Source organism: Balaenoptera musculus, chromosome 12 (genome assembly GCF_009873245.2).
Source record: "Balaenoptera musculus isolate JJ_BM4_2016_0621 chromosome 12, mBalMus1.pri.v3, whole genome shotgun sequence".
In the NCBI taxonomy this organism is placed as follows: Eukaryota; Metazoa; Chordata; class Mammalia; order Artiodactyla; family Balaenopteridae; genus Balaenoptera; species Balaenoptera musculus.
In genome coordinates this window covers 72,574,966-72,695,055 of record NC_045796.1, presented here as the reverse complement: position 1 = coordinate 72,695,055, position 120,090 = coordinate 72,574,966, and the positions used below count along the sequence as shown (strand labels likewise).

General features: G+C 37.8%; 1 protein-coding gene across 1 annotated transcript; it reads right to left on the bottom strand.

Moving 5' to 3' along the window:
- Positions 1 to 11,708: 11,708 nt before the first annotated feature.
- CEP162 (centrosomal protein 162) lies at positions 11,709 to 104,131 on the bottom strand. Its single transcript, XM_036872160.1, is given in 28 exon segments — positions 11,709 to 13,220; positions 28,313 to 28,410; positions 28,413 to 28,446; positions 33,356 to 33,454; positions 35,350 to 35,491; positions 38,592 to 39,241; positions 40,376 to 40,588; positions 41,742 to 41,846; positions 42,921 to 43,084; positions 44,298 to 44,424; positions 49,257 to 49,362; positions 51,274 to 51,386; positions 53,591 to 53,731; positions 54,320 to 54,547; positions 54,812 to 54,945; positions 62,164 to 62,425; positions 63,796 to 64,078; positions 68,397 to 68,478; positions 69,078 to 69,269; positions 77,262 to 77,378; positions 79,963 to 79,993; positions 81,622 to 81,737; positions 86,926 to 86,993; positions 88,976 to 89,159; positions 89,495 to 89,641; positions 92,039 to 92,150; positions 102,689 to 102,804; positions 103,861 to 104,131. Coding segments are annotated over 27 exon segments (4,215 nt in total). The 5' UTR covers positions 102,746 to 102,804; positions 103,861 to 104,131; the 3' UTR covers positions 11,709 to 13,010.
- Between the last annotated feature and the right edge of the window lie 15,959 nt (positions 104,132 to 120,090).

Here is a 120,090-nt window from a genome sequence, read left to right as displayed (position 1 = left end):
CAAATTCCATTAGGTTGCAAGGCCAGTAAATAATCTGTGGCCCATGGCTGCCCTCTGGGCCTGCAGCTCTACCCTTGAAACCTTCCTTTTTCTTGAAGGGTAGAATGTATTTGTAACTGAGTAGTTTATCAACCTGTTCCCTGAATGTAAAATTTGGGGGAGTCTGCCAGCCTTCTCTCCTCTTGTTCTCTCTCTGTCCCCAAGTTGGCAGTGTTTCTGCTGGTATAACATTCTCAAGAATATTGTGAGTCTCCTCAATATGTCACATGTGCTCATTCCATCAGACAAGAGGCATAAATTGCATCACAGAGTCATTCTTTCTTGAGGCAGGAGCATGACTTTTGGTAAACCAAGCCAGTCAGGGTAAAGCAGCTTCTACTTTGACCAAAGGGCAATTGTCTAGAGAAGGAGGCACTAGTGGGCCAGCATCCCCAGCAGCTGGGAATAACACACTGGATAGTAAAATCTGGGTAGGACACCACCAGCACCCTTATAAACAATAACAGGTGGCATTTGTTGGGCACTAAGCCACCTCTGTGTTAAGTTAATTTTTTGTAAACTTACAGTGAGAACTCTCAACACAGAAGCTTAAAGGGTCCTTTTAAATAGGAGTTAAGTCAGGATACTTCTCTGCTCAAAATCCTGCAATGGCTTCTCATTTCACTCAGTGAAGAAGCTGGAGTCCTTGCAATGACCTCAAAGCTTTCCTCCCCCCCCACCCCCTCGGCTGATCTCATCTCCTGTCCCCCCCGCCACCCGGCTCACTCTGCTCCAGACACACTGGCCTCCCTGCTGTCCCGTGAAGACAGCAGACATGTACCCATAGGGCTGTTGCCCTGGCCAGTCTCTCTGTCTGGAACACTCTTGCCCTAGATATTCACATGGCTCCTCCCTCACTTATTTCAAGTCTTTCCTCAAATGCCTTTTGTTGTGGGTCATATTGTGTCTCCTCCACCCCCCCCCCCCAATTCATATGCTGAAGTCCCAACCCCCAATACTTCAGAATGTGATCTTATTGGGAAATAGGATTGTTGCAGATGTAACTGGTTAAGATGAGGTCATTAGGGTGGGCCCTAATCCAACATGACTTGTAACCTTATGAAAAGGGGAAATGTGGGCACAGAGACATGCATAGAAGGGAGATGATGGGAAGATGTAGAGAGAAGATGGCCATCTACAAGCCAAGGAGAGAGACCTGGAACAGATTCTCCCTCCCAGCGTCGATTCCAGTCCTCAGAAGGAACCAACACTGCTGACACCTTGATTGCAGACTTGCAGCCTCCAGAACTGTGAGACAATAAATTTCTGTTGTTTAAGGCACTCAGTTTGTGGTTCTTTGTTACAGAAGCCCTAGCAGCAAATACCCCCTTCTCGATGTTCTTAATGAGGCCAACTCTGGCCATCTCATTGTAAATTGGGGACTGCATTTCCCTTATCACTGCCCCAGCACCCCCATCTCCCGGACCATATTCTATTGCTCTTTCTCTACAGCGCTTATCACCTATCATACTATACAGTTCACATGACTATTATGTCTGTTGTTTATTTTCTGCTCCTCCTACTAGAATATAAATTCTGCAGGGACAGGGATCTTTATTTTGTTCACTGATAGGTCCCAAGCGGCTTGACCAGTGCCTGGGACACAGTCAGTAGTCAATAAAGATTGGCTTGATGGAGGGAGAGACTGTTTCCTATATTTACAGGTCAGAGAACTAAGGCTCTGGGAAATTCAGTATTTTGCTCGGGCACAGAACAAGTAAATGGCCGATCAAGCTGGGTGTCAAGTAAATAGTGAATGTGGGGAAGGCTTGAATGATTCCCTTTCTGTTGGTTAATATTTCTCTGGTATATCTTTTTTTTCTATCTCTAACTTTTGACCTCTCTCTGTTATTCTTTTAAACTTTCGATCTGTTTTAAGTTTTAATTTTGCTTTGTTTCAGATTAACAAATGAAATTTATGAATCTAAATTTTAATTTGTGAGTTTATTTCATCTAAATATACTGTGATTACCAATGATGTTTTATTTCTAGCATTTTATTTTGTGATTTCTATTTACTTTGCTTTTCTCCTTTCCTGCTTTATACCTTGCAGTTGTGGTTAAGAGCATGGGGTCTGGAGATAGCCTGTCTGGGCTTGGTTCCATCACTTGCTAACTGTGCAGTCTTCACCAGGATACCTAATCTCTTTGAGACTCACTTCCTTCATATATAAAAAGGGATACTATCCACCTCAAAGCTTGTGAGCCTTAAGTGATAAAATATATAAAGAACTTCTAGAATAGTGACTGGCCTATTCTGAAGGCTTCATTTTGGCTCCTTTATTTTTATTCTCTTTTTAAACAATTATTTTAGAGATTGCCCTTGATTTGTAATGAACTTACTAGATATTGCAAGTTAAAATGTTGTTTAACCCACCCTTTGAATTGTTTTATTATTAGTGTATTTTATTTATTTTTTAATTTAATTTTTATTTTATGTTGGAGTAGAGTTGATTTACAGTGTTGTGTTAGTTTCAGGAATACAGCAAAGTGATTCAGTTATGCATATACATATATCCATTCTTTTTCAGATTCTTTCCCCATATAGGTTATTACAGAATATACAAACAGCTCATGCAGCTCAATATCAAAAAAACAAATGACCCAATCAAAAAATTGACAGAAGACCTAAATAGACATTTCTCCAAAGAAGATATACAGATGGCCAAAAAGCACATGAAAAGATTCTCAACAACACTAATTATTAGGGAAATGCAAATCAAAGCTACAATGAGGTATCAGCTCACACCAGTCAGAATGGCCATCATCAAAGAGTCTACAAACAATAAATGCTGGAGAGGGTGTGGAGAAAAAGGAACTCTCCTACACTGTTGGTGGGAATGTAAATTGGTGCAGCCACTATGGAGAACAGTATGGAGGTTCCTTAAAAAACTAAAAATAGAATTACCATATGATCCAGCAATCCAACTCCTGGACATATATCCAGAAAAAAATATAATTCAAAAATATACATGCACCCCAATGTTCACTGCAGCACTATTTACAGTAGCCAAGACATGGAATCAACCTAAATGTCCATCAACAGAGGAATGGGTAAAGAAGATGTGGTACATATATACAATGGAATGCTACTCTGCCATAAAAAAGAATGAAATAATGCCTTTTGCAGCAACATAGATGGACCTAGAGATTATCGTACTAAATGAAGTAAGTCAGACAGAGAATGACAAATATCATATGATATTGCTTATATGTTGAATCTAAAAAAAATGATAAAAATGAACTTATTTACAAAACAGACTCACAGACTTAGAAAACAAACTTATGGTTACCAAAGGGGAAAGGTGGGGAGAGGGATAAATTAGGAGTTTGGGATTATCATATGCACACTACTAGATATATAATAGATAAGCCACAAGGACCTACTGTGTAGTACGGGGAACTCTACTCAATATTCTGCAATAACCATTGAATTTTATATATATTTTATTTACATAAGTTGTTTCTTTTAAAAAATTGATTTTTTTTTTCATGATGTCCTGATTTTTCATGTTTTCTGTGATTTATTTTATTTTTTTAATGACTCATTTATTTTATGCTCTCTTTTAGATTGTTTCAGAATTTTAGGCTCCGGAATACTAATCATCCTGGTTTTTGGGGTAAGCTACTTCTTCCTCATGGCCAATTATTTACTTCTATTTTTTATCTTGTGTGTGTGTGTATGTGCCTGTATGCACGTGTGCTGTAGTGTGAGCTCTCCAGCAAGCATTATTTTTTCCTATGATTGTCCCATACATTCTGCTTTATAAAAGTTTCCCTAGAGAACAATTTTGTATTGCTTATCCCTTAGGATAAGTAAGTAATTTGATCAATCTGGAATTCTTATGTTTTTTGCTTGGGAATTCCTGAATCATAAATAGAGTATACATTTGGATTCCATATCCACATGAAACATGGGCTTGGAGTTTAGATTTTTTATGGGAGACTTTTTTTCCTAGAGACCCTGGAAGCACCAGTTTCTTCATCCCTTTCCTGTGTGTGTGTGTGTGTGTTTGTGTGTGTGTGTGTGTGTGTGTGTGTGTGTGTAGTTCATTCTGTCTCCCTTTCAATGAAGGGGCAGCTCATCCAATAACTTTTATGAGGGAGGTTTCTATAAAGGAAGTCTCTACATCTGGTATGAACCTTTTTTTTCTAAATAGACATTATAGCCCTGTTCACTGCAGATTAAAACCCCTCCCCTCCAGAGTGTTGTGGCATCAGCTTACAATCTTACCATTCTGGCTTTAAGTGTCCTCTTTATATGTCACCTGGGAACTACTCTCTCCTTCATAGTTAGCTCTGTATTATTTTTGTTGTTGTTGTATTTTATCCAGCATTACTAAAAGTTTTACTTAAAAGAGATCCAAATCAGCTCAATTCACCATGTTTTCCAGAACTGAAATCTTCAGTTCTAGAGTATCAGTTTGATTTTTCTTAAAAATAGATGCCAGTGTATTTCTCTGGTGAACATCTTTATACTGTCATCTATTTTCCCATAATTTCCTCTATTTTCTTTAATATATTAAAGGTAATTATTTTATAGTCTTTATTTTTAACTCTTTACATCATCTGTGGGTTTGCATCTATTGTCTAATGTTTCTTATTCTCATATTATCAATCATGTAGTCTTGACACTTTTCATGTCTAGAAATTTTTTATTACTTGGCAGACATTGTGAGTGAAAAATCCATTGATGCTACGTATGTTATCTTCCATGAGAGAAATTCCCCTGCCCCTTCCTGTTAGGCAGACACAATGAGGGGCTATCATCTCACTCCAGTCAGGCATTGAGGTGGGTCAGGACTGAATTGCTTTTTCTTAAAATAGCTTTGGGGTATACTTGGCAAAATAATTTTTAACACTTTTAAAGTATACAATTTAATACATTTGACCTAAGTGTTTCTCCAAGAAACCATCACCACAATCAAGACAATGAACACACCCATCACCCACAAAAGTTTTCTCCTGCCCTTTTGTAATCCCTCCCTCCCCATCTCTTCCCCTGGAAACCATTGATCTGCTTTCTATCACTGTATATTGGTTTGCATTTTTCAAGATACTTGTATGAATGGATTCATGCAGTATCTATTCTATTTTGTCTGACTTCTTTCATTCAGCATAATTATTTTGAGATTCATCCATGTTGTTGTGTGTATTAATAGTTTATTATCATTATTTTTCTGCTGAGTAGTGTTTAGTGCTGAGTTATTGCTGAGTAGTTCATTGTGAGTAGTGTTTAGATAAACCCTAATTTGTTCATCCATTTACTTGGTGATGGATATTTGGGTTATTTACAATCTTGGCTACTATAAATAAAACTGCAATGACTATTTGGTTACAATTCTTTGTATGGACGTATGCTTTTATTTTCTAAAGCGCCTAGAAGAGGAATGTCTGGGTCGTATGGTAGATAGGTGTTTACCTTTTTAAAGAAACTGCTTAACAGTTTTCTAAAATGAGTGTATTACTGTAAATTCCCCACAGTGTATATGAATTCTTATTGCTCTACTTCCTTGCCAACGCTATGTAAGGTCAGTCTTTTTAATTTTATTCATTCTAGTATGTGTGTAGTAGTATCTCATTGTGGTTTTCGATTGCATTTCACTAATGACTAATGGCATTCAGCATCTTTTCATATGCTTATTATCCATCTGGATATCTTTGTGAGGTGTGTTTTCAAGTCTGGCTCATTGTCATATTGGGGAGTTTGCTTTATTATTGAGTTTTGAGAGTCCTTTATTCTGGATATAAATTCTTTATCACATATACGATCTGCAAATAGTTTCTATCTATGGCTCGTCTTTTCATTTGCTTAACAATGTTTTTGAAGAGTTTTGAAGACCGTCTTCATTTTGATAAAGTTCAGTATATCAATTTCTCTTTTAAATGGATCATACTTTTGGTATTATAGCAAAGAAATATTTGCCAAACCCAAGTCATAAAGGTTTAATCCGATGCTTTTTTTCCCTAGAAGTTTTACAGTTTTAGATTTTCTATTTAGATCTATAATCCATTTTGAGTTAATTTTTGTGTATGCTGTGAGGTATGGAGCAAAGTTCATTTTTTTTTTTTTTTGCATATGGATATCTAATTCTTCAAGCACTATTTGTTGAAAAGATCCTTTCTCCACTGATTTGTCTTTGCACCGTTATTGAAAATCAGTTGTCTGTATATGTGTTGGTTTAGTTCTGGACATTCTATTCTGTTCCATTATTTTATTTGCCAATTTTACACCAATACCATACTTCTTGATTACTGTAGCTTCAAAAAGTCTTAAAATCAGATAGTGTAAGTCCTCCAACTTCATTTTTCTTATTCAAAGTGGTTCTGGGTACTTGGGATCCTTTGCATTTTTATATGAATTTCAGAATCAGTTTTTAAATTCACTTCCTTACGTCCTGTTCTACCAAAATTCCACCCATTTCTTTGGCCATCTCTTTTCCAAAAAAGGCTCTCCAGATCCCAGGTGAAAGGAATTTCTCTTTATTCTGTGCTCCATTCACACTTCATAATACTTTTATTGCATTTATTCATATTTGGCTAGATGTACTTTTCTGATCTTTCCTGCCATATAGCAAACCTTTCAAGATCAGGAATCTTGACTTTGTTCCCTTTGTCTGCTGAAAAAACTAGTTTTATACGTTGCAGGTGTGAGCCCTGCATTAACAGATGTCTGCAGAAGACATCTAGCTCATTTCCTGCATATTGTCAAGGTATCCAACAGATTTAGAATTGCTTATTCTGTTGTTATCTCCAAGATGGCTCTTTCTTTATCATTTCTATTACTACTACTGCACTTTCAAAGAAAAATGGGATAATTATTTTTCAAATATCAAAACATAGTATAATTGACTTGTGGTGCTAACTACATGCAGCTGTGTCTCAACAATCTACTTATTGTTCACATACTCCCTCACTCATTGAACTTTTGGGAAAATGTCTATCCTTAAAGATATCAATGGTATCTTTGGCTGCCAGGGCAGCAGTACCTCAACTCAGACCTACTGTATTTCTAATGGTTCCCTCCAACCCTACTCTAGCCCTCCACTGGGGGAACTGCAGTTATGCCCTCTAAAAGCTTATTATTTCTCAGGAAGAGCTTCTGTATGAAGTATAATCATGTCCTTCTTATGGGGACATTCATCCCGGAGATCCGGCAGCAGGGGAAAATGTTTAGCCTGCTTTTTGTAGAGCCTAAACTGTTCCATATTTATTAGGAACAAGTACAATGAGGAAATTGTTTTATTAGCACCTAACAAATTAGCTGCATGACTGTATGATTGCGGAAATCAGCTTTCCCATCACGCTCAGGCCTTATGTTGATGTGACACTCACCTTGGGTAATGTTTTCTCCTGTGAGCAATGTAAGGTTCAAGACACTTAAGAATGGCTTTTTGTTTTCTTCCTTAGTCTTTCCACATTCGTTACATCTGGTGAGATCATATGACTCCTGTTTATATGCAGCCCAGCACTAATCGTTTTTAAAGGATCCCATGTTTAAAAGGCTAGCAGACAGTTAGTTGGAAGATAGAAATCCTCTTCAGAGTTTTGTCCTAAAGTAAAATCTTGGTTAGTGGCTAAAGAAAATTCACATTAAAATCTTAAATACAGTGATATAAAATTTTTTTAAAATGCTGAACTATTAGTTGATTCCATTAAACACTATAGCAGTTAAACCTGTTTCTGTGGCAGCCTTAAAATAATTCCCTCTTTATCAGAGTCCTTGAGAGGCCCCTGCAATCATTGTCAATATCATCATCGTCATCATTATGGAACTGATTCCTCTAGGAGATTCTAGGAAAATAAAGAGATGGGTAGGGGATGTATGTGTGTGATTGTGTGCATATATAATGAGAACAGTGATAAGACATTAGATGCAGGATACAAGTTCCATTTAGAGAAGATTTGATCATGAAATCCTGATATGGATGTGAACAAAGGAAGTGGTGGGAGTGAGATGGCCACTGGAAAGGAGGAGGAAGTGAGCAGAGGTGGGAGTATAGATGGCTCGGTTAGAAGATCAGCACATTGATGTGAATGAGGGGAGTGTGGTGGGCAAAATAATGCCCCTCCCTCCTCCACAAGGTGGCCAGTTGTGAAAATGTTCCTGTACATGGCAAAAGGGACTACAGATATTTTAGGACAAAAATCTAAGAGGATTTATACCTTCTAATAAATTGTCTATTAGCCTTTTAAACATGTGATTCTTTAAAAAAGATCAGTGCTCGGCTGCAAATAAACAGAAGTCATATAATCTCACCAGGTGTAACGAATGTGGAAAGACTAAGGGAGAAAAACAAAACAGCCATTCTTAAGTGTCTCGACCCTTACATTGCTCACAAGAGGAAACATTACCCGAGGTGAGCGTCACATCAACATAATACCTGAGTGTGATGGGAAAAGGGGATCCTGAGAGGAGTCCATGGGAAGAGTAGCCTGGATTATCCAGGTGGGCCCAAGCTAATCACGTGGGTCCTTAAAAGAGAACACTTCCCAGCTGCTTTTAGAGTCAGAAGGGGATGTAACCGCAGAAGAACGTTCAGAGAGATGCAAGCTTGCTGGCGGTTAAGATGAAGTGGAGGGCTAAAGCCAAGGGATATGGGTGGGCTCTGGAAACTGGAAACGGCAAGGAAACGTCCTCTCCTAGAGCCTCCAGAAGGAACGCACCCTGCTTTTAGCCCGGTGAGAACTGTGTTGGACCTCTGACCTCCAGAACTGTAAGGTGATAAATCTGTGCTGGTTTAAGCCGTTAAATTTGTGGAAATTTGTTACAGTAGTACAAATAGTAGTAACATAGGGAGGATTTGTGTACGAGATTAGAAGTCTGATGGAGAGGGAGGCCGGGGTAAGGATTCGGACATTTACACCTAAAAAACAACAGAGTGAAGTGGGAATGGGAAATGCTCAAGCAGAGCTGGCAGTGCTGTTTGGCAGACTATTTGGAGTGAGGAGAACACTGGAGCAGAGGAATCAATTAAACCTCTACCAGAAAAATAAGGAGTAAAATGGTGACAGGGCTTCAGTGGTGGTGGATATGGGAATGGAAAAGGACATTGATATAAGCATTATTCTGAAGAAATTGGCTACAGGTTTGATGACTCCATGTCGGGAAAAGTTACTCAATGTATGGACTGAATGTTTGTGTCCTCTCAAAATTCATCTGTTGAAACCTATTCCCCAGTGTGATGGTATTAAGAGGCAGGGCCTCTGGGAGGTAATTAGGTTTAAATGCGGTCATGAGAGTAGAGCCCTCCTGAACGGGATTAGTGCTCTTATAAAGTCGCAAGAGATCTTGCTTCTCTCTTCTCTCTGCCATGTGAGAATACAATGAGGAAACAGCCAGGAAGCAAACCCTCACCCAGATACCTTGATCTCAGACTTCTCAGCTTCCAGAATTCGTTGTCTAAGCCACCCAATCTATGGTAATTTGTTACAGCATCCCAGATTGACGAAAATGGTCAGGAATGCCTTAGAGTTTGGAACTCACTGGAGAATGCTGCAACTCAGGGGAGTGGGCAGCTGGTTTCCAACATGAAGACTATTATGAGAACAGTGGGTAATTCTGGCAGGAATTAGGAACAGGGGCTGGCACTCAGGAGAAATGAAAAGGATCAGACCCAATGTTACCCTGCTGGTAGTGGTGGCGGTACCATGAGTATGAGAGTAGATGTGACCTCTGGGGATTGGAGGGAGCAGAGGGTTGTATGTAGACGGAGGTCGAAGGACAAGAGAAGGTGATAAATTTATTAAGCCCCTGCTCTGTATGAGGGACTAGGCTGCTATGAAGGCTCGGACCCCACGCCAGGGGAGTGAGCACCTGCCTGATCTCATTAGGGTTCCTTGCACGTGGCCTTGAAAATGAGCAGAACAGGTAAGACATGGGCATGCAAATATCTTTGATCACTGACACTGCCTGGAGCTGGTGGGAGAAAAAAACCAAGATGCTTCATTCCACTCAGGCTTCTCCAATGAGCAGGCTCAACTTAACCCTTTTGTCAACAGTCCTTCTCTAATGACTTCACTTTGGCCTGCCTCACAAATCCTTCCCCCAGGTACCTTCTAGACCCTTCTCCAAGGAGTTACACAGACCATGTACAATTCTATGATCTGTTCTCTGCATCAGGACTTTCTCATTGTAATATCAATACCCTAAGGTGGGGACCATTGGCAGGCAACCAGGATGAGTTCAAGAGCAGGGCAAGCTTACTGAGACTAGCTCCACTGGACCAGACTCCTGCCGTGTTCCTGCCTCTTCGCTTTTGTGCTCCAAGGATGCACACCTGGTACAATTATCGCACCTGCCCCCCGCCGCCCCGTTTTTTGTCCCCTTTTCCGTAAAGTCTCGTCTCTTGTTACTGAATTTACTAACAACCCATTTTATTCTCCTAGTGGAACTTGGTGCCTCTCCCCCTTTCCTCTGAGATTAATACTGCCCTTCAAACTGATTTCTTACAACAATCCTAGAGAGTAGGTGTTGGTGGGAAAAATTTTCCCCCATTTGCACTATTTAAGTAGTGGTGATGGAAGCTTTCAGCAAACCTGGAGAGAAAACTGGACTTACTTTGGTTTAGAGGGGAGGAAATAGGTTAACTTGGGCTAGGAACTAATCCCTTACCAAGCTAGACAGGTGCTGAGAAGGAATACATGTGCTTTTCATTAAAGACTCCTCGATAGAAACTGAAAAAGGCTATAATTAACAGGTTCAAATAGTAAAGTAGAATTATCCATAACTGGGATTAGAAAACTTTCAAACTTCACTCTTCCAACCATTGCTAAGGGGCTCCTCAAAGTAGGCCATTGAATAGTTATGTAACTACAAAGTGTCCAATTCCAAGTAAGTTTACCTGTTATATAACATGCCTGCAGATGTTAGACCTACACAATTAGAGCCCTTAGGAAGTATGAGTGGGAAAGAGGAATAGATGTTTCCATCTTCTTGGCATTTAGTCACAAATTTAGGATTTTTCTAATATAGAATGGGACCCTAATACTAAAGCCTGGATTTCTCAGGGTTGATGGGTAGATACTAGTTATGGAACGCTGTGGGCTCACAAGAGATCCAATCAGAAATTCTCTCTGCACAAAAGCAGCGGTGACAGCAGTAACCAGGTATCTTGACCAGGTTCCTGAAGGGAAGGCCTGTGGATGCAGGTGTCCTACGACATTGTGAGGGAGATGGAAGTGGCAGAAGAGGACTGATCATTTCTGGAGTTTGAATCTTCATAAAAGCCTTCCTTTTCAAGATGGCCTAAATGTGTCCACCTTCTGTGTTCTCATCCTAGACCCTCCGTGCAATAACTAAGGGATGGGGTATGATCCCCGAGGTTTCTAGTTGTAACTAATAGTTCTGATAGTATGTATGGACCTTTACTCTGTAAGTAAAATTGAAGCTGTGCCATGTGCACAGCTTATTCTAAAACAGAATATGGAGTCCTCATCAAAATAGGAGGTACTTTCTCTGTAAGTGATAATCTGTTTAATGTCTGTACTTCTTGTGTTTCAGAATCAGCTATGTTTGTGCTTAGAATGAATGGCCCATGGATCGTCAAAAAGACAAACGGGGGCGGGGAGTAGTTATAAATTAGCAGGTTTGCAGATAAAAAAATAGACAAAAGCACACTCAAATAATAACCAAAATAGTTTATATTATAACTTAAAATTCTTTCACATAAAAAAGAACAAACTATAATTAATGCTTTCTACCCTCTTAGGAAAAGGACATTAAAAATTCTGGACATTAATTGCATTCCTTTAATTTCCATGTTTCACATTTGCTACCTATAATTTCACTAAGATTTATTTCACCTGTCCTTTATAAAGCATTTCACTTTGTAATGATTATTTTAGAACTGCACTTGCTGGCATGTAGTTACTGAGCACTTGGAATGTGCTGGTCCAAACTGAGATGTGCTATAAATGGAAAACTTGCCAGATTTTGGGGACTTAGTATGAAAAAAAGAATGTAAGAACCCAATTTTTATATTGTTATTTTAGATATATTACATAAATTACCAAAATTAACTTCATTTGTTTCTTTTTATCTTTTTAAATGTGGCTACTAGAAAATTTAAAATTACATGTGGCTCACACAGTCCTTCTACTGGACAGCACTGGGCCAGAACATTTGAAAACAAAGTAGCTACAGCTTTAACTTACCAGTTATCTTGTATGCCCACTATCTGCTTTTGGAAATGAAATTGTAAAATAAAAGAATAATCTGGCTACCTTTATGCATGCTTTTAATTTTTTCTAGTGAACATATATTTACTTTTTAAATGAAGTGAAAATGCTATATTCTGTTTATAACCTTAAAGTTACAAAAAAGGGACTGACATTTAAGACATGTAGCATGAAAGATTAAAACAGTGAATAAATCAAATTCCCCTATTACTTGTGAAATATATTCTGCACTTTTATATCAGGTGCAAAATGAGGCACCTAGAGGTAGGAGTGGAAATCTGGGAGAACACGAGAGTTCACTCCCTGTCTACTTGTACAGAAGTTACAACTCTCATCAAAATGATCACGGAAGCGCCACTACTCTGGTGACTGTCCGAGCCTCTGTGCTCACATTCCTCCCTGTGTGTCTGTGGGAAAAAGGAGCTGTCCTTCTGGCCAGGAATTAAGAATACACACTTAGTCAATAATGGCAAAGTATTTGCAACTTAGTTTTCTTTGCATATCTAGCGTGTAAGTGAGACCTTTTGCAATAAATCTCACTAGTTCTAATCACCTGACAAAAAGGGACTTGTCCATAAATTATTTAAAATGTGACTGGTTAATGATTTTCAGTAAAATAAAGCATTAATGCTGCTCTTTTTTTTTCTAATTGGTAAAGGGTGATTTATTTTGAAATGTTGCTTTTGTGTCCTGGCAACATACTGTAACACTTTTTTCAAAAGCCTCCTGACAGAGATCCCATCCACCGTTCATCTTCAGGCCTTTCTGTGAGGTCACGTGACATGCGAGTTTCTAGTAATACTCTGGTGCGTTCACTTCTTCTGCCAAAGCAACTGGCATGACCACCCCCTGCCGGTGCAGCTCTCGGAGAACATCCAAAATCGAGTCTAACTCCGTGCGGAACTTGTCCAGCTCACGATTCTTCAGCTGTGCAAGTCTTTTCCATTTCTCAATTTCTTTGTTTTGCTCGGTTTCTACTACTTGGTGTGTCTGCTGTATTATCTGCAAATTAAAAAATGCCGCATTACTTTAGAGTTCATAGTGTGGGTGAAGAACCTCTAATAGCCTCAAAGAGCTCAAGTGGGACAATGCTGACGATGGTAAACCTGTGACCTATATATATCAGAGGGGAGGGAGGCAGAGGGAGGGGAGAGGTACCTAACGGGCCCCGCTGGGTCAATAAACAGGCTTGCAAGTGAAGAGTAAGTGGGAATTTTAATATCTAATTCTGATAGGGAGTTATGGAGTTTAAAGTCTTTTCCTTTTAAGCCATGGTGGGGGGAGGGGGGGAAGGGTACCATTTAAAGCATCTAATACCTTGGAATGAATCCAAACATCCCAAAATGCTGTTTCTGGTTTTTTTTAAGAATTTTTTTAAAAATTTAATTTAATTTTTGGCTGCATTGGGTCTTCGTTGCTGCACGCGGGCTTGGTCTAGTTGCGGCATGTGGGCTCAGTAGTTGTGGCTTGCGGGCTTGAGAGCACAAGCTCAGTAGTTGTGGCGCACGGGCTTAGTTGCTCCACGGCATGTGGGGTCTTCCTGGACCAGGGCTCGAACCCATGTCCCCTGAATTGGCAGGTAGATTCTTAACTACTGCACCACCAGGGAAGTCCCTATAATGCTGTTCTTAAGAACAGTACTTGGGATGCAATCAAGACAGTTTTAATGCAACACATGTCATTAATGAACCATACATTGTAGCAGCAGGAATTATATAAGATAAAAGCACATACATCTATCATGTGCCAGGCTTGGCTTTAAGCATTTTACATATGTTAACATTTAATCTTGCCAACACACTAGGAGATATTCTACATATTCACCCCCATTTAACAGCTAGGGAAAGAGAGGCACAAATAAACAAAAAATTAATCTGCCCTAGATTCACACAGAACCCGTTGCAGGCAGTCACGATTCACACCCAGGCAGGGTGGCCCCAGAGTCCCTGCTCTTAACTACCACACTAGACTGCCTTGCTTATGTAGGTCAATTTTTTTCAACTGTGAAATAAGTGTACCTTGTCCAGTAACTTATAATACTGTTCTTATAATTTCAAAATACCTCATCATAAGGGAATCAGTCACAGGCACTTCAAGCCACAGAAAGCTAGACATACAAAAACTAGTTAGGGCAACAAAGCCAATAATGTTGCCAAACGTTACACCCGCTGAACCTCTGCAGTAAAATTTTTATTTATAATTCTGCCTGGCTACAGAGTAACTTCGTAATTCTAAAATAAAAGAATTTCAGAAATACTGTATAAACACGTGCTTGAGTTAAGCGGAATACAAAATGCTGTATGAATTTTCAATTCTAAGTTTTAAACATTACATTTTGAAAATTTTGGATGTCTATTATGTACTGAAATTTGGCATTTAACCATAACTAACATAACATTGTATAAGTTTAAGGTATACAGTGTAGTGATGTGACATACGTAAAGACTGTTGAATGACTACCACGTAAGTTTAGTTAACATCTGTCACCTCACATAAGTTTCAAAATCTTGTACTGGAAGTTTTAACCTTCTGACCACCTTCCCCCAATTCCCCCAATTCCCTCACACCCTGCCTCTGGCAACTGCCAATCTGATCTTTGTTTCAGTGTGTTTGGGGTTGTTTAGAGTACACATGTAAGATTACATAAGAATTCTGTATTTCTCTGTCTGACTTAGCATAAAGGCCCTCAAGGTCCATCCATGTTGTTGCAAGTGGCAGGGTTTCTTTTTTTTTTTTTTTTTTAAGGCTGAATACCATTCCATTGTATGTATATATATCACATTTTCTTTACCCATTCACCCACTGATGGACACTTAACATTATTTCCATGTCTTGGCTGATGTAAATAATGCTTCAATGAGCACTGGCTGCACCAATTTACAGTCTCACCAACAGTGCACATGGGTTCCTTTTTCTCCACATCCTCATCAATACTTGTTACTTTTGTGTTTTTGATAATAGCCATTCTTTTTGATATAGCTCACTGTGGGTTTGACTTGAATTTCGCTAATGATTAGTGATATTGAACACCTTTTGATGTAGCTGTTGGCCATTTTTTAATATCTTCTTCTTTGTAATAATGTCTATTCAGGTCCTTTACCCATTTTTAAATTTTTTTTTTTTTTTTTTTTTTTTTGCTCTTGAGTTGTGTGAGTCCCTTGAATATTTTGGATATTAGCCCCTTATCAGATGTGTGGTTTCCAAATATTTTCTCCCACTTCATAGGTTGCCTTTTCATCATGTTGATTATTTCTTTGGTTGTGCAGGTTTTTTACTTTGATCTAGTCCCACTTGTTTATTGTTTATTTCACTGCTTATGTTTCAGGTGTCATATCCAAAAAGGATCTATGCCAAAGACATGTCAGGGAATGTTCCCCCTATATTTTATTCTAGGAATTTATGGTTTCTGGTCTTACATTTAAGTCTCTAATCCATTTAGAATTAATTTTTGTGTGTGGTGTAAGCTAAGGGTCTAGTTTCAGTCTTTTGCATGTGAATATCAAATTCTCCCACAACCATTTATAGAAGAAACTGTCTTTTGTCCAAAGAGTATTCTTGGCTCCCTTATCAAATATGTACACATGGATTTATTTCTGGGTTCTTGATTTGATTCCATTGGTCTGTGTGTCTATTTTAATGCCAGGACCATACTGTTTGATGACTTACAGCTATGTATTTGTATAATATAGTTTGAAATTAGGAAATGAGATGCTTCCAGCTTTGTTCTTCTTTCTTAGGATTGCTTTGGCTATTTGTGGTCTTTTGTGGTTCCATACAAATTTCAGATTGTTTTTTCTATTACTGTAAAAAATGCCATTGGAATCTTGACAGGGATTGTTGTGAATCTGTAGATGGCTTTGGACATTTTAACAGTATCAATTCTTCTAATCCATGAACATTGAATACTTTTCTATTTGTGTCTTCTTCAATTTCTTTTATCAATGTCTTATAGTTATCAGTGTACAGATCTTTTATCTCCTTAGATATATTTCCAAGATTTTATTGTTTTTGATATTACTGTAAATAGAATTGTTTTATTTTTTGGATAATTTGTTGTTAGTATATAGAAACATTACTGATTTTTGTATACTGATTTTGGTATCCTGCAGATTTACTGAATTTGTTGACCAGCAGTTTTTAGGCGGAGTCTTTAGGATTTTCTATATATAAAATAATGTCATTCACAGAGACAATTTTATTTCACCCTTTCCAATTCTGATGCCTTTATTTTTCTTGACTGATTCCTCTGGCTAAGGCTTCTAGTACTATGCTGAATAAAAGTGGTGAGAGTGAGCATTCTTTTCTTGTTCCTGATCTTAGCACAAAAGCTTCCAGCCTCTCACCACTGAGTATGATGTTAGCTGTGGTCTTGTTATCTATGGCCTTTATTATGTTGAGGTACATTCATTTTATACCTAATTTGTTAAGACTTTTTTTTTTATCATGAATGAGTGTTTAATATTGTCATATGTTCTTTCTACACTGATTGAGATGATCGTATGATTTTTATCTTTCATTCAGTTAATGTGGTGTATCACATTTATTGATTTGCATATGCTAAACCATCCTTACATCCCAGGAATGAATCTCACTTGATCATGGTGTATGATCCTTTTAATGTGCTGTTGAATTTGGCTTGCTAATTTTTTTTTAAACAAGGAATATATGCCTTTTTGGAAATAATTATGTCCTGATACGGTCATCTTCTATACATTGACAGTGGTAATATTGGTAGTATAAGTATGCCTTGGTGTAGGTGGGTCATGAAGGCTTCCCCTCATATTCATTATAATAGAACTCAGAGCTGAGAGCAGCTTCCAAATAGAAAGGAAAAACACAGGTTTAAAAGGTCCCTTTCACAAGTGCTACAAGCATTAAATTTGTTCTGTAATTTCAATTCTGAAAAAAACCCACAAAACCAAAAAACATTACCCTGTAGCTTCTTACAAGCATCTGTACTGTTGATCTAGGAAATAAGTCTCCACTAGAAGATGCAAAGGTTTCACTGTATGTGCTGCTACAGCAGCCTTTTGACTTCACTGTTCCTTTTTTATTTTTTTAACTTTATTGGAGTATAGTTGATTTACAATGTTGTGTTAGTTTCAGGTGTACAGCAAAGTGATTCATTTATATATTTATATATTCTTTTTTTTTTCAGATTCTTTTCCCATATAGGTTATTACAGAATATTGAGTAGAGTTCCCTGTGCTATACAGTAGGTCCTTGTTGTTATCTATTTTATATATAGTAGTGTGTATATGTTAATCCCAAACTCCTAATTTATCCCTCCCCAACACATTTCCCCTTTGGTAACCATAAGTTTGTTTTTTGAAATCTGTGAGTCTGTTTCTGTTTTGTAAGTCAGTTCATTTGTATCATTTTTTGAAAAAATTAGATTCCACATGAGTGATATATGATATTTGTCTTTGCGTGACTCATTTCACTTAGTCTGATAATCTCTAGGTCCATCCATGTTGCTACAAATGGTATTATTTTGTTCTTTTTTATGGCTAAGTAATATTCCACTACATATATATATGTACCACGACTTCTTTATCCATTCCGCTGTCAATGGAGATTAAGGTTGCTTCCATATCTTGGCTATTGTAAATAGTGCTGCTATGAACACTGGGCTGCATGTATCTTTTCGAATTACAGTTTCCTCTGGATATATGCCCAGCAGTGGGATTGCTGGGTCATATGATAACTCTATTTTTAGTTTTTTAAGGAACCTCCATACTGTTCTCCAGAGTGATTGTACCAATTTACATTCCCACCAACAGTGTAGGAGGGTCCTGTCCCCTTTTCTTCACATCCTCTCCAGCATTTATCGTTCATAGACTTTTTGATGATGGCCTTTCTGACTGGTGTGAGGTGATACCCCATTGTAGTTTTGATTGGCATTTCTCATGTTGAGCATCTTTTCATGTGCTTTTTGGCCATCTGTATGTCTTCTTTGTCTATTTAGATCTTCTGTCCATTTTTTTTTATTGGGTTGTTGGTGTTTTTTTTGATATAGAGCTGCATAACCTGTTTGTATATTTTGGAGATTAATCCCTTGCCGGTCACTTCGTTTGCAAATATTTTCTCCCATTCTGTGGGTTGTCTTTTTGTTTTGTTTATGGTTTCCTTGGCTGTGCAAAAGCTTTTAAGTTTAATTAGGTCCTATTTTTTTATGTTTGTTTTTATTTCCATTATTCTAGGAGACAGATTCAAAAAGGCATTGCTGCAATTCATGTCACAGAGAGTTCTGCCTATGTTTTCCTCTAAGAGGTTTATAGTATCTGGTCTTACATTTAGGTCTTTAATTCATTTTGAGTTTACTTTTGTATATGGTGTTAGAGAATGTTCTAATTTCATTCTTTTGCATGTAGCTGTCCGGTTTTCCCAGCACCACTTATTGAAGAAACTTTCTTTTCTCCATTGTATATTCTTGCCTCCATTGTCATAGATTAATTGACCACATGTGTGTGGGTTTATTTCTGGGCTCTCCATCCTGTTCCATTGATCTATGTCTGTTTTTGTGCCAATACCACATTGTTTTGATGACTGTAGCTTTGTTGTATAGTCTGAAGTCAGGGAGCATGATTCCTCTAGCTCTGTTCTTCTTTCTCAAGATTGTTTTGGCTATTTGAGGTCTTTTGTGTTTCCGTACTAATTTTAAAAGTTTTCTTTCTAGTTCTGTGAAAAGCGCATTTTGATAATGCGTTTATTTGACAGGGGTTGCAATGAATCTGTAGATTACCTTGGGTAGTATAGTTATTTTGACAGTATTGATTCTTCCAATCCAAGAACATGGTATATCTTTCCAGCTGGTTGTATCATCTTCAATTTCTTTCATCAGCATCTTATAGTTTTCAGAGTACAGGTCTTTTGTCTCCTTAGGTAGGTTTCTTCCTATGTATTTTATTCTTTTTGATGTGATGGTAAATTTGATTGTTTCCTTAATTTCTCTTTCTGATCTTTCATTGTTAGTGTATAGGAATGAAAGAGATTTCTGTGTATTAATTTTGTATCCTGCAACTTTACCAAATTCATTGATTAGTTCTAGTAGTTTTCTGGTAGCATCTTTAGGATTTTGTCTGTATAGTATCATGTCATCTGCAAACAGTGACAGTTTTACTTCTTCTTTTCCAATTTGTATTCCTTTTATTTCTTTTTCTTCTCTGATTGCCGTGGCTAGGACTTCCAAAACTATTTGAATAACAGTGGTGAGAGTGGACATCCTCATCTTGTTCCTGATCTTAGAGGGAATGCTTTCAGATTTTCACTATTGAGAATGATATTAGCTGTGGCCTTCATTATGCTGAGGTAAGTTCCCTCTATGCCCATTTTCTGGAGAGTTTTTATCATAAATGGGTGTTGAATTTTGTCAAAACCTTTTTCTGCATCTATTGAGATAATCATATGGTTTTTATTCTTCACTTTGTTAATGTGGTGTATCACACTGATTGATTTGAGGATATTGAAGAATACCTGCATCCCTGGGATAAATCCCACTTGATCATGGTGTATGATCCTTTTAATGCATTGTGGGATTCGGTTTGCTAGTATTTTGTTGAGGATTTTTGCATCTATGTTCATCAGTGATATTGACCTGTAATTTTCTTTTTTTGTGGTGTCAGGGTGATGGTGGCCTCAAAGAATGAGCTTGGGAGTGTTCCTTCCTCTGTACATTTTTGGAAGTTTCATAAGGATGGGTGTTAACTCTTCTCTAAATGTTTAATAGAATTCGCCTGTGAAGCCATCTGGTCCTGGACTTTTGTTTGTTGGAAGTTTTTTGTGTTTTTGTTTTTTTGCTATGGAAGAGTTCTGAAGAGAAAATTAAACCTTTAAGGTACAATAAAATGGATAATTTGGCCCATTAATATACCATTAATACTGACAGGAAGGAATCAGTATTCTAAAAATACACAGAACTCTTACAAATCAGAAAGAAAAAGACCCAAGAGAAAAATGTTGAAGGACACAAATCAGCAAGTTAGAGAAAAAAAATGAACTGTCCACAAATGTGACAATTTTCTACTTCACTATTAATCAAAGAACTGCAAATTGAAATAGGACAATATTTTCATCTATCAGATTAACAAATTTTAAGGAAAGATAATACAACTTAATATAAGCAAAAGGATATGAGAAATAATCCTATACATTATATTGGTTTTTAAAGGACAAAATGGCATACACAGCAAACATCTTAAAAATGTATTGACTCTTTATCCCAGCAATTCAACTTCTAGGAATTGATCCTAAGGGGAAGGTCACACAACTGTGTAAAGATTTAAGTGGCAGTGTGTGATCAAAGCATGGTTTACAACTATAATTTTTTTTAATGAATGAGAATAATACATTCCAAAAAGAAATTAGATAAATTATGTACATCCATACAATGTGCAATCATTTAAAACCAAAGTCTAGTTTTTCTTTTCTTTTTTAAAAAAATTTTTATTTTGTATTGGAGTATAGTTGATTAACAATGTTGTGTTAGTTTCAGGTATACAGCAAAGTGATTCAGTTATACATATACATGAATGTATTCTTTTTCAAATTCTTTTCCCATTTAGGTTATTACAGAATATTGAGCAGAGTTCCCTGTGCTATACAGTAAGTAGGTCCTTGTTGGTTATCTATCCATTTTAGACATAGCAGTGTGTACATGTCAATTCCAAACTCCCAATTTTTGAAAGTTTTTAAATCACTGTTTCAGTACTTGTGATTGGTCTGTTCATATTTTCTATTTTTTCTGGTTCAGTCTTGGAAGCTTGTGCCTTTCTAAGAATTTGTCCATTTCTTCTAGGTTGTCCATTTTATTGGCATACAGTTGTTTGCAGTAGTCTCTTATGATCCTTTGTATTTCTGTGGTGTCCACTGTAACTTCTCCTTTTCCATTTCTTTATTTATGATTTTATTGATTTGAGCCCTCTCCCTTTTTTTCTTGATGAGTCTGGCTAAAGGTTTATCAATTTTGTTTACCTTTTCAAAGAACCAGCTTTTAGTTTCATTGATCTTTTCTATTGTTTTCTTCATCTCTATTTCATTTATTTCTGTTCTGATCTTTACGATTTCTTTCCTTGGGATTTGTTCTTCTCTAGTTGCTTTAAGTGTAAGGTTAGGTTGTATATTTGACATTTTTCTTGTTTCCTGAGGTAAGACTGTATTGCTATAAACTTCCCTCTTAGTACTGCTTTTGTTGCATCCCCATAGGTTTTGGATCGTTGTGCCTTTCGTTTTCATTTGTCCTCTATTTTTTGGTTTCTCTTTGACTTCTTCAGTGATCCACTGGTTGTTTAGTAACATATTGTTTAGCCTCCACATGTCTGTTGTTTTTCACAATTTTTCCCTGTAATTGATTTCTAATCTCACAGCATTGTGGTTGGAAAAGATGCTTGGTATGATTTCAGTTTTCTTAAATTTACCAAGGCTTGATTTATGACCCCAAGATGTGATCTATCCTGGAGAATGTTCCACGTGCACTTGAGAAGAAAGTATATTCTGCTGCTTACTAATGGAATGTTAATAATGTAAATATCAACTAAGTCCTTCTGGTCTAATGTGTCATTTAAGGCCTGTGTTTCCGTATTGATAGTCTGTCTGGATGATTTGTCCATTGATGAAAAGTGAGGTGTTAAAGTCCCCCACTATTATTGTGTTATTGTCGATTTCCCTTTTTATGGTTGTTAGCCTTATATGTTGAGGTGCTCCTATGTTGGGTGCATATATATTTACAATTGTTATATCTTCTTCTTGGATTGATCCCTTGATCATTATGTAGTGTCCTTTTTGTCTCTGCTAAGTCTTTATTTTAAAGTCTATTCTGTCTCATATAAGTATTGCTACTTCAGCTTTCTTTTGATTTCCATGTGCATGGAATACTTTTTCCATCCCCTCACTTTCAGTCTGTATGAGTCCCTACATCTGAAGTGGGTCTTCTGTAGACAGCATATATATGGGTCTTGATTTTGTATCCATTCAGCCAGTCTATGTCTTTTGGTTGGAGCATTTAATCCATTTATATTTAAGGTAATTATTAATATGTATATTCTTATTACCATTTTGTTAATTGTTTTAGGATTTGTTTTTGTAGGCCTTTTTCTTCCCTTCCTCTTTTGTTCTCTTCTCTTGTGATTTGATGACTATCTTTAGTGTTGTCTTGGATTGCTTTTCCTTTTTGTGTGTGTATCTACTGTAACTTTTGGTTTGCAGTTACTATGAGGTTTTGATATAGCAGTCTATATATATACAAGATTGTTTTAAGTTGCTGGTCTCTTAATTGCAATACATTTCTATATATCCTGAATTTGTACTCTCCTCTTCTCACAACTGCTGGTTCTGATATCATATTTGTGTGTGGATGATTTCCTACCTTTACTTATGTTTGCCTTTACTGGTGAGCTTTCCCATTTGTAATGTTCTTGGTTTCTGGTTGGGGCCTTTTCTTTCTGCCTAGATAAGTTCCTTTAGTATTTGTTGTAAAGCTGGTTTGGTGGTGCTGAATTCTCTTAGCTTTTGCTTGTCTGTAAAGCTTGATTTCTCCGCTGACTCTAAATGAGAGCCCTACTGGGTAGAGTATTCTTGGTTGTAGGTTTCCCCCTTTCATCACTTTAATATATGGTGCCACTCCCTTGTGCCTGCAGAGGTTTCTGCCTGAAAAATCAGCTGATAACCTTATGGGAGTTCCCCTGTATGTCATTTGTTGCTTTTAAAATTTTTCTTTGGTCTTTAATTTTTTGTCAGTTTGATTAATATGTGTCTTGGTGTGTTCCTCCTTGGGTTTATCCTGCATGGGACTCTACTGTACTTCCTGGACTTGAGTGTTTCCTTTCTCACGTTAGGGAAGTTTTTGGCTATAATCTCTTCGAATATTTTCTCAGGCCCTTTCTCTCTCTCCTCCTTCTGAGACCCCTATAATGCAAATGTTGGTGTGTTTAATGTTGTGCCAGAGGTCTCTGACACTATCCCCATTTCTTTTCATTCTTCTTTCTTTATTCTGTTCCACAGCAGTGATTTCCACCATCCTGTCTTCCAGCTCACTTATTTGTTCTTCTCCCTCATTTATTCTATTGATTCCTACTAGTGTATTTTCATTTCCCTTATTGTACTGTTCATCTCTGTTTGTTCTTTAAATCTTCTAGCTCTTTGTTAAAACATTTCTTGTATCTTCTCGGTCTGTGCCACCATTTTTTTTCTGAGATCTTGGATCATGGTTTACTATCATTACTCTGAATTCTTTTTCAGGTAGATTGCCTATCTCCACTTCACTTAGTTGTTCTTGTGAGTTAACTTGTTCCTTTGTCTGGAACATATTTCTCTGTCATCTCATTTTGTGTAACTTTGTGTTTATGGTCTCCTTTCCGCAGGTTGCAGGATCGTAGTTCTTCTTGCTTTGGGTGTCTGCCCCTGGTGGGTGAGGCTGGTCCAGGGGCTTGTGCAGGCTTCCTGGTGGGAGGGACTGGTGACTGCCTACTTGTGGGTGGAGCTCAATCTTGTCCCTCTGGTGGGCAGGGCCACGTCAAGTTGTTCGTTTAGAGGTGGCTGTGAGCCCAGTATGGCTTTAGGCAGCCTGTCTGCTGATGGGTGGGGCTAAGCTCCTGTCTGCTGTTTTTTTGGCCTGAGGTATTTCAGCACTGGAGCCTGCAGGCTGTTGGGTGTTGGCTAGGGCCAGGAATTGGTGCCAAAATGGCAACCCCCGGGATAGCGCATGCTGATCAGTGTTCCTGGGGCCTCTGCCACCAGTGTCCTTGCCCCCCCAATGAGCCACAGCCAACCCCCGCCTCCCCAGGAGACCTTACAAGACCCGCAGGTAGGTCTAGCCCAGGATCCTATGGAGTTACTGCTTTGTGCTGGGAAAACTTGTGTGCACCCTCCAAGAGTGGAGTCTGTTTCCCCCAGTCCTGTGGAGCTCCTGCAGTCACGTCCCGCTGGCCTTCAAAGCCAAATGCTCTGGGGGTTCCTCCTCCCAATGCCAGACCCTCAGGCTTGGGAGACTGACGTGGGGCTCCGAACTCTCACTCCTGTGGGAGAACCTCTGTGATAATAATGATCTTCCAGTTTGTGGGTTATCCACTTGGTATGTATGGGATTTTATTATGTCATGAAAGTGCCCCTCCTACTGTCTCATTGTGGCTTCTTCTTTGTCTTTGAATGTAAAAACATCTTTATGATAAGTTCCAGTCTTTTTTGTTGATGGTTGTTCAGCAGTTAGTTATGATTTTGGTGTTTTCGTGAGAGGAAGTGAGCTCAAGTCCTTCTACTCTGCCATCTTCTCCAGATTGAGGGGCTGTCCTTTAGATTGGATGCTTGCTGCCTCTTTCCTCAGTGCATGCTGGCCATTATCCCTTGATATGGGGCGGCATGCACGGCCCCCTTCTGTGCTTCTTGGACAGTGGGGGCAGCACTTGGTGCCTACTCAGGGGTCTCCTAGGGGTGGCTGCAGCCTGTGCACTCCCAGGACAGGGGGCAGTGCTTGGTGCCTGCTTGCAGGTCTCTATTTTTTTTTTTTTTTTTTGAGAATTGTTGCATCTATATTCATCAGGGAAATTGGTCTATTGTTTTATTTTCTTGTAGTGTCCTTATCTGGCTTTGTTATCAGGGTAATGCTGGCCTGTAAAATAAGTTTGAGAGTATTCCTTCCTCTTCTACTTTTTGGAAGTTTGAGAAGGACTGACATTAATTCTTTAAAAATTTGATAGAATTTACCAGTGAAGCCATCTGTTCCTGGAATTTTCTTTGTTGGGAGAATTTTGATTACTGATTCAATCTCCTTACTAGCATGCTCTTTTCAGGATTTTCTATTTCTTAATGATTCAGTCTTGATATTGTATGTTTCTAGCAATTTATCAATTTCCTCTAAGTTGTTCAGTTTGTTGGCATTTAATTTTTATAGTAGTTTCCTATGATCTGTTGTACTTCTCTGGTATTATTTGTAATGTCCCCTCTTTCATTTATAATTTTGAGTTCTCTCCCTTTTTCTTTCCTCAGTCTAGCTAAAGGTTTGTCCATTTTGTTTATCTTTTAAAACAACCAACTCTTTGTTTTGTTAATCTTTTCTATTTGTTCTTTATTTCTGCTCTAATCTTTACTTCCTTCCTTCTTTTAACTTTGGGCTTAGTTTGTTCTTTTTCTAGTCCCTTGAGGTATAAAGTTGTTAGGTTTTAAAATTTGATACTTTTTTTCTTGAAACATGCATTTATCACTATAACCTTCCCTCTTAGAAATGCTTTGCTGCACTGCATTAGTTTCTGGTATGTTGTGTTTCACGTTTCATTTATCTCAAGATACTATTTTTTTTTTCCTTTCAATTTCTTCTCTGGTCCATTGTTTATTTAGGAGTGTGTTGTTTAGTTTCTATGTATATGTCACATTTCCAGTTTTCCTCCTGTTGATATTTAGTTTCACATCATTTAGGTCAGAAAAGTTACTTACTATGATTTCAGTCTTCTTAAGTTTACCAAGACTTGTTTTGTGGCCTAACATGTGATCTATCCTAGAAAATGTTCCATGTGCTTGATAAGAATGTATATTCTGCTGTTGTTGGAGGGGGGGAGGTATTGTATATATCTGTTAGATCCATTTTTTCTATAGTATCACTCAAACCCTGCTGTTTCCTTATTGATTTTCTGGATGAAATATCCATTGTTGAGAGTGGGATATTAAAGTCCCCAACTATTACTGTATTGCTGTTTGTTTCTCCTTTTAGTTCTGTTAGTGTTTGTTTTATATATTTAGATGCTCTGATGTAGGATGCATAAATATTTACATGTTATATCTTACTGATGGATTGAGCCCTCTATCATTATATAATTACCTTCACTGTCTCTTTTAGTGATTTTTAGCTTAAACTCTATTTTATCTGATATAACTACAGCTACTCCTGCTTTCTTTCGGTTACCATTTGCTTGAAATATCTTTTTCCGTCTCTTCATTCTCAGTCTACATGTGTTTTTAAAGCTAAAGTGTGTCTCTTGTAGGTAGCATATTGTTTGGATCTTGTTTTTCATCCATTCAGCAATTATACTGTTTTGAATGAAAAATTTAATCCATTTAAATTAAACAGAATTATTGATAGATAAGAATTTACTATTGTTATTTTGTTGTTTTCTGACTGTCTTGTAGATCCTTGCTTCTTACATTTCCAGTCTCCTTTGTGAATTAATGATTTGTTTGTGGTATGCTTTGACTCTCTTAGCATAATCTTTGGATAACTATTACAGGATTTTTTCCTTTGTGATTAATGTGAGGCCTACATAAAATGTGATATATTTATAACATCCTATTTTAAGTGATAAAAACTTCAATAGCATACTAAACTTGACACTTCTAACTGCTCCCACCCTCCAATTTTAGGTTACTGATGTTACATTTACATATTTTTAGTACTGTGTGTGCAATAACTAATGTAGTTATGGTTATTTTTAATACGTTTGTTTTTCCAACTTTTATACTAGAATTGTAAGAGAATTATTCACCACCATTACAATATTATAGAATCTGACTTTGACTATATATTTAGCATTACCAGTGAGTTTTTTCAACTACATTCATATATTTTTATGATGTTAATTAGCATCTTTTATTTCCACTTGATGAATTTCCTTTAGGAGTCTTGTAGGCAGGTCTAGTGGTGATTGAACTCCCTGAGCTTTTTTTCAAGTTTTTTGACGCTTTTTAATTTGTTTCTGAAGGAGAGCTTTGCCAGCTATAGTATTCTTGATTGACAGTCTTTTCTTTCAGTATTTTGAATATATCAATCCATTGTCTCCTCACCTGCAAACTCTCCACTGAGAAATCTACATATCCTCTTATGGGGGTTCCCTTGTATGTGACACATGCTTTTCTGTTGCTGTTTTAAAATTCTCTTTGTCTTTGGCTTGTTTCTTGATGTAGGCATTTATTGCAATGATCTTCCCTCTCAGGACTGATTTGCTGCATCCTGTAAATTTTGGTATGCTATGTTTCCATTTTCAATTGTCTCAAGGTATTTTTTAATTTATCCTTTGATTTCTTCTTTAACCTGTGGGTTGTTTAGCAGCATGTGATTTAACTCCACATATTTGTGAATTTTCTAGTTTTCTTCTTGTAACTGATTCTCAGTTTCATTCCACTGTGGTCAGGGAAGATGCTTGATGATATGATTTTAATCTCCTCTTAAATTTATTAAGACTTGTTTTGTGGCCTAATATATGATCTATCTCTGGAGAATTTTACACGTGTGCTTGAGAAGAATGTGTGCTCGAAAATGTATTTTGTTCCTTTTGGATAGAATTATACTATATATGTTAAGTCCATCTCGTCTAACATATTGTTTAAGTCTTAAGGGTGGAGCCCTAGTTAGATTGGATTAGTGTCCTCATAGAAGAGACATCAGAGAGCTCTCTCTCTCTACTCCCCCTTCTCCACCCCACAGAGCAGACATGGAGAAAAAAGTTCATCTGCAAGTCAGAAAGAGCTCTCACCAGAAACTGAACCAGCTGGAAACCTTGATTGTAAACTTTTAGCCTCCAGATCGTGAGAAGATTTCCTGTTTTTTAATCACTCAGTTTATGATATTTTGTTGTGGCAGTTCCAAGCAGACTAATACACTGTTCAAGCAAAGCTAAATATCAAGACCAAGGCTAGTGCCTAAAACACATCAAGCCCTTCTGCCCATTTTAATTTCTGTTAATTTATCTGTTTGTAGCTACATGTAGTAATCCCAATGTTACATGGTGCTAGGCAAATAATATTTAAGTGATCTCATTTTAATATAAGCCTGTTTCTACTAACATTTATTGAAATGACTTAAATATGGAACATGGTTCCCAAGAGCCCTGTTCCCAAGGTAAAATGCCTAACTTCAGGCATCATCAACAATAAAGAACAGAATACAAAAGTTGTTACTTCTCTATTTCTGTAGATAATATAAGGCAAACCAATCTTCGGGTATTTAAGAATTAAAGTCTATTTCCTCTTAAAAGCTATGCATTTATTTTTAATAAATCAATATACAATGGAAATACTTTAAGAAGTAATTTTTTAGGGATGACAAAACGATAGCAACAGGAGGTACTTAAATGTGAAGAACTGTACAAATATGTAAAAGTGATTTACTACTTCACCTGTTGAAGCTCCTGCTCTCTTTGCTCATGTCTCATTTCCATCTGTTTAATTTTCTTTTCTAAGACCATGAAATGTTTCATCTCTGGTGTATGGTTTCTTTGGCTTCTCTCAATTCTTCTAAGAGTTTTGTAATCTAAAATTGATATGAATAAATGGGAAATTATGATAACAAGGAAATAATTCATTTTTAACAGGCAGTCATAAGAAGTAAGAACAGTCACTGCATATTCCTTTGTATAAATTTCTCTAGATAAGAGGCTTCTTGTTAACATCAAAGGTATCTGGAGTTGTTAAAATAATAGCTTTCATTCCCTAGGTCCAGAAAGTAAAGGCTCATCATTGTTCTGAAGTGACCTCACATTCCAAAAGGTTCCAGATGATTGGACCACTTTCTCCCTCCCAGGTATGCCAGGCTGGTTGTAGTGCTGAAAATGAAGTTGGGCACTTTCTTTGATGTATTCAGCCTTGTTACAAAGTATTTGTTAATAGTGTGATTACTTTGGGATTAAATAATACATTTAAAGCACCCAGTACACAGAAAGAGTTCAATAAATATGGATCCTTTTTTGTCAACTCCTTATAATTCTATTTGTAATTCTCTTCTGGTTCTTATCACTTTGTAACTTATAATAATTCATTCCACATGTGAATGTATGCATATAAAACAGAGATAAGGCAGTACTGAACTCTTTCTGTGCCAGCTGTCTCTTAGGTACTGAGGATGCAGAGATGAAAGACACAGTCCCTGTCCTCATGGAGATGACAGTCTAGTGCAGTACCTCCTTTTTTGTATCATGACCCAGAGAAAATGGTAAAATTTTTATGGCACCAGGGAGTGAAATGGAGGTGACATGAGGGATCTTTATATTGGACTTCATAAAACAATTAACTGCATTTTATTTATACCATAAAATTATGATAACTTTGCCAACTGTTAACATCAAAAGGCAAAATAATTAACAAGCAAATGAAAATGGATAAAATTAACAATTCAATCATGCTTTACATGGAAACACCCAAGTACTTAATAACACTAATATAAAAAAAAAAAGAACCAATATACTCTTCTGAAGTTAGTTTAAAAAATGTGAAAATACCATCAAATTAAATCAGAGGCAAATCCAAATATTTTAAGTGTGGGACATCCTTGATATCATCAGTGACCAAAGAAATAAGCAGACCTTAATTAGGATGATTTGCAGAAAGGTTGGGGAGATGCCATACATACCATGCTGTGGTGATGGATGCTGGGCAACAAAATCTTGTATGTCAAAACAATGATTGATTGCTAAAAATTGTAAAACAAAACAAAAAAACCAAACAAACAAAACCAAAACCCCCCCGAAACAAAACAAAAAATGATACTGAACTAAGAAAGTTGTCAGAGGCATTGTCATATATGTAATGATCAAATATCACTTCATCTTCTATAAACTTTTTAATAATTGAAAAATGACTTTGAGTTTGTTATTAGACAACCTTTCCAGCCATCATCATCTTGTGACCACAGGTAACCCATTCCAGGTCCACCGGCTGGGAAGTTCTGGTCTAGTGGAAGGCACACTTGAGAGAATGAGAATTCTAACATGATGTGCTGCCGTGGAGAGATGCCCAAAAGCAGCAGTGAGGTGGTAAGTGAGGGAGTCCTGAACCTGAAGGAGACGTGGGCCGCAGGATTCTCAACCTGATGCAGCTGTGGCTGAACTGAGTCTTAAAGGACAAGCAGTAGTGAGTTACGGCAGTATCATGTGCTAGGCGCTAGGCTAAGTACTTAACAGATGTTGTCTCAGTTGATCTGATTTATCAAAAGTTACATTTGTTTATTGTCTGATTCCCCAAATAAAATGTAAGCTCCATGAGAGCAGGGATTTTTGTCTAACTTTGTTCTCCTCAGTATTCCTAGCACCTAGAGCCATGCACAGCAGAGAGTAGGGTTTAACAATTATCCATGAATAAATCAACAGAGTCACCTTTCAAAGGTTAAACATTCATTGTAACTACATAAATTCAGAAATTTGGTTCTAGACAAAGAATAGAGATAACTTCCCTTCATTTGTACATACTTAAAAGCACTCTTAAGAGTATAAATTCAGGTTGAATCTTTACTTTTAAAAAATTCTTATATTTTAGTGAATTTCCATTGGAGGCAACTGGATCCACAAGCAAAGATGTATGATCAGAAATGCTTCCTGCTACTTGAATACTATAGAAAAAAACTGGTAACAACCTGAATGTCCAATGATTGATAGGGGATTGGTAGAGAAAAGTAACTGATGGGACTTCCCTGGTGGTTGCAGTGGTTAAGAATCCACCTGCCAATGTAGGGGACACGGGTTTGAGCCCTGGTCTGGGAAGATCCCACATGCCGCGGAGCAGCTAAGCCCACAAACCACACCTACTGAGCCTGTATGCCTAGAACCCGTGCTCCGCAATAAGAGAAGCCACCACAATGAGAAGCCCGTACACTGCAATGAAGAGTAGCCCCCCGTCACTGGAACTAGAGAGAGCCTGCACGCAGCAACAAAGAAAGACCCAACACAGCCAAAAATAAATAAATAAATAGAAAAAAAAAAAAAAGTAACTGAGAGCCTTGGACCTGGAGCCAGAGGCCCTGAGTCCTAATGCTTGCATTTCTATATTCTGCTTGGTGACCTCAGGTAAGTTATTTCATTTTTCTTAGCATCATTTTCTTCATCTATAAAATGGGAATAGTAGTACCTACTCTTTTGGGTTATTGTGAGAACCACATAGAACACTTCAGTGCCTAGTATATAGTAAACACTTAATAAACAGTAACTATTATTAATACTATTTTGATTCCTCTATTATAAAATGTAGGTTCAAGTAAACATTTAGAGTCATACAGTGATCATAAGCCACACTTGGCACTCTGGATACAGGCTAGGCAACAGCTTCACCTGGGTGGGGAACCAAACCAGGAATCCTGTCCAACTGTACTCAGCTAGTGGCATCCCTCTTCCTCCAACTTCAGAACTCAGGCAGTGGCCCTGCCCAAAAACAAACCCTGAAAGCAAGCCCAAGGATGTGACCAGCAGACACATCCAGAAACCCAAACTGAGCTGACTGGTGAAGAACTGTCTCTGCCATAGCAAACCTGCAAAGTCTGGAAGAGGATACCAATTACTCGAATGCACAGATAACCAATGCAGGAATCAAGGATCAAAAAAAATCAGGTTAAGTATGACACCATCAAAGAAAACTAAAAATCTCTAATAACTAACTTCAGCTATGTTGAAAAACTTGAAATCACTCAGTGTTCTTGCAGCTCTATAAAATTACTTTAAAAACAAGCAGTCAGGGACTTCCCTGGCGGCGCAGTGGCTGAGAATCCGCCTGCCAGTGCAGGGGACAAGGGTTCAATCCCTGGTCCAGGAAGATCCCACATGCCATGGAGCAACTACCCCCGTGCACCACAACTACTGAGCCTGTGCTCTAGAGCCCGCGAGCCACAACTACTGAGCCTGTGCTCTAGAGCCCACGTGCCATAACTGCTGAAGCCCGTGTGCCTAGACCCTGTGCTCCGCAACAACAGAAGCCACCGCAATGAGACGCCTGAGCACCACAAGGAAGAGTAGCCCCTGCTTGCCACAACTAGAGAAAGCCCGCATGCAGCAAGGAAGACCTAATGCAGCCAAAAATAAAAATAAATAAATAAATTTTTAAAAAAAGCAGTCATAAAACAGAATTCACCAGTTTATTAGTATGCTTTCACCTGAGGCCATGGTGGAGTAAGTGGCAGGGATTTCTTAAACAACCAGAAAAAAACAGACAATATACGAAACAACTATTTTCCAAAACTGGCTAATAGCACTGCAGGGCTGTAATTCATGAGAGAAAGAAAACAAACAAGATGAGCTCTATAACTGCCTAGTCTGTTGTCCAGAGGCGGTTTCGAAGCCAGTGGAAACAGTAGCCTGAACGATTCTTGGGAGCTCATACAGGCTGGGAATGGTTTATATTCCCACTGGCCTGAGACAGAATGCCTCATAACACACAGGGCACCAGAGAGGGAATAAATTAGCCCTGGTAAAACAGCTATAATAAATATGGTTCATATCAAAAGGCAGACTGTCATTAGCTTTATTCAAGAGATGGAGTGCTTTACTTAGTTTTCCAGTAAATAGGCTTGAAAATCATGTGTTATAGCTTTTCTATTTTCAAAATATTTAGCTATTCTCAAACTAAGAACACTGTAACTTGACCAAAATTGACCTTGCTCTTTATCTTGCAAACATGAACACATACTTCCTTTTACTGTTTCCCTAAAAATTTTACTTGAGTTCTATGAGGTTCTGTATGTTTACTGCTTATACAACAAAGTTTATGTACCTCTTAAACACTGAAAAGAATGCACAGTGCTGAACTATATAGCCTTTCAACTCCTAGAACAAGATTTTTAAAACAGATAGTTGCATAATTGTGGAGTATTTTTACATTAATCTTTCCATAATGCAATTAGTTGTATGTTTTGCTTTTATCATGTGATTTAATAAGTCCTTGAATAACAAAAAAATGATGTATATGCTTCAAACAGAATACACAGCTTATCTGGTTTTTCATACTTCCTAGAATCAAAAGAATCTCAGAGTAATAAAAACGGTGAGTTTCTAGAAAGATCTATTTCCAATAATGGTTTTCTTCTTAGTGATTCAGCATCACTGTCATGATTTCTTTACCTATTTCTTAACCAAATTAAATAGTCTTAGTACTTAATGCAGAAATGGCCTTAACCATCCAATTTTACCTTCTAAAAACTCAAAACAGCCAAACCAAACTCGCCCCATTTCCCTACTGCCCAGAAAATCTCAATGACAAATACAAACATATAAATAACTTAATCAACTAACATTTGAGCTTCATCTGGGGAAAGCTGGCTTTTATTAATATTTTCTTGATATGATAGATATTTCTGGGTTATCTCTATTTGTACATTTAAATTTAAAAAATTATACAGAAATATGAATATGATTGAAATGGCTAAGAAAAGCTTATGTTAGCAGAATATTTTAGTTATTTCTTACCTCTTTCTGTAGGATTTCTTCTCGAACGTAAGAAACTACAAGAGACTCTTGTTTACCCTGCAGCTCGTTAACTTGATTTTGGAAATGTTTTATAAGTACCTAGGAAATTATGTTAGAAGTACTGAGTTAATAAAGTTTTTCCTTGAACATTATTTGAAAAATATAAGAAAGTGAGCTAATGACTTGTTTGTATTAAAAAATAAAAAGGATCCTAATATTTTATAATTGCCAAAATCTAACATAATTGCCACAGAAATAAAGTTCATTGAATGAATTAAACTCATTGAATAAATTCATCATTTTGTTTCTTTCAAAGTTTAATACGTAACACCACACACATAAATTAATAACTATGTAACTACTTGGCTTCTTTATCTCTAATACTTTTCTTTTGAAGATCTGAAAAATACCACTTAAAATCAACTTCTATAAAGTTTAAACATTTTGAAGAAAGTGGCCAATATTATCTTTACACTTTGTAATTAAGATAGCTTTTATTAAAGAGCTATTGACTAAAATAATAAAACCTAACATCTGTGAAAAGTCTCATTTTTAGACAAAGAACCTGAAGTACGTAAGTAAATACTTCCAAGAAGCTGCAAAAACAGAAAAATTCATGTTTCTTTTCTCTAATGATTTACTTTTACTGTTTCTACAATTGGACTATGCTGACTTCATTTAACTCCCAATTTAAAATATTACACTTAGAACTCTGGGAAAATAACATATTGATACTCATGGCACCATGGCCTAATGACCCTACTTTCCCCATCCCTCCCAGACCTCTCCTTATCATATAATCACTTGATATAATGTTTGCTGCTCACTGACACCCCACTCCTTTGAGGGGAAGAAAGCTAGAGAAGCTCTCTGCAAGGCTGTATAATGGTTACTTCTGAAAAGCTCTTTTAATCTTTTTCAGTGAAGTATTAAAACAAAGTTCTTTATTTCTGAGCTATCTGAAATTAAATTACAGACCTCATTACATCTCACCCTTAGATACACCAAATATTTCAACACGCATTTTCTCACAAAACCACAATAACATTTTTACACCTAAGAAAATTTGCAGTAATTTCATAATATCTCCTGTCCTGTCCATACTCAAACTTCCCCAACTGACGGACTTGTTTTTAATTAAAATCCTATTAAATAATTATGGGTGGGAGAGGTGATCATAGATAATTATTTCTTGAAGTTTTTCCCCCTCAGTTTGGTATTAAAACCTACAGAAAGATGAAGAGCACAATGAACATTCATATATTCTTCAACTTGAATTACCCACTGCTAACATTTTGCCATATTTGCTTGCTCTTCTTTTTTTCTTGGATACACCATTTGAAAGTAAGTTGCAAATTCTATTTTAATGCTGTTTTCAACTTGCAAAAACCACAGAAGATGGGCCACACAGTAGATATTCATAAATATTCCAAGTTGACAAACATACTATCCAAGAAGGAAGACACACTTGAGGAAACGCAGATGAGCTGTCACCGTGCCCTGTCATAATTCTCAGAAGACTATGCTTCATAATGGCTATAGTTGTGTACATGTCTCTGTTCATTATTTTATCCCCAGCGCCTGAATGACCACAAAACATTATTTAATGAACAACAGGTAATGGGGAAAGAAGAGTGACTTGTCAGTTGGGACTTGGGGTGGAAGGAGGTGGTTCAGCGTTCAGGTTTAAGTACTAAGGTCCCAATCACATTGGACGTATCCCTCAACCATCTATTACAACCTACTGGGAGATATATTTGAGAAATATGGGGACAAAATTGCAAAAACATTTACTTAAAGGTATAACTGTAAAGTAGAATAGTTAAACACATATACGGTAAGAGTGTTGTCTTCTATTAAAAAAAAGAAAGTGACAATAATTTCCCATTCCTATCACCAACCTCAAGAAGTGAAGTTAAAATATTTCCAGATACTTTGTCAACAGTCTTGAAAAAAAAATTGCATTACACTCAAAGTTTATTAAAGTCACCTACCTCTTGAGTTGCTATTTTACGATTTAGTTCGGCTACTTTGGAAGCAGAATTTTCGACTGCGTTTTGGCAAAGGAGTTTCTCTACTTCCCTCTCATGAGATGCTTTGAGGGATGTGATGTGTGCTGCAGTTTCTTCCTTGAACCTTTAGAGCAAATGAAAGAACACCACACATAAAAGTGGCTCTTCAACCTCTAATTCAGAGTCAGCACAAAAATAGTGTAAGAAGCCTGGAAATTAAAGAAGCAAAGGGAGAGAAGGCACCAATATCTACTGTACTGTGCTTGGTGCTTTATACATTACTGCCTATGAGTTCTTACAACCACTCCATGAGCTTGCTCTTATTTACTCAATTTTATAAAGGCAAACTTGAGTGTAGGAAAGAGTGATGTATCTAGGGTCCCAGATCAGTAAGTTGCAGAGCTGGAGTTTGAGCCCAGCAGAGCTGGACACTCCCCAGCCTGGGGCACTTTCTGAGAGAAACAAAGGTTCTAAATGTTCTGTTTGGATTTAAGGCAAAGAGCTTGTCATTTTATCTTTTAAGATAAACTCAGATTTCTTGCCCCAATTATTTAGACTCTCCAATGCTTTGTTTCTAGGCAACACTCACCAGTTTTTGGTCCTTGTATATGACTCCAGGGCTGGCTGCTGGTTGCAAGAATAAAATGATCTTTAGGGTAATTCTTAGGACATAGGGTAGTCTGAACCTGAGACTACTTGTTTGTCTCTATGACAAAATTTATGCATTCAGTGGCAGTTCAGTAAATGGTAAAGTTATACTGAAAAGCTGATACATTTCTTATAAACATTTCCCCTTACTGGAAAAATTATTAAAAAATGACAATTTTACTGAAAGCAGATATTTAGTAAATCACTGTTGATACTTATTAATATGGCAATTCCCAAACTACAAACATATCAGTTGCTTACTTGACTACATTTCTTCATGGAAACAGTGTGATTAGGACCCTCGGAAAAGCATAAAAATCTAAAGCACCCATGATATAAATGAACTATAGTAAAAAGCAGCCTAAACCTGGGCCTAGGAAACATTACTTTTCACTTCTCAGGCCCAGAGCTGTCTGAAAAAGATTAACAATACTAAAAAATTATAAATTATATATAGGAAAATTTATAGGAGAACCTGAATTTTAAATTATTTCTAGGAAAGAATATGATTCTTTCCAAATAGTTTCATTACTACTATCATATTTAGGACTAAAGAAACAAGGTTTCAATTTGGAAGCGGTATGACTGCCATGATGACTCAATTAGATGTGGCTGCCAATCACTCACTCAGCATTTGTTAGGTGCTTCCTATCCTCATTCTCCCGTAGAAGCCCTGCACTCTCCCAGGTCCTACCTCTTCCTTCACTCAGGCACTCATTACATATTCTGATGCTTCTAACTGTGGGTTCCTTAAGTCAGTCAAATGTACTGAAATCCTAATCTCTGAAGGGCATGACGTTACATATTCTCAATATATGTTATATAACTTCACAATTAATATGTTGCTTCACAAACATTAAACTACACATGTTCTGCACACCCCAAACCTTATTTTAAACCTCATAATCAAACCTCTTATTGCCTACAGGTTGCAAAAGAAGTATAATCATACATCAGTTCTCAAGGAGCTATAAGGTGGTGTATAATTAGTGCTTTCTTGGTACATAAGTTATACAGGAGTTGGAGATGGGAGCAAGAAATTTCTAAGAAGTTTTAGGTAATATTTTTCCTAGAAAATGAAACATGAGTGAGCAAAAGGCAGGAAAGAAATTTGGCAAGTAACACTACTCTGATGGCGCAGGATTAGAATGGTGATGGGACTTGAGATGCCAGGTAGAGAAATTCAGTCTTGATACTTCAGGAGGTTGGGAGTCACTGGAGAACACAGTGACTCAGATACAGGAGTACCTAAAGAATATTAACGGTTTTTAAGCAAGGTGACTGGGGGAGACAGAAACTGAAATTAGGGAGAGTGGGGTGGGAAAACTGTCTAGTAAACCAAGTAGACCACACTATAAAAAGGAAGAAAGCAAAATAAATACTTATAAGGAAGCACCCCATAGACTGTCAACCCAAGGAATAAAGGTGGTAAAGCTGGGCCTGGCAACTGAAAATATGGTCATAGACAGAGATGGGGAAGTTGGGAGGTGGAGCTAGTTTATGGGTAAAAAAAAGAGAGAAAATCTCCGATACTACTGATTCCAAGAGGAACAATCCAACACATTTTTAGATTTAACATCTGAGCTCAGGGAAGAGAACAAGCCTTGAAAAGTAAATCTAGGAGTCGTGGTTCATAGAAGCCATAGAGAACAGATGAGTTTAGCAAGGGAGAAAAAGCAGAGGACCAAAAGCCAAAACCTGAACTTTGGTAGAAAGTCAAATTTTTGAGGAGGGAGAAGGAAAAGGAGTCAGGAGTCTGTCAAAAGGAGCAGAAAAGGAGCTTTAGTCAGAGTGCCAAGTCATGGAGGTTAAGGAGGAAACCCTTTCAGAAAAGGCAGTGTAGTCAACAATGTCACAGAAAATGAGGATGGAGAAAACGCCACTGACTGAGAAAGGCTATTCTTGAGAGACCAGGTTCAAAAGAGTGTGAGGATTAGAGCCATGCTTAGAGGAAGTCAGGGGGAAATAAAAGGAGAGGCTACTTGTGGAAAACTGGTACTGAAAGGCAGAGGACCAGAACTTGGTTTGATCGGGTGAAAAAGATCTGAGCATGTAAGGAGGCTCAGAGGAAAGAGACAGGAGATGGTACTTGGAGATTCTGAGAAGGAAACGGATGAGTATAGAAGTTCTTCAAGGCACGAACAGATGTAATCACAAGATTAATTTGAAGAGTTATTTTGGAAGAGGACCTTTTCCTCTTAGAATGTCAACTAGTTTTACTAAGAGCTGTTTTCTGATAGCTGTCTGCCTACAGCAACCATAAATGATGATATTCATTTGCAGGAAGGCCCAGTGGGTCAGCTTATTAACACCATTTGGATACGTGCAGAAAGGTAAGACTGCTCGGCCCAAGAACTGGGTTGACATGAAGACTCAAGTTCATTAGAATCTGAGCTTCCAATAGGTAGAAGATCCAACTCTGAAACACATCTGTGCTTAGCAATGTAGTACAGGTTCTTAAAATTTGGTAATGAATTTAGTTCAGGGTCAAACTAATTATCCAGGGGAAACACATCTATGATTTTAAAATTTTTATCTTTTTATGTCTCCATATACTGACAAAGTCACATTTTTACCTTTTCATGGAGTTTTCAAATTGGTTCACTGCTACTTCAGATTTCATCTTCAGCTCATTCCTCTCCACAGTTAATCTCTCCAGTTCATTTTTCAATCTGCTGTTTTCTTGTACAACCTCTGAAATATCGGAATCCGTAAAAGTATGTGGTTGGTAAAGCTTGCCCTCTAGGGTTCCAGAGGAGTTAGCATTTCTTTTACCCGGGTGCAGAACATCTTTCTTCACCCTTCTGGCAGTCATTTCCTCCTTAGCCTTAGAGTGCTGATTAGAGAGCATCTTTCTCCTCTCCTTCTGAAGCCTCTCCACAGTTTTTGAAAGGTCCTGTATCTCTCTCCCCTTTGCGGCTAGCTCCTCGTTGAGTCTGACCAGCTTAGCTTTAGAATGAGCCTGTTCCACCTGGAATTCTATAGACTGGAAATCTTTATCATCCTTATCATTTTTCTTGAGCTCCAATTCAGCATTCTGATGTTTAAGAACATCTACTTCAGCTTCAAGATTTCTTACAGTGATTTGATGGGCTTCCTTAAGGTCATCCAGGTCCTTCTCTAGTGCTTTAACTCTGGAGGAGCTGTCATGTTGGCTCTGGGATGCCTCCTTCAACTTGCAGGCAAGTAGCTGCTCCTGCTCATCCAGTCTCTGCTCATACTGAATCTGTAGAAAAGAATCCACGTAACGACAAACCACTGCTAAACGTTTCGTTAGGTACCGAAGCCCTGCACTCTCCCAGGTCCTGCCTTTTCCTTCATTCAGGGACTCCCCATACATTCTGATGCCTCCAAGCCCATGTTCCTTGAGTCAGTCAAATGTGTTGAAGTCCTATGTTTGAAGGGCATACCATTATATATTCTCAATGTATGTTATGTAATTTCCTAATTATATGTTGCTTCATAACATTACAAGTTTTTGTACACCAAAACTTATTTGAACCTCACAAGCAAACCTATTATTGTGTACCCTTCTCTATGCAAACTGACACACTATACTCCCTGAGGATAAATAGGGAAGGCAGTTGGGGTTACTGATATCTGTAAGAAATAGCACATTTTCAACCTTCTAACATCAATTTAGAAATCTCATAGGAGTAATAAGTCAGCTTAGAATTTGCATACTGGAGCTTTATTATTATTAACAAAATAATCTAATAGTCTACTCTGTGGAGGGAGGCATGATAGAGCTTTGTTCATTCAATCACTGAATATATTTATTGTGCTACAACTGCATGCCAGGCACTGTGCCAGATCCTAGAGATAAACTCAGTTCCTGCCTTCAAACAGTTCACAGCCGGGTGAGGAGAGTGACATGGCAAATTTCAACGTCCTATGATAACTGCGATAATGGGCCTATGAACACGGCGCAGAGGGGCACCCGGGTGTGTCTGGAGGCCTGAGGGAAGGAGGGAAGATGGCACAGAGGGAGCACATTCAAGTTCAGCTTTGAGGGATGTGTGTACATTTGGGGATAAGTGGAAGCAGGGGTATTTTGGAAGTAGGAAGAGAATATGCGAAGGCAACTGAAATGCTTGGTGTGCACTGGGAATCAGAAATGAAAGGAGGAAGTGGCTGGAAGTGAGCAGGGGCAGGAGAGGGGGGTGGGATAGGGACTGGAAAAAGGAAAAAGTTAGGTACATTTAGAGAGATTAAAAGGGGTGGGGGGTTGGAATTCATTCCTCTATTTGGTCTCTGCCCTCCAAAGACATACTCTTCGGTCTCATTCTAAGAAGCCCCCAGCCCCCGCCCCCCCATGGTACACCTCTGAGCCCCATCTCCATGGTTACCCGGCACTTACCTTCATTTTCTGAAACTGCTGTTCCATGGTCCGAAGGCTTTTCTTTGCTTCTTCATCTTTGCCCTCCAGATCAGCTTCTAGTTTTTTTATCCTTTTTTCCATAAACTCCACTGTATTTCTATCCACTGTATCACCAGCTGCTGAGGCAGCCAATATTAAAGCAGGCAAAGAATTGGGATATCGTCTCTTTAGAATTCCTTCCATTTCCTTAACCTATTAAAATATTTTTGTATGCATGTTAAGGTCACAAATATATTAAAATTAAGCAGCTTAATGTAAAAATTTAGATTATGCTCTATCAGTCTAGACTTCAAAGAGATGTTCATATCACATCTCAAGACTGAATCAAATGCACAGCGACCTAGACTATAGTTATTTCAGAATATTTCTCGCTCTTCAAACCAATTCAGTCCTGTTCCTTTCCTGGCCACTAAACCAAACTACCAAGTCATACCTTTTAATATAACAGGTCCTGTAAAGTAACAAAGTTAATTTTTTGCTTAGTTTTCCTTCTTCTCATAAAACTGGGATAATATTCAGCCCAGTGATGACCTCACAGTTTCAGGTTTGTGATGGAATAACAGCTGTAGTCTAAGGGTCATGACTTGACTACAGAATCATGTTCTCTATGAACAGGACTGGAAATTCTAATTTTGTTTTAATATTTAGTTATGAATACAAATACTACATTATAGAAGACTTTAAAAACATAAGGTACAATTAATATTCCAGCCTACAAACTATTTCAATGAAAAAAAAATCTTTATCCTAGTAAGTGTTACTATATGGGTTTTGAAAAAAGTCTTCCAGCCACAATGACCATGAAATGAGTATTTCTAAGCCTAAACAGTGAGCCAGAGCTCAAAATTATGGCCAGCTCTCTGGGAGGGGATGTTCAGTTACCAGGGTGTTCTGCAGGACTTCCCTAGCGCTACTAACATGTTCCCAGCTGGAGGGTCTCCTTCCCTGCCCTCCTCTCTCACCTATCCTTCCTCAGGAGAAGGGATCCTAGCTCTACACCCCGAGTGGCAAAGTTCTGTTTCCTTCTTCCTGGATGTCAAATAGAGCTGGGATGCAAATAACCTTTCATCAATAGGTCTACCACCTAATGAGACACATTACTCTTAAAAATTCTTTATGCAGAAAGCCACAGAGTACATAAAATGATGTTGTTTACTGTGTTTTTATTGTTACTTTAAATACTGTAGTCAAAGTTTAAAGTAGAGGCAGTTCTATATTAAAATGAATGAATAAAACCCAAAATTTCCAGGTTGACTACATCTTGTAGGAACTCCTGAAACAAAAGAGAAAACAAAAATGCTCTGTATATAAAATATCTTAATGAAAATTTACCCTGAACACATACTTGTCGCTCTAGATCCTGAATTTTTTTGCCATCAGTTGCTTTTTCTTTTAAACGTATCTTCTGCTGGATGGATGGATTTCCAGATTCAGCTTTCAGTTTCTCAACCTATCAATAAGGAAGGACCATGTTAAGAAGCATATTTAAAACACAGCAGAGAAACACCAAGAGGGAAGCATAACAGCAGTTCATTAATTCACTTATTAGATCCCAGATGGGGCACTGTGCTGGAGATACAGAGAGCAATCAAGACAAGCCAGGTCCTTGCTTTCATGGTGCTTATGTCCTAATGGAAGGAGACAGTTGAAAAGCTAATAAACAAAATCATTAAGTAAATTAAATAACTTCAGAGAGTGACAAGTACTATGAAGAAAATAAAGTCAAGGAATGAGAAGAAAGAGTCAGAGGAAGCGAGACTGGTAGCTACATTAGATTAAGAGGTCAGGAAGATATTTCTGGGGAGTAGAAATCAGAGCTGAGACTTGAACAAGGAGTGAGACCCAGGAAGAAGCTAGGTCAGAGCACACTCTAGGCCAAAGCAACAAGTGGAACGAGCTTGGCATGTTCAAGAACCAGAGGGAGGCCCGTGTGGTTGGGAGGAGAGTGACCGGGGAGCGCAGTACGGATGGGGCTGGAGAGACAGGCAGGGTTCAGACCACATGGGGACCTCACAGGCTGTGCTAAGGAGCTTGGATTTACAGTTGCCCCTTGGTAACCGTGGGGCACCGGTTCCCAGACCCCTGCAGATACTAAGATCCGGGCATGCCGAAGCCCCAGGGATGCTCAAGTCCCTTGTATAAAATGGTGTAGTATTTGCCTGTAACTCCCATATACTTTAAATCATCTCTAGATTACTTATAATACCTAAAACAATGTAAATGCTATGAAAATAGCTGCCAGTGAACAGCAAATTCAAGTTCTGCTTTTTGAAACTTTTTCTTCCAAATATTTTCAATCCACAGTTGGTTGAATCTGCTGGATAGGGAACTTGTGGATACAGACGGCTGACTGTATTCTCAGGCTAATCTAAAATAGACTACACAAATAAACACAAACCAAAGTCAAACAGGCCATTTTAATGAACAGACTTTCGAGCATATTGATTTGATGACACAAAGCTATGAAGGAGTGTTGAAGATAATAGGGTTAATCTATAGAAATACATTCTGAAATGATCATTACCTCAAGTTTCAGCTTCTCAATTTCTTCATTTGCTTCTTTAAGTCGAACTGCATCTTTATCCAGAAGTTCCTGATTTTCGGCGTACCACTGTAATCTTTTTTGCAGGCGACTTATTTCTTGTTTATGTGTTTCTTCTAAAATTTTTATTTCATATAATTTTTCACCTATAAGATAAAGTAATACAATAACTCCATTGTAACTTTTCAAAATATGGAAATAAACTACATTGAAAGATTTTAAATGAAAACCAATGTCTCCCTAATGAAAGCATTAAGAAAAAAAATAAGAGGCCAAAAACAACTGATGTATGCAAGCCTGTGTCTAGTTTAGTGTATTATTAAAGGAGGATGAAGACTGTTCAGAGTCCAAATCCTCAAACTTGTAGCAAAGTTGGCATATAGAAATTTTTGATAAATCACTTGTTTTCCCACTGACTTTCATTATAGAAGTAAAGTCTTTTCTATGAAAATAAACGTTGGATTCAGGAGATAATAAAAATGAAGAATTCCTATAATTATATTATTATTATAGTAAAAAGTAACAATGACAAACATTAGAGAGTGCTTCCCATGTAAGATTTTATTTAATACAACAAACATATGATGGGAACTATTGTTGTTATTCTATTTTACAGATGAGGAAAGTAAATTTCTTACAAACAGTAAGTGGATTTTACTATACACATCTTACACTGAAGATCATAATATCACAGAGGAAAGATCCTTACTTTGGCAAACAAGGGGTTCTCTGACCAACCTTTCTAGCCCTGTGTTCTGCCATCCTAAGCCGCAATCCACAGGTGTATCCAAAAACACGCTCAGGAAACACTCTTGAGCGGCCCCCTCCATTCGTTTACTCCTGAATCTCTCCATCTGTCAGGACCCTCAAATGCCATTCCTCTCTGAAACCCTTATTAGCACCCTCATGTTTATTTCTAATTTTTTTAATATTAAACTTTATCTTACTCTCCTTCTGCATTCCCAGGTGGGGTATACCATATCCATCCTTGTGTTTCTACAAACATAGTTTCTACAAACATTTGTTCACTTGGTAAATACTTGAGAGCTTATGTTTCAGACCCAGGGATAAAAAGGGAGCCTGTGCCCTGTAAAGTCACAGTTTAGCTGGGATGACTGTAAACAACTAAGCTTACAATGCCATGAATTCAAAACAATCTGTGACTTTCTTTGGTCTCGCAATTATTGCTGCTAAAACCAATCAAATGCACATACCTATTCACTAATTTTTTAAAGTTTCTAAAATTACAATACACTTCAAGGAATAGCATTTTAATTATACTATCCAATTGCTATTACTTAACTCAAGATTAGAACAGTTAGGAGTATAAAGGTAAACCGTTTCAGCTCAGACTTTTACCTGTGGCATAAGCAATCTGGTCTTTGGCTTGGTCTCTCTCTTTCTTCACTTTTTCCAAGTCTACTTCAAGAGCCTGTTTGTCCTGCTTCAGTCTTTTGATGTCTTCCAATAAACTGTTTTTTTCTTTCTTGATATTCATAAAAATACAAAAGCAAATTACTTCCAACCACAATAAATTGTGGTAGAGTCTCTTTCACCCACGTCATCATAAACACTGCTAATTATTTTTCTAAATTTTAGCTTGATCTTATCTCCATTCCCCTCCAAACGATCAAGAGCTCCCCAGAGCCTACTAGAATCAGTTCTAATCACCTAACTCAGCACAGCTTCCAAGCCCTTCCACTCCGCCGTTCTCACTTCTCCTGGCTTACTGCAATACCCTCCTAGCCAGTCTGCCTCTTCCACTCTCAGCACCTACAGACTTTTCTCCTCACAGTAGCCAGAGGAACTGTCTTCAAGAGTCAGTTAATGTCAGTCTTCTGTCTGAAGCTCTCTGGTGGCTCCCACCCTTCTTGGGGGAAGCCCAGAGTCCTTACCATGACCTTCAGTGTCACAGAACCCAGTCGTGCCCGCTCCTCTGACGTATCGCCTGCAAATTTCCCCCTCACGCTCCACGCCAGCTGCAGCGCCCTCGTGGCTGTTCTTTGAACCCGCCCAGCACGTTCCAACCCCACAGTGTTTTTGCACTTACTGTCTCCTCTGCCCTCACATAGCCAAGTGGTTTATTCCTTCACTTTATCAGGATTTCTGTTCAAACGAGGCCCCAGGAAGGCCTTCCCTGATCACTCTAAAACAGCAACCCTCATCCTGGCCCCCAGGTGTGCTGCTTTTTCTTCTTCTCACACACTCATCACCGCCTGACATAGACATTTACTTGAAAGCAGAACTTTACTTTGCTCATCCCTATATCACAAATGCAAAAAACTGCTTGGCACATTTAAAAAAAGTTAAATTCTCAATGTGCTCACAGGCCGCACTCTCTCAACTGCCCTCATTCCTCGCCTTGCCAAAGTCATGCTTATCCTTCAAAGCATAGTTCAAATGAGGCTATTCCTGATAATCCCTGCCCCAGCATTACCACAAACTTGCAGTGTACCTCTAGCATAGCATTTACTACTTTGTTTCATACGACACTTATTTGCGTACAAGCCTTTTCTCTTTATTAGGCTGAAAGCTCTTTGGGGACCAAGACTGATTTTACTACTTGTTTACTTTATGGCACCAAGCACATGGCAGGTACTCAATAACTGTATACTGAACTGAACTCATAACTGCTGAATAAACTCCTGGGGCACAGTTGGTATATTTTATTTTCAAAATAAAAATTCTTAGAAACTTTCTATCACACTACCTTAGAATCTAAAATCCAGTCTTATGAAGAAAATAAATCCATTCATAAGGGCTTGAATAATCGTGGTTCTAGCTGTATCATTTCATTGTTTCATCTTCTGTGTGATCTTCTGCAGATGTCTTTTCAGGAGAGCATTGAGTGTCTACAAGAACCTACTGTGTGGACACTCAGAGGCCTCTGCCTGTCTCTCCGACTTTTTCTTCCATCACTCTTGTCCTTACCCACTTCCGCCTCAGGTGCCTCTGCTTCTGGAAGGTACCAAGCCCAATCCTGACTCAGGGCCTGTGCTTCCCCTTGGCTGGAAGGCTCGGTCTTTGCACGGTGAGCTGCTGCTTCGCCTCCACTCTTGATGCAGACACCACTTTCTCAGAGGGCACCTCCTTGCCCACACGGCTGACGGCTGCCTTACCCCTGCCCTGCCTACCGTTAGTCTCTATTCTTATTTTCCTCAAAGAACTTACCTCTATTTGTAACTATTTCATGTTTACTTATTATCTGTCTTCCCTGGTAGAATATAGGTTCCTAGTGAGCAAGGCCCATGTCTGTCTTGTTTACCTACTGTTTTTCCAACTCCAGGATGTCTGCCTGACTGACTGGCCGAACTGCAGTCAGCCTCAACCTCCTCTCCACCCTGGGAATCTAGAAGGACAGGGCTCAGGACCTTCGCTTTTAGTATGTGTCCATCCATAGTTTACAAAAAAACAATTCACATTTTGAGACTACACTAATTGGTATTAATTTTTAAGGTACAAATTAGACTATACATAAGTAGGTTTGAAATGAGTATTATATTACAGATTTATCTCAGTATGAATTTTTTGATCTAAAACTATTTAAACTCAGAAAACCAAAGTGAATGAAAATTAACGCATGACATTCCATCTTTCAATATTTGCACAAATAAATACAACTCTAAATAATTTTTAACACTTTTTTTGATTTTTTTTTTTGATTTTTTTTTTTGGCTGCATTGGGTCTTCGTTGCTGCACACAGGCTTTCTCTAGTTGCGGTGAGAAGAAGCTCCTCTTCGTTGTGGTGCGCGGGCTTCTCACTGTGGTGGCTTCTCTTGTTGCGGAGCATGGGCTCTAGGTGCGCGGGCTTCAGTAGTTTTGGTGCACGGGCTTAGTTGCTCTGCGGCATGTGGGATTTTCCCGGACCAGGGATCAAACCCGTGTCCCCTGCAGTGGCAGGTGAATTTTTAACTGCTGAGACACCAGGGAAGTACCTTTCTGATTTCTTTTAAGGTGTTCCCTGCCTTTGGTACTTTCACCATGATGGGTTTAGATGCAGATTTTAAATTATGTATCCTGAGCAAGACTCACTGTATTTCCTGAATTTGAGAATTCATCTCTTTTATAATTTCTAGACATTTCTTAGCCTTTACTTTAAAAAAAAATTTAATTACATACTAGAGTATCTCACATTTCTGATATTTTTCATTTCTCTATTTTTTTGTGTTTCACTCTAAGCTCCTTAGATCTATCTTCCAGTTTACCAATTTCTTCTTAGTTATGTATGATCTATTTAATTTTTCTACTTATTCTGTTTATTTTTCTCTGAATTTGCCTAGTCTGTTTTGTTCTTTCCTCACACTGAATTTCTCACTTATTTTGTATATTAAATCATTTAAAGTCTATTTATTTCATAGTCTACTCATTAATTTGATTGGAGTTCTAATCCTGCTGTTTATTAAATCATCCCATGCCTGCTCACGGTGGGTTGTTTCCCTGGGTTTTGTAATTCTGCATTCTGAGCATACCATCAGCATGCTTCATTTTATCTGAAGGAATACCATGTGAGCTGGGTTAAGGATGGATACCCCTAAGAGTGTTTTGCATGTGTTTCTTATAGACACACTAAAGATGATCACTGACTCAGGACCCCCTTTTATGCTATTTTTTTTTCCAGTTTGATTATGACCAACCCTTGAAAGTAGTGTCAATTCAAATACTAAAACACAAATGAAGGCAGTAGGGATGACATTTATACTGAACAACTAGTAAGACACTGAGCAGAGATTTTTTTTCCCCCTGTCTATATAGAAATCAAGTTAAGACAGATAAGCTTTCTTGATATTTCAGCCCCTTCTGAAGGTGGGTGGGTTTTTTCATAGACCACTGTTTTACTGAAGGATGTGGCCCTTTGAAGTCCTGGGGTCCTATCTCTACTTTGTTGTTAAAGCTCAAGGCTCGTGGTTACTGAACTGGCAGCCTAGGAGAAATGCTTACTGCTAGGTTTGTATCCCTGTTCATTTCTGACCCCTAGAGATTCCCCTTACTTTCTTGAGAGCTGGGTTATGCATTTACAAGATGTTTCTTACATTTTAGCCAGCATTTTCCAGTGATTTCAGTGGCAGTTTTAGCTTCCCGTTTGTCAGAAAAAAATGTGTTCAAAGTAGCACTTTTAAAAGGTCACTAATAACAGCCTTCAAATGAAGCTAATGCCGTGCTTGAAACCTTACCATGTTTTCCCAAGCCTTCATAAACTTCAGCAATGTTAATTGCTCTCCTAACTTGCTAGTTTTTGAGGCCCACTGATAAGTGCGGGTGTCCAATCACTTATTCCTTCTTTCTACTTATCTGTCTACCTATCTAATCATTCTATACATACATGCATCTTAAGAAAGTTCTCTAATGGATTCATATTTGAAGCTGTATTTTATATACAAGTCTGTTAAGCATCAATTATTGAACTAAGGCATGTTTAAAGTGCTATATAACCTAACTTTATATAATAAATTTCTAATTAAAAAGTGATATGTAATTGGAATTTTTCTAATTTATGTAATCATTCAAATAGATTGGAAGGACTTTAGTTTAGTGCTATGGTTCTTAATGGGAGGGAGTAGGGAGAGTTGACTGCCCTCCCACAGGAGATGTCTGGAAACGTGGCAGTGGTTCTGAGTGTTGCAGCGACTGGTGGGTGCTATGAGCATAGTTCCTGGTGACAGGAGTGATAAAAATCATGCAATGCATAGAACTGTTCTGCTTAAGACAGAATTAATCTGCCCTAAATCCCCAAACTTCTCCTATTGATAAATACTGCTTTAGAAAATTCTAGGCCATATTCTTTATAACAATTCAATACAAATAAAGAAAAAAGTTATACAGTAGCTATTGCATTTCACCTCTCTGTTAGGCACATCAGACACACATATTTGCAGATATAGTCTCCGCCCCCTAGAAGTGCACAGTCCGCTTGGGTAGACAGAGGAAAAGCCAACTAACTTTTTAAGGTGAATGATTATCTTCAAATTATTTTCCTATTTTAGCCGTACATTTCCAATGAGGAATTTGAAGTTAGGTATACATGCCCTAAATAAGGTTATGCCTCCAACATGGCTCCACGTGATAAATGCCTGATGAGAGGTTGGATTATAAAGAGGATGCCATCTAAAACCAGCATCACATTGTCTCCTCTATAGTAAGGTCACACGTGTCCCAGTGCTAACCTTAGATATTTCCTAACTTTTAACTGGTATGAAATTTATAAGCAGATTTTATTTATTCATAAATTACAAAAGCAGATTTTTTTTTTTTTTACACATGTTGAGATTTTTATAACAATCTTTCCTATCGCTAATGGTTAAAATCCTTATGCAACTTACCTGTGCCACCCTTAGTTCTGCTAACAGATCTGTAAAATTCTGGTTTCTGGTGGGCTCTGAATCTTCAACTACTTGAGACAGGAAACGACTTTTATGCACCTGTTCTCTGATTTATTTTGAAAATAAAAAATACATATATTTTTAAAAGGTACTCCTTTCAATACAAAATATTCAATTCTTAAAAATTAAAAACACTTTGCACGTTGAAACTATGTGAGGCATTGAAGAGAAAGTTTATTTAAACTAAAGATTACAATACTGAAATACTAAAAGAGAAGTATACTTCATGTGAAATTTTTATGTATAATCTAAAAGAACCGAAACCCTAAGAGTACTGGTTTGTTTGTAATATAAAAATATTTCCTGCCAATTCTCAGGAAAAAAAAATCAATCTCCCGGAAAGACTTGCTGCATTTCCCCTGTGGTGTTCTGTACTCCTTGTCACATCATTCTAGACTCCTTTCTGAGAAACACAAATTGCCAATCATACCCACGGAAACTAACAAACAAAAGCAAACACAGTCTACTACTGGTACCTTAGAATCAATTTTTCTGTTTTTTTCCAGAGATATTATACAAGTTTAGGAGTACACATATGATCATCTAACCCTACTTTCTAAAGAAACCATTTATTCCATTGTGAAAATTCATTTAGAGCTTCAGGTTTGGATCCTGGAATAGATCTTCTCTTTTAAAAGCCAGGCAACATTATCAGAAATGAAATTTTAAAATACTTTATTGAAGCATCTGGGAAGAAAGCAGATGTAAATGCCTTCATGCCTCAGAACTGTGCAGATTATCAGCCTTGGCTTGGGGTCACACTTACCAGGAGAAAGGGGCATTTTTCCCCTCCTAATTTACACAAAAGTGCCCTCACTTGCCAACCTGTGTACTTTCCAGCTTTGTCTGCTACAAGATATGCTTTTTTCTATTTTGCACGAAAGATGAGTGTGAGCTAACAGCAGCCCTGCCTCATATGCCCTAAGTTACCTTACCAAAAAAATGGAAGAAGTATGTAAATAAACAAAACATACATGACATTCATAGCCAAAGAAATTTCTTCTGATAGCGGTCCTATTTGAGGTTTTAGGTGTTTAGGTGAAATGATGCATAGCTGGCAGTCATTTCCCAAAAGAAGACAGTACCCTAGCTTGCCCACATTTGTTGGTTCAGCTCTTTCACTTAGTGTGTTAAAGACAGATGTATTAACAATCCCAAAGACCTTACAGTCTGAAGTATGACTGATTCTTAAGTGGGTGCTGGTGCTCCGTCAGCCTGCCACGGTGAGCGCTGGTTGTAATAACTCGCAGGTTCTCCTTCTCTGGAGAAATGCCCTTGCCAAATAGCAACCCCTGCCCCCCTGGCCCAGAGGATACCCCCACTCGCTTCCTGGGGCCCACCTCAGCCAGTGACTGGCTGCCTTCGGGGGTACAAAAGGCTGCCCCCCACTTGCCTCAAGTAGGGGCCAACTCTGCAATGCAATCTGTTCTCCTGAGCCTCCTGGCGAGAGCAGAATGAAGCCAGCCTCCAGCTGAGACCACATTCTTACTTACCTTCCCCCCTGCTACCCGCCCCCATCTCGCTTCTCTTGCTCCCCTTCTCCTGGGAGTTATCCTCCGGGAAATCACCTCCACGAGGATCCCCATCTCAGGCTCTACTTGTATGGAACCTGACCTAAGATAGTAAATAATACTGTATTTTCCTTTTACTATTATTACTAACAGCATTATTACTAAGATGTATTACCCAAGTATCTCAGGCTTAAAAGGAATATTCAATTTCCTGAAATTGATGTCAAACTCAAATACGAATATACTGAAAATACTGAAGTATGTACTAGTCATCTAACACCGAGAGAAATTCCACTGAATATTAAATATGCAAAAGTTACAAAACTGTAAATCAGTGTACAATTTTTAAAAATTTCTAAGTATACTAAATGTTTTATTAATATAACAATAAAATCCTTAGAAATAGGCCATGTATATTTGATTTTAAGAATTTTAAAAGGACTTACTTTAAGGCAGCTAACTCGCTGAATAAACTCTGGTTTTCCTTGAACATTCGCTCCTCATTTTTCTTGTTTTGTTCTTGGAGATCTTTCACTTGATTATACAATTTTTCGTTTTCCTTTTTATAAACGGAAAATTATGTTTTAGTTAAAAATCAGTAGTACTTACATAAGTATATCTGCTTCTAAAAGATACATTCTTTAAACATTTTTAAAAGCTTTTAAATTTCTTCAGTTTTTGAGTAAGTAAAATCTTTTTCAAACTCTTTGATTTGTCTAAGAAAATCTGTTATTTGAAAACAATTCTTTCTAAAATGCTCAAAATGCTTACTTGAAAAAAAAGTTGCAAAAAAATTCCCAAAACCAAAGAGCCTGTCGGTATAATGTACTGCATTTCACAGGAGTAAATGGGGGAGAGACTGCAGGAATAACCACATCCTGACTTCATGCACCAGGGATGGAAAGGCCAGTGGGACTGTTTGCACCTTCTTTTTTTCTGTTTTTGCCCCGTCTTTCTGCCGTGAGGTAATTGGATGTACCCACGGTGGGTACCCATGTTTGTTTCTGGAACTTTCTGTGAGCAGGGAGTTAGAGACTGGGTGTTTGTGGAAGATCAGGACGGAGCAGAGCAGAGACTAGACCCAGTACAGCACCTGACTTGAGGTGAAGGGGGACTCAAATAGTGAGATCAGGGGGAGAAAGTACCCATCTGTGCTTAGATGCTCTGGCTTATTAACCTCTTTAAAATCAAGAATCTGATGAAAACCACTGACCTTTGAGGATCTAATGAAAACTATGAACTGTCTCACCATGTCTGGCCTAGTGCCTGGCACACAGTCTGTGCTTGATTATCTGCAGAATTAATGAAACTCAGAAAAATACATACATACACAGACACATAAATTTTGTATTATCTTTGTGAGAGTGGGTGGTTGGCATACTCATAGGTCTGTGAAATCCCCCTTAAAACCCATGTTCTATACAGCAAGCTCAGAATGGCAGGAAAGGGTTCTGGACAGTTCTCACTAACTCTATGGTGGGGTGTCCTGCAAAATCAGTACAACTTCATTTACAGCAAAAGCTGTAATCTCTGATGTGGTGATGCTTTCTCTGGATGTCCCTGGAATGAAAATGCTTGTTATCGGTAAGTTGGATGCTTAGGCTATTGTTGTCATAAAAGAAAAAGGTAATGAGACAGAAGAAGAAGGGGAGGGAAGTTAAGAAAAAGGAGTGATGGGAAAGAAACTAAGTCAAGTCTCATTCTGGGGATCACCAAACCTGCCCTGGCTGACTGTCAGGTCAACACCACCAACACTCCATCATCCCAGAGAACAAATGTATGGCTTCTATAGGACACACTCATTTTCTCCCATTTAATTCAATTGTTTTTCACTCTCAGGGCATTGGCAATTGATTTCAGATTTATATTTCTCATATATTTATATATATTTATATTTATATAAACTTATATATATATAAATATATAAATATATTTATATATTTTGATATAATATCAAAACTAGCCAATATTATCTACTGAAAACATTATAGAAAATTAAAGAAAAAGAGGACAGTTTCTAAGGAAATACGGCTATTACAATTAGTAACAGGCAACGTGCAGTAACTGGTTACTGTGTGGAAGGCAAGAATTGGTTGATCTGCACTGTCTTATTTTAATTTCACAACCACCTTATGAGACAGGTACTATTATCCTCATTCCCACTTCACAGATGAGAAAACTGGCTGAGAGGTGAAATAATCTGCCTAAGGCTGCAGAGCAGGTAGTGAAGCAAAGTCTAAAACCAGATTTTTTGAATCCAGAACCCATGCCCTTAACCACTTTAATTCTGCCTATGAGTAATGTACAGACTAGTCAAATTATTACTTCCTCGCATTGCCAGAATTCCCATTACCTGTTAAATGGACACAGAAATATTTTTAAACGCCTTATTTTTATTTTTATTTAAATTTTTATTTATTTATTTATTTATTTATGGCTGTGTTGGGTCTTCATTTCTGTGCGAGGGCTTTCTCTAGCTGCGGCAAGCGGGGGCCACTGTTCATCGCGGTGTGCGGGCCTCTCATTATCGTGGCCTCTCTTGTTGCAGAGCACAGGCTCCAGACGTGCAGGCTCAGTAATTGTGGCTCACGGGTCTAGTTGCTCCGCGGCATGTGGGATCTTCCCAGACCAGGGCTCGAACCCGTGTCCCCTGCATTGGCAGGCAGATTCTCAACCACTGCGCCACCAGGGAAGCCCCAAAATGCCTTATTTTTATAATCAAAGAATCTCAAGACAAACTCACTATGTGCTGAAAAGCCATACCTGTTGATATCCTTGAAGAAGCGTCTCTTGTTCTTCTATTTCTTTTTGGATTTGCTTCAATTTTTCTTCAGTGACAGGATCAGCTGTTTCTCCAAAATGCAACCACCTTTGTTTTTTGTTTGATTCTTCAAAGTCACTTAACTTTGAGAACATGCAGGTATTGTTTTATTTGGAGAAGGAAACGATACAGTGAGCAAGAATAACAGAAAATTCGAGGTACATAAACCTAAGACTGCCTTATAACCACAGTGGAATTATCGTAACACTAACTACAGTTAAACCACTTCAGTGTGCTTTGTGCTGATAGTTCTGATGATGGAAGTAACTCAGAAATGCCACACAGTGTCGCTTTCTGAATCTAGACCTTCCATAGCTTTCTTTCTGAAACTCTGTCTTCCATGAAGGTCACAGTGAACCAAGGGATTTGTTTTCAAAAAGGACTGCTTACAAGAAAACTATCAAAATGAGCCAATTTCAATTTCAATTTCCCCCCCCAGGGGTTCCATGTAGGCTCTTCTGTAAGGAGGCACTCTCAGGAACCATGCTCATGTTTTTTTTGTTTTGTTTTGCTTTTTGTTTTGTTTTGTTTTGTTTTTATGCTCATGTTTTATACAGCAAATATATCAAGTGAAGCAGCCCCAGGGACAAGGAAATTACAATGCATTTAGCGGGGAGTACCAGTTCTTTTTTAATTAAATAAAAGGAGAAAAAGGACAATGTGTCTAGTACCTTGGCTTGTAGAATATAATTGTCTTGATTCAGTCTGAAGAGTTCCTTTTCCTGTTGTCTCTTTAGTTCCTCCATCTTATTTTCCAGCTCTCTCTCCTTTTCTGAGAATGTGACTTTAATTTGCTCAATTAGGGCTTGGGCACCCCTCCATTTTTCCTCTGCTTCCTGAACTCTTTTAAGCATAATCAATTCTGTCTCCTTGTTCCCACCATGGTATCCTGAAGAATCCTTTAAAGGAAAAGCATTACTTCACTATGTAGAGTTATAATATTAGATTTGAACACAGGTGGTTAGGGGAAAAAAACCCCACAAAGAATAAAAATGACACGGTTAACAACGTTCTACTGTATAAGATCAATAAATTCTTGTGTGACAAGAATATCAGTCAACATAAAAGAAATTACATATATTTCATTATTTATAATTTAGTTTCAATATATAATTATAGAACATAAAAACATTATGAATATTATTTTGAAATTCAATACCTACATTCTGAACCTGAGCACAGGAATCAGCTTCTGTGGTACCTTCAGACTTCTTAGGAGTCGCCAGGCAACTTTCAGTTTGGGGTGCCGGTTTACCCAAAGCTGCAGGCCTGATGAGTCTTGTTCCAGAGAAGATTTCTAAAGATTGTAAACAATGGATAAAAGCACCACAAATACAAACTAAGTTGAGTGTGTATTCAGCAATTATGTAACAGTAAGTACTAATACAATGAGAACACGAAGACAAACGAGGATCACAAAGCAGGCTGATGCCTGCCACGCAGCTGTTTCACTGCACTCCCAACTCCTGCCCATAATCAACATTCTGCTCAATTTGACACAGAAGGCTAAGGACACAAGATTCACGTCAAATGGCAACTGGAGCTAAATAAACGTGAGGAGAATGTAGACTGGGATAATTTCAGGTTTTATTATTTTTCAATAATTATTCTGTCAAATGTTCACAGCAGTAACAAAAATATCTAAACCATGAATCAAAGAGCAGCTGATAACTTTATGAAGCATTTTACTTCAGATTAAGTGTGCTTTCAGAGCACATTTTTTATAAGTAATGTATATCAAGATATAGTATCACTGGAATAATATAGATTACATGGAAACTTTATAACAAGTAGTTTAAATATGATTAAAAAATGAAATGATAATACTGCTATAATACCCTGTTTATTAAATTAGAAAAAATGTGATTAATGTATATATATTCTGGTCAGATTTTCAGCTTTTAAAAGGTACCTCATAAATCCTCAAACAGTGGAAACAATTCTAAGGCCAGTAAGTTATTCAGTTAATAATAAAAATAAACATTTAAGGGAAATACCTAGAAGAGATCTTGAGGCCCATGTTCAATTATTACAGATTCTGAACGTCACACTGAGTAAATATTTATTTGATTGCCTTAGATGTAAATGAAGCATTCGAAATCTGTCTTTTTAATATAATTTCTTCAAGATGCTAACTTTTCAAATGCAGAGTTTACTTTTTCATTAAAGTGAAATACATGGTCATTAAAAGATTTGGAAAATACAGCAAAGTCAAAAGAAGAAACACGTCCCCAATAGTACTTCAGCCCGAGATTTCCTTCTAATCTCTTCCGGGCACGCAGGATTTTCCTTATAGAGTAGTAATCATATTTAATTGGATTGTTTGATGTGGAAGGTTTTTCTAGAGAAGTTTCCTAATGGATTGTTTGATGTGGAAGGTTTTTCTAGAGAAGTTTCTTAAAGTGTTCATAAAGGAACTGTCTGAATCACTGTGAAAGCAGGCATTACTCCTTCCAAGTCACTGGAGGTGCATCAACATGGCCAACGAATGGCGTGTGACTCTGCTAGCACTGTGATTCTCCCTAGGACGTGGTGGCCAAGAGTGGCAGGTGGTTCTTGCTCAAGCTGCAGTCAGCCAGTGCTTTTATACCACAATTCTCCCTTCCTAGGTTCTTAATTTTGGTTTCTCTAAGTAATTATTTTCAATAATAGTACATGGACAGTATCTTTTCCCTTTATACCTGAAAGAAAATTTGCTTGGATATAAAATTCAAACGTGAAAAAACACTGCAGAATTTGGAACCCATGAACCCTTCTTGAAAAAACAATGGATTAAGAAAATTCAGTCAAATAAGAAACCAACCAAAATAATTCCAGAATGGAGTAGCGATGGATAAGGGACTGGTGAAAAGCATTCTGGCCCTTTCATAGCCAGAACCAAGACCCTCATTCAAAAGTTGAGGAGAATTACAGTCGCTGGAGAGAATAAAATAAATATATCCTGAACAAGTAAAAATAAATCCAACAAAAATGGGTAGCAGGCATGTGACTGGGGGTTTTACTACCTCATATTTCATAGAAGGGAAAACTGATAATGTATAAAATGTAGGTAAAAACAACAACATGGTTTTGGCAACCTTTCAGAGGTTTTCACAGTCTATTTTCTTAAAGGGATCTTTTGAGATGTAATATTTCTTAGGATGAAGTTTCTTTCTCGTCTGACAGATTTAAGTAAAACTAAATCTAATACTTTATTTAAAAAGAACTTATGAAGCGTGACCTGTTCTTATAAAATGCTTTGTCTGTTTGTCCTGCCTGTCTCCTTCCTTCCAGCTCCCATCCCCGCTTCCTTCGATCTGGACAAGGACATACATACAAGCATGGAAAGAGGCTCACCCAGTGTGACCTCAGTTGTTTCTGGATAATTATTGCTTTCTTTTTACTTCTCTGTGTTTTTTTAATTTAAATAATGAGCAACTATTCCTTTTGTGACAGTAAACGTATTAGTCTAAAGATAAAAATATAAGAGGCAATAGCCCAAGAAAATTAATTTAGAATAAAAAGGAAAACCACCACATGCAGACACCACTAGCTGCCAATCTCCTTTTCCTCCCTATTAACAGAAACCTAATTTTGCCCTGGGCAGCAGTGTGCCAGTTAAAAACACCCATCCCCCTGGACTCCATGCAACTGGGGAGAGGGGTGGGAAGGAAACACAGGATCAAAGTTCTGGCCAATAAGATGAAAGCAAAAGTTTCCTACATGGCACTTCCAAGAAAGTGACCGCTTTTCTGATTAAAAAGCTGCTGAGTTAACAGGCAGGGACCTTTTACCTTTCACCTCTCCTCCTGACAGGCCTGGAGTTTGTGTAGCCATCTTGTGACAAGGAAGACAAAAGTCACTGACTAAGGATTTTGCAGCAGGAAAGAAGGGTCCTTGCACAGTTGCACCAGCTATGAACTGACGAGCCCTGGTTTCTTGGTTACGTGAAAAAAAGAAGCCTTCTAACTGCATAAGCCCCAGTCATTGGGCTTCTTCTTCATCATACCCAATGTGGATCCCAAGCACAGTCTCTAGACTTTCTGGACACTCAACTCTGCCTCAGGGTCTGCTTCTTGGAGACCCAGCCTGTGACAAGTAACCACCACCCCAAAGGAATTCCAGTTCTTTGGAAATGAAACTAAAGTCACTCTGGGCAATTTTCCAATAAAAAGACAAGAGATTAAAAAATCATACTTAATGGATAGTCTAATGAGAAAAAGTAGCTCAGTATAAAAATAGACAGTCATAGTTTACCATTGTACTTTAATATGAATTTTACTGATGTGTTTTTTTTATTTTGGTAGTCATAAGCACTATGAAATTGTGAAATAGGGAAAAATATCCATAAAAATATTACTTTCATCTATCAACCTCTATACCAACCCCCTCGTTTCCTTCCCACCCCATGACATTACTTGTCTTCACTCTCAGTAATTTCCATACACGCACAGGAGATCCTTTCAACCCCTGTATATACGTGCCTCTCCGCCCCAGCTGCTCTCTCCCACTGGCGCTCTAGATCTTTTTCTATCACCAGTAACTCATTTACTCTCCATCAATCCTTCCTTCCACCTGGATTCCCACAATCCTTGGGCCCCCCTGGGACTCACTTTGTGGTCCTGCCTGTGTCATGCTGTATCACCCCCCCGATGTCTTTTCTTCCTTCATGAATCAACTTACATTCCACATACGTTGGTCTCTCCCTTCTTGCTCCTCTCTCAGTTCACTGTACTCATTTGGCAAAAGCCACGCCTCTTGATAAACCCAACTATACAACTACCCAACACCTGCAATCATGCAGTAGAATGTGGCTGTGCACACACATATACAAATACACACGCACACACACACACACTCTGTCTGGTCTCAACTTACACTCATGGTCACTAACTGCACGCCGACGCTTCCTGCTGCAGTCTAACCCTCCAGGATTGCCTTTTCACATCTTCCCTCCTCCAACACCCCTGCCCCAACTTCACTGCCACCTGATCACATTGTACTTTACTTCTCAGAGAAAATGGAAGCAACCTCTCACCACTTCTACCCACCCACCAGTCTGTACCCACATCTTCCCCCTTCCTATCTGCTTGCCCACAGGCGAACTGTCCATGGTCCTCTCTGAAGCCAACCCTTCCCATGTGCACTGGATCCCAAGCCAGCTCCTCTACTCAAGGACACTGCTCTAGCAATTCTCCCCTCCATCATGCATTTCTTCCTGTCCACTGCATCTTTCCAAAATGCATAAACAAACTATTATTCATTCATAACTATTATTTCTCCCATTAAAACAAAACAAAGCAAAATAAAAGGCTTCTCCTAACTCCACTTCCATGCCAGCTACTGCCCCATTTTTTTCTTCCTACCTTTTACACCCTTTCCTCCAGGGTGGTCTAGAACTCAAAGTATCCAACTCCACTCCTCCTAATCCCACTCAATTTGCCTTTCACAGCCACATATCCACGGAAACTGCTTGTCCAATACTGATGGCTTCCTTTTTGCTAAACCCAAAGGCCAGCTGTCAGTCCCCATCTTTCTTTATCCCTCAGCAGCAACTGATAGAGCAGATCAATTCTCCTTTATACACTGTCTTCACTTGGCTTTCAGGATCCCACATACTCAGGTTTCCTCCAGCCTTACTCTGTCTTCTTTGCAGGTTACTCCTCTTCCTCCTGACCTCTTAAGGTTAGCATGCCCAGGGTTCAGGCCCTGGTTCTTTCTTCTCTAGATATGCTCTTTTGATAATCTTCATCAGTTTCAGAGAACATTATGCTTAGTGAAGTTAAGTCAGACAGAGAAAGACAAATACTATATATAACTTCTATGTGGAACCTAGAAAATAATACAAATGAATGTATATACAAAACAGAAAGACTCATAGACATAGAAAACAAACTTGTGGTTACCAAGGGGAGAGAGGGGTGGGAGGGGCAAACTAGGAGTGTGGGATTAACAAACTACTACACATAAAATTGATAAGCAACAAGAATTATACCCAATATCCTGTAATCACCTATAATGGAATATAATCTGCAAAAAAAAAATTTCACTATGCTGTACACCTGAAACTAACACAATATTGTAAATCAACTATACTTCAATTAAAAAAACCCAAACAAACATGGCTTCAAAAATATTCATCTTTAACGTCTGAAACCTACAGTCCACACCACCCTCTTAACTCTAGACTTTTCTACCTAACTGCCTCCTTGTTTTCTCTACTTGTGTGTAGAACAAACATCTCAAAACTATCACCTCGACAACTGAACTCCTGGTCTTCTCTCCACCCCCAGATCTACTCCCCCTCAGCCTTCCCCATCCCAGCGAGAGAGTAACTTCATTCTCCCAGTTGCCATCATTCTTGACTCCTCTCTCACAACCCCAAACCGATCTTTTAGACTTTTGGTTCTGTCTTCTAAATATACCCTTACCCAACCGCTTCTCATCACCACCACTGCTGCCACACTGGTTCCAGCCCCATCACTTCTAGCCTGCATTCCTAACATCACCTTCTAACTGGGCTCTGAGCTTCTTCCTGTGTCCCCTACAGTGTGTGTATATGTTTGTACATATATGGTCTATAAGGTATCAGCCAAAGAAATCTGTCTGAAGGATAATTAGATGAATCACTCCCATGCTCAAAACTCTTCAGTGGCTCATGTTTTCACACTAAGAGTGAAAGCCTAAGTCTTTAAAATGACCTAGAAAAGCCTACATGTGCCTCTCCCGTGACTCTCCGATCTCATCTCCTCCTACCCTCTCTGCCCACGCTGCCCACGCCGTACGGGCTTCCATGCTGTTCCCTGAACATGCCAGGCATCCCTCCCTACTTCAGGACTTTTGCACTATTTAGTCATTTCATTTTTCTGGAATATGCTTCCCCCAGCTATCCACACGGCCAATTCCTTTACCTCCTCCAAGTCTTTGTTCAAATGGCTCTCTCTCAATGAGGCCTACTCTATCTTATTGAAAACTGTGACCTCCCCCACTGACGTTCTTGCTCTACCTTTAGTTTTCCTTAGCATATAACATCATTTACTGATTTATTATGCATATTGCTAAAAGTCTATCTCTCCTCATCAGATGAAAGTTCCACAAAATGAGGGAAGGGAGATACCTTTGCCTACTTTGTTTACCAATGTATCTCAAGGACCTCTAATATTGCCTGGACCAAGGTCGGTGCTCAAAAAATATTTGTTATATGAATGGATCTGGATAAAGTAAACTTCAAAAATGTTGGTGGTTAGTTTATCTAAAATACATGTAATAGAGTAGATAATATTAAAAACAAAATTTCATTTTCTTGATCCCGAAAGTACAGAATGAATACTCCTAAAACATTAATGAAAAATTTTCACACTCCTCTTGATGATTCTAAGATTTGGGAAATGTTCCAAGTGTTTTTCCTTAACATTAAGCACTAGATCCAATGGGCAGTTAATTATTAACAATGAGTAGATGACAACATCACAAGCAGATGGCCCACAGAAACGAGAAAATCAGAGAACACAAGAGACTTCTTAGGAAAAGGGGTCAGAGGTCCGTAGGTTAAGAACAGGAGGAAAGGAAGCTTGCATTAAGCCAACAATCATATTCCTGTCTCTCCAGAATAGCCACCCCCCACTGCTGTACTCCAGCACTCTCATACAGATCAGCCCTAGCCTCTCCATCTTACACACACAGATCGCTGCAGCGAATACACACCGATACAGACAGAAGAAGAGAGTCTTTAACGCTGAAAGAATTTTAAATATAGTCAAAGTGGTCCTGGAATTGACAGTAGTAGGGAAAGGCACTTCCCTACTTTAAGCTAGAAGTGAATTTTCCAGTGAGGTTAGTTCTCCTCCGACAACTATCACCAGATAACAATGATGGAATTGGTAACCTATTCGATTTAATCACAAAGAAAAGGACAAAATGCTTCTGGCTCTACTGCTCTCCCTTCCCCACTGGAGTCTTAAGGCAACAGAGATGTTGGTTTGACTTGAGCATTTCTATTTCTTTTACTAGCTGCATGGGCTTCTAAGAGGAAAATTACCCTTTCCTTCTGCCAATATAGTGATAAGCGACTACATTAGGAAATAACTAACAGAGACACTGTGATGTATAAAAGTATGCATTCTTTGATCTATAAAACATCCTTACTCTCCAAGTCTATACTGAACTAATACCCAGATGGTTGACCCTTATTTGTACGTTGCCATTTGCATTCTGAATTCATAGCTCTTCTCTGGCAAACATTTTGGATATTACAAAGCCAACCAGATGAGGAGGGGTTTGACTCTCCTATTTTATATTCACTTCCCATACTTTCTGGGTCGTGTTCAGGAAAACCTAGAACTTACGACGAAAAACCTCCTGAACTCAATGGAATTGAATCTTTCAAAGATGGAATGCAGTACCTTACGAATAATTTTTTTCTATGAATAAGGAAAGTTCATGGAAGGAGGAAGGAAACAGGGAAAGTAGAGAACAAAGAAAATAAAATAATACACTATATGTACAGAATTCTATCATGAAAAGAGTATATGATTACCTTTTTTCCTAGCCTGATTTGAGGTAGGAATGGATCTCAAGCTTTTGCTCTTCATAACGTCCTTTGAAGTTTTCTTTTCAAGATTAGAAAATGTCTTGAAGGGTGAACTGGGTTTGCCATACCCTGAGCTCCTAACTGATGCATATAATCCACTCTGGGGTTTTCTTTTAAATAAAGGAGGTGCACTTCTGGCCTTCTTGTATGGTAGCTGTTTACCAATTCCAGCTCCTTCTTCTCCAGAACTGAGTTGAGATCTAAAAGTCTGCATACAAGTACAAGCTCTTTAGTACTTAAACTTCGACTACAGTTGCAAATAAGATTTAACAGATAGCAAAACCATACTGATTACTAAAGAACATAGTTCATAGAAGGCAAATCATTATATTAAAGTTCTCTAATTCATCAGAATTTTAGTATTTGGAAGCACATCTTCGAAGTCAGGAGTAAGACAAAGCAAAATAATAAAACAAAATAAGCTTGCCAATCCCACTACTGGGCATATACCCAGAGAAAACCGTAATTCAAAAAGACACATGCACCCCAATGTTCATTGCAGCACTATTTACAATAGCCAGGTCATGGAAGCAACCTAAATGCCCATCAACAGACGAATGGATAAAGAAGATGTGGTACATATATACAATGGAATATTACTCAGCCATAAAAAGGAATGAAATTGAGTCATTTGTTGAGACATGGATGGATCTAGAGACTGTTATACAGAGTGAAGTAAGTCAGAAAGAGAAAAACAAATATCGTATATTAACGCATGTATGTGGAACCTAGAAAAATGGTACAGATGAACCGGTTTGCAGGGCAGAAGTTGAGACACAGATATAGAGAACGAATGTAGGGACACCAAGGGGGGAAAACCGTGGTGGGGTGGGGATGGTGGTGTGTTGAATTGGGCGATTGGGATTGACATGTCTACATTGATGTGTATAAAATTGATGACTGATTAAAAAAAAAAAAATAAGCTTGCCAGAAAGCAAGACATGTAATTACTAGAATCAACAAGGAGGAGAGCAGGGAAGAACATGTTTTGAAATGACAAAAGTCTTAGCTTCTTTTTTCTCCAGATTTCTCAAGGTAAAAATTTATTAGTACCCTGCCTTATTCTACTGATACAAGGAGATAGTTTATGGTAAACACATAACTCAGAACTGTAAAATAAAAATGGAATACTGTGGTCACGGAGCCTATATAATCAGAATAAATCAAGAACAGAGAAAAAAGGAACAATGAAATACAAGTTTCTTAAGAGCTGCTAATAGCATTTATAGGAAATGCCAATTTACCTACTTTTGCAGAACACAGACTACTAGAAAGACTGAAAAGCACTAGAATGATGAATACACTTTATTTTCTTATGTTACTCAAAACTCTGGACTACGTTTACTAAAAAAATGAAAAATATAAAGAATGGCTTCGAAAAGAAAGCTAATGCTACGGTGCTATTTTTAAATTTGGGGACTACAGGGTGTTGTTATAGACTGCTCACAGATATCCAGGGTCTATGTGGAGGTTAGTATGTAACCAATCCCACTAGCTTAAGAAGTACATACTTATCAGTAGTATTTATATAACTTCATTTATCAATACGGCAAATCAATTTGAATTATAAAATCTTACCTTATTTATTTTGTCATCCTGAGGTAATAATGAAGGACCAACAGATATTTTTTTCTTCAAAATATCAAGGTACATCTTATCTATTTGTTCTTCCACAGTATTTACTCTTGGATGGTTAGTTTCTGTACCTTCATTTGTTGCCTTTTCTAAAACTACATTCTCTTCATTTCTGTCCAAAAATTGGTTCACAGTTCGTGGTTCTTGAGACATAACATTTGGGTTCATATTAAGGGGTAAAGGTCTAACAAATTCAGATCCTTTATTCTCAGCCAGTTTCTTATAGCTATAAAACAAAACAGGACACAGAGAATGAACCCTATGTAACTCCTCAAATATCAGTTTTATTAATATACACATACACATGATACATATAAAATACATCTACATGATTAATATATGAGAGTATTAAATATATCTAATATTTGTAACTATTCAAATTAGGTCATTAATGTTAAATATATTATTTATAATTCTGGTTAACAGAGTATACTCAAATAGCATCACATAATTGTTTTAAATTTCAGGTGATAATTATAATGCAGTATAATATACAGGAATTCATGGTTGACTCTGAGACCTACTTCAAAGGAAAGCCAAACCAAACAAGACTGAGATTGCTTTTGTCTAAGAAAAATTAAAAAATGAATTTCTAAGTGTAATATATCTTTTTGTAATATATCTTTTATCTATAGTATCTCATAAAGTCAACATGCATTTGAAGCAGGAAAAACATTTTACACATTTCTAGAAGAAACCAAATAAGTAACCATAATTTATGTCAATGAGGCATAAAATATAAATATTAAAATGCATAATTTCATCACAGTATAGGAAAATTTTTAAGTAAAACAAGAAAAATCACTAGGATTTTGAAATAAAATCATCTCTGTGGTTTAAAACACTTAAATACAATGTCACATTTCAGACCATTAGATTTTCAAAATATGGAAACTGTCCCTTAAGGAAATGTTATAAATGTGGTTAAATATCAGCATATTACGGGAGCTCCCAAAATATGGATATTGTCATTTTCAAATTACTAAATCATGGTCAATTAGGTCATTTAATTTTGTAATTTATAAAATAAGATTAAAGGAAAGTTTAAGAGGCTACCATTTTCATATAAGATAGATTGGCTTCTTGATAATTGTTAGAAATAATAGAAGTAGCTGGAATCATCAGAAAATATAATAGTTCTTTCCTTCTTAATGGTAGCAGAACCTGGCTAGCTGCTCATCAAAACTGTTCCCTGTTCTTGCTGTGAACCAACTAAACTACATTTCCTCAACGCCTTCAATCTAGATGGGGCCATTCACTAGTTCTGGCCTTTAGAATGTGAGTGCTATGGTGACAAGAACCTAAAATATGAGTCAGTGGCTTAGTGGTTGGGTTTTGGGTGGCAAGGAAACTGACAGTAGAGGCTGCAGAGGTGACAACCCATGTTTTATAGTGACAAAACATTTGCTAAACTGTCACCTATAACAGTTTATAAGGCAGACCACATGGCTACTGAGTCTGGGGTACTAAGGAAATGGTAGGAGAGAACAGGCAGTTTTTAGGTGCTAGCTACTACTGGCTACTTTTGACAAGATATTATGAGAAAAAGATGAGCTCAAGATAGAATGGGCTGTTTTTTTAAGAAGAAATCAAAGGAAACAGAGTCTAGAAACTCAGGGCCTCTTATGTTCACTCTCTGTGTCTGAACTCAAATAATAAGATTCAGCACTGAAAAATGCTATGAAAAAAGCAAGACATCAGGGGACTTCTTGGTTGAAAAGAGTGACTCAGTCCCTTGGCAAATATCACATTATAAGTGTCATCTTCAAACATAAGGTTATTGTTCCTAATAATATCCAGACAGCTGCAATTAAATTGAGAAAGAAAAAACAAAACAAAAGAACAAGGAAGCAAAGACATAAAGCAGATTTAAAACCTTTGTGTAGCAAAGAGTGTTAAGTGTAGTTACTGGCACATGGGACTGACTGGAACCAAATAGATCAGAAGCCTAATAAACTTTCTGAAGTAACTAATTACAAAGAAACCACAACCCTACTATTAAAAAAAAAAAAAAGACTAGAGACTTGTTTGGGAGCCTTAAAACCACCTGTAGGCAGAAAGTGGATGGAGAAACCAGTGCATCCTCCAAGACTGGCATAGCCTCCTCCCATGAAACCCCCTTCAGTTGAAGCCAATGGTGATAAAATACAAGACAAATCCTTCAAGGATTGGAACCAGGAGCTGTATGGAACTATATATATATATATATATATACATATATATATATATATATATATATATGCACACACACACATACACACACACACACACCCCATATATATATATATATAGTAGTTTCTCCTTAAGAACAGAATAATGGCCTAATTAAGGAAAATTCCCATCTTCAACGTAGAGGGTCTTTACAAGATCTTTCAGTGGATTTCAAAGTTGCATTACTGATGGCTGTATTTTCTTCATACTTTTCCTTTCTGAATGAGAAGGGTGTGGGTAATGAAGTATGTAACTTGTCTTTTTAATTCATTGATTAGTAGACAGTGAAGAGCTATATTCAAACCTGATAAAGAGAACTGTGCTTCACCTGGAAATCCTGGCCTTTCAGATGGACAGAGTCCAGAATGGGACTTTGAGCTGTTCGCTTTGGGGAGGGGCTGAGTAGGTCTTTGTATGAATAAGAGTAGAATGGATATTTGGCTATTAAAAGAGGAGATTCTTGTGGAGACTGGCTAGATGCCTACCAAATGCATTTACTTTTCTTTCTGGGCACACAAGCAAACCATATTTCCCAGCCCTCTTGGACTCTGTTAGCTAGATGTGCTGGTTCTTACCGATAGAATGTGGACTGAAGTGATGTAACATTTCTGTGCTGAGGCAGTTAAAAGGAATTATGCTAAACCATCCTTTTCCTCTCCTTAGCGACTGTTTAGATGAGGCCACGAGAACCCTGAAACTGTGTGTTGATGACAGAAGCAGCCTGGGTCCCTAAGTGACTATGTGGAGCAGAGTCCCACCTCAACTCCACTGAGACACATGGAATTATGATGCAAGCAAGAAATAAATTTTTGATGATGTTAAACTACTAAAATTTCAAGGATTTTTTTGTTATAGCAGCTAGAATTACTTATCCTAATTTACGAAAAAGTTTTTTGATATGTGTACTAAAGTTTATACTACTGACATTTCTATAATTATTGTTATGCCTTTAATGTAAGTACACTTTGCTCTCAGCTTTTAAACACAATGTGAAAATCCATATTTAGAACTCACATTACTAAAATGGTGCTACCAATGCCAACAAAGACACAGGATGTGTGAAAAATCTCTTCAGTAGCACTATCACAGCCCCAAACAGCAATGGTAAGTAAGCATAACTGCGCTTTAAAAATACTAACTAGCGCTGCAGACCAGTAGAAAAATACTAGACTTAGCATTCAAGTTGACGGGGTTTAGTGTAAGCTATGCTGCATCATTTTCTCTCAGTTAGCACAAAGGGAGGAACAAGGCCAAGAAATCACTGCAAGTGGATTTACAGGATGAGGATGGGGTTCAAGGTGGGCTCAAAAACTTGTGTGTTGATAACACAAATGCACAAATGAATACATGCATGGATGACAGGCTTTTCACAGAAATATTTCACGGAGATCAAAGACCTGACAATCCAAGTGCATTCCTGGGTTATGGCCATATGATCTTGAACAATTTACTTAACCTCTTTAAGCTCAGTTTCTTATCTATGAAATGGGGATAATAATGGAAGAGACCTCATGGAGTTGCTTTAAGATTAAATAAAATCTAATACGTAAAGAACTCTGCTCAGTACCTGGCCCACAGTAAGCATGTGATTAAAATGCTAGCTGTTATCATCATCGTCGTCGTCGTCATCACTGGTTCCTGTGAGAGCTCCACCACTAAGACGGTTTACCTCAGTTTCATCGTTAAAGATGCCTGACCTACTTATTCTGAGGATCTCATGAGATAACGGGTGTGACACTCTAAGTGCTGCACGAATGCAAAGTGCAGCCGTACGATGAGGCTACTGTGATATGCTTCTCTGTGCTGGTGAATGACAGCCAGGTCCCACAAGCTGTCATTAAAATGTACCAGAGCTGGAGCATTTTCATGAAGCCCATTTTTCCTGTGATCCAAGACCTCACCCTATAAGACAACAGCTGGTCTGTGACTAAGTGTAAAACTAACTGGCTTATAAAGATGTGAATGGATGACTCAGCACGGAATAAAATTCGTGTTCCCTCTCAGCATTCAAACCAACTGTCCCTGAGCTATTTAGAGCTGAAGGGATTTTATTTTTCAGTGGAAATCTTTAAGACTACCTAGCTAATGGCAGCAACTTTTCAGTAGCATTTATTTATTTTTTAATTTTACCATGAGAAGAATTTTGATAAACTAATTGAGTAAGACTAATGTGAAAAAAAAAAAACAGGAGCGACTCACAGGTAGACACATACCAGCTACACGTTAATCATTCATTAGGAATGGTTTTGTAGAACAAATGATTCTAAAAGTTCCCAGTGACAAAACAATAAACAAACAAACAACCTGTTCAATCCATTCCAAAAAAGTCATACCTGAGAGGTTGTAAATCAAAACCACTGACCCCAAAGGAATCTATTCTGATGGGCTTCATCAGCTCCTCTACTGTGGGCAGATCTGAGAGGGGAGAAAAGTTAAAACAGCAACCAAAAATCTTATGTAAATTGCTTAATTTAGTGTCTAATACCACCAAAATCACATTTTCTCTGATTGACGTAGTTAACAGAACGGCACATACAATAATCCCAGTTTCCCCCTATATGCTTGTTTGTACCAAGAAAATCTTCTTTGATATTTATATTTGAAATATATATTTACATATTTTATCTCTCTTTCTATATATACATACACACATCAAATATATGTGTATGGGTGTATTCACAAACACACACACACATACACATGCTAATTATATATTTAGTTGATCCCAAAATACTGTTCTCTATTTAAAAAATAACTTTAGTATATGTTCATGGAAAAGTGTAAAAAAGGTGAAAGTACTCAACTGATTTCTTAATTCGGTCAAGGCATATTAGAGGAGGAACTGAAATTTCATCCTATGTTCAGCTCTAACTTTATAGCTAAACCAGTGATTCCCAGATTTAAACAAACCCTTTAAATTCAGATAGTGAGAAACAATCACTAGAGCAAATTGCATTTAAATTATACCACACTGGAAACTGTCCAGAGAGGGTCTCAAACAAAGAAGCTTTTACCAGATTCTGTAGTAGAGATGTTTTTAGAGGACCCTTCATTTTCTTGAGGATGATCTTTTGCTGAGTTCTTGGTATTTTCCACTGCATTACGCTCAGGTCTTTGTTCATCTGCATCTCCCAAAGAATGGGCAATATGACAGTAAGCCTGATGTAGAGCTTCAATATCACTATTGCTCTGTCCATAAGAAACACCTGTTGAATTAAATGTAATCTCTAGTATATTCACACAAATACCTAAGAAATATGGAACACTAACATTGTCCCTTAATCTATTAGGAATGGTGAACCAGCCTATAGGACAATACCGACATGATCAAAATAGAGTGAAGTACAAACCTGGGTCATGCATGGCCACAGCCTACCAGCACGAATCACAGCAGGCTCAGGAACTCTTGTAGCGGGCTGAGATGTGTCCTGACGTGCTAACTGTCAAATCTGACTCTACTAGTTATCGTCTCTTCCTACTACCCTTAATCGACCTCTCTGCATTGGATAAAACTATTCCTAAATTTCTCAAATTGACACAGTTTTTCAAGGATTCTGTCTCTCCTCTCTCTCTCTCTCTGCCTCATGGGGCCACCAAGCGTCTCGTACTCTGCATTTCTTCAACTGAAATTCAATCCTCTATCTTTGCAGACCAATATGTTCCAACAGCCTGCTAAAGCTGCTATAGTAGAAAGTGATTTCCTAGTAGCCAAACCCAGCCTTTAATCTTCTTCAACTTTTGAACATTTTCTTCACCCTGTGAGATGTGTGACCCTGCCACTTTCCTGGGGACTGTCCCCTCTGCACAGCACCTTCTTGTTCTTCCCACTGCTCTGATGGCTGCTTTTCCATCTTGTATGGTAGATGGCTCACCTCAGGGCCCCTCCATCTCTTTTTAAAACCTCTCTTTTTTTCTGGGGGGGGGTCGTGGTGGTGGAGTGGATAACTTCATCAAGACCCTTCACTTAATAACTGCCCATGTGCACGTGACTCCCAAATCTATGTCTTTTGTCTTTACCTCTTTTCTGAATATTAAACTTCCTAACAGACAAGGAGACTGTGCTGTAAGCAAATCATATCTAATACATCCTTGAGTGAATTAATTATATTCCCCAACAAAATCTGTTCTGCTACCGGTACCTGCTATTTTGGCTATGGTATGATCATTCACCCAGTCATCCAAAACAGGAGACGTCATGTCACTGTTCACTCTTCCTTCCCTATTAACCTCCTCCTCTTCCCACCAACTGATTAATAAACTCTAGAGGAAATAATTCAAAGGATCTAATGACAATAATGATCTAAGACTTTTATGAGTATTTTCTTACTGATTCTGTACTCTTCACTACTAACAGTGGAATTTTCAAAATTAGAGAAAAGAAAAAAGCGCTATAGAAGAGTGGAAAAAACAAAAAGAGAGAAATACGGTGACCAGTCTCCTTTTCTCTTGATACCCATGAACTAATCAGTTAATGCCTAAAAATATTTACAAGAGCATATACAGCCTCCTCTTCCTCTATATAATGTGTAAGTTGCATAGTATAAAATTCTGAGGAACTATTTTCAACTCTAAACATAAGAGGGAGCCAGGTGCCACATATGATTGTATAAGAATGCCTCACAATGGGACATCTTTCTATCTACTGCTTCAGGTCACCACTGCTATTTGGAGCATGCCCAATAAAGGAATAGATTTGATTAAATACATTAAAAACAAAAAAGTGGAGGATACCGTGAGATCAGAATCACTAACAGTTTTAGTGGCAGGGATATTCAGTAGGACTTGAGGAAAAAGACCTTGCCTGCTAAGCTAAGCCTAATGGTCCCCAACCCCCGGGCCATGCCGTGCGTGGCCTGTTAGGAACTGGGATGCACAGCAGGAGGTGAGCGGCAGGCAAGTGAGCCAAGTTTCATCTGTATTTACAGCCGCTCCCCATCGCTGGCATGACCGCCTGAGCTCCGCCTCCTGTCAGATCAGCGGCGGCATCAGCCGTCCACTACTGGACAGCACCCAAACAAGATTACGGAGTAGGCTGGACGTAAGCAACACACTTCGGGTGTCACTGTCTACCATCACCCCCAGATGGGACCATCTAGTTGCAGGAAAACAAGCTCAGGGCTCCCACTGATTCTGCATTATGGTGAGGTGTATAATTATTTCATTATACACTATAATGTAATAATAATAGAAATAAAGTGCACAACAAATGTAATGTGTTTGAATCATCCCGAAACCATATTCCCCCCCCCCACCCCGCCCCAAGTCTACGGAAAAACTGTCTTCCATGAAACCGGTCCCTGGTGCCAAAAACGTTGGGGACCGCTGCCCTAAACCACCTGTCAGATTCAGAGTAGTATGACTGAGGGAGATAATTAATTTTTATGAAGAAAGGGAAAAGGCATAAGGTGTTTCGTCTCCTCTACAGAAATACCAGGATGCTTAAGTATCTTCAGAGTATGTATAAAAGAAATGATCCCAGTGGCAAATAGCACAGCGGCACTGAATGCTCATACCTAATTTAACCCATGTGAGGTGTCAGAAAGAAGAGGCTCTGGCTTAAAGCAACAGCTGAGCAAACATGCAGAAAAGCAAATAACCTAAAAGTTAGAAATTAGAAATGGAAGATCGAGTGGTATTATGGGCTGCCCAGAAAACAGAGCAAGGGAAAGGTAATTTTCTCCTAATTTGAGTCATTAACCCAACTGATGTTAAAAATAATTCCAGGGTCATATATGTTAACTTTTTTCATGCATTTTATAGAGAAAAGGGCTGACTTCTCTGCATGTATTTTATTTATCACCACAAGTCAAAAACGCACTATTTTTTTCCACTTTAGGAGGTTGAGAAGGGTCAAATCCTACTGGGCAGAGGCAAGGGTCCCGTTGTGGAGCAACAATGCCCTCCTGTGACTGCTCTGGTCATGCAGCCACAGCACAAAATGGTACCTGCCCTTGAGACAAATGAAAACAAGCAAAAGGCTAGATCTGGCCCTCATTTTACAGTTACCAACAATTTTAAGACAATAAAGCACAAGTTTCATGAATAGCATTATCAAAAAAGAGATAATCTTTGACAACATATTACCTAAACGGAGCCTGCTTAGTACTGGAAGACACCTGGTAAACAAAAAACAAGCCACTGATCTTTTCAGTTTTTAAACCAACTTCAGATGCTGATTTGAACATTTTCAAGTGTATTTTTTGAAATACTAGGTAAATTCAATACCTCACAGCCAAAAGGTATTTATACTCTATGCCTTCAGGTTCTTTATTATAATTTGTACTCTTAATAGAGTGTTGATATAAATAATAATGATGAGAACCACACAGTTGCTACTGCTTGTTGAATCTTAACAATATATTAGGCACTATATATTAACTCAGTTCATCATCTCAAGAGCTCATTTTAAAGAAGAGGAAACAGGCTTAGAGGCATTAATTGTCCAGTGTCACCCAGCTGGTAACTGGCAAGGCTGGGAATATGAATCCAAGGCCACAAGACAATAACATTACACTTACACTCTTCTAGTAATTGACTTACCAAATTATTTCAGTCAAGAACATTTAAGAAATAAGACCAAGAAAATTTAGCCTTATATAACTGACCCGGATCATCTTAATAGAATTTTTGCTTCCAGCAATACATTTTTTATTTCTGAGTTTTTCTTATAATCTACAGCAGCGGTTTTCATACTGAGTTTTACAAAACAGTTTTCAGAGAAAATCATGGGTTCCACAGACATTTGACTGAAATTTCATTTTAAAACACAAAAACTGTAATAAAAATTAATCTGCACACTCAAATGTGCCATTTATGTAACTGTAATATTTTGAAGAGTATCAGAGTGATAACTCTTGCCTCTGGCTTTGTTTTCATGTGTATCTTAGAATAAAGTTTCTCTGGCCATCCTGTACATAAAAGAACCCTCTACTATGCATCACTGATTAGAAAAGCTGTAGCTCTACACTGGTCTTTTAAAAGAATCCATATCTGCCTACTGAAAGAAGTGCAAGTGGATTGACCATCACAGCACATATGTGACAAGTACTTAAATAAAAACAGCAGTAAGAATGAGGAACATGTGCTCAGCACATGCTTTCAGCATGGCAGAATATTCACTTGGGTAGTAACAAGTAAATGAGTAACATGTCTTGATGGAAAAATTCTGTTGTAATTTTTTTTTAGTTTTAAAATGGAAGTGGATGAAACAAGATAGTGGTGACTCTTGGAACGGCACTGACTAGAAATAAAAGATCTGAGTGGACTTTGTGGTTTTGATCATGTTTGGTTTTCTCATCTGCTTGCTGGTTAGATGGATGTGTTCAGTATTTGAAAATTCATCAAGCTATGATGATAGGTGAATTATTCTACAAGTATATTATACTTCCATAGAAAAGTAGAAAAAAACGTAAGAAATAAAATAAAAATAAAACGCAAACAGATGTTCAGAGTTGGCTAGTGATTTATCATTTCTATTGTTCTTTTTTTCCAAGTGTCTGGGTTGGTTTAGTTGACCATACTGGTCAACTGAGACTTGCAAAAAAGCAAGTTGAAAACTTCCCATTTGCACTTGTTTATCTGGTAAACCAAGAAAATGTTCATATTATACAACAAAAACAAAATATACAAACATATTGGAAGTCTGATGATATAAGAATGCAACAAATATCTAGAACTTTTAATTTTAAGAATTTCAAAAGACCATTACTACTCTCACTAACTTTATAAGTAAATGTCACATATGTAAACATTTATATTTATACTGATAAAATACATTTTTATCTATATAGAGGTACTACCTAAGATTCCATTTGGAGGTAAGAGTTCCACTGCTTTAAAAAAAGTTTGAAAAGGCACTATCTTAAAGGTCTTTACAACCTTTAGTCAAGTCTAGATGGTCCTAGACATTTCAGAATTTTAGGATGTGATCTAGCTTTTGCCTACACAGAGGAAACTATGGAAAAGCACAAGACCAAAGTCTCAATTCTCCGACGCATGGCAAATTTAATGGAATACTCTGGCGGGGGGCGGGCCAGAAAATGAGTCAATATTCATCTACAGTACTATACTTGTAACAACAGCATTCATTCATTTATTAACAAGTATATATCTTAAAACACACTTTACTCAGCCTACTAGCATTATGTGTCACAATTAGCAAGTTCAGATTACTTAAGTTGTTAAATATAGTAGAAAATATGAGACTGAAAATTTTATTGTTGATACAGTCCACCAAAACTGAATCAAGACTAAATAGATAATTTGATCAGACCAATCACTAGAACTGAAGTAAAATTTGTAATAAAAAAAAATCCCTGCAAACAAAAGTCCAGGACTGGATGCCTTCACTAGGGAATTCTACCAAACATACAAAAAAGAACTTATACTGATCCTTCTCAAGATCTTCTAAAAGACTGAAGAGGAGGAAACACTCCCATAGTCATTCTATGATGCCACCATCACTGATTCCAAAACCAGACAAAGACACTACCAAAAAAGAAAATTAGAGGCCAGTATCTTTCATGAATATAGATGCGAAAATCCTCAACAAAATATTAGCAAACCGAATCCAACAATACATAAAAAGGATCAGATACCATGATCAAGTTGGATTCACCCCAGGGTCACAAGGATGGTTCAACATATGCAAATCAAGCAATGTGATACACCACATCAACAAAAGAAAAGACAAATGATATGATCATCTCAATTGCTGCAGAAAAAGCATTTGATAAAATTCAACATCCATTCAGGATAAAAACTATCACCAAAGCGGGTACAGAGGGAACATATCTCAACATAATAAAAGCTATTTATGACAAACCCACAGCCAACATAATACTCAACAGAGAAAAGCTGAAAGCCTTCCCATTGAAATCTGAACAAGATAAGGATGCTCACTCTCACCTCTTCTATTCAACATAGTTTTGGAAGTCCTAACCACATCAATCAGACAAGAAAAAGAAACAAAAGGGATCCAAATTGGAAGGAAAGAGGTAAAACTGTCATTACAGGCAGATGACATGATACTCTATATAGAAAACCCTAAAGACCCCACACCAAAACTATTAGAATTAATAAATGAATTCAGCAAGGTAGCAGGATACAAGATTAGTATACAGAAATCTGTTGCATTTCTTTACACTAACAATGAAATATCAGAAAGAGAAAAAGAAAAAACAATTCGTTTTAAAAATGCATTAAAAAAATACCTAGGAATAAATCTTACCAAGGAGGTGAAAGACTTATATGCTGAGAACTACAAAACATTGATGAAGGAAATTAAAGATGATTCAAAGAAATGGAAAGCTATCCCATGTTCTTGGACTGGAAGAAATAATACTGTTAAAATGACCATACTACTGAAAGCAATTTACACATTTAATGTGATCCCTATCAAATTACCCACAACATTTTCACAGAACTAGAATAATCCTAAAATTTATATGGAAACACAACAGGCTCAGAGTTGCCAAAGCAAATCTGATGAAAAAAAACAAAATTGAAGGCATACCTTCCAGACTTCAGACAATACTACAAAGCTACAGTAATCAAAACAACATGGTATTGGCATAAAAACAGACATATGGCTCAGTGGAACAGAACAGAGAGCCCAGAAATAAATCCACACACCTATGTTCAATTAATCTTCAACAAAGGAGGCAAGAATATACAATGGAGAAAAAAACAGTCTCTTCAGCAAGTGGTATTGGGAAAGCTGGACAGCCTCATGTAAATCAATGAAGTTAGAACACACCCTCACACCATACACAAAAATAAACTCAAAATGGCTTAAAGACTTATAAATATAAGACATGACACCTTAAAACTCCTAGAAGAGAACATAGGCAAAACATTCTCTGATATAAATCACAGCAATGTTTTTTCTCAGGTCAGGCTCTCAAGGCAAAAGAAATAAAAGCAAAAATAAGCAAATGGGACCAAATCAAACTTATAAGCTTTTGTACACAAAGGAAACCATAAACAAAACTAAAAGCAACCCACAGAATGGGAGAAAATATTTGCAAATGATGCAACTGACAAGGGCTTAATTTCTACAATATACAAACAGCTCATACAGCTCAATATCAAAAAAACAAACAACACAATCAAAAATGGGCAGAAGACCTAAACAGACATTTCTCCGAAGAAGCCATACAGATGGCCAAAAGGCACATGAAAAGATGCACAATATTGCTAATTATTAGAGAAAGGCAAGTCAAAACTAAAATGAGGTATCACCTCACACCAGTAAGAATGGCCATCATCAAAAAGCCTACAAATAATAAGTGCTGGAGAGTGTGTGGAGAAAAGGGAACCCTCCTACACTGTTGGTGGGAATGTAAGCTGGTCCAGCCACTATGGAGAACAGCAGAGAGGTTGCTTAAAAAACTAAAAATAGAGTTACCATATGATCCAGCAATCCCATTCCTGGGCATATATCTGGAAAAGATGAAAACTCTAACTCAAAAAGACACATGCACCCCAATGTTCATAGCAGCACTACTTACAATAGTCAAAACATGGAAGCAACCTAAGTGTCCATCAACAGATGAATGGATAAAGAAGATGTATACACACACACACACAATGGAATACTACTCAGCCACAAAAAAGAATAAAATAACGTCATTTGCAGCAGTATAGATGAAATTAGAGATTATCATACTAAGTGAATTAAGTCACAAAGAGAAGACAAGTACCATATGATACCACTTATATGCAGAATCTAAAAAACTGATACAAATGAACTTATTAACAAAACAGAAACAGACTCACAGACATAGGAAACAAACTTTTGGTTACCAAATGGGAAAGGGGGGAGAGGGATAAATTAGGAGTTTGGGATTAACACATACACACTACTGTATGTAAAACAGACAAACAACGAGGACCTTCTGTATAGCACAGGGAACTATATTCAGTATCTTGTAATAACCTATAATGGAAACGAATCTGAAAAAGTTATATATACACATACACACACACACACATAATTGAATCACTGCTGTATTCAGTGAATAAAGCAGTGACACAACACAGCACTGTAAATCAACTATACTTCAATAAAAAATGTAAAATTTTATTGATATAACTATGACATATATTATTATATATCACATACATTTCCCTAGAAATGAAGTAAATTAGTCATAGAATATTACATATTTAGAGAACAGCTAGTTTGTCCCTCTTACCTGTTCCTGTCATTTCATTATCAGTCATATCTGGCAGTGCTTCTGGCTTAGTTGTCGCTCTCTCCTGGTCATCAAGGTTGACCTCTGCAACAGAGTCTAATGAATCAAGCAGCACTACTGGAATAACATAAAAAAATATTAGGAATATAGAGAAGCTTGTATGGCTCCATTAACAAAATATTTAAATCATATGCAATCTGTATAAAAACAAAGATAAATGTTTACATATAAAGAATACATAATCATAGATCTAAAACAAGCATGATTTTCTTCTTATATACAACAGAGTAGGCTTACATCAACACATATCTATGCTTATATACAAGTCTAATTTATGTTTCTATGTAAAAGGCAAAAGGCCTGCAAAAAATAACAAAAAAAAATATTTTTGCCTCCAATCTTATTGACGTATAATCGCCAATCAAAAATTGTATATATTTGAGATCTATGACTTGTTGATTTGATAAACATATACATTGTGAAATAATCATCAAAATCAAGATAATTAACATATCCATTTACCCTTTTTTGTGTATGTGGTGAGAACACCTAAGATCTCCCCTCAGCAAGTTTCAAGTAGTATACAACATTAACTATAGTCACATTGTCGTGCATTAGACCTCGCACATTGTTGTGCATTATTTACCTCGCATAACTGAAACTTTGTACCCCTTAACCAACATCTTCCTATATCCCCCAACCCCAGCCTCTGGTAACCAACATTCTACTCTGTTTCTAGGAGATTGACATTTTTAGATTCCACATATGTGAGAATATGCAGTATGTCTTTCTTCACGTGGCTTATTTCACTTAATGTAAATGTCCTCCACATTCATCCATGTTGTTGCAAATAGCAGGATTTCCTTCTTTTTTAAAAGCAAAGTATTATGCATGTAAATACATATACATATTACATATACATGTGTAATATTATATATACTACATCTTCTTTATTCATTCGTCTGTTGGTGGACATTTAGGTTGTATCCATACCTTGGCTACTGTGAATAATGCTGCAATAAACATGGGAGTACAGATATCTCTTCCAGATATATATCCAGAAGTGGGATTCTGAATAATAAGGTAGTTCCACTTTTAATTTTTTTCAGGAACTTCTATAATGTTTTCCATAAAGGCTGTGCCAATTTACATCCCTACCAACAGGGCACTAGAGTTCCCTCTTCTCCACATCCTCGCCAAAACTTATTTTTTCCTCTTTCTGATAACAGTCATTCTAACAGGTGTGAGGTGATATCTCATTGTGGTTTTGATCTGCATTTCCCCGATGATTAGTGAACTTCAGTATCTTTTCATACACCTGTTTGCCCATTTATATATCTTCTTTTGAGAAATGTCTATCTGGGTCCTCTGCTCACTTTTAATTTTTTGTTGTTGTTGTTACTGAGTTGCATGAGTTTTTTGCATATTCTGGATATTAACCCTTTACCAGATACATGGTTTACAAATATTCTGTCCCACTTTATAGGTTGCCTTTTCACTCTGTTGTTTCCCTTGCTATGCAGAAGCTTTTTTTAGTTTAACGTAATACCATTTTTCTATTTTTGCTTTTGTTGTCTGTGCTTTTGGGGTCATATCCAAAAAATTATTGCCTAGTGCAACATCAAGAAGCTTTTTTCCTATGTTTTCTTCTCATAGTTTTGCAGTTTCTGGTCTTATATTTAAGTCTTTGATCCATTTTGAGTTGATTTTTGTATGTGGTGTGAGATAAGGATCCAATTTCATTCTTCTGCACGTGGATGCCTAGTTTTCTGAACACAATGTATTGAAGAGACTATCTTTCCTCATTGTATATTCTTGGCACCCCTGTTGAAGATCAGGTGACAAAGATGCATGGATTTATTTCTGGGCTATTCTGTTTCATTGCTTTTGTTTTTGTTTCATTGGTTTTATGTCTGTTTTTATGCCAGTACCATACTGCTTTGGTTACTATAGCTTTGTAATACATTGTGAAATCAAGGAGTGTGATGCCTCCACGCTTTGCTCTTTCTCAAGTTTGCTTTGGCTATGTGAGGTCTTTTGTGGTCCCATACAAATTTTAGGATTGTTTTTTCTATTTCTGTGAAAAATATCATTGGAATTTGATAGGGATTTCACTGAATCTGTAGGTCACTTTGGGTACTATGAACGTTTTAACAGTATCAACTCTTCCAATCCATGAGCACAGAATATCTTTCCACTTATCTGTGTGTTCTTCAACTTCTTTCCTCAATGTTTTATAGTTTTAAGCATAATTTACCTTGTTGATAAAATTTATTCCTAAGTATTATATTCTTTTTGATGTCACTGTAAATAGAATTGCTTTTTTGTAGTTTTCTTGCGGAATATTTGTCTGGTTTTGGTATCAAAGTGATGCTGGCCTTACAGAATGAGTCTGGAAAAATTCCCTCTTCCTGTGTTTTTTGTAACAGTTTAACAAGGACTGATATCAATACATCTTTGAATGTTTGGTACAATTTATCCATAAAGGCATGCTGGGCTTTTAAAAAATAAGTATTCTTAAATACAACAGGAAGAATTTAAGGTAGGCATAAGGAACATATTATTGAGAAAATCTGTAAAGTTTAATTCATCAGAAAATATTTAAAAACAAAAATAGTAATTTATTCAGAATTATTTAGATATAATTCTGAACAGACCAATTTTTTGCCAATGAAAATTTATGAATATACATAATATTTACCATTAGCCAGCATGCCAGTTTTCTCTTCTTCCTAAATTAAAAAAAAGAAAATAGTTACATGATTTGAAACTGAAGTTACACGAAATGACTGCAATGCAAAAGAATAACAAAATTTGAAAGCCAGTGCTTTACTCCACTATGAAAAGATCAAGAAACGTGCTTTCTAGATTTCTTTCATCACACTCATTCACTGACAATTCTATAAGACTAGAGAATGTAGCTGTGAGAGAACTTCTGGAAGTCTCTTCAGAACCTTGGTGATTACCAGCAATTAATTCAGGTCTTTATAAGCCTCGTTTAAAGTATCTCAATGCCACCTGTTCATCCACCTTGCTCAGAAATTCTCCTATTTTTCAAACTCCAAGATAACGTGGCTAGTTCACGTAAGATTTCTGCCATTATAATATCACCATTTTCCCTATTGATCAAAATTAATGATCAAATGTAAGTTGCACTCATCATTTCATCTACGTTTTGAGACAAAATCTTCAAAAAAGGCAGGCCATCAAATGGTAAGATAGTTGAAATTTGTCAAAATTATAGGTTCCCTTAGAGTAAGTTTTCTAATTGTGTCACCTATATTCTCCACTTGGATAGGCAGTGTATAGGATCCACCCATAAGAGCAGAGCTTTCATTCCTTCCTATTTTGACCCTTACTCAGACGGCTCTCTACTAGGCTTCCACATTTAGGTGGACACATTTTTATACAGGCTATACTTTCTTAATATATCAAACTATTGTGCCCTCTACTGACCTATTTATTTTTCCAGTAGAAATTACTGTAATACAAAGTATTGTAATTGCCATATTCCAAGTATGAATCCCATTAACTTTCTAAGCATAATTATCAGATCGCATTAACATTCATGTATTTCTAAGGTCATATTCTTTTCTCCCACAAACTGAGTGACATAATGATACCAAGGACAAAGTACTAGGTAAATTAAAAAATAAGAGTATTTCTTAATACCCAGAAAGTGATCCCTGCTTTTATTTAGAGTCTATGGTTTCATATATGTTCAAAACATCTAGTCCTAACACACAGGTGCAAAAGAGACTATTCAGATGAAAACCAATATAACAAATAGTAATTGTCCTACTGGTTACTATTAGGTAGCTTCAAGGATAAGTTCAGTCTGGCAGGCAATATGGAGTAGTACCCTTAGCCAGTCTTGGTAGCCAATTCTTGGTAAGAACTGAGAAACAAGAGAAGTAGAGTACAACAACACTTAATGTGAATGGAATAATTTAGTTTACAATCTTAGCCCAGTAAGTTTCAGACAGTAATGTCACTATTAGCATAAATACTGAGGCAGCTATGTATTGCACTTCACAAGGACAAGACCTACTAAAGAAAAGTACAGTTTAATATACCTGTTTAAAAATTAGATTTGAGATTTTTATGAAGTTTTCAATTTCTAAAGCTTAAGGAAACCTGCCAAAAGAAATCTTTCAGAAAATCATCAACTGCCATGTATTTCATTAAGATTTAAATTGACACCTGAGTTAAGAAAACGTCTGAGTATTAAGAGACCTATAACTTTCCAACAATGAGCTAGACTATAAAGAACTCTGTATTTTGAGCTCTTTATACAGCAAAAGTCAGCTAAGGTGATGAAAGAAGTTTCCAAACTGTCAAACATATAATTGATACATACCTGTTTAGGTACATTTATTTTTTCTGATTTGGAATTTTCTTTGGAATTAGTCTCTTCTTTAGGAGTCAAAGGTGCATCAATATCCTCCTCATCTTCAAAATCATCACTATAATTTTCTGGAGAAAATAGTTTTAAAAATACAAGGATCATACTGTCAAAAAAGTCAAATTCCACGAAAATATTACTGATTTCCAAAAGAAGTCTGCATATGAATAATTTATTTAAATGTTAACATAAAGATACCTTGAAGAACATACTTTTTTGGGCAAAGATTTAAAGAAAATTCAATTCGTAAGACTTGGGTTTTATTTTTGTACTTTCAAACAGTTATCAGTTTTACATTTTTAATATTTTGTGTAATTAACCAACTGAAAATTTCTAGAGCTGTTCAAGAAATTTTATATCTTTAAAACAAACTTCAATTACTTGATTTTTTAAAGACAAAAATCTCAAAATTGTTTACTTATAAAAGGGAGCACTTTTGTGAAATCTTGACACTCTTAAACAAAAGGTTGGATTTTGCTTATTTTTTTTAAGTTGATTTTTTTTGTCTTTATAGGTATCTCTTCTGTAACCCTTAAGCAGTACTTATGAAAGGTCTATCTCTGACCCCTCCCTCAGGTAAATACTAGCCTTATATGACCTCCACTGTTTCTTAATCCTGGGCACTTCTCAGCTAAAGTCCCACATTATATCTCAATGGCTTTGTAGCAGAAGGGAAAGGTGTGTCCATGTTAATATGATGCTATCAGGCTACTTATGGCAAAGGTGGGCAGGGACTATCTGGCCAGGATCTCTTCATCAATTTTTAATTCGTTGTTTACAGCCCTTAAATCAAAGGACTGACTGAGATTTGTGGGCTATAGAAGAGGAATGGCCTTTTCAGAGTGGAACTGATCATTCATAATCTTATTTGTATTTCAAAAGTCAGATCACATTCAGAGACAGGATGGCCTGATGGGAGAAAGACTGCACGAGGTACAAGACAGTCTGCTTCTGGAATGGCCGTCCTTCAGTCTTCTCTTAGAAGAGAGGGGACAACTTGAATGTGATTAATAATGGAAGTCTGAAAATAATTAAGTTAAATAGAGATGCTTTCAGTGAGATCTACTTACAGAAACATCTCCATGTTAGTTCATAAGGAATACAATGGTGGAACAGCATGGGTATTGTGACTTAGGTAGATAAGCTAGGTGAGTTGGTTAACTACATCAATATCTACATTCTGAGGATGAGAAGAACACCTTTCCTTCTCTTCTATATGAGAAAGAACACTGCCTGGGATTTTCTAAATATCAGTAGACATAATTCAATTCACAAAACAGTTACTGAGAAATTACCTTGTATTGGACAAATTCTAGACACTAGGACCAATATCAGATGATTAAGATCCTAATATTCTAGTGGGGATCACTGACTTTTAAGTACCTCAGTGATTAGTCTTTCTTAAGTAAAGATGATAAACAAGGAGAGAGGACATAAGGGAGGATATGACAATGAACTCAGACAACTACTTGGGATTTGGGAACTATCTGAAATCAATGGAGGGGGATGCAGCGTTTGTGTCTCTGCAAAGAAGCAGTATAAGAAGCAGTTCGGGTAGTGTGGCATAGTGCTTAGAGCATGACCAGGAGCCAGAAGACTTGGATTCAATTCCTGGTTCTACTGTTTTCAGCTGTAGAACCAAAAGCAGGTCACAAACCCTCTTTGCCTCATTTTTCCCATCTGTAAAGTAGGGATGATAATAGTATTTATTTCAGAGGGTTGCTGAGAAGATTAAGAGTTAAAGTGTTATCTAATATGTACTATATATTAGTGTTAGCCATTATGTTTAGCAGTAGTAATTATCTTTGTTAGTATTACTATAGCTTGTCTTGCACTTAATCTGAATTGAAAGTTAATAAAGACAAATATTATTTCTGATTAAGAAAAGTGCTAATCTAATGTGCATTTTTCAAAACTACATTTTGTTAGTTGCACTTACTAACTGAATAGTCTGTAGGCAAACACTATTGTCCAACATATAAAAGACCAACCTCCTCCTCAGGAATTTGTCATGATTAAACTAGGTTTGAAGCAAGAAGGAAATGCTACTGGTAGTCACAGAGAGAAATGAGACAGACAGGACAAGAAATAACAGGAAGGAAAACAGCGTATCAGAGATTTCTGAAAGAAACACCAAGGGAAATTAAGTTTATTTAAAAATGAAAGAATAAAACCCAATTGAAAAGGTGGTTCTCATATGAAAAATATCAGAGACAATAATATCCAGCTCTTTCATACTGTTTGGAAAACAATGATAATATTAATTTTTATTGTTCTGACCTTTTGACAGGAAGATGTTACACATGTTATATGTTTCTACTATTATTCCATACCCTTGTAACTTTGAAAATATTATTTGCCTAAATAGAAAATAGGTAAACAATCCTCAATGTAAAAGATCTAAAAGATACATTTTAGAGACATTTTTCATTCTCTGTTGGGAAATTTGGCTGTGAATTTTAATTTAAGTATGATGGAATCTAGAGGACTTTCTCCTCTACCATCTTGGATATCAAGGACTTTGTAAATAATAAGTAAAATGGACAAAATATATGAAACAATCGTTTTCAGACACTGGACAATCGACAGCGCAAAAATATGATTCCCAAGAAAGATAACAAGTGAGCTAAGCCCTACATTCACTAGAAGGTATGTACATCCAGGAGTGCTGAGCAGGGAGGGGGAAATCAGGACGGTCTCACTGTGTTAAGGATACAGAGATAAGAGTACAGAAAAGACAAGGTGATTAGAAGCTGCAGGGCAGTGATAAAGAGAGAAGGTACTGATGTAGAAATAGAGCACTAGAAATCTACATGGAGTAGATTTCTGAATCTTTCCTGGAGTCTTTCCTGAATACTGAGTCATGTATGTGCGGATGGAGCAGAGAATAACTGGGAAGCTGCAGGCTAGACAGACAATTCCCAGAGTTCGCACAGGGTAAGGAGATTCTGAAGCTCTAACCAGCTTAAGTGGAAAAAATCCTCGTTGTTCAGTAGGGGCATTCAGTGGAAATCTCAGGAGGGCTGTGTGTGAGTAGCAGGGTCAAACTCTGCTAGACTAAGTAAGGCTCCTCTTGACGTCTCCTAACAAAGCAGAAGAAAAGGCTTGAAAGGATCAAGCTATCTGCCAGAACAAAGCTCAGTACTCCTTAAAAGAAGAAAACAAGATCCAGACACTCAACAATGTAAAAAATCTATAATATATTCAACACTCAGTTAAAAAATTACTAGAATTACAAGGAGGAAAAAGTGACCACAACTAGGAGAAGAAGCAGCCAACAGGAAGAGACCCAGAAATGAACAAATATGGGATCAGCAGAATATGCTCAATGTTGGGGACCTGGAAACATACTAAAGAGATGAAAAAACAAATCCAAAAGAAACTTCTAGAGTAAAAGAAAAAAAGAATCATTCAATGAATTAGCAAAACATTAAAGAAAAGAAGAAAAAAATCAGTGAACTTGAAGACACTGCAATAAAAACTGAAGCAGAGAGGACAAAAAGGTTTAAAAAATGAAATAGTCTTAGTGACCTGTGGGACAAAATATAACTTTCTAACATACTTGTAATTAGGATCAGAAAGCAAGGGGTGGCAGAAATGATATTTGAATAATTAATGGCAAAAACATTTTTTGATTTTGATGGAAACTATAAATTCACAGATCAATTGATGCTGAACCAGCTCCAAACAGGATAAATACAAGAAAAGCACACCAAGATCATCCTCATCAAATTGCCGCAAAACTGGCCTAAAGAGAAAAATTTGAAAACAGAGGGAAAAGAAGACAACATATATACAAAATCACAATAACAGGAATTACCACTGACTGCTCATGAGAAATAATGTCAGAGGACAATAGAATGAAATCATTAAAGTGCTCAAAGAAATAAAAACTACCTACAATTTTATATCAAGCAAAAGTGTTCTTCAAAAACAAAGTCAAAATATACTTTCAGATAAACAAAACCTCAGAGAAATTATTCCTAGTAGACCTGCACTGCATGAAAAGGAGGTTTTTCATGCTGAACAAAAATAATACTAGATAGAAACTCAAAGTAATACTAGATAGCAACTATTTGAAAGTTGCTAAGAGAAGAGGTCTTAAAAGTTCTCATCACAAGAAAAAATAATTTTTTTGTAATTATGTAAGGTGACAGATGTTAACTAGACTTATTATGGTGCTCATTTCACAATGTATAGATATTGAATCATTATGTTGTACACCTGAAATTAATATAATGTTATATATATCGATTATATCTTAATTTTAAAATAAACTTTTAAAATTCATTTCAAAATAAAAAGTTAAAAAAAAAGAAACTCAAATCTATGCAAAGAAATACAAGTCATTGGGAACGGTAAATACATGGATAAATATAAATTTTTACATATGTATAAATTTTTTTACCTTCCTTAAAAATTTTTTAAAATGATAACAGATTGTTAAAAGCAATAATAATGATAATAATAATAATACTGCTGCATTGTGGGGTTTTTAAGATATGCAGAAGAAAAATGTATGCCAAAAATAGCAAAAAGGTTGGGGGGAGTTTACTGTTAAGATTCATGTAATGTGGTATAATGTTATTTGAAAGTAGACTCTAATAAGATAAAGATGCATATTGTGAATCACAGGGCAACTAAGAAAAAAATACAGCAAAGAAGTACAACTAACAAGCCAAAAGCAGGGTTAAGATGGAATGGTATAAATACTCAATCCAATAAAATGTAGCACAAAAGCAATAACCAAAAAAAGATGGGAAGATTAAAAAAACAAATGGCAAAACAGTAAATAACCATACCAATTAATATATTTTTGCAAAGGGTAGAAACTTCAATTAAAAGTCTGAGATTATCAGATTGGATATAAAAGCAACACTCAGCTATATGCTACCAAAAGAAAGCCATTTAAAATATAGAAACACAGACACATTAAAAGTCAAAAGATGGAAAAAGACACACCTCCCTCACCATGCTTTGGAGGTATTTGTCCTGACTGCACACATTCCCCTGGTCCTAGCACAAAAGTACTTTTTCTGTCTTCCAAACGGGTCCACTACCCACTCCCAACAAACGAAGCAGTCCTGCACTTACAACAATTTCTTAGTAGCTCCAATTGTGCTGTAGGCAACTCACTCTACCTGTTCAAGCTCTTTCCAAGATAATATGATTTTCCTTTTATTTTTCTCTTATCAATGTCTTTATTGAAAGCTATATTATCCTTTCAAATACTGTAAATTTTAGAACCAATGAAATTACCTGCCAGTTCTTCATGTTTTGATTCATCCTCATGTTTATCTTCAGTCAGTTCCACATTAGCTTGATTACTGGAAAAATATTTACTTAATTTAGTATTACATGTTAATAATACATTACCATGCAATATTTTGTGTATATTTTTTAAAAACCTCTAACATTACATATTTCTTCTCAAGTACTTTTGTTCGAGCAAAAGCTAAAAATTGGGAAGCTATGAGGGAAATGTTTTGAAAATAAAGGATCTAAGACCAATTGTAGCTGCCAAAGTAATACAAAGGGGAAAAAATGCCATTTTCTTAATTTTATACACAAATATACACAATTTTATACATATATATGTGCATTTACACGTCTCAGGGCCCAGCCAGCCTTTCTACGCTAAAGATTAGGAACTGACCGCAAGCTGTAAGAATCAGTGAAGTCTATGTGGAGACCAGAAAAAAACTGCCAGAATCAGCATTTACATGCTAATAAGCAATTTCATCCTGAAATGGAAGCTGAAAGAGAGCCTTGAGCCAGTAAATACTCAGCAAGGTGACAAGAGAGCTACTTTTAATTATATTGGATATATTAGTTCAGATACTGCCTTCCTTCAAACCAAAGAATCAGTTCTACTTTTTTCAGTCCCCCAACCATGTCTTTAGTGAGATTATTAGCAGATCCAAGAAACTATAAACTCTAATAACAGTAGCAGAAAATACCATTGCATACTCAATACACTACTGCACTCTGACTAGGCTGTTCTTGCGTAGAAATATCAGTAGTTAAGAATATCGTTAAGAACAAAGAAATGTTAAGAAATATTGCAAAGGGGCAAAAACTTGTGGCCAGCAAACCTGTGTATGTTTAAGCTGTGTCACTGTTAGGACAGGCAACCACCATGGGCCCTGAGGGTCCCTAGGTGTTCTTGCTGGGTATGCCAAGAACGCAAGGCACAGACCCTCCTTCCTAGGTCATTTCTCAGGGTTGTGCGCAGTGAGCAACTTTGAGAGACGAGGCAATGTTTCTGCCCCCACAGCAGGCTTGTTTCCGCTTGCTCTAAAGCAAAGGTTCCCCAAGCTCAGTGACCCTCTCCTGTAAAGCAACCCATTGCACTGGCAAACAGCCATTATGGACTCCGTGAACCTTGTGGGGCATGGGAAACTAAGGCAAATAAACGTGACCCTCAGGTCCTGCTTTTGTGATGAGAAATAAAGTCCTTTTGTTTCTGACCCAGGAATCTTGTGTCTATTGTCAGCATTCATAAAACTGGCAGGCTGACTTGTTAGCCTGCAAGTAGGGTAAAAATCTCAGACCCTGCACAGTCCGTAAGGGTCACTGCTTTGTCCACTGTCTGAGAAAATAAGCATCTTGAGGAGACCAGGCACTCTAATGACCAGAGGCTATGAGTCTCCTGACCCTTAATTTAAATATAGTTTGGTGTTCTTAAAATCTTAAAATTGTAATCTGGCTTCCATTTATGATTTAAAAAATTAAATGGAAAACTGAAACTGAGGAAATTAAAGATATCAGGTTTCACAGAAGTCTTGAGAATGCCAAAGGTCTACGGCACTTACAAGGCACCCGCTCAGTCAACTAGTAGAATTTCCAGGATAAATGAGGTCTCCTAATAATCATTAGGGTCAACCATACACAAAGGTAGGACACAAACTCTCTTACTGACTCTCTTATTGACCTTATCTCTGGAAAATCACTTAACAAATTACCTTCCTAGTTAGGTCTATTTGGCAATGTGCTATTCATTTCAAAAGTACCTCATGCATGAAATTTCACACCTCTAGAGGCTCTCAAATACACATCAACATTTTCCAGCCCATATATATATATATATATATATATATATATATATATGTATACATAAATCATATTCTACACACACACACGTTACCCCTGACAGAAATAATGAAGAGAAAATAGAATTAAAAATAAGATTTAAATTTTGCCTGTTATATATGTTTACCTCTTCAATTCCATGCATCTAGCAGCCTTTCAAAAATACAGAAAGACACAAAAATCACTCAATGATTAGTTTATATTGTATTTACATTACCTATGTAAAGCTTTAAAATGTGTGGAGTCATTAGAATCCAATTCTTTATTTAATCTTGAGTAATCAATGGAAGATGTGAAGCCTTTCTCAAGCCTGGCAAAAAATTGCTCTTTTTCCTCTTGCTCTTCTAATGTGTCCAATCCCAATCCAAGAACGCTATGATTGAGCTCAGGAACTACTATCTCTAAATAGAAAGCACAAATATATTTCATTAACACATAGAATTTTGAAAAAATTAATTTTAATGATGCATTTATTGACATTACATAGTAAGACTTCAAAAAATTTGAAACATACTTCACTTAATCTCTTACTCAAATATAGCTTTATATTCATTATAATATGTAAGGCTATGAAGCTTCTCCAGAGGTATAATTCTAAACCTTCTAGGAAGATATTAAATCTGTCTACACACTTCAGTAAAGGAGGCTCCAAGATAGTTATGAGTTAACTTTTCTAAAAATCCTGATTATAAGCATAGTAATTAACCTGTCAACGCACATCCATCACAATTCTTACCATTGGCCTCTAAGCTGTCAATACTTAAGATAGAGGTTCCACTGCTCTTAAGAAACTGAATCCTTTCAGCAGATTCCTCTTCTATTTCCATAATAGGCTGAGAAGTCTTCTTTGTTTTCAAATAGCTTACATTTGTTCCAAGTAGTCCTGGGATGGGATTTAATATAGTTGGATATTTATGTTAAGAGAATTGTTTTGACTACTATGCCAACACAGTAGTACTGTTATACTAGCTTAGACTAGCTATACTGTTATATTAGTTATACTAGTAGACAGTAGCTATGAAATAAATCTGGTCTATGAAATAAAATTCCATCAGACCAAAAATTCACAAAACAAAAATTACAATTCTATTTGATTGCAGTGCATCTTATTAAGTGGAATATTTCAAAAACTTGCATAATGAGACGAGATTTTTTAAAAATTATTTTGAAGCACAAGTACTTAATACAGTATACCATGCCACTTGGGGAAGTAATCCCAGGGCAGGAGTCAACGGTCAGACCATGCTCGTCTTCATAGGCTGGGGGTAGGGTTTTGCTCTTCATTCTAAAAGCACTAGAAAACACTGGAGAAGTTATACAATATCAAAATTTCTTTACCCTAGCAGTATATATTTGTTGTAAAAAACTGACATATGGAAAAAAGTAACTATATAATACAAATAATAAGATTAGAAAAATACCACTTTTACTTAGAAGGAAGCCTTATTGAGAAGTTACAAATTGTGACTTCAATTTCCTACTTAGTATCCTATTGGAAAGGCTTTAGAATCAAATTATTTTATGGCTCTGCGTGAATAATGGTTTTAACTGATCCAATAATAACTTCCACACAGCTGGAGAAAATCAGGAGATATATCTATAGGCACTTCAAATGAAAACATACATGCCAAGGTCAGGGTGCCGTCGGGGCATCTGTCCAGGGTCTCAGCCCGGCTCTGAAGATGGACTCAGGGATGTGACCCACACTAACCAACCTCATGAGAGACTAATACAACTGAAACCAAGATCCAATTCAGTTATTTATAATGAAGAGTATAACCAGTAGGAGAATTAGACGGTTTCACTAACTAGGCAGAACATTTTGTCCTTATGGCAACTGAAAGAGAAAGCAAAATTATAAGGTTGAAGTAGCTCAATGTTGATGTTTAATGGCGTCTATGTAAGATTGGGAATGCATTCCTCTCAAAAGGGGTGTTCAATTCTCCCTTAGAAGCTTCTACACTCTTGATGGCAGGAATCATATTTTGTCTTTGCATACTAGTGCCAAGTACTCAGAACATAACATGAACTCAATAAATGTTTGTGACTGAACCAGGGACCAGGTTATACCCTTGGGCAGAGAAACCTTCTTCCCCTGTGTTTAAATGGACACTGCCAAAGTCTCCTTCCTAAGTATCCTTTGCATCCTTTACTAATCAAATCCACTCTGATTGATACATTCTTTTAAAAAAAATTTAGTATCTTTAGTCAGGTTACATTCAAGTGTTGGTCTAGGACCTATTCTTTCCCTTTCGGGTGAGTTTGCATACTCCATCTCTGATTCATTACTTTCTAGAAAAAGATTTTAATGCTAAATAAGTCACAAATCATTGTCAATTATTTCAATAGCACTTAATCACATAATATCCTTTTCAAGCATCAATAGGGGGAAAGAGTCTAAAAAAGAATTCTTCACATGCAAACTTTAGCACTGTGCATGGTTTATGGATTTATGAAAACACACTGAACTTTTCAATAAGGCAATTCCTTACTGTAAAGTGTTAAGAAGAACAGAGAAGTGACTATCAAATTCACAGTAACATTTATTTATTAAACACATTTATTATTTACTGTTGAGGGTCAAGGAGCACAAGGAAAAAGAAGAGATATAGAAATCCTATCAGTTCATAAAATGGTGCTTAGTGATACACAAATAGTGTGAACATAGGTACTTAACAGAGGTAATCTGAGGATCTTTGCGAATACAGCAGTATCATATATAGTAGCTATATTGAAGAAAACACCCAGAGAGTAATTTTCTATTTGTAAAGATGCGAGTAGGAATAGTTCCAAAAAAGATATACGCATGTGCTAGACAGGATCAATAATGAGTTATTTACCATTAAGGTAATAAAATTATTTTTTTCTACTGTCATTAACAGAGAGCAATACCAAAATCTACAGATTTGTTAAAATCTTCCCAATGCAGTGACATTAATACATTGTCAGAATATTTTATTACATCACTTTAAATCAATTTACCATTAAACATGACAATATATAAATATACCTAATATTATTCACCATCTTAAATTGAGTAACGATAAATTATTTCAATGTAAAATAATCTGATAATGCAGAAACATAGATTCGCTATTATATAGGAAATATATCATAAAGTTAAGTAATATCAAAATCAAGTCAAACTTCAAAAATTTACACTATTAGTATTATTTTCCTTATATATTTATTAAAAGCATGGTGAGAAAATCCAGAATTAAAAGTCTTGACTGCCTCCTTGTGGTCAAATAATTTGAAATTAAAAATCAGCAATATTTACCACCATCTTCAAATTCATCTTCAGTTATCCACCATGGCACTGTATCATTCTCCTTCACTTCTTTAGGTTGTCTTGGTGTTTTATTTGAATTTTCAAAAGAATCATCTGAAAGCTAAATCAGATATAAGCTCGTGAATTTTAAATTCAAGAATCCTAGATTTATCACTGAAAATGTTTCTTTGTTCTCTGATATTTCAGTTATCACCTAAACATTCTCAGCAATTATGTATAAATTCATATATTTCTAGACTTATGGGGTCAAAATAACTTAAACATCAAGAATACATCTCTGAATATTGATTTCATACCCAGAATTAAACAAGCAGACGAACCAAGGAGAAAAACATCAACAATAACAACAAAGAAATAAAAAACTTGATCAAGAAACCTAATCAGGAAGGAATACAAGGATATAATCCTTTTTTAGACATTATCTCGGGTCTAAGAATAAATAATGATTGAGCAAAATCACCTAGCATCTCTCTAGAAGAACACAAAATTCTAAGACCAGGAAGAACTGAGTGTGAGGTGTTTACCAGAGAAATTCGCATTTGTCACAATGATTAATAAACTTTAATAAACTTTTATTTGTCCTTTTCTACTCTTCAGGTTCAAAATCTTACTACAATCCTAAACCCCTACTCTAACCCCAATCTAGCACCCTTACTCTCAGCCAATAACTGGGGCTCTCTCTTCACAGAGAAAATAAAGACCTTAGGTCAAAAACCACCCTCCTTCTCCTTCCCCTCACTCCACCACTAAACTCACCCGTTAAGACACTGCTTTCCTCTCTCAGAAGAGCAATTCTTTCCTCCACCCCCAGGAGAACCCGCAGAGGGGCCACCTGCCGCCTCACCAAGTTCTCGCTTGCTGGGTTATCCTAATGCATCTCTGCACCGCACTCCCTCCTCAATCTCCTTGCTCTCCTTCCCTCAGGTTATAAACTTGCTCGTCACTGCATCCCCACGGCCTAGCACAGCACCTGGCATAATTGTATAGTATAAGTAAGAATGGACACTCAAGTCTACCCTACTTAAAAAAATGAAAACAAACAAACAAAACAAAGCAAACAGGCAAAGTTCCTTACTCTTACCTCCCTTTCATTCTACCTATCACCTTTCCTTTATGTACATTCTAACTTCTCCAGGTCACTGTTAAACCCCTTAAAATCTGGTCCCCATCCAAAACAGCTCTCCTCAGTCACCACAGGCCTCCTACATGCCACAAATAAAGGATGACTGTCAGTCATCTCCCTGATCATACCATGGAGTTTGACATGGTGACCAACTCTCACTTCCTGAAAATCTCTCCCTTCGACCTCATAGCACCACCTCCTCCAGGTTATACTTCACCTCTGTGACCTTTCCTAACCAACTCTAATAGCTCTTGGTCCTTTTGCCCTTTTCTTTAACACGAGACTTCCCCAGGACTCTGCTCTTGGTCCTTTTTATCCTTATTCTACACACTTTTTCTGGAGAAGAAACCAACGTTTATTAATTACTTGCCTGCTCTATGTCAGGATCTATACTCAGGTTATTTCAGTCTTTAAATAATCCAGCAGAGATTTACTGATGGGGAAGTAAGCTCAGAGAAGTTAAGCAACTTGCCCAGGTTGCGACTATCAGTAAGTGATACAGAGCTGGGATTCAAACTTGGGTTTCTCTAACTAAGGCCTGTCCACTTTCAAATACTATATATGGTCCCCCAACTAGGACATTGGTACCTGGGGCACTTCTTAAACTTCTGAGATGACTACACACACATTTCCACCTGCCAACCAAACAACTCTACCCCAATGACTTGTAAGAATGCCATTTTTAAATCTTCAAAAAGAACTCACTGTCTTCCTTGACCACCAGGCAGGATGAGGGGAGGAGAAAAGAAAGAGTATTCTTTACTCCATCTGAATTTTAGTTGCATCACCTTCCACACAGTCTTATACTTCACTGTCACCCTGAAATGTTCCATTTCTCTCTCCTTTCTATCTCTCGCTGTTTACCAAACTCTGACAATCTGCCTCAGATTCAGTTTTTTCCTCCTAAACCCATGGCTACGTAAAAGTATGAAAGAAGGACTATAGGTTTTTGGAGCCAGATAGATCTGAGTTCAAACTTTTAACTTCAAAATAAGCTAGTTCTGTTGCTTAGGGAAAATTACGCCTCTTTTCAGTTTATACATATATAAAACAAGCATGGCGACACTGACCTTGCAGGGCTGTGGCAAAGATCAGCAAAGAAACAGAGAATGCCCATCCTACTGTCTAATACACAGTAGGTATTCTCACTTCTGACAATCTTCCACACTGCTTTCCAGGCTACTATCATTAAAAACGAAACAAAACAAAACAGCTGGCCCCTCAGTTAACAACAGTGCTCGTGAGGATATGGAGAAACTGGAACCCTAATATTACTAATACACTTCTGGTGAGAGTAAAATGGCACAGCTGTTGAGGAAACAGTCTGGCAGTTCCTCCAAAGGTTAAACATAGAGCTACCACATGACCCAGCATTCCCACTCCTAGGTATACACACAAGAGAAGTGAAAACATACAACCACACAAAAACTTATATATAATTGTCATAGCAGCATTATTCATAATTGCTAAAAAGTGGAAGGAACTCCAAAGTCCATCAGCTGATAAGTAGGTAAACAAAATGCGGCAAATCCATACGATGAAATATCATTCAGCTATAAAAAAAGGAATGAGGTACTGATAGATATGACAATACAAAATGAACCTTGAAATTGTTACGTTAAGTGGAACAAGCTGTAAGAAAGACCCATATGGAATCGGGTAGGAAGGGAAGAAAAGTGATCAGGTCAGGACCTGTTCCCCAGGGAAGGGACACAGAAAAGGAAGGGGATTAAAAGGCTTGGAAACCCACTCTGGGGAGTAGGTGGCTAGAACCACATATTGAGGGCCACAGCCCTGGGGTCTGCCACTGGGAAGATGAGAGTCCCCATAGCTGGTTATAAAACCAGTGGGACCGACAGTGGGGCTGTAAGAAACCAAGACTCTTGCTCGTGAAGAGTGTGCACATGTTTCCTTACTCCCGAAACAAGGTGGAGGAAGCAGAATGAAAGTGCACGGGACTCTGGCTGCTTTCCTATGACCACCCTGGCACAAGCCCGGGCCCAAGCCAAACCCCTACTCCAGCCCCTCTTGCTCCAGCACTACTCCTCTCTGGGGCAAAGATGACAATGTGACAATGCTGGGAGAGGAAAGAGTACATGCTTACAGGGAACAGAACCAGCTGGGACCCAACCCTCAGGGCTTCTGCTCCAGCACCTTGGGACTCGCTCCCACCCCTCATAGGGTGGTGTTGGCCACTGAGCGAGGAGAAGCCCTGGCTCACACCTGGCTCTGCCTTGAGCCCCTTCAACTCCAGTCCCACCTCTTACCAAAGTGATGGCTGCCGGCACACCCTGGAGAAAGATACAACTCAGGCTCACGTCAGATCCAGCTCTCCCACCAAAGCCACCAGGCACATGCAGACTGCACAGGGACACTCCCACAAAGGGGCACCCCCTTCAAGATGGGAATAGGTAACTGTTTCACTTAATTTCATAGAGACAGAGAAAGTTAAACAAAATGAGAAGCCAGAAGAATTTGTTTCAAACAAAAGAACAAGAAAAACAACTCATGAAACAGAGGTAAATAATTTACCAGGTAAGAAGTTCAAAGCATTAGTAATAAGAATGCTGAAAAAGGAGTAGATGAACACAGTGAGAATTTTAACAAGAAACTAGAAAATATAAAAGAACCAGCCAGAACTGAAGAATACAACTGTAATGAAAAACACACTAGAACGAATTAACAGCAGACTAGGTGACACAGAAGAATGCATAAGTGATCTGGAAGACAGAATAACAGAAATCACCCAATCAGACATGGAAAAAAAAAAAATTTAAAAAATGAAAACAATTTAAGGGAACACTGAGATACCACCAAGTGTACCAACATTCATATTATAGGTGTCCCAGATGGAGAAGTCAGAGAGAAAGGAGTTGAAAATTTATTTGATGAAATTATGGCTGAAAACTTCTTGAACCTGAATAAGTAATCAGATATCCAGGTACAGGAGGCACAGAGAGTCCCAAATAAAATGAACCCAAATAGACCCATACCAAGACATATCACAATTAAAGTGTTATTAAAATGTTAAAAGTTAAAGATAAAGAGATTATTCTAAAGGCAGCAAGAGAAAAACAAAGAGTCACATACAAGTGAACTCCACCCCCCAAAAGCTATCAGCTGATTTTTCTGCAGAAACTTTGCAGGCCAGAAGGGAATGGCATGATATATTTAAGGTGCAAAAGGGAGAAACCTAAAACCTAGGATACTCTACCCAGCAAGATTATAATTTGGAATTAAAGGACAGATGAAAAACTTCTCAGACAAGCAAAGACTAGAAGAGTTCATCAATACTAAATTGACCCTAAAGGAAATGTTAAAGGGTCTTCTCTCAGTGGAAAAGAAAATGCTACAACAAGAAGTAGACACGTATAGGAAAATAAAAACCCCTCTAATAATGACAAATATATAGTAAAGGCTGTGGATCAACCACTTAAATAAGCTAGTACAATGATTCAAAGACAAAAATTGTATAATCAGCTATAACTATAATAAAAAGGTAAGGGATAAACATGAAGATGTAAAATATGACACAAAAACACAAAATGTTGGGATGGGGAGAAAAAAATGTAGAACTCTTAGAATGTGTTTGAACTTAAATGACTACCAGTTTAAAACAAGTAGATATAACCATAGATCAACATATATGAACCCCATGGTAACCAGAAATCAAAACCCAACAATGGACACACAAAAACTGGAGAGAAAGGAGCTCAAGCATACCACTAAAGAAAATCATCAAACCACAAGGGAAGAAACAAAAAGAAGGAGAAAAGAACAGAGAATAAGTACAAAAACCAGAAAAAAGTAACAAAATGGCAGTAAGAACATACTTATCAATAATTACTTTAAATGTGAATAGACTAAATGCTCCAATCAAAAGACATAGGGTGGCTGATTGGACAAAAAAACAAGACCCGGCTTCCCTGGTGGCGCAGTGGTTGAGAATCTGCCTGCCAATGCAGGGGACACGGGTTCGAGCCCTGGTCTGGGAAGATCCCACATGCCGCGGAGCAACTGGGGCCGTGAGCCACAACTACTGAGCCTGTGCGTCTGGAGCCTGTGCTCCGCAACAAGAGAGGCCGCGATAGTGAGAGGACCGTGCACTGCTATGAAGAGTGGCCCCCACTTGCCGCAACTAGAGAAAGCCCTCGCACAGAAACGAAGACCCAACACAGCCATAAATAAATAAATACATAAATAAATAAAATTAAAAAAAAAAAACAAGACCCATCTATATGCTGCTTACAAGAGACTCACTTCAGAGATAAAGACACACACAGACTGAAAGTGAGGGGTTAGAAGAAGTTATTTCGTGCAAATGGAAACAAGACAGCTGGGGTAGCAATACTCATATCAGACAAAACAGACTTTAAAACAAAGTCTATAACAAAAGGCAAATAGGGCATTGTATAATGATACAAGGATCAATACAAAAGAGGATATAACATTCATTAAAATATATGTAACTAATATAGGAGCATCTAAATATATAAAGCAAATGTTAACAGCTATAAATGGAGAAATTGGCAATAATACAAAAGTAGTAGGGAATGTTAATACCCAATTTACATCAATGGACAGATCATCCAGACAGAAAATCAGTAAGGAAACACTGGCCTTAAATGACAAATTAAACCAGATGGACTTAATAGATATCTACAGGATATTCCATCCAAAACCAGCAGAATACACATTATTTTCAAGTGCACACAGAACATTCTCCAGGGCAGACCACACTCTAGGCCACAAAAAAGTCTCAACAAATTTAAGAGGACAGAAATTATATCAAGCATTTTTTCCGATCACCATGGTATAAACTAGATATCAATTATAGGAAGAAAAATGGGAAAAACACAAACGTGGAGACTAAATGACATGCTACTAAAAAAACAATGGGTCAATGACGAAATCAAAGAGGAAATCAGAAAATACCTTAAGACAAATGAAAATAAAAACACAACTTTCTAAAATTATGGGATGTAGCAAAAGCAGTTCTAAGAGGAATGTTTACAGTGATACAGGCCTACTTTAAGAAACAAGAAAAATCTCAAATAAACAACATAACCTACCATCTAAAGGAATTAGAAAAAGAAGAACAAAGTCCAAAGTCAGCAGAAGAAAGGAAATAATAAATACCAGAGAGGAAATAAATAAAATAGAGACCAAAAAATAAATAAATAAAATAAATAAAAAAGATCAATGAAACCAAGAGCTGGGTTTTTGAAATAATAAAGGTTTTTTTTTTTTTCTTTTTTTGGTTGCATGGCGTCTTAGTTGTGGCAGGCAGGCTCCCCAGTTGTAGTCGCGGGCTCCTTAGCTGTGGCTCTAGGGCTCCTTAGTTTCAGCTCACCAGCTCCTTAGGTGCAGCTCATGGGCTCCTTAGTTGTGGCTCACCGGCTCCTTAGTCACGGCATGAAGGCTCCCTAGTTATGGCATGTGAATTCCTAGTTGCAGCATGCATGTGGTATCTAGTTCCCTGACCAGGGATCAAACCCGGGCCCTCTGCATTGGGAGCGTGGAGTCTTATCCACTCTGCCACCAGGGAAGTCCCCCAAAAAATTAAGAAAATTGATAAGCCTTTAGCCAGGGGCTCATCAAGAAAAAAGAGAGAGGACCCAAAGAAACAAAATAAAAAAGAAAGAGGAGAACTAACAACCAATATCACAGATAATAAAATCATAAGAGAATACTACAGTTACATGTCAACAAATTGGACAACCTAAGAAATGGATTAATTTCTAAAAACATACAATCTTCCAAAACTGAATCAGGAAGACACAGACAATCTGAACAGACCAATCACTAGTAGTATAATTGAATTAGTAATCAGAAATGTCCAGCAAACAAAAGTCCAGGATAGCTTCACAGGGGAATTCCACCAAACATACAAAAAGCTAATATCCTTCTCAACCTGTTCCAAAAAACTGAAGAGAGGACACTCCCAAATTCATTCTACAAGGTCACCATTACCCTGATATTAAAAACAGACAAAGACACTACAAAAAAAGAAAACTGCAGGCTGATATCTCTGATGAATATAGATGCAGAAATCCTCAACAAAGTATTAGCAAACTGAATTCAACAATATATAAAAAGAATCATACACCATGATCAAGTAGGACTTACTCTAGGGAGGCAAGGATGTTTCAATATTTGCAAGTCAATCAATATGATACACCACATTAACAAGTCACATGATCATCTCAATAAATACAGAGAAAGCATTTGACAAAATTCAATATCCATTCATGACAAAAACTCTCATCAAAGTTGGTATCTAAACTCATATCGCAACGTAACAAAGGTCATTTATGACAAACCCACAGCTAACATCATATTCATTGGTGAAAAACTGAAAGCTCTTCCTCTAAAATCAGGAACAAGATAAGGATGCCCACTCTCACCACTTCTATTTAATAAAGTATTGGAAGTCCTAGCCAGAGCAATCAGACATGAAAAGAAATAAAAAGCTTCCAAATTGAAAGGGAAGATGTAAAGCTGTCAGTATTTGCAGATGGCATGATACTACATATAGAAAACCCTAAAGTCTTCACCAAAAAACTCTCAGAATTAATAAATGGATTCAGTAGCTTTGTAGGATACAAGATAAATATACACAAATCTGTTGCTTTTCTATACCCTAATAATGAACTATCAGAAAGAGTAAGAAAACCATCCTTTTTAAAATCATATCCAGGGCTTCCCTGGTGGCGCAGTGGTTGAGAATCTGCCTGCTAATGCAGAGGACACGGGTTCGAGCCCTGGTCTGGGAGGATCCCACATGCCGCGAAGCAACTGGGCCCGTGAGCCACAATTGCTGAGCCTGCGCGTCTGGAGCCTGTGCTCCGCAACGAGAGGCCGCGATAGTGAGAGGCCCGCGCACCGCGATGAAGAGTGGCCACCACTTGCCACAACTAGAAGAAAGCCCTCGCACAGAAATGAAGACCCAACAGAGCCAAAAATAAATAAATAAATAAATATAAAAATTAAAACAAAATCATATCCAAAAGAATAAAATACACAGGAATAAACTTAATCAAGGAGGTGAAAAACTCATAGTCTGAAAACTATAAAACACTGATGAAGGAAACTGAGGATGATACAATGAAATGGCAAGATAGCTCGTGTTCATGGATTGGAAGAATTGATATTGTTAAAATGTCCATGCTACCCAAAGCAAGCTACAGATTTAATGCAATACCTATCAAAACATGTATGACATTTTTCACAGAACTAGAACAAATAATCCTAAAATTTATACAGAACAACTAAAGACCCTGAAAAGCCAAAGCAATGTTGACAAAAAAGAACAAAGTTAAAGGTATTAAGCTCCCTGACTTCAGACTATACCAGGAAGCTCCAGTAATCACAACAGTGTGGTACTGGCACAAAAACCGACACATCCATCAACAGAACAGAACAGAGAGCCCAGAAATAAACCCATGCACTTATGGTCAATTAATCTACAACAAAGAAGGCAAGAATTTACATTGGAAAAAAGACAGTCTCTTACTGAAGTAAGTGGTGCTGGGAAAACTGGATAGCTACATGTAAAAGAATGAAATTAGAACATTTTCGCACACCATATATCAATACAAAAATAAACTCAAAATGGAGTAAAGACCTAAGTATAAAACCTGAAACCATAAAACTCCTAGAAGAAACCATAGGCAGAACACTCTGACATAAATTGTAGCAATATTTTTTTGGATCTGTCTCCTAAGGCAAAGGAAACAAAAGCAAAAATAAACATATGGGACCTAATCAAACTTAAAAGCTTTTGCACAGTAAAGGAAACCATTGATAAAATGAAAAGAACCTATAGTACGGGAGAAAACAATTGCATATCATATGACCAATAAGGGGTTAATATCCAAACATCTCATATAACTCAATATCAAAAAACAAAAAAACAAAAAAAACAAAAAGCCAACCTGATTAAAAAATGGGCACAAGATATATACATGGCCAACAGGCACACGAAAAGATGCTCAACATAGCTAATCATCAGGGAAATGCAAATCAAAACCCCAAATAGGTATCACCTCACACCTGTCAGAATGGCTACAAATAGCAAATGCTGGTGAGGATGTAGAGAAAAGGGAACCCTTGTACACCATTAATGGGAATGTAAATTGGTACAGCCACTATGGAAACAGTATGGAGGTTCCTCAAAAAACTAAAAACAGAACTACTGTATGATCCAGTGATTCCACTCCTAGGTATATATCCTAAGAAGACAAAAACACTAATTTGAAAAGATAAATGCATCCCAATGTTCATAGCAGCATTATTTACACTATCAAAGATATGGAAGTGTTCATCAACAGATGAATGGATAAAGAAGGTGTGGTATATAGATATATGATGGAATGTTACTCAACCATAAAAAGAATGAAATTTTGTCATTTGAAACAACATGGATGGACCTGGAGGGTACTATGCTTAGTGAAATAAGTCAGAGATGAATAAATACTGTATGTTATCACTTATATGTGGAATCTAAAAAAATAAAACAAATGAATATAACAAAGCAGAAAACAGACTCTCAGATATAGACAACAAACTAGTGGGTACCAGTGGGAAGAAAGAAAGCAGGAGGGGCAAAATAGGGGTAGGGGCAGGGATTAAAATGCACAAACTACTATGAATAAAATAAATAAGCTACAAGTATATATCATGCAGCACAGGGAGTACAGCCAGTATTTTATAATAACTTTAAATGGAGTATAATCTATAAAAATTGAATCACTGTTTGAACTAATATAATATTGTACATGAACTATACTTCAATAAAAAAAAATACAGCTGTCATGTCAAAGACCATTCATTCTTAAGGGAGGCAGAAAAGAGAGCTAAACAAGTGAAATAATGAATGGTTCTAAGAGCTACATGGAGAATTAAGTACATGGTATAAGAAGGAACTTGGTAGTTACTTTTTTACTGGATCAACAGAAAAAACCTCTCTTAGGTAGTGATTTTAAAAAGAGATCTTCACCAGCCAGGTAAAGGATAGAGAAACAGACAGCATTATTGGCAGAGGGAACAGTACAAAGCTCCTAATGTGAAATGAGCTTGGCGTGTCTGGAGGAGAAAAAAGGCATGAATGGAAAAGGGGGAAGAGCAGTGTATAGTCAGTGAGGTGGACATGAGCAAAATCATCCAGGGTTTTGTAAGCCACAGAAAGGAGTCTGGATTTTACTCTATATGTGATGGGAGGCCAATAGAGTGTTTTCCATTGGGAGTAACAGAGTCTGATTTATGTGACAAACCACGCTGGCAGCAGTGTGGTGAAGGAACGCTTGGACAGTACGTGGGAATTGTTGCAGTAGCCTAGTGAGATGCTGGTGTCCTGGCTTAGGAAAGTTGCAGTGAAAAGGGAGAGAACTAGAGGGATGATAGATATATTTTGGAAACAGGTGACAGAGCTTGATGATAGGCTGCTTGCATCCTAGAAGAATGAGTTTCTTGTGGGACAATTTACAATATAGCTTTTAAAAATATAAACTTACCTCTTTCATGAACTGTTCAAACTCTTCATCCAGCTCTTCTTTGGAATAGTGGGCCATTATCAATAATTTTCCCTTCCCAAAGTAAACATTCCGAAGTATTTACAACACTGGAAACACTAAATGGCAAGAGACAATAAACATCCTTTAAGGAAATCCAAATCACATCATAAAAATCGTCAGACTTGAACTTCAGACATTTCTCTTGATTTAGCATATACACACAATTACTGACCAGTAAATTGGACAAGAGATTTCTAATTCATTAATAAAACTGACTTGGAAAAGCAGCTTTCACAGTTTGACTTAGAGTTGAGAATTACATTTTCATTCTTAACATCCAGTTGTTAAAAAGTGGCCTCAAGAATATTTCCTAAATCTATGCATATTAGCGTGTGTGTGTGTGTGTTATTTAACATCCCTTAAACAAACCAGGGCTTCTCAAGGAAACTTTTAAAAAGTAAAAACTAGCAAATCCAAAAGACTGTTTCCCTTTTGCAAAGCGCAGGACAGAGTTTGTGCCATCTTATCATTCAGCTAGTTATTTATCAATCCATATCAAAAAGTTTTGAAAAATAGACTGTTCCCTGATATGCGGGCGTTTCCAGATACAAATTTCTGGATTAATACCGTAAGACTCAGAATCTACCTAAAACAAAGTTAATGGAGCAAATTAGAACAAATTATGTTTCTCTTGGATGGAGGGAAGGTCAACAAAAACTACGCAATGGTGACTTGCAATGCTCAACTCTCCCCAGTCTCCCTAAAGAATCCAACTTCGGATCTGCGCCAGCTTCTGGACCATAACTCCATGAGGCAGCTCCGACCTCAGCTTCCTTTTGTGGCGGCGGGAGGTGTGGAGATCTGGACAATACTTTGCTCAGCCTGCGCGGTAACACCTCCTCCCCCTCATTTGCATTTCTGTTCAGTTCAGTGTGTGGGCGGTTAAGGTCTTGGCCCCAAACTGTGGGTCAAATGCGGGTCCCACTCAGAGGGTCCCAGGCCCCAGGAAGGGCGAGTTCCGGAGTCGGCGGGAAGACAAAAACGCCCCCGCAGCGGAGCCGGGGTGGCGGAAGGGAGTGACCCGAAACTAAAACCCTGAGCAACGGGTCTGAGCACAGCCTGGGCCCTGCTGAACCGAGTGGGAGGGAAGCAAGTATGCACGCCTCACCTACCTTTGCTTCTGAATTCCCCGCTTTCCCGGACGGTCTGAGGGGGCGGGAGGGGGGGGCCAGCAGTTGCCAGGGTAACTGACTTCAGCTGCCAGGCTCTGGAGTCACATGACCGGAGCTGGTCACGTGGCGCGCGGGAGCAGAGGGGCAGCGGTGAGTGTCTCTTCGGCTCTACGAGCGCAGGGTGGAGTGGTCGTGGCTCAGCAGGACAATCTGGCGGGTTGGAGCCGCCGCCGCTGCTGCACCAGTGGAGACTCCGTGGCCTTCTCTGGGCTCCTTGGGGCGGTGGATGGACGACAGGGTCGCGAGCGCCGTAACGGGCGTGGTGGGTGTGGCAGGTGCGCCCGTGGCTTCCTGGGAAATGTAGTTTAGCTCCCCTGCGCCTTGTCTTTCCGCATTTCTCTTCCCTCCTCACCTCTCCCTAACATTTGCCTCCCGTGTCGTTTCAGCTTTCTGGTTTACAAGCGGAAGCCTTGAAAAAGTTTAACTTATTGGGTGATTCCCTTCACGTGCAAAGCCCTGCGTGGGCGTTGTGCGAGAACCTGTAACCTTTGCTGAAGAACTCTGTTGCCAGGATAGGGACTCTGTTCCACCATCTAGTGGACAAGAAATTGAAAGCACACAGACACACCCCAAGTCCTACCCATATCAGAACATCGCTATGGTTCCCCATTACCCCTCCTTTCCCCCCATTCTATAGCGGCATCTTACAATTACTTTCTTGGATTTTTATTTTATTTTTGCTATTCCTTCCTCTAAAAAAATAAGAACACAACGCACGTTGGAGTTTCAGAGGACAGCATTTAGGATACAAAAAGTAAAAGCGACAGCAGTTGAAAGCGTTGCTGCTGGCAGACATAGTTAAGGACCTCAACATGTCCGGCCTGAACTTTTCTTTCAGCAAGTGTTTATTGCGATACAAATGTGTACATGCCAGAACTGTGCCCTATGATAAAGATTCGAATAATAATAGAGATTTTAAAAAGCTACTATTTACTGAGCACTTTAGTTGTTAGGAGCTGTGCATGCATTACTTCACTTAATCTTTACAATCTACAAGACAATTCAATTAAGTTTATTCTTTTGTTTCTAATATTTGCTGCGTGGGCGAAGACAGTCATAATCCCTGCCCTAACAGAGTCTTTGGTCTAGTGGAGCAGATAAGTGATCGGACAATTGCAATTCTGTATGACCACTGCTATTGTAGAAGAAGTAGGGTGTGGTTGGAAGACATTAGAAGCCACCTCAACCTCTGAGAAGATGGAGAAAGCTTCTTTCTCACTGAAAATGGCCTGTCTTTATCAACCCTTGCTGACTTCTACTCATCCTTTAGGTGGTTTAGGTTTCAATTTAGCCCTCATTTCCTCTAGGAAGCTTTCTCCACCCATCCCTACTAGGAAGCGTTTTGCAAATTCGGCCTCCTTCCCACTAATTCACACATTCGTAGTAGCCTCAGATCTTCTTGGCCTCGTTTTTTCTTCTCGCCACAGCTACTGGGACCACTGCCACTCAGGCTGTCACTAGCTACACACAGGTGTAGCTCGTCCGTGGGCCTGCCTGGAGCTTGCAGTGCGGACTGCTTGCTTTCTGATACCTGGGACTTCTCTGACCCTTGTGGGTAACCATTCAGCACTCAACATTTGCAACTTAGAAGTGGGGGACTTAATCTCTACAGGCCCAAGCTTGATCAGTGGGGGCTGGAGCTGATGAACAAACGATTCCCCTTATTGACCCTGGACAGTGTTCATACTCATTTCATAAGACTAATCAGGATGTCCTCTGTGATCCAGAACCAGTTGTTCACAACAGAGACCAACTTGATAGCACATTCTTGTATTGGCTTTCCATCCTTCTCTACATCATTCTCCTTGTTCATGGCTACTGCTACTTGGCAACCCATTCCTGAGTAAATTACTCTCATGCAGAGCTCTGTCTCATGTTCTGCTTTCAGGCAAACACTAGGAAAGATAGATAGATCAGGATTAGCCCTGGAAAATGGACCATTAGGATGGGATTTAGGAACTGAGTAACTCAACAGTCAGATGGCAATGAAGATCCCACTACTAATGGGAAATGGGGTGGTGATAACCATTGGAACACAGCTCTAGGATTATCATATGAGGTTCATTGGGCATAGGTACAGGTGGAAAATGAAGGGTTGACTCATATACTTTCTGTTATACTTGAATGGTATGGTGGCAGTGGTAATTATAAGGATGACTGGATTTTTATTGATTTCTTTGAATTCTTTGAAATAAGGAAAACGACTGGCTCAGGTCAGCCAAAATCGATTCAAGGCACATGGTAAATGCCAAGGGCCTCTATCAGCATTTGAGGAGATCATCATTTTCTGCTGCATAGGTGCAAAGGAGAATGAAGACACAGCCTCTTTGGGTGTCCTGAGTTAGGGCCCTGGTTGAAAACAGTTAAATCCTGAAACCAGGAATATAGACATTTGGGTAAATGATTCTGGGAATCTTGAATTCTCAGATTTCCCTGAACTCTCCACACTGGCAGAAGCAGTCCCATTCCCTTTGCTAAAAGAGAGCATCCTCCTATTGCCTGAAGAGCCTGCAAAGACTTAGAGACCCTCATATCAGGAAGGCAACTCACAAGACGACACTTGTCCTCTTCAGGATCCAGCCCTGCCACCACTCACCATCTCCATGCCAGTGAGGTCAGGCCAGGTCAGGTCTCAAACATCTTCTGAGCACAGAAATATAATCCTTGCTCTGGGAGGAAATGGTTTACAGAAAGTGCAGGTCCCACGTTATATATACTAAAAGGAACTGGGGGAACACATGTAGGAGTGAATCTTGAGAGCATTGAACTGGTAGGGAGAATAAAATAAGGCTGCATAAGGATTTATTGACATGGGAACACTCACTCATGCCTTGAGGTTCAACATTCTAGTGAGAACACCTGGCGTTGGTCCTCGTCTGCTGCTGGGATGTTTCCTTGAAGCCTGAATGTGATAATGGCCAATAGGAAAATGAGGTAGACATGCTGAAATTGCTTTGGCAGAGTATTAAGGAAGATGTCAGAAGGCTCACAGAGATGGGAATGTTAGAGTAGATACCTGTGATATCTAGAACCTAGCATCTGACTTTGCTCCCCAGGAGGATTCATAGGACATTCCCTTCAGTAAGGCAAGAAGGAATTCACTGGTGAGGAAGAGGCCAGCATCTGTGAAAAAACTTGGTGATGTCTGTCCTCCACAGGTGAGAGTTATTAACAGGAGTTGCTGTTGTGGAACTAGTCTCCCCAGTATCAGTGCGGTTATGAGATTTCTCAATGACAGAGCCCATGTAGCAATACAAAACTATCAAAGGCAAGATGGTTGTAATTACTGAAATGGGCAGAAGTCTGTAGTAGCAATCAGGTTGCCTTGACCTGCAGGAATTTGTGCCAATAGCTAATAAATCATGGTGTTTTGAGGGATGAGACAAATGGACAGCTGATTGGGTGATTACTTGATTGTGTGTGTGTGTGTGTGTGTATAACAAAGAAAAGTGATCTAGTGAGTGGAATACTAACATCAGCTATCACAATGGAAAATCCAGATCCTTCATCCAATTTCTGGATTTATTTAATTTCAACAGACCCAGATACCAAGTGTTCAAAGGGAGGGTGAGTGCCCTTGAGGAAGGACTCTGTAATGTCATAAGAATAGTTACAAACATTCTCCCTATCTTTCCACAAAGGACCTTATGGCCGTTCACCAGGACCACCAGAGGACAAAGTAAAAGAGTTCCACAGAACTTAACTACCACCTCTTTGGGCTCCTCATTCCTGGATCATCAAGCAAAAGAGAATTAATATGTTAGTATATTTGCAAGACTAACCTACCCTTATTAACACGAAGAGCCTGGGTCACTGCCCTATGATGGAAGCAGGGAGGAATATCCGTTGGCTTGATTGATGCATCTCCTGGTGTTTTGTGCCAGGTGATAATGGTGAATTAGCATTTACAGCAACTATGCCCTGATGAAGGCAAAGCAAATCAACCTAGAGGAAGAAGGTCTGGATCTCCCTACCAGGCAAACAACCTTAGATCAGCTGAGATGCTGGCCACGGGTGAGAGAAATTTAGAATCGCTAGTGGAGAAGAGAGCTGATGACTATAAACAACGCTTTGGGACCAGCTGTGGCAGCAGGGATGGTAGCTAGTTCCCAAACCCTCTTGCAGAAGTTCTGGCTGGCTAGCACCTTGCAGTGACAGATAGGAGTTAATGGAGAGAAAATGTGGATCTGAGTAGTGCAAAGGTTCTAGTGCATCAGTGACCACTTTGTGCATCACTTAAAATTCTCTTGGCCCTGCATTCAACTGAAGTCAGTTTCTACAACCAGTTCTCATAGACTTTGACCAGCTTTCTGCAGGTGCAACTGGGGAGTGCCTCACCTCTGGCCAAGGTGTGAGCCTCCGCTTCCTTCCCTGGACATTTTCTGGCAAGAAGTGCAGGTGTGGAATGCCCACTGAACTGCCACACATATGCAACCTACACGTGGGTATGTGGTAGTCTAAGTCCAAGGGCCACTAAATCCATGGGGGATGGAAGCCCACTGAAAAATCCTTGTCCTTTTCTTCTCTTTTTTTTTTTTTTTTTGGGTGTGCCACTCAGGTTGCAGTATTAGTTCGCGATCAGGGATCGAACCTGGGCCCCCTGCAGTGGAAGTGCAGAGTCCTAACCACTAGACCTCCAGGGAGTTCTCCCTTCTCCTGTTTATTTCATGGATTTCATTGCGGCCTCTTAAAAGGCCTGTGGAATCCGGCATAGGTTGGCCATAATCATTTTGATAATGCATCCTTATTCCAGCTCTTCCTTTTTTCCTCTTTTTATTCCCCTGTTCATTGTTCCTGCTCTCTGGGGTCATATTCCCAGATAAATTACCTGTGTGGAAGCTTTTTCGGGAGGAGCTCAGGTCTAGACAGTAATCTTATTAATGAAGTTGAAGTAATAAATAAGTCCAAATAATTCAGGTCTTAATACGCAATTATGCTGCCTTATTCATATATACAGAGATTTAGGAAGAGTGATGGTTTTGTAAATTAAAATAATTGTTTCAATTTTATCCAAACTTTATTCCATTCCATTTGAGAGCTAGTAGTCACAGTAGTAAGTTTTTATATCATTAAAATGTTCTTTCTATGCACACATACATTCAGAGATTTATAGACTGAATAAAAGGGCTTTCTTATGCTTTGAAGTGGTAGGAAATTGTCTAACACTCTTTCTGTATTGTTGAATAATTGATACTATTACATTCTCAAAGTAAATAAATATGAAAAGAAGGGAAAGGATCTTCACTAAAAGGTAAATGGAATTTGTGGCATTATTTCTGTTGGTATTTGTAATGTCAGTTTACATTTTCACCATCAGAGGTCATGAAAGAACAATGTTGAACAGAAAATTTAAGCTTTGTTGAAAAAAACTTAAGTTTGAAATCTGACCTGTAACATTCTTAGGAGGCTTTTTACAAAGGAAAAACCACAATCTACTTAATGTCATTTGTGAAGGAAGAAAAATATTTTTTAACAATAAAATTATCCACTAGGTTACAAAAACATGAGGCTCTATTTGCCTTTGGTGGTCTCAATTTTTAGTTTAAGAATAAAATTTTAAATGCAAAATGTTGGTGACTACTTGTCTTGGGAATATATAATTTTTAATTTCACCTGGGTTTGTGGGGTCTATAATTGACAAAAAGTATTCCATTTATTAAAAAAACAAACGAAATAAAATTAAAACTTAGAAGTGTTAAGGAATACATTTCTTAGTGCACATAGCATCTACTTCATAAAGCATAGTAAAGTGTGTCTCATAAACTTTTCACCTGAGAAACTGACATTGAAAAATGTATCAAATATCTTAGTGATAATAAATTTTATTTTAAATATCTACTATCGATATGTGTTTTGTCTGTCATAGGTAGTACATGTTGATTTAACACGTTTCTTTTTGTTTGTTTGTTTGTTTGTTTTTAACATCTTTATTGGAGTTTAACTGCTTTACAATGGTGTGTTAGTTTCTGCTTTATAACAAAGTGAATCAGTTATACATATACATATGTCCCCATATCTCTTCCCTCTTGCGTCTCCCTTCCTCCCATGCTCCCTATCCCACCCCTCTAGGTGGTCACAAAGCACCGAGCTGATCTCCCTGTGCTATGCGGCTGCTTCCCACCAGCTATCTATTTTACGTTTGGTAGTGTATATATGTCCATGCCACTCTCTCACTTTGTCCCAGCTTACCCTTCCCCCTCCCCATATCCTCAAGTCCATTCTCTAGTAGGTCTGTGTCTTTATTCCCATCTTTCCCCCAGGTTCTTCATGACCATTTTTTTTGTTGTTTTTTAGATTCCATATATATGTGTTAGCATACGGTATTTGTTTTTCTCTTTCTGACTTACTTCACTCTGTATGACAGACTCTATATCCTGAGAAAACCATAATTCAGTAAGAGTCATGTTCCACCAGCCATGTTCATTGCAGCTCTATTTACAATAACCAGGACATGGAAGCAACCTAAGTGTCCATCAACAGATAAATGGATAAAGAAGATGTGGCACATATATACAGTGGAATATTACTCAGCCATAAAAAGAAACGAAATTGAGTTATTTGTAGTGAGGTGGATGGATCTTTTTTTTGGTGGCACTGAACAGCCTGTGGGATCTTAGTTCCCTGACCAGGGATTGAACCTGTGCCCCTTGCATTGGAAGTGTGGAGTCTTAACCACTGGACCACCAGGAAAGTCCCTAAAACCTTTCTTGCTCTATTAGAAATGCAAAAAACCAATAAGTTAAAATAATTTTCATTGGCATTATAAAACACACAAGTCATCAGTTGTCATTGCCCTTTTTGGGGAGTAATAATAATGAAAAACCTCCTTGTAAAATGATTTTTTTTTTTTTTTTTTTTTTTTTGGCTGTGTTGGGTCTTCGTTTCTGTGCAAGGGCTTTCTCTACTTGTGGCAAGCGGAGGCCACTCTTCATCGCAGTGCGCGGGCCTCTCACTATCGTGGCCTCTCTTGTTGCGGAGCACAGGCTCCAGACGCGCAGGCTCAGTAGTTGTGGCTCACAGGCCTAGTTGCTCCGCGGCATGTGGGATCTTCCCAGACCAGGGCTCGAACCCATGTCCCCTGCATTGGCAGGCAGATTCTCAACACTGCACCACCAGAGAAGCCCCAAAATGACTGTTAATATTTTTGCATTGGCATAGTTTTATATGTTTTCAAAAATTCTGTGGCACATGAAATAAGTGAATCACAAAAAGACAAATACTGTGTGAATCCACTTCTATGAAATATCTAGAGTAGACAAGTTCATACAGACAGAATGTAAAATGGTGGGTCTGTGGATTATTTAATGAGTATGGGATTTCAGTTTTGCAAGATTTGAAAAGAGTTCTGAAGGTTGTACAACAATATTCATGTACTTATTACTGAACTGTACACTTCAAATGGTTAAGATGGTAAATTTCATGTGTATTTTACCACTATTAAAAAAATGGGGACTAAAAAATACTGTGGCACATGAGTTGACATTCGACAATCAAAATCCTCATTGAGAAAAATTGTATTTGACTTACACAAGAAATTTAGATTAAAACATGACACCATCCATCCCAAATTCCTCATTTATCCAACAAATACAACAATAGAATCTACACCATAGCATTGTGAAGAATAAATGAGTTAAGACATATAAAAATTTTCATCAGTGATTGTACGTCATAGTGCTCAATGCACGTTAGCTGTCATGTTGTTTTGCATGAAGCACGTCGTACGGTGTATGCAGTCAACGATGATTTGATACCTATTATTATCACCATTATTATTTATTCCATTTTTCCAATCTAGTGTATAAAAAGACATTTTTCATTTGTCTCTTGGAGCCCCAGAGGCATCGGAACTATCAAAAAGCCTTAAAAGTAATAAAACCATAAGTCTGTGACTAACAGAGGAATTCATTTTTGTGAATTATTTGTTTAAACAATCAAAGCTTAGTCTTCACTAATGTCCATACAATTGTTCCTCCCCTCATTTTTGTCCTCTTTTTTGAGTCAGTTCTCTCTTACTGGGTTTAATCTCTGATCTTCCAGTGGCTCTCAAATTCTGGAAGCCTCCATACTGCTTATATCTGAAATCGTCTTTATATACGATGACCATCTGTGTGTGGTGGCCGGTGGAGGCCGATTAGAATCTGGAGCTTCAGAAATCTTCACCACAGATTTTATTATTTTAATTCATGCTCCTTTCTTGATAATAATAATTATTTTAAAGTCATTCTTTGGGTTTAAAAAAATTTTTGTTTTTAGATTTTTTTGATGCTCACACTTGCTTGATTCATTATTAAATTTAGCATCCATCAATTTTAACATGAAAATAGATTCTGCTACTTGTGTGAATACTGATGTGTTCTGTTAGTTGAGAAATAGTTTACTATGTTTTTTGTTTGTTTGGGTTATATAATCAATCTTAAGAGGAAAAATATAACAATATTTTATATGAAATGGGGGAAATTTTTGATTTTTTTCTTGAAGTCCTTCTTTGAAGAACTCCTTTGTCCAGAAAGCCAAAGCATACGTACCACTTTCTGGTCACCATATAAATCTAACAAGGTTTCTGTGAAAGAAAAAATATATATAAAGAGACTGTTTCTACAATTCCACCAAACCTTTCACCAATGCTTCTAACAAGTTCCAAAATGAATTTCATATCCATCCCCTCCCTTGTTTGCTCTCTGCAGGAGCTTTTATGAGCAATGAACTGGTTCTCATGGTGAAAGCCAAAGGAAGACAAATCCTGAATAATCCACCATCTGCATTGTTCCACATTCCATAATCAACGATATTGAGAGTAGCATTAGTTCTATAACACCACCACCTTATTAAAGGAATCCATTTAACTTTGGGAAAACTGCATAAGGAGGAAAAGAACATCCAATTTAGCTTTATTTCATGCTCACACCCAAGCCTTCAGTGACCTTCTGATACTTCAAGTTGGAAACAATAGTTCTTCTTTGCTTATATTTCTAGTAGAAAAGTTATTTATGTTTTAAAATATTTATTTACTTACTTACTTATTAAATACTTGCTCTTTCTCTTTCTCCTACCAGATCATAAATTCATTGAGAGTGGCTGTTGTGTTATGAATTTTTGTATCATACCAATGTTTTGCACAAGTAGGTGTAGAATAGCTAGTTGTTGAAACTATTGGATTTATTGTCTCTTGGTTCCATTCTATTGTCTAATGGTTTAAGTTGTAACTTAAAACTTTTCTAAAATGACTGTCATATGTATGGAGGTAATGCTGTCCCCCCGCCCTTCTAGCCTACTCTTGTGTATTAGATAGAGAGATTGTCCTTTAGCCTGAGCATGGGCAAGCACATTATTTCTAGGTAGGAGTAATTACAATTACACTATAAATGTGGTGATCCATTATTACTTTCTCTAATTTCAGAGACAGCAATGAAAACCAAATGTCCAGGCACAATGAGAGATGTGGGAACTGCAAAATCTCTTCTATCAGCTCAGCAGTTGCTCAGAGTCATCCCACATGTTCTGTACCCTCCCAGGGTCTAGTAAATGGATGAATAAGTTGCTTCTCTTAATCTGGATAAATATCGCATCAATGGAAAAATTCTTTCATTTTGTGTCTTAATTCTGAGAGACTTGGAATAAATGAAAAATCTGGACTAATTGCTTACTGCTCCATAAAAGCGTTCCTCAGAGTCCTAAGAGTGAGGATGACCATTGGTGATGACCTTTGGAATAAGGTACCCGGTCCCAATGTCTTTGAAAAGTCTGAACAAGCTTTGCTATTTTTTACCACATTTTTCTCATAAGTTAATGTAAAAAGTTAAAGTAACTTCAGCAGTTTTATTTCCTTCCTCTTATAAAAATACAGTAAGTCCCCTACATACAAACAAGTTCTGTTCCAAGAGCACATTCATAAGTCCAATTTGTTCGTAAGTCCTACAAAGTTAGCCTAGGTACCCAACTAACACAATCAGCTATATAGTACTGTACTGTAATAGGTTTATAATACTTTTCACACAAATAATACATAAAAACCAAACACACAAAATACAGAAAACATTTTAAATCTTAAAGTACAGTACCTTCAAAAGTACAGTAGTACAGTACAACAGCTGGCATACAGGGGCATGTTCACATCTTTGAAAGTTCGCAACTTGAAGGTTCATATGTAGGGGACTTACTGTAAACACATTTAGGCTGTTCACCTACTCTGAGAAGCTATTTTCTAATACATCGGTAAAGATGCAGCATTTCTGCTCCCCTTCCTTTTTCTCCACTGGGAAGAGGGGTGTTAATGCTTTATTTTTCTTAAAAAAAAAGAAAAGAGTAAAACTCATGAGATGATGACCATTTCAAGGTTGTTTCTGATTTCTTGATATTATTTTAAAAGGAGACACATTTGAGTTCATTTTAGTTGAAATTGACACTGCAAGAAATAAAGAAGAAATAAAGTCACATATTCACAAAAACATACTTTTTGTGTAAATCTAAGAAGAGGTACTAGGCTGACTAGCAGGGAAGGCCTCTCATGAGAGTCCCAGATATGATTTTAACTGTGGAGGTAGACCCTGTATAGACCTTGAAAATGTCACCATCACAAATACACTTTGTTTGAACCCAAACATCTGGCAACATGGCAGACAAATGGTCAAGACATCTACCATCAAGGAGGATGAAACTGAACGGTCTGAGGACTCCCAGCCCTACGCAGCACAGCCAAAGCCTGGTGAATCACAGGGGTAGAGAGGCAGGGCTGGCAGGGTGAGCAGGAAATGGAGTGAAAACCAATTACAGGCAGGCTACTGAGAAGGTAGCATCTGACATTAGAAGAGAAGTATATATTTTTGGCTCAGATCAACAGTCGTTTAAAGTCTGGGTAACAACCAGAATATACTACTAAGCTGAATTTGTTTTACATTTTCAGTTCTGGCAACTCTTCAAGAACAAAAGACTATTTTCTTTTCCATTTCTTTTTAAATTTTGAAAAGTTCTCTAATCTTTAAAGACTGAAATCAGAGGATAGGATAGTATTTCAAATATCAAATTTAGAACTTATAATTTGAATTTTGTTAAATACATACACATATGACCTCATAGAAAAAAATGCATAGGCCATTCATGAAAGTTGTCTGGGCTGGGGGACATATTTGGTTAATTTTCTAGGTATTTTATTATATTTTTCTAATTATCTGTATTGGAAGTGTAGTCTTTTTTTTTAAGTTTGAAAAAAGAGGGAAAGTACAAAGTAAAATATGAAACATGCAAGTATGCATTACTCTTGTTTATATTTTGTGAATGTTTTGATTGAGATTTTTTGGTAAGGAAAATTATCAGATAAAATTAAAGTTCCTGTTTAATTTATATTTAAAAATACATTTTTCATTAAAAAAACAATCAAGGCTTTAATCTTCTGAGAAGTTACTGTAAACATGGTTGCATTTCCCATGTTTATGCCTCTTCCATGGGCAGTTCCTAATGTGAGAGTTTTATATTTTAAAAAATCCACAGAAGATTGAAGAATCAGTAAACTTTTAAGGGTATTTATAGTTTAAATGAAAATAAAGTAAGTTATTGTATGTTTGTAATAAAGATTTCATGTTGTGCAAGGGGTCCAAATTAATAATGCTCTAATAGCAAAATAAATAAATATTAAACTAGGACTGGTGGATATGAGGGTTGAAACTTGTAACAAACTTCCTCCTACCATTGTTGTTTATCTAGGTCACGGTGAATCTAAGCATTTCCTCTTAAAGCTGGAGACTCACGTATTATTTGATTTCTTGGCATCCTGGACCAAAGACGGCGCCCCAGGGTAAAGAAGAGAATGCAGTTTAGAGACAGAGGTAGGGAAAGGACAAACAATACATGTTAATAGTTTCATAAGAATACTGCTCACACCTACATTGGCCCAACATATTATGACAGAACCCAAGCAAGATCATTTGGAATAAAAAGGCTCGCAAAAACCAAGGTCAAGAAATTCTATCAAAATAAATTTCAGAGGACTGCTGGAGTGCCAAACCTTCCCAAGCACACTGATGAAAGCCGTAAGCTGTGAAATGAAAAAAATAAGTTTACAGATGTGTAAAAACAGTATCTCACCCAGTCTCACGACAAGAGAATAATTAAATTTCCCCCGAATTTACGTATACTTATTCCTCACACAATTTTCCCATTTCAGCTATGGTATCATTTCTTTTTCCAGTTAGCTATTTAGGTTAATTTCCTTTTGGCAAAGGAAAATGGTGCATGTTGGTGGAATAATCACCATGGTTTTTGACGACTATCTCTAAAATGCCTGAAGAACAATAGTTCTCTGTTCCTCCAAGAGACATTCAGCTGATAAATGACATTCAGCTTGTTGAAGAAACATGTTACTTTCAGGCTAGCATCTAAGTGGATACCAAGTAGAATATCTCATTCCTAAAAAAAATGTACATTATTCACAAATGCTTTCTGTTACCTTTCAGATAATATTAACAATATAAAGAATATGTTATCTTCTAGTTATGTTATTGATCAAAAAATTTAATACTTAGTATGAAGTTTATTGCCTTTAGAAATTTAATAGCTATACTATATGCTGAAATTTATCAAATTTTATATTGTTATACTGACATACTGTGCAACATTAAAGAGTTAAAAGAGAGCTTCCCTGGTGGTACAGTGGTTTAGAATCCACCTGCCAATGTTGGGGACACGGGTTCAAGCCCTGGTCCGGGAAGATCCCACATGCCGTGGAGCAACTAAGCCCGTGCGCCACAACTACTGAGCCTGCGCTCTAGAGCCCATGAGCCACAACTACTGAGCCCTCGCGCCTAGAGCCTGTGCTCCGCAGCAAGAGAAGCCACCGCAATGGGAAGCCTGTGCACCACAATGAAGAGTAGCCCCCGCTCGCCGCAACTAGAGAAAGCCCGCGCGCAGCAATGAAGACCCAGCACAGCCAAAAAAAAAAAAGACCCAATGCCTTCTTTAAAAAAAAAAAAAAGTTAAATATAAAGTTAAATATAATATGCAAATATTATCTCATTTGCGATCTGAAATCTAGGTAGAGAAAATGGTTTTTTTACAGTCTTTATAACACAGGGAAGACAATATAAATTTTAGTGTGTATGAGTCCTACCCAACAGGATTTGATTACTTTTGAAATTACTTTACCCTTCACCTATGAAATAATGGAAAACTTTTCACAGTTTCTATACTACCCAGATTATAACTAGTTTAGGCAATAAAACAACTGCACATAAGTTTTGGTACAGCTGTAACCTTTGTATTATGCCAAAGACCACACCATAATGAATGTTAGAGCTGAGAACTGAGTTGAGAAGTGCTGATTATGAGGCTGATGGGCAATGTTCATGCCAGGAGTGCCTTCCAGCTTGCAATTGTCTTGTAAAATTCTGGGAACTGTCAGTTTCTGGGCAAGGGGAAGATGGTGCCTCTACTATTGGCAGTCAAGGCCAGTGTCTCCTGGGGGTCACCCATAGACTCCAAAACATTCTCCTTAGGGGAGCCACAACAATTATTCAACAAACTTTACTGAGAACATATCTTGTCCCAGGCACAATGCCTGGCTCTGAAGGCACAGACATCAAGACATAGTCCCTGCCATGAGGAACTCACTGTTGAGATGGGGCATTGAATTGTGAAATGACATAATAATGACAACACCTTGTGAGAAGTGCTCCAATTAAGTGTGATGACCACAAACAAAAGAAGCGCCAGCTCTGCCTGAAGACACCAGCCAGTGCTTCACAGAGGAGGTGACATTAGACCAGGGGTAGATAGGTGCTCCCTTATTAGAAAACAGGGAATCATCTTTTCAATATTGAGAACAGCATTTTTAAAAAATTTTTTTTAACATCTTTATTGGAGTATAATTGCTTTACAATGGTGTGTTAGTTTCTGCTTTATAACAAAGTGAATCAGTTATACATATACATATGTTCCCATATCTCTTCCCTTTTGCATCTCCCTCCCTCCCACCCTCCCTATCCCACCCCTCTAGGTGGTCACAAAGCACAGAGCTGATCTCCCTGTGCTATGCGGTTGCTTCCCACTAGCTATCTATTTTACGTTTGGTAGTGTATATATGTCCATGCCACTCTCTCACTTTGTCACATCTTACCCTTCCCCCTCCCCATATCCTCAACATTTTTAAAGAGGCAAAGGGAACAGGTCTCCTTTGGAGAAGGTTGCACAGCCCAACGAGCTGAAGCATGGATTGTACTTCTGTCGATCTTTTTGTTGTCTAGCATCTGATTCCACTTTTTATGGCCAGCCTCTCCCTATGACACTGAAAAATCTGCCTCTTGTTTTTGCAGCCTTTCCCACTTCCGCCTTTCTTGGCAAGGAATGGATAGCTAACTTAGGCGCTGCCAGTCGGATGGAGCAAGAGAAGCAGAAAAACGCATTGCGTGGAGAATCCTTCTGGTGTTAACAGCATCACGGGGGTTCCAGTTTCCAGAGGCAGTGGCTGTGGGGCAGTGCCACACCCAGTGTCTAGAGAGAGCTGCAGTGGAGGTTCAAAGCCCAGGACCACTGTTCTGTGGTGGCAGTAGTGGCGGTCTCTCCTCTCTTGGTTGTCTAGTTTGCTTTGGGCTGTGGTTTTTCTGCTTCGCCTCCCTTTCTTTCTGCCTTTTCTGAGTCTGATTCTTCAACCCTTCCAAAATTTTTGTGAGCTCCTCAATGTATCCTGTAATAAATTCCTTTCCTGTTTTATCGGCCATAATTCTTGCAACTAAATGACCCTGTTTAGGTCAATAGCACTCATGTTTGAGTTAGGAAGGTTAGGGTAGAGTGTGAAGGGTCTCGTATGTCATGCCAAATATTTTTTTTCACATTGAAGACTTTAAAATAGGGAATGTTATGATCATATTTGTATTTTAAAAAGATAGTTCTGTTGTCCATGTCGAGATTGGTAGGAAGGATGGAGACAAGGAGTCCAGGTAGAAGACTATTGTGATGGTCAGGTGAGCGATAATAAGGGCTTTAAAAGAAAGGGTCAGTGAGGAAGACAGAGGGAAAGAGGATTTGAGAGATTTCCCAGAAGCTAAATGTATTGGTTTCCTGACTTGTGGAGTCAGGTGGAGGGAGAAGTTGATGATGGCTTTGAGGCTTCTAGCTTGGATGAATGGATGGGTACATAGGTGCTGGGGCCATTGACTAGGTAAGCTAAAGAGGGTTGGATATATGTTGAATTATGGAATGTAAGGTGCAGTTGGAGATCTCCAGTAGGCAGTCACATATGTAGAACTGAATTTGAGCAGAGAAGTGAGGGATGGAATGATATGGATGACTTTTAGGTGTTCAGAGTAGATGAAGCACCTTTGAGAGTTATAGGTAAGTAAATATCTGGCTCAAGAAAATATCCTTGGGAATATCAACAGCAACCACTCTCTCTTGCATCCATTTCCTGTCATTTTGTTGTATAACTTGTGGAAGGGAAATCAAACTCAATTTGAATTGGAAAAAAGAGAGGTACTATGGTTTAGATTTGTAATTTACATGTTTAAAGCAGCAGAATATTTTTTCAAATGACATATTGTGTGGAATCCCAGTTTATAAAACATTAGAAAATAGAGAGGCTCTGGCTGAAATAGGCATAGAGGCCAGAAGTCCCACCTGTTGGGTCTCCTCCTCAATTCCCAAGATGGGCCTTGAGGCCCCTCCTGAGAATCCCAAGGCTCCAGGTGTAATGGACATCTGTATGTCGACATATGTGGGTCTGTAACCATAGATCCACAGCCTCTCTCCAAAGTGTCCCCCAGTTCCTTACTTGTGCTCCCCAGTGGGTTTGCCTTGTTTCTCTTTTGCCTCCCCGGCTCCTGTTGCCTCTGGTAGCTGCTGGCAGTGCCATGTGGGGAGCTGTACCTGCCACTGCTACCAGGAAATCACCAATGTCCACACCAGGGGCACTATCTCAGGGCACTCTCCAAGCTCCCTAAGCTGGGCCCCAGAACAGTGTAGGGTGTCCAACAGGGGGCCATAAGGGTCTTCTCTCTCATGCTCTGACATACCTTTCTCCACAACCCAAAGCACATTTGAACAGTTCCATCTGCTTACAGCTATTGCCTTTTTAAAAAATCCAGTCTACTGGTCCAGATGGGAACAGATAACCATCCCATCCCATCCATCTATAACTTCTTTTACTATCTCTCACCCTCATAAAAAAAAAGAAACAAAAGCAAA